Below are 137,792 nucleotides of genomic sequence, written 5' to 3'. Positions count from 1 at the left end.
AATTAGCTGATGCAAATAGTTTTAAAACGATAGCAATTTGTGTAATACGCCATAAGAAGCCGCGAAGTACGTGTATTAGATCCATCCCCAGGCAACGAACCATAGAGTGCGTTTCTTCTCAGTTTCCTTTACATCTATCAATACGATCAGCAGTGCTTTCCTCGCATGGGCCAAGTGTTGACATTCGCACTGCAAGCTCAGGATCAAACTTCGAACTTGTATTTTTATTTTCGGGGAAGAGAGAGAGAGAGAGAGAGAGAGAGAGAGAGAGCTATAACTGGAGCTCGACGTCAATATTTAACGATATCCTCATAAAATCGGAGCAGCCAAATGAGTTGTACAACAAACAATCACATCGTACTCACTGACTCAGCTCAGACGTATTGGTAATGTGACTGTGAGTGGGAAGCTAGCTGATACAAAACGATGTTCAAACATTTTGAAACGGTGAGATAAAGAGCCGCCTCGGGCTTTCGTGTAACTATATAATTTTGTCATCCTATAAAAACCAGGAATTGTCGTCAACATCAAAGCAAAATTGTCAGGAAAAGAAGCCGGAACAATACATGACGTTAATATTTTTATTATTGGCTGCATTTAGCTGATTTGATATTTCGGTGAGTCAGACTCGGATATCTGCATCAAACCGAGAGGTCCTCGAGAATCATTTACTGTACGTTGTACCTCGGTTTATGATTGGACGGGGATCTCGATGTTTCGGTCCTATGTGGATTCGAATTCACTCTCGATGAGTGGCGTACTTCGTTTATAGTGGGAGCTTCGCACGTGTGTTAATCTCGACGTATGGTCATACAGATCTGCTTGCGGACATCCCCAAAGGCATCACTGAAGCAGTCGATTATGATCATCAGTGGTCTTCTGCATGCGCTGTGACCTTGACTGATATCAATATTACTGGGGATCATTATAGGGGATCAAGTTCACCAAAACGATTGGAATGAACTAGGTGTCCAATAACTTTGGAACTCTTTCGATAATGGTTCTTCTGGATTGCAGCCTGGACTCACCTTTCGAGCCTGTGAGCTTCATGTATTAAGCTCATACACAGCTGGACACTATAAGTCATCGCGTTCTTTAATCTCATAATGAACATGATTATCTGTTACGGAGCCAGTCATGTCAATGTAATCAGACACTGACAGATGCGCCAAAAGCTCAAACATCTTTCGATGTAACTTTATCATCAATATTCCTGCCTGTGATCATGGACCTACTAAATGTGATGCTGTGAATATTTGAGATGAGCATGGTGAATGCGTGATCAGATTTGGATAAATGACACTTTCCGGTCATTTTGATTCTAGCAATTGTCTCAGAGCAACCAATTTTTCGTGACTGATTATACAATTTATCGTTTTATCAGGTTGCAAGGTATTGCGTTTTGAAAGATTGGATAATCTATGACAAATGGAAATATGACGTGCTATAATTTCATTTTATTTTCCTTGTGAATGACGAAACACATGTGTGACAAATCTGCGTTAAACGTTAGTTATTCTCTAGATACACTCACCCTGCGCATCATCTTTGCCTGGAATTTTAAAATTTCAAATTTCAAATTTCAAACTATAAAAGTGCTTCTAAACTAAAATTGCAGGTATACTTCTCTCCCACGTGTGTTGGTTTGCACTTCCCCCCTATGACTGGAATAACCCGTCTCATACGTGTATAGGACCGCACTTGTTAAAATCTCCAGTACCCTTTGGTATATAGTGTCGGCAAACACTCCTAGCCGTCATCTCCTACTACAATTTTTTTACCAAGTTATATTCCTGAAGGCTTTGACGCTTTTACGATTATATACATTGGATGAAACTTCTTTTCTCTCATTTTTTTTTCTACATTCGGCATGAAAGGAATACCTGAAAAAAGGAAGGCGTGACCATTCTTAGGTGTTAAGTGGTAGCGTTTAATACTTCACTGCAACGAGTGTCGTTTCGATCGCTTCTCTGAATCTCTTCTGTTTAGCATCAAGGACGTGATATAAATAGGCCTTTATAAAACTTTCTCGGATCTAGCAAGAAAATATAAAGACATCGGAAACAGAAAGAATCCGTGGGGGACCAGCTCCCCTTGATAATTTTTAAAAGAGCCCGCTGTCAAAGAGAGGGCCTACACACGTGCCTTTGTCCGCGGGCTGGAGCCCCGGTTTTACCGACGCCTTCCCGTCAATGGTCCTTTGAGTGCTCCATCGAGATCAATCCATTGCTTTGTGTGCCGTTTGATTTTTCTCGCCTCGTCTTTTGAAATTTGTCGGAATTCGTATTTACCTGACACGGATTTACTCGAACAAGCTGTGGATATATTCAACTCTTGTTTTTCCCCGATAAAACGGAAAGGAATCATTTACGGGTGAGTGGAACATAATATTATACTTCATCATAATTCATCACTATTCTTTAAATATCTAATACGTTTCCGCTTGTATTGATTCTCTTTCTTGTCATAATACAGTTCGTTATTCGCAAGCTTATTGACTCCGCAGGTTCGAGGGTTCACTATTCTTGCAGGCAAGGAATTACTCATTTGATACCATGGTGTGTGAATCATTGATGATTTTTATACAACGCAATAATTAATATCAGGGCATGAGTATATACTTGGAGCAAAAGTGTGGCGCCGTGGTGTATACAGTGACAGATCGCGATTAGAGAGTGAGGAGAGAGAGAAAGAGAGAGATAGAGAGAGAGAGAGAGTGATGGGGGAGAGATGGTGAGAGACACTGAGGGATATAAAGCAAACTAGACGATGATAGAGAGAAGGGGTGAGAAGAGGAAAGACACGAGAAATGAGAGAAATAAAATGAACGACACGAAGATGTGGAATGACAGAAAGAGAGAGAGAGAGAGAGAGAGGAGAGATGAAAATATAATAGACAGAGAAAAGGAAAGAGAGAAAGAGAGAAAAGGGGGTAGATTGACGGTGCTAGGTGAAATGGGAGTGCACAGTAATTCCAAGTATGAGATCATTGTTTCATGGAGCCAGATCATCATCTTCAAAAGTACGTGTCTCTTCTCTCATAAATAAGAGTATAATATTCCTTCTTGTAGAGATGACTCCATCTCAATCAATACATCGACTTCGTATTTCATACACACATTCTAAGAATTTAGTGAACATTCTTGCTCTGTTTGAGGGCGAATACTTAAGATCGTTGATTTTGAGCCAAACTGATTTTATATGAGCCTGCTATTATTGTTACTTCTTATAGTTTTTAGTTTTGATACAATTCGTTTTCTATATTTTTGTATTACTTTGCATGTTTTATTGAATATTATTACACCAAGTTCGGTAAATGTATACATCTTTAATGTAAGGCCTATTGTCCCGTATTGGAAGATCTGAATGAATCATAAATCTTGAGCCTCCTGTCTCTCTCTCTCTCTCTCTCTCTCTCTCTCTCTTTCCCACCCTCACCACCCCCTTTCTCTATACCCTCTCTTACTGCCTCCTCTCCCCCCCCCCCCTCCCCCACCTCTCCTCTCTGTCTTCTTTCTCTCTACCGTACCCAAGTATCTATTTCTTCCCTCATGCTCTCGGCGTTTATTTTCACTGCTCCTTCAGTTTTATCATTAGCTTAGCTCTCTTCACCTTGCTCTCTCCTACCTGGAGTATCGATGTACTTTGTTTCGAAAATTTGATATAAATCGGTGTATCATATATCTGTGCACTCAACAACTGTCACTGTTGGGAGGTCATACGATATTTTTTGGTTTTGTTTAGCTCTAAAACGTGCTTTTGTTTACAATTTCAAGGTTTATGGTATAACTGCTACTCCTCGTGCAAACACGAGAAGTCATGCACTTTGAAAGATGAAGTTCAGTACTTGGCCCCGTCTTTAAAAAGTTTTCGCAATTGATTTGACTAGCGATTGGTTCGTCGCAACTCTTTACAAGACGGGGCCCACTGGTCTTGCACAGACATTGTGATAGAAACAGTGTAGAAGCCCGTGTAGAAGTTATTTGGGAGAGTATGATTAGAAAAGAGATTTGAAATGAACAAAATAACAACAAACTGATTCGGTCGTGGTAAAATTACCGTATTTACAGCGAGAAATGCTGAACACAACGATAGGTATATGGAATACAAGCATAAGGCATTACAATAATATTTGGGCTAAAGTTTTAACCTGCCATCCTGACCATTATATGAATTTGAATTATGATCAGCGATAATATAATAAAATAGCACATCAATAGCAACATTGCTACCCCGACAGTTATCTGCTAGTAAACATGACCCCGCTTCTATACATCATTCATTTACGAAAGATTAAAATGAATAGGAAATCTAAAACCACCACCACTCTGAGAACTCGATTGTTTTTTTCTTCAACAAGAAACTATCTGGTGTAATACATGTACTTCTATTCGTCATGCTTGTGACGTACAAGGGATCCATGCTTCCCGAGACAAGAATCTCGAAATTTAGTATTAAACAAATTCTTTCTAAAAAAATGACTCCGGGGGTTGCGCTGAGTGCAGTGCTGATGGGAAGAGCGATTGGAGGAAAACCCCGGATGTCTTTGAATGCGAAAGTGTTTCTTGTGCATTACATGTCAGGCCTTTAAAAGATGTTGTATTGCCAAAACCTGGGTATTTTTTCTCCCTCTTCGGGCTGATATTTCTCAGTTTTGAATGCTTAAATACTTATTTTTGTATTCATTAAACCTTTTTTTTTAAGTCGACCGTAAATTTTAACATTTTTGGGTCAGTCGCAAAGGGCAATACAACATTTTTTGTTAACGCCTGATTAGGCCTATGTGTGCAGAACTATGTTTGAAGTGGGGTTTTCTGCTGCCCCTGTAAAAGTGTCCAACGGTTTCGGGGTTCATCTAAAAAGTGGTGTTGCGTCTTGCTTGAGCCCCAGAGTGAAGAATGTTTCCATTAAAAGAACCATCAAGAGTATACATTTACAGCTTCAGGCAAAGTTGGGCCATACTTATCATCTTTAAAAATATTAGACCAATATTGGTTATAAATTAAAAGTACGATATTTTATATTGATGGACGTGCCCTTAAAATTTACCACAAGCGCACGAAGAAAAAAACGAAACATTCAAAGCGTTCATTACTTCATTGACATCTGGGATTATTGATAACTTTCAGAGGATAAAAAGTTAGACTGAAACATTAAAAATATAATGTGTACATGAAATTCCAAGGCTATGAGAAATCATTTGCACTTCGAAGACACCCACCGTACAAGTACAACATTTTGCGCCAAAACCTATACTGCCTATAGGAATCGCGATGCTCACATGTTCGAACACTGTGATTTAATTTCCTTTACAAGATTTGTTATCCCCTCTGCATTTTCGAATTTCTCTGATTATTTTATTTAATAAGACATTATACAGTGATTCTTGGCGCACGAAACGCCGAACATTACCCACAATAATTTTTTGAATTTACTTTGTATCCTTCAGAGAATTCAGCACAAATTTGTGTTAACGATTAATGCAGTTACACTCCCCCCCCCCCCCCCTCCATGCTAAAAAAATGTATCGACGTCACTTTCTGTAACGTTTAAAGTGCAACTCTCAATCGACATGACGGAGTGTGGGCTTGAGATTTCAACTTCCAACTTCGTTTAGATACCTATCAATTCCCTCCCTAAACATAGGCAATGATGACCTCATTCTTGCGACAAAATTAGAAGAACATCCAGTATGATAATCTTGTTGACGACAGGGGCGTTGAAAGTGGGATAATTGTGAGGTATATGGATTATGATTGTGGTTGACATGCGATGTCACACGAGAAGTATCGTCCAATTCATCGCGGTATTTTATTAGGGTCTGCGGTATATCATAGAACCAATTATGTCAAAAAGTATCATGGCCATGGTTGATAACGAGATGAATATAATTATTCATGAACAAATTGTAAAGAAATTTTATTTATTGAATAGACATGCTTGAATTTGTTCCGTTTAACGCGAGAGCTACTTCATTTTCTTCATGGCGTATAAGTACAAGTCTGAATTAAATTGTGTTGTAAACCTTTCATTTCACACTCGCCTCATTTTGTATATACATTTTGTTAAACTCAAGCCTTTATATCAATATTGTCAGTGGTTTAGCGTGGGCCTATAGCCACTGAGGGGACAGTGGCATCGTGGGGGGGGGGGGGGGGGCGCTGGTTTTACTCAATGAATGGAATTAAATGAGAACAAAAAGGGAACTGTTTTAGTTTTGTTTAAAGGAATGTTCCAGGAGGTGGTCGTATTATTTTGTTTTTTAATTTGCCCTTTTTCGTTTCATTTTATGTTTTTCCTTTTCTATTCATCCGTTTGGTGGCACGAGCCCCCCCCCCCCCCCACACACATGCACTTAGCTACGCCACAGTTATTACAGGTATAGCTGTACTTACGACCTTTGAGAAATGAGAGGGCATGGTTCGTTCCAGTGTCACTGTATTTTCACAGATTTGGGATTAAATTTGGTGTGCTTCCCTATCTCCGTGAGGTCTGTTTCCTTTCAATTTTCGGATTCGTGTATTTACATATCAAGAAGACGTGATATAATTCATGCAATTCAATTGATATACCACCCAATGCTGTTCGTGTAGCCTGCTTGCATCTTTGTTTTGGCACAAATGTATTTCGGTGTATCGTGCCATTCTCATGTCGCTTTGCATTTATTTGAGGAGGTGTGGGAGTCGAAGGGAATTTGTTTGACGCCTCCGCGGACTAGTATTCAATCGTTCGTCATATTGAGTGCACAGTTGTCACCAAACACTGTCAAAGAAAATGTAGTATATTGTATATAAGGGAGAGAGAGGGAGAGAGAGAGAGAGCGAGAGATAGAGACAGGCAGACAGACATAATTAGACAGAGAGAGATAAAGAAAGAGATAGAGAGGGGGTGAAAGAGAGATGGTGGCTGTGAGAGACAGACAGTGAAATCGAGGTACGCAAAGACAAGATCAGGTGAAATTACCGTTGCCATCGTTACCTTTCAATCTATAGTTCATTTACTTTTTTTTCTTCGTTTTCCTCCCATCATTAACCCTTGTATTTCATTTTCTGTTTTTATCTATGCTCTAATAATTACTAGATTTCTAAGCATATCACTTTTTACCTTCTCTTCCAGGCAATCCTCTCTCACCCCTCCCCCTCTCTCTCTCTCTCTCTCTCTCTCTCGCACTTTCTCTCTTTCTCTCTCTCTCTCTCTCTCTCTAACCACTTCTCTCTCTCTCTCTCTGACTCTCTCTCTCTCTCTCTCTCTCTCTCTTTTCTTATCCTCTCCTTTCTTCTGCAGCGATGACTTCATATTTCTGGCTAAGAATTTCGCTTTCATTCTTCTATCTTTTGATAATGTATCGATCGTCTAATTATTACATCAATATTTCTTTCTCATATATTACCGTTGCCCCCCCCCCCCCCCATCACTACTGTAACCCCACACACTATTCTCATAATTTTGCTTTCATCTTTTTATTCCGTGTCAACCCAATTCGTTATGAACTCTCTATTTAACGCTTGCAAATATCTTAATATAAAAATTGGGTCATCACTTCTTTCAGTTTAAAAAGCAATACAGAACATAAAGATAAAACGTGAACATTTTCAGGTGGCGAATTCATCATCGAGCCCACAACACTTATGTTTAATATTCAACTGGTCGTATCGTTTTCTTGAGTGACAGTGGATCATCACATGATGATACAGACAGAAGCATGTCATGGATTTACGAGGCAAGCATTACTCAAAATATTTCCCATGAATCAAACACCCCTCCCCCTCCCTCTGAATAAAGTTATGTAGATCGGAAGGAATTAGAATCATTCGGAAACGAGAGATTTCCGCTTGATAATTAGCGTCTAAGTTCGTTGACTCGCTGTCGATCAGTGATCACAATTTAGAAATATTATACAAAAATAAACAAACAAACAAACACAATATATATGTATATATATTTATATGTATAATTATATAGTGTGAAAATTCACAAAAGGGGAACTTTTATTGCCGTGGCGTAGCATAGGAACAAGCATTGTGGGGGCACCTACACCATGGGATGGGATCGGTCTTGCTAGATGGATGAAATGCGAAGTAACGTACGTTACCATTGATTCGAGGGTGGAAATAGGGACAGGGTCGTAATGGCTATTTAATGTTCCCTTCCCTCGTCTCCCTCATTGATATCTCTCTTTTCTCTCTCTCCATTATTATTGTTATTATTATTATTATTACTACTACGTTCAGTTAGTTCTGCTCATCGTTACTAAAATATCATGCATTGCCTGCACTCCTGTCACGCGCTTTCGAATCTTGAATAATATACCCCCCCCCCCCCCCGCCTCCATCGGAATCAGAGTTCAAATGGTGAACGGAGGGTAAGTAACACCTGTCGCATGACTTCATCTTCTTGGCTGGGATACCTTTCTTTGGAGGGCAAATCCAATCCATGCAGATTTATAAAAACATTAATTGTTCCCAGAGGAATAAAAGTGTAATGACATCCCTTATTAATTAGTGACTAATTAGTGCAGTTACCTTTCGTTTATGTCTCACTGCTTGTGCTAAGATACAATTTGGGTCAAAAGAGTATTGATTTTAAGAATTGGGTAGTACAAGAGGAAGTAGACATGCTTACCTAACCAGCATGCAGGTGCAAATAATTTGTCATAATTATACGTCTTTATTCTCGTTCTCAAAATTGAACCAAGTCGACCAGTTTATTATACATTTTGCGACCAGTTAGTTAAATAGTTGTACTCATCGGCCATACTTTGTCAAGGGCGAATATCTATTTTTTTAAATAAGTGGATTAGTTCAATTCCACTAGAGGAGGGGACAGGATAAACAACAAGTAAACTCAAAATTTGATATCTTTAAGTTTTTTAAATTCTCTGCAAAAATATTAACTTTATTAACTATTTTATTGACATTATATTAAAACGTAAAGTTTGTCACTTTCCGAACCTTGTGTACTTATTATCATAACCAACATTACTGTCTAGTATACCTTTCATGTAAGGCAGTATCTATTTGGATGTGACTCCTTTAGCATGTGTACATAAATTGTTGCTATGTTGGCTAAGCCTCCGGCAATACCTTTTGAAAGTCAAGAACAAATTTTATTGAGGAAATGTCCCGAAAATGAATACATATGTAAACTGGTCCTTTTTTAAAATCAATGTACAACTACAAGTTTTTAAAAAGTTTAAAAGTTTAAAATTAAAGTACTGTGAGGCTAAGTACTCTAGTCTTGTTGCATGCTTTCTAACCTGTTTGTATTTATGAGCGTCTTGATCTCATGCATTCCCGTAATGGCACTCAATCTTTCGAAGATGAAAGGCAAACAGAAAGAACAACGAAATAGACATTTCGAAATAAATCGACCAAACTATAGCCGTTCACTAACTACTTTGTATTCTTTCTCCATGTGCAAGAAATCCATTCAACCTTACAAAGCTTTCTTTTGACACGGTCACAAAAACATTCTAGAGACTGAAGATGAGCTTTTCTCCATGTCGACATTTTTATATTAAAAAGCACTATACGGGAAGAAAAGTATAGATGTTATTGAAATTATTGTGGCGCCCATTTTATCCTTCAAGCAAAAAGCAAATAAACGATTTCTTTGACGGAGGCGACCGTTTGAACTCAAATACATTTATTCGGCCATGAGGCGAATGTACTTATTGCTGTGTTTACTAGAAGTGTTGAGAGTGGTTATAGTGCGGTATGGTATGTAATCCCGTAGGATTTTTTTGCCAAAATCTATTTTCTTTTTTTGTTGCTGTTTTGGCTTCAAAAGGGTCCCAATTGGCCAAAAATGATGGGGTTCAAATTTTGATACCCCTCCTTCACTTCCTGGGGGGGGGGGGGGTCCATATTGGGCGCCAAAATGGCTTATATAAAGCGCAATAGGGAAATTTGGTGTCTTCGGGAAAATTTGAACCCCATCAATTTCTGATAGCTTGGACCCCAATGAATCCCAAAATGCAAAAAAAAACTCAATTTTGGCACAAATGTCCTACGGGAGCTGTTTCAGTGACATACCGTACCACACTATTATGGGTGAAGGATGCAGTTGCTTATAATATCGAACCAGTTCTATAGAGTCAAGCGAATATTTTCACGACAATGTTATGGATATTTTCTTAAATACAACTTCTTCGAGATGGATGGGTGCTGTGATCATTACAACCCTCCCCCTCCCCAGGCCCTTTTCCACGGGGGGGGGGGGGGGGGGGGGGGCACGTACCCCCTAAACAAATTCCAAAATCGGTTGAACTTTTTAAGCCCCTCCCCAGGACGTCGATCAATTACATGTAATGTGCCCCCAAAAATCAAACTCTGGCTACGACCCTGCCCCCCCCCCCCCCTCTCCCGGCCCCGTCCACTTATGAATTCCTTGGTATGATGTCCATGATGCATCCATAATGTGACTCATGTTATACTGACTGACTATTAACATAGATTTGGATAGATCTGTATGTATACATTATACCTAACATTTATGAGGGGTGTATAGATCTTCCAGGCCAGCGTCATGTTTTTAGAGTCATTACTTTGGAGTTAAATAGAAAAGGGGAGATAGGAGATAAGTGATAATGTGATTACATCATTAATCAAGGCTATCTTTATATGGCATGGATTAAGTATGACGTTTGATCGCAGCACACTTGATGAGAGAGAGAGAGAGAGATGGAGAGAGAGAGAGAGAGTGAGAGAGCGGGAGAGAGAGAATACAAAACAAATACTATAGTGCACGTGTTTTAAATGACTTTATGACATCATTAGTGAATGTAATAAATTGTTCATGTCAAAACAAGAGTGTTTATGTGGATAAGTTTTCATATATAACTTATATAAGGCCTTCTGCTTCAATTTCTTTTTCTTCTTCTTCTCCTTCTCCTTCTTTCTCTTCTTCTTCTCCTCCTAATTCTCCTTTTCCTTCTTCTACTTCTTCTTCATTTTCTTCATCTTCTTCTTCGTGTTCTTCAATTTTTTTTCTTAATCGTTCCTCCTCCTCCTATCCTCTCCTTCTTCTTCTTCTTCTTCTTCTTCTTCTTCTTCTTCTTCTTCTTCTTCTCCCCTTCTTCTTCATGTCTTCCAATATGTGCCGCACTGAAATATAGCTTTTCTCTATCTGCTTGTATCATCAAATCAGTTCAGGACTATACCGTCCTTTATTTTGTAAAAAAAAAAAATGAATAGGCCTATTCTCGGTGAACGTTCTCCCTTTTAGTACGTTAGTGGAATTTTTCTTGGTCACAAATTTGGAACCGACAAGAGCTGCGCTATTTAAAGAGACATTCTTATAATCATAGCGAATGAAAGATTTCCTTGTTGCATTTACAGACTTGGATAAAAGTGCAACTCTCTCCTTCCCCTTTTTCGATTTTCTCCCCACTCCTATATTCAAGGTGTTGTCTATTTTTTGTCGCAATTTATTTTGTCGTTTTATTTTAACTATGTGCTTTAAATAAGTTTTATTTCAACCATGAGCTTTAATAATAATGAGACAATATTTATAAAGCGCAACATATCCATCTCTAATTTTAATTCATATCAGGAATTCAACATACTTAAGATTAAAGATAGATTAAATGTTAACTTGCATGTTAGTTCATCATTTAAATAGTTTTAAATCATTCCTAGCTTCATGTCAGATAAATAAATTAGTGTAATCATTATATAAATTGAGTTGAGCATGTGCTATGATGTATTCAGCTAGATAGGTATATATGTTTAGAAAATCCGAGTGATGTAAAAATAGATATATATGTCTTGAATGAATGGCCTTTATTATTATACATTATTGAATATTGATGTATATACATTCAAACTTTTCTAGTTGAAGTTCATTAATTAAATTGTAACAAAGATTATTGAAGCATTTTACTAAACAGTGTAAAGACTTTTCATCGTATTGATAACAATCCTTAAGCCATACATTGAAGAAATACTGCGAGAATACTATTATTTGCTTTGACGTAGAAACCTCCGCAACTCGAAGCGAAAGACCGTATTTGAACTTATGCAAAGAAGTTAGAGAAATATCAGACTTTACTCCCCAAAAGCAAATGTTTGACAAGAGTATTGAATTGATGACTTTAGGCATTTTAATCTCAAATTACGATTTGTGATAAACGAAATAAAAACCCATTTTCAAGTGGCCGAGTGACACTTCCGTTAACAAACGTTCTTTCTTGTTCCTATTTAAATTTGTTCAGGTTGATTTCAGACGTCTTTCTATCTATGTATTTATCTTTTAATCTATCTCTTTATTTATCTATCGATCTATCTCTTATTTAAAATGTAGTTTCAACAACAGTGTTGATTTTAGGCCAGTGTGAATAGCCGGGGGAGAGAGAGAGAGAGATGGGGGGTAGAGAAGGATAACAGAATGGAGAGAACGAGATAAATTAGAAGAAGGGGCGAAGGATAGAGAGGGAAGAAGTGAGAGATGAAGAAGACAAAGGAAGAGACAGACAGAGAGAGTGGGATATATTATATATATATATATATATAGAGAGAGAGAGAGAGAGAGAGAGAGATAGAGAGAGAGAGAGAGAGATAGAAGAGAGGAAGGAAGAGGAGAAGTGAGAGAGATAAGGTGATGAGGGATAGAGATAGAAAGACAGAAAGAGGGGTTAAGTAAGCGTGGGGAGGAGGATGGTAGGAGATCGAGAGAGAGAGAGAGAGGGGGTAGAGGGAGAGGGGAAGGAAAAGAGTCAAGAGAAGGGGAGAGAGAGAGAGAGAGAGAGAGAGAGAGAGAGAGAGATGAATACAAATATGACGAGGCAGAAAGACAGAAATAAACAGAGAGAGAAACCTACTATTTACCATTGACAAAGAGAGCATACAAACAGATAATCGCGGATGTAATCACAAATTGATAGCTTAAACCGCCCGGAGGATTTATTTCAACGTGTATGGGATTTGCATTCTTTATTCCGAACCCCTTTTGAATCGTCATATCGTTGACATTGTACTTTTATGGCACTGCAATGTCAATCGACTGAAATCGAATTAAGATGGTTCCGTTTAGTCTTGGAGATAAAGCCTGTGGGTCCTACCTTTCACCAATACTATTACTTTTGTACTCGAAATGAGATGGATTAGCATAAATGGAATCGTGCTTATTCATCAGTTTATTTTGATGTTGTACTATTAGGACTGAATGACCTTTCTAAATTGATGCATTAAAGATTCGATATTCACTAATGACCTAGATAAGTTTGAAAACAAATTCAGATGATATCCATTATGGAGAGACGTTAGCCATCTAGGAAGAAAGTTCACTCCAAAGTGCAAACCAAGGTTAAAGGTCATTACGAGTTTGTTCTAGCAATGTTTCCAGAATTGATTATTGTAAAGTGCATACCAATATTGATTTGAATGAGTAAGATTATCAATCAGGGTATTTTTTTTCACAAAACCGTCATAAGTACAAGTTCACCGACATCCAATTGAAATGCGTATATTAAGGTTAACACGCGTTTCAATGAGTTGTCGGTGAACTTGTACTTATAACAGTTCATCAAACGCTGCCAAGAATATTAAGAAGTTAAACTATTCAAAAATTCCGTTTTTAACAATTGGCCAAAAATTTAGTATTTTGTAAAGTGTCACAATTCCCAAAGGAAAACTGAATAAAACGTTACTTCTTTCTCGGAAAATGTTCAGAATTTATTTTCATCGATTTTTTCCCCTTAGGATCTAAACATCGTAACAAATTCAATGTTGATGTTTAGTGGTACGAGATTATCTTTTTAATTCTTTGGAATGTTATTTGGCTTTTGCTCTCGACGGATTTCCATTTAACTGTTGATTCCATCAGGTCTATTGAGTCTATTGAAATGAAAAGTTTCACGGCCCTACCATTCATTACTCAAAATATATTAATTGAGGGAAACATTTGCACCATGTATCAATAAAGTTGCAGGTCTCCAACCCCGACAGACAAACCTTTGAAGAACAGCATTTAACCCAGATTTTATCACTCTTAAATCAGAGTCATAAGCAGCGCTCAAAATACACGGGGGCGGTGGGCGATTCGCCCCGTGAGCTCCATAATCGCCCCCGTCAGGTTGCTCACGGGGGCGATTGCAAAATTAAAAATCGTGGACGATGCTCCACATCGTATTTGGGGTACCCCTCTCCCACCCTTAGCAAAAAGCTTGATCCGCCCCTGTGTTTTTGATGGATATGGTAAAGACTAAAAGTAAAGAAAGAATGTAAATAAGGTTGCTCCGAATAATGAGGAGGAAATTATGTGCAGAACGGGAAGAAATGGAAAAATGTCCTCACGGGGATAAAAGTCAATAACAGCTATGTAACAAGTAAATTTCTAAGAAGGAAAATACCGACTTAAATAAATGATAATGATAAAATACCAAGGAGTTTCACGGATACCAATTCAATGGAAATTTGTATGAAATTAAGAGCCCCCGTCAGCACTAAAAGAGCCCCCGTGAGAAGGCTCAAGGGGGCTCTTTTTTTTGGAAGAGCCCCCGTGGGCAAAAAATTCATTTGAGCCCTGGTCATAAGTCAATACAAGGCTCCTAACATTTATGTTAACTTTATCCTCCTTTCTTTTCCCTAAGTCATGTAAATTGGTTGAGTTGGGCAGGGTTAGGACATGATTGAATTGAGGCCATTTTCTTCTAACTGTTGTTTCACCTGTATATATAGACTACCGAAGGTGTCTACTTTATGCGGCACGTGCTAGAACATGATAACCTAAATATCATGTTCACAGTAGCTTGCATTCAAGGAGAATTTAACTTTATATGAGGATATAACTTTGTTCTTTTTAGCTGACGATCTCCTTCTCAGAGACACGTAACAATATAGAATCTTGGAAAGGACGGGAGATGGTTTCCTTGCATGGGATCGTATACTGTTGCAATTGAAAAACCTTCAAGAGGTTAAAAATTCTATCAAACATCATTATTGTATCTCGAATTTTGAATGGGTATTGGTCTTATTGCCTCAAATGAGGCTACACCTATGTTGGTATTTCATTAGAGAAAGGGGGGCTACATCCACGCCATGTTGCCATTGCTCTATTGGCTTACGGCTCTTTAACCAGACAATGTTAGAGTAAAGAGGATCCCTTTTAGTTTTAAATGGTTCAACTTCGCTACTGGATCAAATCAGATGGTCCAATATCATGTCTGAATTCGTTCGGGAACCTAGATACTAGATAGTGATGGAGATGGTGCACAATTACGCTGTGTGCGTTTATGTTTCAGGACATTAGAATAACGATAGTTTTACAGGTACTTTGTAACATTGTCAATAATGTCAAAAAAATGCTTTTAGTATGGTTCTTTATGCCTGGAATTAATAATAAATATATATTTAACCATCTCTGAAAGTATCATATACATGCATAATAATTTCCGCCCTCACTGCTCGCTAAGATTTTGATTATTATTATTATAAACGTTATATATAGCTTTTGCTAGTATGAGGACTGCATGTTAGATTTCAGTATAGGAACCGACCAAGACAAGCCTTTTCTAGTTTATCATACCCAGTTACACATGGAGTCTATACATTTATTTCACTCTCTATCTCAACAAATATTGTTATACCTCACTTTCGAGACACCTTTGGGACGAGAACAGAGGAAAGCAAGACAGACGATGCAAAAGTCTAATTTTACATCTTGTATAGATTGAAATCTGGCGCCAAGTTTACAGGGCTGATGACAATCGTAGATTTTTGCTGCTTTATAAAAAATAAGAGAATGAAATCTGTTCATCAAGCCTCCTGCCCCTCCTGCATTTCCGAAATAATATCCCCCTGTCACCTTGCAGCAAACATCAAGAAAGGACATTAATGTCTCACATGATTTTCGGTCAGTTTTAGGGTTTCCTTAGTTTAGAAGTTCACTTCCAAAGTTTGATATAATCGTGATGCACCTGTACAAGTAAATATTATCATGGTTATAGTGTAGCATAACAATGCAACGACCGTCTCGACCCTCTGCCAATAGAAACAAATTGTATAATTTTGTTCCTTTATACCATAACATTCATTCATCATTATGATCCTGTCGTTGACGCCTGTGATATTATATCTTGAAGATAACACTGTTCGATGCGATACAAAAAGAGGCGAATGAAAATTGTATCAGTCTAGACCTATTATTATACTGCTTTTATTAGATTGGTTGTTAAATTGGTTTGTTTTGCATCACTGTTAATTCCTTCACATATCTTGTATTATTGTTGTGCCCCCATCTCTCTCACTCTCTCCCTCTCTCTCTCTCTCTCTCTCTCTCTTCACTTTCTCCCCTTTTCTACCATAACATATTGCAACAAAATTTTCTATCCCCTCAATTACAATACAGTGGTAAAGTGAGAGCTATAATTCAGAATTTACATGCTTTAGTTATAATATCGAGTTTACACACAAAACAAGAAGTTGGGAATACCACACATTGTCATCACATGGAAACAAACGGTTGTTTTTACTTTCCCTTTCTTTGTTCACATCCTGATTAACATTCCAGAGTCTTTAACTTTCTTTCAAATCGTAACCATTGGCCCACGTCTAACTCTACCGCTGATGTATTTATATAGTCCACCAAAGGATATCCATCTTTTTCTACGGAAACATCCCGTTTTCTTGATTGAGCATGTGACGTTTTCCGCTGTGTATTTTCTTTATTCTTAAAGCAGTGGAGAAGGTAATGAGGGGTGGCACACCCCCTTCCAATCGAAAGGCGAAATAAGAGAGATTGAGAGGGCGAGAATTGGGGGGGGGGGCGGGGTAGCAACTTAAAAAGAAGACGATACGACCCCTACCACATACTACGCTCACTCAATGGCCCTCTTCCCTAATATCTAATATACTAGTACGACCAGTGCCCCCATGATTGATACCAGTGCGCCCCCCCCCCCCAAGGCTCGATCCACGCTTAACCATTTCATCAAAGAACATGTGCTAAATTTAGTATTGTGTTGTCATTGTCAGTGCACCAATCGATTTCTGGAAGTTGTGTGTAAATTTATTATTCATTCTCTGAAGGCTGAAAAATAAAACTTAGTTTGATTAAAAAATAATTACAAATTGTAAGACAACACCCCCTCCCCCCCCCGTCGTACCAATGAAATTAATCTTCGTTATCGTATTCTATTCAATTTTCTCCAAAAATTACTCAAAAGTATTCACACATATTTGTTCGATACATGAAACCAAATAACCCCTTTGTACTCATAAAATTGATCATTATTATATTCTTCTACGCAATATTCAAACTTCATGATGTTACCCTTCCGCCATGGCCAACAGTGTTTTTGTTACTTTGGTCATTTTTTGTTACTTTGGTCATTTTGTACCGAAATCTTCTTACACAAGTCGTACTCGTCTGCAAAGTGGAAAGCAAGTGGTGAGTCGTTCTAAGTTTGTCGACAACCAATTCCGTTGGGAGAAGCTCAAAGAAACAAGTATGATATCCTGACAGTCAATATTTGCAGATTAGAATTCAGGCATGGCGTAGCTCGGCTCTTCTACCTTCCTACGCCTTTCTGGAGGAAATTTCTTTTCCACAATCCCGTAATTCGAAGCAACGTAAATTGGATTGTCGTGATAGGTGTAATTTGACTAGTCCATGGGTCCTACAGGTTGAGATACAATCTGGTTTAATTTGTCGTGATGATGGACATGTTGTGAGACGTCATGTTAGCTAAACGTCACAAGTTCAGTGTTCTTAATACAGTCACTGTCCTTCTATACAGAGGCATCTCATGGGTCCAGCGATTGGGGGGGGGGGGGGGGGGGAGGGCCATTCGTGTTCCCCAAATCTCCGGTAAAGGGGTACTTTTCGTGAGACAAAACCCGGTCCGTATTGATTTTACACACCAGAGATAGGGGGTGCTTTCAAAGAGAGGGAACATGCATACGCGTACCCTAGATAACACTGAGTGGGTGGGGGGGGGGGTGGGGAGGTTGTATCATGGGGGCGACAACCTTCTGTTTCTTGGTTGAATGTTTTATACATGCGTAGCCGCCACAAGCGTATACATTATGGGATTGATGCCTTCTTCCTTGTATTACTACTTTCTTGAAAATTTCGTTGATATCACTATGTATACCCTTTATAACTATCTGAGTATTTTGTTAATATGAGGAAAAGGAGGAAAATAAATGTTACTTCAAATATAATTTGATTGAAAAATGCAAGATATCAAGCCTCAGCCTTGTGTCATCTTCTTTTCTTAAATTTAAATACAGTACTCGCCATATTTCCCCTCTTCCTTCTAAGATTCTGAATCTCTGATAATTACTCTAGCGACTTTTAAGAGGCATTTGCACATACTGACAAATCCTAATACCACAACCGTCTGTACCCCCGCACTTCTATATCACTCATCCATGTCCATCGAGTCTACTCTGTAACTGTAAGCACCCATTGTGGCCCAAAATCCACCGACTTTTAGGACTTTTAACACGTTTACCAATAATTGATGTATTATGTAATTTGCCAATTCTTCTGGCGACAATTCAAACTGTTTATTTCATCTTAAGGTCACTTCTTCTGCTATCCTTCTCCCACTGTGACCAAACAATACCATTTCGGTCTCTATTCCAGACTGTCAGACGTTCCTGGGACCACCGAGTCTAGTCTGTTAGCACCTATTATGGACCTGTACATACCAATCAAATAAATTACTTGTCCATTTTATTTCCCGTCCCTTGAATAGTGTTTTCTTTAGGACGATATATTCGGACAGGTATGTTAATTACTGTTGTGACAATGTAAATCTTTTAATGCGGGACTGCACTATTTGTAGCTACTTGCGAGCGCTATACAGTGTGAGTCAAAAAAAAGTTTACACCCAGAAAATTGCTAATTATTTTTAAAATCATGTATGAACAGTATATTATTATACATCTTATGAAAGAGTGTTTTATCCCAAATCATTTGATACCATTTATGTGTGGTATGTGTTCACGCTTGGATGAACAGGTGGCATTGTTTGCGAGAGTGCAAAAATCGACTTGCGCCAAAGTGATGCCTACAGTATGTATTATGTTGGGGTTAGAGAATGAATTGAATGTATCAAAATGAAATGCATTGCATATGTTTTTTTGCAAAGGGCAAAGTCACACACACACACACACGCACGCGCACAAATGTTCGTTGATATTTGATATTCGATATTTGATAAGTGTGGCATGATTAATTTTGTTAGGGATGCTATTTGAATCTGCAAAGACCGAATTAATACCCAAATCCCAATTGTTTTATTCGAACATCACATTAGCAACTTTGGCGCAAGTCGATTTTTGCACTCTCGCAAACAATGTCTCCTGTTCACCCAAGCGTGAACACATACCACACAAAAATGGTACCAAATTATTTGGGATAAAACACTATTTCATAAGATGTATAACAATTTAATGTTCATCAATGATTTTTTTTTTTAAATTAGCAATTTTCTAGGTGTAAACTTTTTTTTTGGACTCACTCTGTATAGCCAACAATGCCTAAGCGGTATCCGTTGGTCCCCCGTGGTCCCCTTTTTCTTATGTTAATCGAGAGCTGATTTGATGAGATAACCACCTGTCAGTGACCAAGCTGGGAGGTCTAATCCCTCCTTGCCAAACTAGTGCAGAGGGGCTTTAATGTAATTTTAATGCGGCTTCCTCGCTTCTTCTATCAATTTATGTCATTTTTAACCATTTCACAACAATTTTTGTACTCTAACTCGTTTATCCTTTTTCTTGTTATTTTTTTGTTGTGTGTGTGTGGGGGTGTGTTTTCGTTTCATTTAAAAATTCGTATCATTAGTATTCATTACCATGAATCTTTTATGGTTTATATTCTATTATATTATTTGTTAATATCAGACTAGGGCTCATCAGAGCCATCTATACACACTCAATATGGCGACTACTGCTTTGTTGTGCAACAAAAGAATATACGCCATGTTATGACCCAGTGAAACCAAGTTGGCCAAACTCTGTGTATAGATGGCTCTGGGGCTCCCTTGTGTAGCAGGCCCTCAGTGGCTCTTAATGGGACTACCCTGCTTTTCAAAAACAAGTGATGAATTAATAAATATAAATAAGGTCGGACAAAATAAGATGCCTATAACCAGCAACTAAGAATGACACCAAAAAAATAATGCATGTTATACTATATTGACATATGTTTCATTCAATTTCCAGTTTTTTCAGATATTATGACCTTTTTAAATTTGTTATCCCCTCTGATTTTGGTTAAATGTAATTAGACACTTCTTAACACATTTTAGGCACAAACCCAATTTAATGAGCTTTCAAAATATAAACACTTTCTGCTTTTTTAAACTGTCCTTTATTTACAAAATGCCAAGTGAAGTTGAATTTGAACCATTTACTCAGCTCTCAATCTTGTCAATTATTCCATTATAATTTATCTTTATATCTTGCAGATACGCGAAGAAAATATCTAAAAGTAGCAGTTTTACTACTGGTTATTCGACAATTTACATTTATTATGTGCCTTTTAAAGTGCACAATATCTCTCTTATTTCAATCACGTGAATAAAACAAATTTTACAGCTCAACTCCATAAGCAGCTTAATTAACGTTCATTATGGATATTATTTGGACATTGCAGGAAGCAAGGTATGCCCCTGGTAAACAGTGATTAGAATAATTCTCAATTTAATTATGAAAATGTTAAAATAGTTATTTCGCTCAAAATATGAACTACATCTCTGAAGGTGGATTATATTTCAGACGTCTTGGGAAGATAATAATCATTGTACAAGTTTCGACTTACAACTTTTTCAAAGTCTATTTCCGTCGCTTGCTAACTGATTTATCAAATTTCTTGTCCAAAGAGCAACTGGATATTCGATATATATGTTTGATATGGTCGACAATCATTATTTTCTTAATTATTTTTTCATCACCAGGGTAACGGTTGCTAGTTGACCGAAACTTTTTAAATTGATATTAAACAACTTGGGCTGTCTGTCCAAAAATGGCGAACACATAGAGTGGTTAATTACATGTTTTACCAAATCCGTTCGACCTAAGCTGGAATAATCATCTTCTTACTAATGTTTAAATTCATTTAATTATCCTTTGTTCATTCTTCAAGTGTTGATTTTTGTTTAATTACCTAACATTTTTTCTGTAAATTGTACAGTAAATTCGGAAGAAACGTTTTTATCTGAAGAAGTAAAGTATAGAGGGAAAACGTGCAAATTTCCTGCATCGTCGTCTCTTATTCTTTGCGCGTTTTAGGATGAATATAGATATATTTTACATCCAGTCTGCTGAGAGTCAGAAGGGCGTTAACTCTGTGATAAATTATTTGAGTAAATGCCCTTCTAAATAAACCGAATCATCGATTCATGTGTGAATGTTTATTTATAGAACACTTGCGAAATGCTTAATTAATTCAGTTCTAAATCCAGGGTTGTTTTCACGTGAACATTTGAAAGCATGCCTATCCAAGATGATGACGTCAGATCAAACTAGCTATTTCATTACGAAGCCTCGCATTCCCCTGTCATATCGGGCGCTGCGCCACATTTGGCTCAAAATCAAGAGAATGGATCAAGCGGGGAGCTCAGCTGCGACAACATTGCGGGTCTCGTGAAGTATGTTGAAGAGTCAGCTCGCTGACGAGTGACGACATGCTTTAAAAGGTGAAAGTTGTCCTCAAGTTGGTGTATTTGAAATCTTCTGGGAGTGGTATAACATGCCATGGAACAATACTGATCTTGAACTTCAATCTTAACATTCAGTTCCGATCGCAGAGGAAATTTAAAGACAAGTAGGACGACTTGTCTTCTTACTTGTACCTCACCACTTGTGCAGATTATCAACGTTACGCGTATATACCAGGGAGATGGGATAGAACGTGTGTACTAATCCAAGCATTTCATATTTACTAAATTCACTGACCTCATTGAATTTAGTTTTTGACTATGCGAAAACTATACCTGTGCATCACAGTGTATACGGAGTTGATTCTAAACATGTTCACACGGTTGACACTGTGGTCAATTTGTGCGCATATACTATGGTCACAATTATTGACACATTATGGATTGGAAATCTAAATGTTGACAGTATGAACTGTTTACGCATCTTTTACGCTCTTTCAATAATGTGTACATACCTTTAACACACTCTTTCCATATTGCGCTTATATATTTAGGTGGGCTGTATCTAATACAGACCACCTTATAATTTTGTTAAAATTGCCTTTATTATTATTATTATTATTTATTATTTATTTTTCTTATTTCGACCCACTATTTTGTGTTCAAGATAATTTGAAAATGGCTCAATCAAATATCTTAAAATTTAACACACATATGTATAGGCATATTCACAAAACACAGCAAATTTTTAGACCTTGACCTTGACTGATGACGTCATCTAGGCGCCATTTTGTGAAAAATTTTGAAAATCAACTTATGATCATATCTCCATAACCAAAAACCATTTCTAATTCATATTTATCATGATCAAGGTCAATATCAGTCCAATCAATTTCAGGTCAAAAACGCGCGCGTGCGCGTACGTCCGCGCGTCAGTGCGCGCGCAAAAAAATTAAATGCTCAAAATCGTCTCAAATTAATTTTGCATACGTTTCAGGTCATTTTAAGCATTTTATAAAAAATCGCGCGTACGAGCATGCGCGCGCGTTTTCGCGCGTAACACCATTACACAACATAGAATCGCCATTTTTTTTTCTTTCATGATATTTCTCAAATTTTTTCGAGGAATTTGATACCATGTTTATCTCTTTATGACCATTAATAACAAGATGAGCGTCAAGTCAAGATAAATGTCCGTGCGCGCGAGCTCTTTTATTACATAGCATATATGGGCAAAAACATGCCTATACAAAATCCATTATAGCTCTTTGGAATGAACCGTGACCTTCAATGTTTTTTCATATTTAGATAGAGTATGAGTCGGAAATATGATTCCATGTCTCATTTGGCCATTAAGTATATCGTGACATCATCATAATGGCCTTGGAACTCAAAATACGAATTTGCATATAATGACGTCAGCATATTTATGTAACATTGATTGTATCTCTGTAAATATTGATCGATTTTCTTCCAAATTTCAATATGATGTAGCTAAGACAATTCTCTACAAGCTCAGTCAACACCATTTTTCATTTTGATGACGTCATCATAGTGAAAATCTCGATTAAAGGCCTCATGTCAAAAGGCCTTCATAATTTGCGTTATCCCTATAGAAGGTGAATTTCGTTCCCGTCATGAAACTACATGATATTGTTTTTTAAGAATTTTTAAGCAGTATCTCGCTTATTTTTGCTCTATTTTGTCTCAAATTTAAGTTGACCAGCCCACCTATACTTGTTCCAAACAAGTATTATATGTCTAGTTTTCACATTCTTTCCACATCTGTGTACGTATCTGTAAACACACTCTTTCCACACTGTGTACATATCTTTTACGCACTCTTTCCATAATGTGTAAATATCTTTTACACACTCTTTCCATAATGTGTAAATATCTTTTACACACTCTTTCCATAATGTGTAAATATCTTTAACACACTCTTTCCACACTCTGTTTATAATGTATATCCTTTACACACTCTTTCCATAATGTGTAAATATATTTTACACACTCTTTCCGTAATGTGTAAATATCTTTTACACACTCTTCCATAATGTGTTCAAACCTTTTACTCTCTTTCTATAACGTGTTCACATTTGTTTGACATATTCTTTCCACACTGTGTGACATTGCTCTTTCCAATAGGGATTTTCAACCCTTTTCCATCTTCAGTTCTTCTCATTGTGCAAATATCATGACTCTTGAGAACCGAAACGAAGTGAATCTAGCTGGTTTGTTATCAGGACATCATGATGTTTTTTTTCTCTCGCATGGTTGGTTTAATTTGTTCTTATGTAGACCATTATAACCAGTTAACCATCACATGGTTCGTATTATATGTATAGGCATTTCCCCGCCTATATGTAGTGCATGTAACAATGTGATGATATGCCATATATTGTCAGTCTACGGTCATATTGTTTCACACGGTATGGTAATAATGGGGACACGATGTAATTTATCCCATACTGTCAACAATCACAATCCTGATCATGCTGATAGGGGTCTAACATCACGCTTCTAATAGGGGTAACATTACCATTTTGATGTACACTTTGGGCCTGGTCCTACCATCGCGCTCCTGATAGGGGTAACATTACTGACTCCGTGTACCTCTTCCCCCTCCCTCTGTCTACCATCACACTCCTGAATGGGGTAACATTGCTGACTTCATGTACCCCTTAGTCTGGCTTAAGCTCCTGATGGGGGTAACCTTACTTACTTTATGTACCCCTTGGTCTGCCATCACGCTCCTGATAGGGATAATATTACTGACTCCGTGTACCCCCCCCCCTCTGTCTACCATCACACTCATGATAGGGGTAACATTACTGATGTCATGTACCCCTTAGTCTGGCTTAAACTCCTGATAGGGGTAACATTACTGACTCCATGTACCCCTCTGTCTAGCATCGCGCTCTTAAGAGGGGTAACATTACCAATACAATGTACCCACGGTATGTGATGTCAACCCACTGGCTACGAGAGATAATGAGGGGTTGTCAAAGGGATACATCATAACTGGTATCGGTGCCCCCCTTCGAGACTCATCGCTCCACCAAGTGTGAATTAACAACGTCCTTGATCGCTAACTTGATGTTGAGAGAGTTGGGGGCTTGATGTTGGTCCAACAGGGGTGTCAACATTATTTTAAATCACAGTTCCTCTACCGGTGCATAGATCTACGTTTCCACATCTGTCAAGTGCAACTTTACCTGTTGTTATAACCTTCTCAATGGTTCATAGAAAAGTCAAATTCTGAAGAAATACGTAATTTGACAACTGCAAAATGTAGCAGTCTTCACGGGAAGTTTTAAGTTTTGGACAGATCGGTAAAAGTAAGTCAGAATCGGGGCTAAAATATATACATGGCTATTATTTCATTTGAGGGAAGGTTTTTCTTAGAATAAATCATAACCGTTTAAATACATCTAGTGCTAACACAAATATTATTCGCATAGTTTATACGTGGTACGTGGGTTAAATCAACTTGTGTCAGGGGTGTTTCTAAAAGAAAATCTACTTCAATATGTTTATCGTTTTACAATTTTCCATTTTCAGTGCTAGGACATTCTATATCTTCAAGTTCATCAATGGTTACTACACGTGCTGCTGCCATTCTCTGGCGCGAGGATAGAGATCCCACGGATATAGGGAGAATTTTTGTCTGATAAATGACCATGTCCATGTCCCCTACCCTCCATGCCAATGACATGTGACCACGGTCGGTATGAGGTCATCGCCAAACTAATAAATCTTACTAGAAACAGGTACATGCATAAATAGCGTCCCTGGAGTATACTTTAAAAAATGTCACACTGCTGCTCCAACTTTCTTTATATTCTTATTGAGTATAATACCTTCAGGAGTCGCATCAACTTCGATTGCTTTCTTCGCATTTCCTCACGGTCGTTTGTTTGCTACATGTGCATTTTTGCATTAAAAAATTGCTTGTGCAACACGATGTCTTTGCAAATTAACAATTTCCGGTCCTCATTAGCTCCTTGCCAACCCCTTTAACGCCGGTATAGATTCGTCTTGCATTGGAAACAGATAGATAATCTTGAAGCCTTTGGAGTATCTGTCTCATAATAGCAATGAGGCAGAGGGAGATTATTCGAGTGGTTTATATAAAGAGTCAATACAACGTGATTATAAAGACTGAATGGATAAATGTTAAACTGCTATCTCGTCATACACTCATACGTTATGGAAGAGGTGAAGTGGATTTAAAAAATCGAACTATTTTGAAGAAAAAAAATCAACCAACTTCCCTGCAATCGCGATTTGTTTATTTTCATATTATGCATTTGACCCAGTTTCGGAAAATATGTTTGTGTCATTATTCGGAATTTGTTCATGCAATGTCAGGGTGAAATCATTATATTATTTTTCCAGAACATCAGACGTTAAATATTTCATCGCAAGACATAAATGATATACAGTTCATGGCGTAATTCAATATGTCGCGACAGTAAATCTAAAAAACAGTGTTTCATGGTGGAGGAATATCAACCTCGACTTCAGTGGCGTAACTATAGGGGCATGACGGGGAGGGGGGGCTGGGATCGACCTCATGGATGGCGCAGAAGGGAGAATAGAAAAAAGAGGAGGAAGATGAAAGGAATATTATATAGGGGAAAACAACGAGACAGAATATCATAAAACACCCTCCATGCTTCTCTTGATCTGAGGCCTTTTAGTTTCGTATTTCATTTACTGAGTAAAACGAGTGCCCCTATGATTACATCACCCCCCCCCCCCCATCATTGGCGACGCTACGCCCCTGCTCCATATATCTAGCTGTACAAGTTAATCCACTGCTTGTTCAACTTTTTTTATAATGGCTAGGTCATGAAGATAATGGTTCCGTGCTATTCCATAAAGTAAACTCAAAAACGTCATCCGACAACAAGGATAATTTCGACATCAATCTTTCACTCAATTATCCTTCAACTTTTATCTTGGACAATCGTTGATGTATGGTACCGTCAAGTCTTGTTTATGAGGGAAGAATGCATTGCAATTGATATTAGATTGACCATAATTCATTATTGTCACCCATACTTGTCAGGCGTGGTCTATCTTTTGACACGGCGCTGATTTGAGATTTGACGGATGAGTTCAAAGGAAGATAAAGGTGCTAGCTGTCACGATCACTAAATTTTCTGTCGGAAACATCTTGTCTGTTTTCCTGTCAATATTGTGAGAAATCCACATATCTTTTATTCAAATAGGTATAGCATAATATTATTTATAAAGATGTGACAGAATCAGGCCAGACTTAGCCTCGGTAGCTAAAAAGGCAAATTGCATTTCTCTTTGAAATGAAGTGTAGTTGTAATCATGACATTTCAAGGACGTTTAATTGGCCCGCTTAGCAAGCTTGAAAAGCCCCCCCCCCCCTCCCCCTCTCACCCCGTTCTCCACAAATTCTCTGTCTTTTTTGTAAGAATATAACATACTTATATAGGAATTGCAAATCTTCATTCAGTGATGTAGCTCCATCGAGCATCCCCCCCCCCCCCCTGGTCGAGGGGGAGAAATAGACATTAAAGCGTATCTGCCATAGTTTACAGGAGGGATTAGACTGCCTTGCAAGGTCACTGGACAGGTGGTTATCTCATCAACTCAGCTCTCAGTTAACATAAGAAAAAGAGGATCATGGGGGACCAATGGTCACCGATTAGGCATGGTTGGTTATATAGAGGGCACAAGTAGCTGCAAGTAGTGCAGTGGGCCTTTAAGAGAGGGGAGCAGAAGGACAGAAAGTGAAGGGAAGGAATGGCAAGGTGAAGAGAAATGAGAGCAACTACCTTATACGTTCTCCCCCAAACGCTCTCTCGCTTGTCATTCATCAAGTAAGACCGATACCGGCCCTGCTCCAACACCAGTGCCCCCCCCCCCCCCTCAATAACTGGACTCATGCTATATAATACGCCCCATCTTTTATATTCACCCGAAATATTGAAACAGCGCCTTCAACCATAGGACAAGAGAGCACTTCTCGGCCATCAACGAATATGGCCGAATCAATATTGGCAATACACTTACTCCAATGAAACGATATGTAAAGATCGTTTGATTGAGGCAAACATGGTGTTAACTGCTGATGCAATGTCATTGATAAAGTGTCAAAAGGCTGTTTGGCCATCTTTGAATAGTTGTGAAGTGGTCATTCGCAAAGGACGGGAGCCGTTTGCAACAAGGGAAGCTTTATTTCAGTTGATATCAGGTACGATTTTATTATAATGTCTTACGACGATTCTTTTCATAATTTTTCCTGCAAAAATAGTATTAAGTATATGTAGAGCAATGACGAGTCCATATGACTTTTCGGTAGAAATATGGAGTGGAGTACATGTACATGCCTTAATGTTTATAATATCATCAATTGTGAAATGCAGTTAATTCTTCCTTTTGTTTAAAAAATCACTGCAATTATAACGTTACAACATTTATTTTAGTTTGTTTTCTTTAATTGTGTTAATTAATGTTCTGCTTTTACCGTTGTATATAGCTTTATTTCTTTTTATTTGTATGTTGTATCATATTTTGTCTCTCTTCCTGAAGTCTTATCCTTTTTATTTCTGGTATTAAATTACATTACTTCCGTTGTATAGCTTCCCGGTAGAACTCTCACTTTCTTTGAAAAAGGCACCGAATTTACACAAAACATTTCTCAGAAACTCTCGAAATACCGAACCACATCACGATTTTGCTATTGTATACTTGTAATCCATTGTGACATACGTCGAAATTGACGGCGACAGTAATCATAATTATACTGGGATGAATGAACGCCCTGCAGGAATTGTATTGTGCTACAGCTACCGCATACAGTCTCTAAACCGCATATAATTTACTCCGATTGCAAATTTTAGTCTTTGTCGCTGTTCTCATTTTTTTTAATGTTTGCCTAACATAGCAGGGTCATCAGGAAACGATGACCTGGGAGGAGCGTTGTCAAACTCGGACGCAAAATGTGTCCAAAAACAATGTCGGTTCTGAAGAGTTCTGATAAGTTATCTTAGTTTTCACGAGACTAAAACGTCCCAGGGGACCTACATCTCGGTCTCGTGTGCCTTCTTAAAAGTGACAGTATTCAGTGGGTCGTGGTACAGACGGACCTCGACAGACGGTCTCTCGGGATTGTCCGCTCTCATAAAATTATCAAACAGGTAAAGGAAAAAATGATAATTTGAATAAAGCTTGAAAGTGGTGATTTTGGCTTTCTAAGAACGTTGAGAACAGATGCATGGTACCGTGATACCAAACGTCTGCCAATGGTAGATCACAGTGCAATCAGGGGGCACGGAGTGCACGAACTCCAAGTAAAATTCGAGTACATTTTCGTAAAATGGACCCCGATATAACACGTTTGTTGTTTCTTATTTTATGTGTTGTATTTATTGATGTGGGATTGGTTTTTTGTTGTTGTGATTGTGACATTTAAAAAAAAACACATTTAAGAGCAATTTCAAATTTTCAAAACATTACAAATCAAATATAAGCATTTAAAACAAATTTAAGAAATACATGTTAGAAACAGAGGGGTCCACTAGGCAATCATCCTTTTCAATTCATTCAGTAAAGCTTAATTATTTTTGTATATAATCAATCACACTCGCCAATATTCATTTCGGTCTCGATGCTGAATCTGTCGCTACTCACTACTGTTTCATCTGCTGCATTCATACTTTACAATGTCCATTTAAAAGTCTCTTCATTTCTGCATACTTTGACTCTTACTCTGCGGGGGTCTTCTTCCAGAATACCCAGACCCTCTTCATGTTCTCTTGTTAAACTGCCTAGATGTCTCATTGGAGTAGCCTCGCTTGATTGCAATGTCGGACAGGTGCATATTATTGTCGAATATTGGTATTGAACTAGTACTTCTTTTCATGAGTCAATAACATTGACCAAAACATTGCTATGTGATTTGAACTTTTGCAAAACAAATACAGTGGCGGATACATAGAGGCGGGGCGGATGCAGTTTTTTTTAGGGGGGGGGGGCTTCATTTCCGAAAAATCACCAGTTTGGCCTATAATACACATTTTTCTTGGGGGGGGGGAGAGGGTTGGGGTAAAAATTGAAAAGGAGGGAGGATGGCAAAATTTACTTGCTTGTACCTAACATATACAATTTATATTTCAAAGATGTATGGGTGGTTGTACGCCTAAACCCTATCACTGCAAAGGAGGAGGAGGGGAGGAGGTGCGTGACCCATCCATTTTGTTGTTCCTTTATTTGTTTTCTTCATTTTTCATTTTGGGGGTGGAGGTTGTTTTGTAAAACTGACTACCAAGCAAGTACGTATAAGGTTGTGTGGTTGCCCCTTTTACTTTTTGGTCATCTCTCTCATAAGCATGCACATCTCCACCCCCTCCCCTCTTTGTCTATAACCTTGATTCGCCACCGAAATATCCTTACCGGATATGACAGGGAAGATTGCCTGACATATCGCAATTTATAATGATTCATTTGCAGTTGCACAGGCTAGGAGCATTTTTGTTCTAATTGCATAGAGGAGGGGGAGGGTCCCAAGATATATGAGGAAAGATTAGGGGTGTGATCATTGGATCATGAAAGCGATGAGAAAAGCACACATAAATTTGGACAACAAGGGCTACACTAAATGTTAAGATAAAGATTTTAAAAAGATTTTTGATAAAAAGTTTGGTTTACCCTTTCCCCCACTCACTTCTTCTTGTGGATGCTGCTTTAGCTATAACATATGATATATCATGAATAACGTTAGTTAGAACTTTAAAACAGTCATAGTTTTAGTATTTCTAGGGAGATGCTCCCTATCATCACAAGACCCTTAAAGGCAATGTATTTTAAAGCCATCGTTAGCATTGCTGTAATGAATTTTAGATTGCGCCATCTTGCGGTGAAGGCATACATAAAACGATTTACGGTTCCTGTACCCTCGCATCATCATGCGCGCATCATGCAGTTGGGGATGCATTGTGGGACTCGGCTGTCGACACATCGGGACATTGTGAGCAATATTATGGCAGTATACGTAAATCTGAAGTCGTGTCAGGAGAATACCATGCCTTTAAAGTCACACAGTATTCGGTGTACATGTACATGTGTATTGTTCGGGTATTGATTCAAAATAAACTAACACCTGATAGAGGTCAACTACCAATCATGGTGTCTGTGTTTTACAAGGTTTCTGATGCAGCAAACTTGTTTTCCCTACAGAAAATACTCCAAGTTGCCTTTACATCTCGAGGGTGAGGGAAATTTGATGATATGATGAGAATTCGTGACCGGTCGGTCGTACAAGTGAAGTCCTCTTAATACCTGTTGTTGGGAAAACACCCGGATGGTGCCTTACTCTAATTCCCCATGAAAACTCACTCTATGAACCTTTAAAGCTCCACTGCACTACTTATACTGCCCTCTTATAACAAACAATGCCTAATCGGTGACCATTGGTCCCCCATGATCCTCTTTTCTTATGTTAATTGAGAGCTGAGTTGATAAGATAACCACCTGTCCAGTGACCTTGCAGGGTGGTCTAATCCCTCCTTTACACTAGTACAGATGGCCTTTAAGTCTCTGGCTGTGTCGCTTAAGTACAGGGTATATGCAGTATGCCGTCATCGTACTCTCACAAATACAGACGTTGTTACGCCAAACGAAGAAGGAGGGTTTGTTCTTGCGATCTAGTACATGTTGGCGAATCCAGCATTGTTTTGGGGAATCCTGTACGTGATCTTTCGAACTTTGGCCCAAAATCAAAGAAATATCTTACGTTGGAAACATCACCTCATTCCTGGCCACTAGAAGTTCTGAAGACCTTCATCATCAACCCTTGTTTGTACTTTTCATGCTTGGAAAATGTTCAACAAACTTGTTGGGAATTAATCAGACCCCCCACCCCCCCCCCCCCCCTCCCATTAAAAAAAACGTTCTTGTTCTGCCCCTGGATACAAGTTGTAAGCATCATGTGAAACATACATTTGAGTTCCGGTCATGAGTTTGCAGTTGAAAGGAGCTGTCATGAAGCCAAACAAAATAGTGAACATTTGTATATTTTTTTGTATATACTATCAGGTTTTTGGAATCATAGAAATAATAAGAAATTGACTGTATAAAGCCTTGATGAAAGTCACAACCGTACACTGTACACTGAAATATTTATATGGGACTTCACAAACAGATAAACATTTTGTTCTAAACACTTCAGCCATTCTTCGTCATGATTATTTTGAAAATGAGGGCATTTGAACAGCCATCCTTTTCAAAACGCAATTTTTTCGATGATTTTCTTCCACACTGACAATTTTTGTTTAAAGAATGGAATAACTCACAATATATTCCTTTCCCAGAAATCAACTGCCCCTGAAGCTTTCAACACAATGACCTTCTGGATCGTCTTAAAGGATTCTTTCTTGCCTCAGTGCAGTGGAATCCCGCTTAGTTTTCTAATTCGAACGTTTACTGGCACAAAATTATGATGAAGCTATTAGAATAGATTGATAATTAATTCTTGGAAGGGATCGGGGTACAAATCCGTGGATCGGTTATGACTGAGCATAATTGATTATGGGTTGGGAGAACGTAGAATGGCATGCAACGATTATATGATTGTCTAATTATGTCAATCTTGTATCATAATCATACAGATATCAAAAATAGAAAAAGAGAAGTATTCATTGCCAACAAATCCAACTGATTTTGAAAGGTTACGTTAGGTTGCGAATCTTTTAGTCTTAACTTGCCTCGCTTGGTTTTTTTGTGTGGATATCTTTTAGCTCTTTATGACGTATCGCAAAATATGCTCTTCTGGTAATATCAAGAGCCCGCTTTTTTATTTTCCTTTCCGTAAACCAAAAATATCAATTATATCTTCTATATTAATTAAGTCCGACGGCTCAGGTTGTTGTTGCTCGTGCTGCTGCTGTTGTTGTTATTATTGTCGTTGTTGTTTTCATCCAGAATGTAGAGGAACAAAGTGCTCATATTAAATAACTGGGTGTCCTAGGGGAGGGGGGGGGGGGGGCGTGTAGTGTACACATGTGTTGGGGAGGCATGTGGTTTTATATAGCGATGAGTTCTGCACGCACTATCATTGTGTGTCCTGGGGGAGGGGGAGATAGTGAACATAATATAGGGGTAAATGCTCCGCCCTACTTTATATGGTTATGTGTTGGATTCGCCATGAGTCAATAATCATTATTAGCTTTCATAATGTGACTTCGGAGGAACAAATCATATAACAATCATACTTTCGCACTCTGTTTCTAACTTTTAATTTCCTCCTTGAATGGTCCTACCATGATGCATTATTGCAACACTAACATTTGCTTTAATGAGAGAGCTGGGAATTATTCAGCCCTTTTGAGGAGGAAATGAATTAACGAGCTCTTTTGATCCATTACCATTACATTACATTTGTCATATCATTTCTCGTGTGATTCTGATTATTTCCCTCGCACGAAACATCTTGGTACGTGATTATTACACTCAGGGTTTGTTCCCATTGCGAGTATAATGTTCGATGGAGCTTTCGACCAGCACAAGCATGCCACGGATCTTCATAATACGACGACTTTATGTATGGGAGGGGAAATAAATTTAGATGTGCACAACTTCCAGAGGAAGAGATGTGTGTACAATACGACAACTGAAGAAAGGCTTAAATGTACTATCTCCCTTTTGCAGCCAACATCATATTCTGTAGAACTTTGCAGGAATTATGAATATGTCATGTATGTCCTATCTGTGAAATTTAAACGTTAGCAGTGTCCTAGTATTCAAACTATGCTAGGAAACATGTTTACTTGCTAGACTTCGCTGTCAGACACTATTGAGTGACTAACTGGCTTTTTTTTCTTCTTTGGTAATAACATACATAAAATGAGCTGTAAAGGGTACATGAGCATTTGTCTACATCAATCCCCCATTTCTTGTAATGGCCAAAATTAAGCTGATTGAATGTTTGAGCAGCATAAAACGTACAGCCATTCGTTACAATGGTCTGAAATCAGACTATTACTTACGGGCTCTATAGCTCTTAAGTCGATTCGACAACTAATAGTCGTTATTTTCCCACTTTAAGACATTTAAAAGCCCCCCCTTTTTTTTTATTAGGGAAGTTCTTAATTAGTATTATCTTTCAAATGCCGTTAGAATTTAACCTTTTCATTGTTTTGGCCTGAAATTGGGACATAGTACCTTTAAAATGATTTACACTTGAAATGGCCTCCGTGTTTCTATTCTAAAGGGCTTTGATGATTTAGCTTGTCTTTTTTTTTTTTTTTTTTTTTTTTTTTTACTTGTAAAGCAATTATTTCAATATTAGTTATGAAAGTCATGGATATTATACTATATGAGCTAATTGTGATAACGTTGTTATTATTATTATTATTATTATTATCATCATCATCAATATCATCGTTGTTGTTGTTATAGTTATTATAGGTAGTATTGCTATTAATATTAATAATAATAAAAAATAATCATGATGATGATGATCATCATCATAATCATAGTTATCAAAATGATTACTGTTAATGTCTTTACTATTGTCATCATGAGTAAGGCCTGAGAGAGGTAACAAACAGTCGGCAATGTGAATGCACCGTTGCTATACAGCTGTTTACGAGGGAACTGTATTGGAGATGGCATTCCGCGCGAATGAAACATATCTAAGAGTATTACTCTAATCCCTCGAGGATGCAACATCATGATCTGATAATCTCAAATTAAGAAATTAAATATTGTTATAAGCTCTCCCCTAGGAGAGTTTCACTGGTGTAATGTTCTATGACGTCATGTTTTAAAGGGCAATAAAGCACTTGAGGGTCATAAACGTGTCGTGGATGATAATTATATATCCTTGGATTAATCAGTGACATTTGCTTATTGATCCGTCTTCTTAAACTTTTATTTCCATTGCTCAAGAAATAATTTAAGGTTGGATAATATAGTTGATTCTTCGATAAGAAAACGTGACTTTTACCTTTGGAAGTTGCTGCAGTAGTAGTGCATGTATTAGTATTAGTATTAGTAGAAGTAGTAGTAGTAGAAGTAGAAGTAGAAGTAGAAGTAGTAGTAGTAGTAGTAGTAGTAGCAGTGACAGTGGCAGTATAGTGTCATGTGGTAGTTATCATACAATTATTGGGCAACTTTGTTTTTAAGTAAACGAAGACTGTACGAAATTTGAGTAGATAATTTGTATACACAAATTACATATCCTAAAGTAGTTGCAGTAGGAGTATCCAGCAATCTAAGGGATAGATATTTGCGCCATCGATGGACACCCTTGTGCCATACAATTCCCCCCCCCCCCCCCCCCCCCATGAAAAAGTATATTGATATTAAATTTCTTTTCAACAATCTGTGCTTATTCACTGCTACTACAAAATTTACATTTGTAAAGCTCAATTGAATTTGTCTGGGCTTATGGCCTGGGACCTGTTTCACAAAGCTCTTTTTTAATGACAAATGACACAAACCAGTGACCAATCTGCTAATAACCAATCAGAAGCAAGGATTTTAGTAGCTTATAACAAAAATCTGTTATTTGTCACTGATGACAAGTTTTGTGAAACTCCCCCTGTGCTGCACAAGCCGCGGCGCTATACTGTATACACCATTATGCACGTTGTCACAGTTACCCAATATTTATGCATAGGTATAGCCTATTCCCTTCACATTTCGGGAAAGGAGAGTAATCGAGCAAGGCCAAACATTTCAATTAATTAAATCACTCTGAAATCAAGTTTGTTTCAGAATTTGTGAAACTAAGTGAAAACTTCCACACCCAGTGGCACTCTACAACTGTATGTTAAAAGAGCTCATCATCACGTACGCCCCAGATGGCGACCTAATGATCAATTTTCTATTTCCCGTCCTGATAAAAAAGTAACAGGCCATGCGCATTTTTCAGAAATACACTTCTTAAATTATTTTTAGTCTAACACCTTTGGCTTTTGGAATATGGACCAACTTGTGTGCATACTAAATATGTTGATCCTTACTCTTATTAACAAACTATTGATTTGAACACATCTTTGAATACAAAGCAATTTATCTAAAGTGTATTTTGAATGATGGTTTATGAAATTAGGTTATAAAACCAGTAAAGTTTGATGAACCTTACGCCATTGCTATTAAAACCCTCCGACATTTTATATTGATGATGTATTTTTTATTAGAAAGTATGCTTTATTATTTATCTTTGGTCTTTAATATGCCATAAAATTATTTGTGGATTCCATGGTGATTTGACAATGTTCAGTGCCATTGTTTGGACGGATCCTATAGATCTTGTTTCAAGTAAACATCCTTCTATAACCAAAAAAAAAACACATCATAAGCTTTGATTTTTCATCAGTTGCATAGTGTAAGGAAAGGGTCGCCTTCCATAAGGCATTTTATCTACCTCTCCTGTTGGACAAGTGCCCCTATAACCTCCTGCCCTACAACGTTCGATGGTATACATTGGCTGTTGCTGTTATTCCTGTTGTTGCTGTTGTTCTCGCTGTTGTTGTTGTTGTTGTTGTGTTGTTGCTGCTATTTATTTTGGTCAATGTCGGTCTTCCATGAAAGTGTGAACTTATTTACGAGATTTACCATTTAAAATACGTCTCAAGCACTTTTATCGTAATCATGCATGAATTCCCACAAGATTCGTCTAGCGAATTTACATACGGTGTTTAAGGGAGGGGATATGGTAAACAGATCGATGTCAGCATTTTTCTGTTTGTTGCTAGATTTCTCTAAAGTTGTCTTTCATTAGAAACAAAATGTGTCTGCAACTAACATAATAATGTAGTTAGGTTATCAGGTGTATACACGAGTCGCTGCTAGGAAAATACTCCAAGATGTCTGCAAAGAAAACAAAAAATAACAGCAGAAAAACCTTATCGCGTTCTGCATACTCATTCTACCCTGAGAAGTAGATCTCGAGAAGGAGGGCATAACACAAAAACAAAATTGTAAACACTCAGCTAGTCGGTTTGAGAATCCTGATTTCATAAATACAAGAAGATAATTTCATGAATGAAAGTCTAGAAACATTTACATTTTTAGATTTAAACGATAGTTCATGTGATGATATAATCATACCTGATGTACATGGTTAGAGTAACATACCATGATAGCTTGGCAAATTAAGTTGCTCTTAGTTTTATATTTGATATACATACAGTAGATTTTCGATTAAAATCAAATATTGAAATACCGAAATGTTATTTAATAAATAACATATCCATATACCCAGAGTAAAAGGATTGGTAGCAAGACAAATTAAGAGATAGAGGAGAGAGAGAGAGAGAGAGAGAGAGAGAGAGAGAGAGAGAGAGAGAGATATAGAGAGAGAGAGAGAGAGAAAGAGAGAGAGAGAGTGGGGAGAGGAAGCGAAAGGGGAGAGGGATAGAGGGGGAGAGAGAGAAAGAGAGAGGTGGAGAGACAGATAGAAAGAGAGAGGGATAGAGAAAGGAAGTGAGGGAGAGAAAGAGAGAAAATTAGTGTGAAAGAGAGAATGAAAGAGAGAGAGAAAGAGAAAAAGAGAAAGAGAAGAGAGAGAGAGGGAGGGAAAGAGAGAGAGAGAGAGAGAGAGAGAGAGAGAACGCGATGAGAAATCTTAACAGGTGTACCGTCGAAATAGACAGAAAGCGGGCCCTGTGGAAATCTAGCCTATACCTCTATAGCAAAAACAGGGTGATTGGTCTATTGATCATGACAAAAACATATCCGAATCATTATGTTTGCCTCTACATTGCACCTGTTTTATATGATGAATACGTCCCCGGAATATATAGGTAGGCCTGTTATATGATTTCAAGGAATTATGCTATTACATGCACACAGCGTGCAGAGGTATCAAATGGCAATCGGATTTGGTCTACTGGTAACATACACTTATAGGCCTTATATTCTATGTTTCGCTGATATTAAGTTGGTTTTAATAGAAGCAGGGAGATGCTCCCTGGTAGAAGCAACCAAAACAAAATGAGAGGAACATGTCTGTGAAAGATGGAGCAAATTTCGATGAAAACTAATCAGGTTAGGAATTTTTAAACTTGCGATCGATCAAACACTAATTGGCAACTCTGTGACGTATCTTGCGAGCTCCTATAACATTTGCTTTTTAAAAAATCTGTAATTGTCATTTCCATATACATGCACCCTAAATATAATTATTACATCCCCTGTATGGAAAGAAAACTGTGACCAATAACGAAAAAAATGAAAGTTTATGACATTTTATTTACAGGGCGAATTGGAGAGGCGCTCGCAAGACAATGTCAGTTTTTCTTCTTGTATTTGTGTTCGATTGATCGCATTATAATAAAGTAATACTGTTGTTCAACATACTTTTCCGAATCCCGATAACATAATTATAGAGAGTTTATTTAAAAATACAATCTAGTTGTGACCAGCACTCACCTTTATCATTCAATTCTTTAGTTTCTCTGACAATATGTCGAAACTATATCTTGAAATTCATTAGGGAGGGAAGAACAGATCATTTCCGATGTAGCATCATGACGCATTAGATGGTTATACGGTTGATTGGGAACTCAGAAAGATGTTCTCTTGCTTTCATGGACTACAATCTATCATCAACGATTTACCTGATGAAAAAGCACCTTCCATAACTCGGTTATGCCAAGTTTGAAAGAGGACTATCCGCTAGGGGATGTATTTCATGCAGGGGCGTTCAGAACGGTGTGGTAGGGTGGGGGATGTGTGACACCCCCTGAATACCTCCAAAGCTGTAGTCCTACCCTCATTGTTTTAATCTCTTGGACCCTTTTCCGGAATATCTTTGTCTGACAACCCCCCCCCCCCTCATTCAAAAGTCATATTCGACGCCCCTGTCTTGTAGAATCATTTATCATTCACGTGTACGGGAAATTATCCTAGCAATCCACGTCCTAAGAATAGATGGGTAAATCATTAAAAATCATGAACAAAATGGATATAGGGATTCCAGACTTCCCCACTCATCTTTCGAAGAAATTATAGTATCTTCAAAAGAGAAATCTTTCCAAGAGGTCATTGACCATTTTTTTTTCGTACGCACTTTCTCTTATGATAAGAAATTGAACTTTTGAGTGATTTTTGTCGAAAAGTGTTTATTTAGTCTAATGTGGAGGGCACTAGACTAAATAAACATGTCAGGAAAATGGTACGATTAGTTGAAAAACATAACAAATTCTAAATGTAGATTTTTGTTGAGGAAAAGTTAAAATCTTTACGGGGAAATACCCATCCAGATAACAACCAAATGCATATCATTGGTGAGGGGCACATTGAATGTTTTAATGATCCTGCTTAAGCCGTGACTTTAGCTCTCTCTAGCTATAATGATACAGTGATCGAGCCTCTGAGCCCCCCGCCCCTACCCTTCAAATGGCGGGGAAAAACACAAAAATAGAGAGAGAAAGAGAGATGGGGGAGAGTTGAGGCTAATTGGAATGGATAATTACAAATGGCTCCATTCTACGCCCTCTCCTTGTTCAATGGATAGGCTTTCTTGCGTTTCATCCAACTTGTAAGACCACCGGTGCCGCCCTCATGACATCAGTGCCCCCAAAATACCCGGACCTACGCCACGCCAGTGCCACACAGTCGTGTCACTGATTTTTAGATCATCGTTATATTCATCAAGTCTTCCAGTGGCGTATCCAAATTGGCCTCGATCAGGAGGGCAACAATTTGAGAATTTTAAATAACAAGTATTGACCTACAAATGATCCCCTAAAATGTTGCTGCATCTGTATATTTATGGTCGGGCATCGGTGAGGAGGGAGAAATTGCCCCCCTTGCCCAGCCTTCAATAATACTGGTGAAGTCTACCTTCAATATGACATGCGCTTTTTCCCCACGTCTGTAGACCAGGGTTAACGTCCTAACAACCCTTACCCCTCACCAAGGGAGCTCACCTGCCTCAGGTTCGCATATATAAGATGGTAAGATCATAATCAGACAAGCTTTTTTTCACTGTAGAATCATTTCCTTGTATAACACGGAGATGATTCCACGAAAGTAATTGTTCCTTTCTCTGCAGCGTTTCCCTTGTGCTCCTCTACATCATCAATGTTAGAGTGTCTAGATCAACAAAAAAAAAAATCATCGCTGTCGAATGTTTGTTTCCGGCAAAATCCCTACAGAACAGCCATCATCGCGGAATTGAACATTTTCCAACGAAATGTAGGATTTAAGTCCTCTTCTCCGTGTATTGTTTGATTCATGTTATTAGTTCCATTCGAAATTCAGAATCATTCTCTTGTCAGCAGTATTCTGAACATGACATCGTACATTTGTAATAATTGCTTTTGGAACATTCGGTTCAGCGTTGCTTGCATTGTCATACCGACGACATAATATGCGTGAACATATACTCATATAAAAGCTATGAATCAGCATGAACGAGATACGATTCTCTTTTTTGTCTTTATAAATATCTCAACTGTGGAATGCTGCTGCAGTGGAACGTTTACAAACATTCAGCGTTACCTCACTGTATCTTATACCTTTTAACACGCTGTATCACTCTTATAGATTTGTTCATTTGTTTGATATGAACGGTTGTTTTTCTTGACTCTATTTCTGCAGAAAAATGGCTCGACAACTTGGGGTCATCACACTCTTCCTGGCGACTTTTCTCTACCTCATAATTATCTCGTCCCCCATGAGACCTGCGTCATCACACAGAAGACTAAGGGTAAGTTGATAAAATATTTCATTTTTAATTTGAGTTTGACTTAACTATGGCAGGCTGTTCATGCCACTATTTTCTCTCATCATTTATTGGCATCGTTTTTTCAAGGGACGTACAAATCATAGTCACAAATTTACATAATCTACATTTGTTGATAATTCATTATTGAAGGAAAAAATATTATCTAAAGACCAGAATGGTGAGAACAAACAATGTCACAAATGACCTGCCACAGTTAAGTCCAACTTAAAGTCGATCTTTAATAGTCTTTGTGAAACAACCCCAGGTACTATCAAGGTTATACGACACCGGCTCCTGCCATTTAATATTGCTCCTAGGTCAATGTCTAAACTAAACGAATATCAACCCTGGGCCCAACCCTAACCCTAACCATATAATTCTTAAAGGTAAAGACCAGTTATGGTCATGCGATTGCATTGTGAAAGAAACGTTGTGGAATCGATCAGAAAAGGTTGATCATCTAGCATCTAGCATCTGCAAGGTTCTGGAATCATCAAAATGATAAGAAATTTGGCCCATTCTTCGTAAAGTTACAAGCACTATACACAGAAAAATGTACTATATGGGACTACCCTATATCTCTCACAGACCATGAGAGAAACAAATTTACCAAATATATGAATTAGTAGGCGGTTTCCCGGCAAATTTGTTATCATCATGTATAAGTCAAAACATATTCTTTCACATGATTGGTAATGAGAGCTTCCATTTCATTTTTTGAAATTGGGGCGTTTCCAATACTGGTCTTTACCTTTAACATGAACCTAACCTAAAACCCAATCGCAACCCTACATTGCCTAACCGTAACTTTGTCATCTAAAGCCCGGCGCTAATATTATTGTCGCCGGAGCCTTTTATCGGAGCTCCAACACAGAACATGAATAAAAACAAAATTACACTTTTCTTTACTGGTATTAAAATTATATTATCTAAGATAGGGCCATCAAGTTGATACTAAATAATCAGTTTTACTATATTATTGATACAGCCGGTAACGTATGGGACAGCATACCTTCAACCATCCCATCTATACTTATGGCAAGGGCATTGATCCCTGTTCTGAATGTTAATGTTTACTCTCACTAAGGGTTGTTTTAATACTTGGTATGTGATCAACTTATTATACATAAAGCAATTTAGTGATTTGTGTACGTGTGCGTCTGTTTGCGTTTTTGTTGTTATGTGTGTTGCTTTGAGTTGCATAGTGAGTGGATCGCTACGTAATGGTCTCCTCAATTTTCCAATATATTTTCTTTCAAACCTTTGTATTCTTTATTTAGACCTCGTTTTATTTTGACAGGGTTGCCCTCAACTCAGAAAAATAACTGCTCGTCCAAGGCAACCTATATCGTTCAACATCAAAGCTTCCCAAAGTTTGATGTCAATCATTTTCGTCTGCCTGATAATGACGTTATAGATCCAACTCATGAGCTCAACATTCTGATCATTTTCGGATGCCAACCTCCGAAACATTCGGTTCATGTTCATCACAGCGATTCCATGTTGATGTTAGCTTGATGATATAATGAGCTCTGCGGTCGAGTGTGTAGAATGATTATGAGCGCGCAGGATGTCAATATAAAACAAATGTTTATTTAATAAAAACATTTATGTGCACATGAGTTTTCTAATCGCCTTCACAGTTCATACGCAAAGCAAAGACTAGTACATGTAAACGGTTTATAATCTTACTTACTAGCACCTAACATTGCCTAATGTTAAAGGAGATCGGCAAATTGTATGAAATGATTATCTTTTTGATATTCGAGTGTTCACATCATGACCATCACTATCGCCATCGGCATCGGCGTCATGCACCATTATCGTCACCATCATCACCACTGCCATCACCATCATCATCGTCACCATCACTTTCAACATCATCATCATCATCATCAACAACATCATCATCCGCTTCATTATCAATACCTTTATTAGAGTAGCGTAATTATGAAACGTACAAGGACTATTGTTGACTAATACTAATAATGAGAAGGAAAGAGGTTTTCAAGCAGCTGTTAGGCACTTGACCTGCAGGAGTGATCTGTAGTAGTCATCCACACTTTCACTCGGTCATTGTTGGGCAAGTGGCTTGCTTTAATCAGAGAAGATCATTTACGTCTAGATGCGAGGTCGGGCTTCGAACCAAGGTCCGAAAGTATGTAAAGAGTCAGTTTGTAGGCAAGTTTTTAGGCAAAAACAGAGAGCAGAGTGCAGACCACATGACCTACTCGATTCCCGCACTATCCTCATCATCAAAACCATCGTCCTCCTCGCCGTTAACTTCTTCATCATCATTATCATCAATATCATCATCATCATCATCATCATCATCACAATCATCGACCCCTATCTCTCTCTCTTTCTCTTTGTTGTTACAACTTAGTACTTACCGAAAACGAATCTTTAGCCGTCAAGATAAGATATCATCATCAGTTAATGGCAAACTTATGCTGCTATACAATTAAGGGGTGACAATCCATGTTACCTATTTTGTGCACTCTCAACTATTTTTGTAATCTTAACAAATTTTAACGAATTTTAACATTTGAAAAAAAGTTGGGATGTCCGAACCAAATTGCTCGACAAGTATTCTGTGAAAATTACAGACATTTTGAATGAGGGGGGGGGGGGGGTCCCACACCCCCTCCACCCCAGCTACCCACCCTGCTAATGTTAGGACCGAATGTTGTGATGACAGCGGGTGTATGTTGATATAGACATGTGTTTCTCGTCTGTCATGTTGTATGACATAATGTTGACCCTGGATCCTCCACTTGGCATGACTTTATAATTTGATACCTGAATGCAAGTCTCGTCTCTCATCACAGACGAGGTTTAAATGCGAACAATAGCGATCGAAGAAGACTTTTAAACGCTAACGAAAACGTGTTAATTGATATAATTCATGTGCTGGAAAGGGATTAGTTGTTTAATCTTATTTGCAACATCTAACTGATCATCAAAATATTTGTTTCAACTATATTTCAAATAACACTTTTCTATGACTGAGTGTTAGGCCCGTGTCTCGTTTCCACAAGGGATGATCTCTGAACGACAAGAAAAAAGAAAAGTATAGCGATAAACATGAGTTTGAATCGTTCAGGTGACCTTAACCAACCAATCATAAAGATATACTTTAGGGAGAACAGTTTTTTTCTTTTTGGTGAACATTGCAGACATTGAGGTAAAGAAGAAGCATACCTACAGAATATCAAATAATTCAAAGATGAAAGAAAAGTCAGAGAAGAAGGAGAGAAAAATGAGAGGGAGTGGGAGAGAGAGAGAGAGAGAGAGAAGGGGGAGGGAGTGGATTAGAACATGGACTTAATACGGATGGACATTCAACGTGATTCTTTCTTTGATCCAATCATAGTCGCCGCCTTCTGATTATGTGCATCTTAATGAGAACATTCAGCTGTTTTAACAATAACGACTGCGTAAGCATTTTCGGTCATTGACAAAGGAGCAGTTTCCCTCTCTTTGGGTTTTGTTTGGATGGTGTGCTCTGTAAGAGTGTGTCTTAAATAAAAGCATCCTCAACGGGGAGCAGCAAAGTTGAAAAACAGACGATTTTGGTGATATGAAATGTATTATTACTGATTCGCAAATTTTCGCACACACCTATGACCTTATGAAACAATTAGAAGGTCATGATCTGTATCAGCCCTGTGCGTTGTAATTCTGGAATATTATGAGGAAATAGGGGGAAACGGGATTTTAAATCACAACCAAAAAATCAAAAAATAACCTCTATCTGGTAATATCAACATGTTTTTCAAAAAAAAAATACATGTACAGTACACGGAATAACAATTTCCGATTATAAGGCAGAACTGCACATCTATTTTCCATGATTTAGGCGAGTAATTATCTTCTGCGCATGTAGATTAACATGTGTACAATCACTATCTTGATTCTGTCCCGGTTTTTTGCCGGCGACCATGATGAGACCAAAGGGAAGAAACATGTACGGAATGTTATTGAGACGACATTGACGGAGACAATCACAATGAATTCGTTAAGAAAACGATGAATGTCCATCCGTAATAGGTCCATGATTCGAATGATGGATATGATCAGTGAACATAAGAAGACTTGCAACAACAACAAAAAGAAGAACAAAAATGGATGAGAGACAGGTCAACACCAAATATAATTGTATTGTTGACTGTTTAATATGATTGTGCACGGAGTATCAATAAATTAATATTTTGTCCACATTCGAGGACCTTTTGCTTCAGTTCGTCAACATGCAAAGAGTCTGAACCTTCAAACTTTCACCCCAGAATGAGGCCCTTCTTTCGACCACGCCTTACAAAATATTGAGACATGGTTTGATATGAAACTTAACATTCCTTGCATTTGAAAAACATTTTCAAAGCATTATGACTATTGGGCTATTTAAAGAAAGAGAGCAGTGTTTCGGAAAATCTCTCATCTCTCAGCAAATCTTCCAGCGTCTTTGATCTTCAAGTTCCCTGAGAACTGTAACGTGTTGGAATGCAAGCTTGTCTTTAGAATCCGGGTACCCAAAGGGATCACTTTCGAAATAAAGTGGCGAGCTTATTTGGTGTAGTCCCACGTGCGTAAGTTCTTGTCTCGTGTTACCCGTTGCGTGATTCATTCAATGACAGATGACATCGTTGAGTCGGAGGAGTTGGCCGAGGCATGCGGGCAAAGATCACCGTGGCTGGGCCGCGGAGGCCACGGGTGGGTTGATGGCCCCCAAAGTGGGGGTGGTTGGGCAGGGTGTGATGAAAATAGCGGCATCGACAAATATGCGAAAAATGAAGAGAGAGTATGGAGAATGAAAAAGAATAGTGCGATTGAAATACAAAATATGCAAAATCATCAGGGTCAAATGAACTACGTAAATGAGAACTGTGGGAGCATGTGTAGGAAATAACATTGAACAGTGATAAAATTGAAAATACTACCCAACAAAAGGGAAGACGAATATGAAGAAGAAGAAGAAGCCAGAATATGATGACCGGGGTAATAATATATCTGTAAAGCGCTTAGGCACATCGTTGTATCGATGTTATTGGGCGGTATATAAAAGCGAGGTATTATAGTGTTTTTAATAAAAGAGAAGAAAAGGAAAAGATAGGGGAAGAATGAATGACAGAAGGAAACAGTATCAGAGGAAGTAGGAGGAAAAGACGCATAAGTCACAAACTGTTATGTAGAATAAGAAGGTAAATGATGTTTATGATGATGATGATGATGTTGCTTAATATGATGTTGAACGAAGCGGGTAGAAAGTTAATCACGATGAGCTAAAACAACGACAAACACAACGAGTCTATTTGGGAATTTGGTAAGTACAGGCTAGCAGGGGGGAATCAGTTTGTTTTTTTTATTTTCAGGAGGGCACATGCCTCAAAAAGTGCTGGAAAACGGCGGTTCATTTTTTGGGGACAAATCATCGGGGCAATTACCCCTGTCGTTATAGATACACTACATTACAAAGATTGGCTGAAAACTTGCCAAAACAATAAACTTCAAGTTGTGTCCTTCCACAGTGGCTTATCCAGACCCTGGCCTCAGGACGGGGCAAATGATCTCAATTTACTGTGATCCATGAACGTTTAGTAAGGAGGGCCTTATTTTACGTTTTTACAGAGGACGGGGCATCGCTCAAAATTACCAATTTGAAGGGGGAATAGTATACTATAGTATAGTTTTTCTTGACTAACATTTGATTCCTAACCTGCTTTTTCTTAGCCGGAAATCTTTGAGGAGGGTCAGAATGTCACATTCCCCCTCCTTCAACTTCGCTCGTGTTCTCCCATTCGTTACTTCTTTCCGTCGATGATTCAAAGTTTAACAGGTATCAATGATCAATCGCTACAAGCCCAATGATATATAGACCACATTGATGGTTGCCAATGTCTAAATTAATTAGTTCCTCCAAGAAATTCGCTCAATTTTTTAGGATAATGCATGAAGGAGGTTGAGTATATCAGGTTGCTTCATCACACCTCTTCCTTGCCTCCTCGGGAGATACCTAGAATATTATACTTATGGTATCCCTATAACGTGATTTTTATCTCAAAAACGAAAACACTCTCTATATTTCTCGTAAACAACGCACGCCCCGAAAACTCGAAACGATTTTCAAACACTTATTATAGATAAGATCTTGCTAAAGAGTTCCCTCAAGAAACATCAACTATTTGGTAAAAAGGAGACTCGATGAGGAAGGGGAAGGAGGGGGGGGGGGGGGGGGGTCGGTGGAAAGAGATAGAAATCATTGCACATCCCATAGGAAGGGGAATACCCGCCTGGAGTTTCTGTGTTGGATGTATTTCCTGATGTGCGCCGTGCCGTTCGATGCGAAGCGTTCGATTGATGTGGGTGAGACAACGAGGTACCATATTGGATAAAATCCAAAGTTCCCGGGTAAAAAGCGATGCTTCACTCCTAATTTCCTGAAATGTCATTCAACTGAGTTTCTCCTCCCTTTCCCCGTTCCCAGGGAACAATCCAGTGCTTGTGTATACGTGTAGCTCAGCGTTGTTACTCTGTTTCGTCAATTGAAGTTTCAGTTGGAGAATTTGCCAAGTCGAAGTTCTCTCTGTTCGATGTAATTTTGGTCATTACGCGGTAAAGCTTTATCACTCCTCTGCGATTATTGCAAACAGATTGATGTCATTTAGGGATGTCTTGGGATGTACATCTGCGTTTGTAATGCCAAGTAGTAGTACAACACTTGCATGTATTTAGCAAACATTCCAAGTATTTCCAACATATTTCCTAAACTTTGCAATCAGAGGATTCTTCGTAATGCTCTAACCGCATTTTCAGCGACTTGTATAATAAGGTATTACTTTGTATATTTGGTAAATATCAATATTTCTTCCTGTGAAGCATTTGTAATACTATTGTTAAGATAGTGAATATGCTACAGTACAGATTACAGGGAGGCATGACTTAATTTTTTTTGACGGGCACTATTAATATTATCGAGTATTTTGTAAATAAATCTTTCACTGCATATCAGTAAACATTATGATTCTTAGAATGTATAGATACATCAACGGTGCAGATGAAACATAAAATGGCAATGGTACACTGAATTCCAGGCATACTCTACACAAAATCACATATGTTTTCAAGTTTTTAAAGTATAACGTGACTTGCTTCGATACGATAACTGATTTTATGAAAGAAAAATACGGACAAGTTTTATATACAAAACTTGAGTAAATTTAATTGGTTGACGATCAGGTGCACTTTCGAATAATGTATGAATCTTATCAGACTATTTAGATGTTGATCCTGGTTGAATCATAGTTTAAACATTCACTGCATTAATCGCTTAGTAATATTTCAATACAGGGAAATAGTACCTAAATCTGCTTTATCTATCTCAAAATAAACTTGTGGAATTATTTTTTTCTTCAATTTTTACAAGATTCACGTTATTTTGGAGGTGCTGTACATCTGTTTCGACAACTTTCTATGATTAAATTCGTAAACCATTCAAACAAATTAAATCCATGATTCTGTATAGAGGTTTGGCAATGACTTTTTGTCAAAATCTAACTCAAGAAAATAAATCACATGTTATAATTTCTACTCATTTATTTTAAAATAACGTTGGAAGTAACAGTGTGGATTCACAAGAGTTAATTCTGTCTTACTAAACAACCCTCTCCGTCGAGTAAATCATTAATCTGTAGAATATATTATTTGTTTTTGCACTGCGTAATGCCTACAAAGGTTCAATCTTACTCCGAACGCATAATGGAGTTACGCCCTCTCTCGTTGTAGAGATTATCTCGCAACTCAATTACGTAAGAAAACTTTGGACCAATCACAGTTCGTGGTTCGTAAACTCTACACGACCCAGTGCCAAACGCTCTGAGAACAACTGTGTATTATTTAATGTCTCATTTTATTTAAACGTGACGTGAATCATGTTGTGTGGTGAAAATGACGCCATTGAACCTCAAACGAGGATAATGAAATAATTTGAGAGAAACAGTGATGTGATGACAGATTTCTTATTACTGCGTTACAACGGAGAATGACAGGATAGCAGTACCTCAACTTGACCCGAACACTATTCTAGTCTTTTTATTAGTCAGTTAGTACATTTTTCTGTTTTCTGTCATTCTAATTGTTTGTTTCCTTTTGTCGTTTTAACTTACTTTCATTTTTTAAAAGGGGTGTTTTTTTCTCCCATAACTACAAATGACACGTCTCTATTTTCATTACTTGTCTGGTATGTCGTTTTTATTTCACATTAATAGAGACATCGCTTCTCACACATCATAAAATCACATTGTTACTGATCTACTGTAGTCATCACACTCTTCTAATATTCGGCAAACATTCTTCTTCTTTTTTTATCGGTGTCTTTTTTTCTCCATTTCGCTCCATATCTCTCAAATCTATCAATGACTCTTGCTCTCTCCTGTCAAATTACACTACTTCCTCTTGTCTGGGTGCGATCATCGAAAGAAATAAATCAAATGTACTTGAAAAAGAACATTGTTGTGTTCGTCACGAATAACCCCTATCGTATTACGTCAACGTGACGTCATTAAGACGCCAACTTGTTTTGAATTCGTTCAAATGTCATAGCATGTAGAAGGCTGAGGTGATGATATAATAACGCTCAAGGCTATGATTTGAAATCAAATCAACCGAATAGTGATGCACGATGACAAATTTGGTTCGAGAGCTGCCCAAAAAGGCGCCTCAGTTTGATGTATCTTTGCATGAAATGAGAGATTGAGAAATCCGGCTCCTCATGGCTGTCGACCGCTTGAAATAATTTGAATATAAAACTCTCTTTTAATGCTTCCATTGTCTAAGAAAGACGTTTTCAGATTATGTGGAATGTGAAATGTTTTGTTGAAATTTTCGAGGACATATTATCGCTCACATTCTTATTTCATGGATGCCCCTTTTTGTTTCTCTCTCTCTCTCTCTCTCTTTCTCTTTCTCCCCCGTTCTCAATCTGTATATTTCCATATTCATTCCAGTAGTAATTAGACTAGCTTATTTCTTATCGTTAGAAATTTGTTTGCGATCGTACATATTATGTCATGTTTATTTTTTGCATTAATTTCGGACAGTTTAAAGCATAGTTGCCGAAGACGCTGTGCACTCAACATCATCATACTGTATAGCCGAGTAGTACTGTGCCAGTCAACACACTCTTTCATGATCTTATTTTCCTCTTTAAGTTATTTTCATCTTTTCGTTTTTTCTTCTTCAGAGACGCGGCATTAAAGATGGCGACTACATGATTTCACATTGGGGGGTGTGGGGACCCTGGTCTACATGCTCCAGGTCGTGTGGGGGCGGTGTTGCAGAACAAACCCGACACTGTCTGCGGAGGCGAATGGGTACCATGTAAGTTGAGCTTCATTCATTAATTGATTAATCATTGCCCTTTTAACGGTTCGAATGCCATTGTGGTTAAACGTTTTCCTTCAATTTAATGTCGGACAATGTTTCTTATTTGTTTGTAAGTAACGGAACACGAGTATAGTTTGTTGACCCGTTTTGGATTTTGAAATTCTTGCTATAAAAAATTATTTGTGCAAGTTTATCAACAACAAAGATGAAAGGTTTAAAAAGATATCAGTGCCCACAAAATTATTTGAGAACCATGCAAGGAATGATACTAAGGTATATATGATTACATTACCAAGGTCGAAGATGACAAAACTAAATTGTTTCCCACTTGATTTGATATTACACTAGCGAGCAACGATTGTCCTTCTTGTATTGTGATATCACGTTGGCGTTGAGATGTGGCGCCGTGCAGGATTTAGTTTCAAAACGTCTCTTCCATATATTGGATTCTAGATTTCTATGAATATTATGAATCCGTTAACTATGCAGTTCTCCTTTCTTCCCATCTTTATTGTTTGTCCCGTATTTACTCACCTCTTACGTGTGTGTATTTGTTTCATCTTTCGTTTTCTTCTCTTCCTCCTCGGTTCCCTCTTCCTCCTTGCATTTCTCCTGTTCCTGTTGCCGGTCCTCCTTTTCCTCCTCCTCCTCCTCCTCTCCTTTCATTCCTTTTCCTTCTTCTACTACGTCTTCTTCCTCTTCCTCTCTTTATACGTATACATCCTCCTCCTCCTCCTCCTCCTCTCCTTCCTCTTCTTCATCTTCTTTATCATTTTCTTCTTCTTCACCTTCTTCTCCTTCTTCTCCTGCCTCTTCATCATCTTCTTCTTCTTCTTCTTCTTCTTCTTCTTCTTCTTCTCCTTCTTCTCCTTTTTTATTTTTCATCTCTTTCTCTTCTTGTTCTTGTTCTTCTTAATCGTCGTTTACTCTTCTTCTTCTTCCCCTCCTTCTTCTTAGTCTCCTTCTTCTTCTTCTTCGTTTTCTTCTTCTTCTTCGTCTTCTTCTTCTCTTTTCCCGTCTTTATCCTATTTTCCCAATATCGGCATAGACCCCAATCATAAGCGGATTTTGTCGATTTTTCTCCAATCTTTAAATAAAACGAACAAAAATTGACAACCTGGAAACCATCTTCTGTATATCGAATTTCGGTTTTAATGGATCGAAACTATTACAGATTACCCTTGTTGTAGCTGTCTTGACGGAATGGAAAATACGATCAACTGGGAATCGTTGGAACCAGCCAAAATTGACCTTGTGGGAAAACATGAATGTTTTTCGTACTCTTACTGAAAATAGCAAGAGCAAATATAGAAAGCACTTGGACAATAAATATATATGCTTCATGTCGGGTGTTTTCATTTCCCACGACGCTCAATATGTATTTCCTCTTTTAGCAATAAGTATAAGGCTCTAATGTTGCCCAGGTTCTTTTGTCTGATAAGTTTCTATACCGATGGATGGTCGGATATTGCCTGTATTCATACTTGAAATGTTCTTTGTAATGACTAGCACATGAATCAGATATGGTTTGGACGGGGTGTGCCGCTCAAGCCTCGAAACCCCTACCCATTTATGAAGGGTGGATTTTTCTCTAGTAAAGCCCATTTTTTACAATTATCGGGTGTAAATTTAGAAAAAACGGACCACTGTTTAGGGATATTTGTGTTTGAAATGGGACCCATGTTTAGGGATTTTTTTTAGGTTAAAAAATTACCCATTAGAGCGGCACACCCCCGTATGTCTTAATATGTGAGTACCCCCCCCCCCCCCCCCCCCCGGTGCATTCATTTTGGACTAATAATTTTTGCGCGAAGGGGCGGGATTATTTTTAGTTGATGTGTATGTAGGCCTAAGCGAAGGATTTTTTTTTTTGGGGGGGCGCTTAGATGCTTGAGGTGGTAAAGGGTTTGATCATGTGTTTTTTTTTACTCCAGTAAGGAAAACTTCATAATTAGATTTGGAGTTTGGTGGAAATTATGGTAATAAGGTCGATGGTGATAATAAAAATGATGATTATTGATGTTGGTGGTGATGAAGAAGAAGAAGATGATGATCAAAGTGGTGGTAATGATGGTAACTAATGGTGGTGATGGTATAACGGTGATGACGACGATGATGATCATGATCATGATGATGAGGATGGTGTTAGTGATCATGACGGTGACGACGGTGGTGGAGGTGATGACGATGATGATATTGGAGATGATGACAGTGGTAGGATATCAGGCTAGCGGCTTGCAATCATTACAATGTCGGAATCCCCATGGAATATGTTTGTGAGGCAGAGGTGGATGGTGCCAGCTGGCGTACCGGAGTTCCACTTTAGCTTTGTTTAATCTAATCAAACATGAAAAACGAAGTACCAAATCATAAACTTAATTCATTATTATAGGGAAACATCACAACAGTCATTTATTTTCAAACGTTATGACGTCATTTTTTTTTAGCCAGAAATGTATTTCCCATAGTTTAGTTGATTGAAGAGCCATGCTTTTCTGGGAACATTTTTTTATCTGATGTTCTTTCACACTTGCATAATACAATAATTCTCCACCTCTTCCCAGAACTCAACCTTCTCTTTACGTTTGCAACTTTGCCATATCGAAGTGCTGATGTAATTTGAAACTCAACAGGACTATTATGAACCGTGATGCTGCGTTTTATATCACGCCTTGATATCCATTCCTTGCAGTTGTTGATGCTAGTAAAAGGTGACGAACGTTCATCATCTTGACAAAAATGGGCGTAACATCGTCACACCTTCTTCGATGCGCATCTGCAATCTTTGAAGAAGAAAGTTTGACATCATCTGATCGGAGTATCACCCTTCAATGCGCATGACTGAACGCAGGGAGAAAACCCGATCGCCTCTGACCGTCGACGCATTCTTATCCTATTCGGCCCACGGGTCATGTCCGAAATATGAGTTATAGACGCTAATCCCCAAGATTATTTGCTATATGGAATGATTGGAATCATGAACTTTGCTCCACTTATTACTGAGGCAATATAAGCCATTTGAAGAATATATGAGTAGGGTACAGATATATGAAAATATGAAAGGTTATTTGACAAAGTAGGGTTGGAATGTTGATATTGATGACAGCGATGACGATGATGATAATGATGATGATTGTGGTGATGATGATGATGATGATGGTGCAAACGATAATAGGGCGATAGAGAAGTTTGAATCATATGAGGAGAAACGCCTGTGTTGATGGGAGAACCTTGCCACTAATTTAACCAAACTTCTCGTCAGTGAATTCTTATACTTGATGGCAACCTGCTGCAGGTAGCGAGTGCCCGTCTGACCGAATAGTCTGACATACGTCTCACGGTCAAGGTCGGATGCTCAGACAGAGAGAGAGAGGAAACACACCTATGAATGCGGATGTGATGTGACAGGTAATACGCTTGTATCGAGAGATACGGAGGTGGGATTCCGGACTAAATTAAATCACCTGTATGTAATACCACAAACGATATTGCATGAGTGAGGTGATACGCTGGAGGTGAAAGAAGGGGCAATATAGATCAGAACATGATGGTGATGAAGAAGAAAGAGATGTTGAAAATTAAAAGAAGAAGAAGGAAAAAGAGAAGAAGAAGAAGAAGAAGTAGAAGTAGAAGTAGAAGAAGAATGAGGGGGAAAGAGTGAGAAAAAAAGAGAAGTCAAAGAAAATAACAGAGAAAAGGAAGAATTACAGATGGAAGAAAGAAAAAAGGGGGATGGGAAAACGGGCTTTAAAAAATTAATGAAATGAAAGATAGAGGTAGAAAGGGTAAAAAGGAGAATGGATTAAAAGATAGTTAAAAGAAAAGTCTGACATTATAGAAAAGTTCATGGAATTTTTTCGGGAATAGTCACTTGTCAATTTTCAATTGGAAATTAGAAATCATAAAACATTTTGCCGCTCCTCTTTTCATTATCAGTTACCTCATCTCCCGTTTCCTATTTACTTTCCTTCATCGTCTGGCTATATTTTTTTTAGTTATCTTGATGGTTCATAGTCTATGAATTGTATGATGTTTCTCAGTTCCTACTATTCTCCGGTGTCTGTCTTGCTTCACTCTTCCTCTGTATCTGCTTCTCTCCTCGCCCACCCCTCTCATGCATCCTCTTCTCTAGTGGCGTAGCCCCAGGGGTCGTGCCCCTTTCAGCGAATGCTGAAAAAACTCGAGGTGTAATAGCCTGATAGGGAGAGGGTGGGGGGGAGGATAGAGATAGGGAAGAAAAAAAGAGGGGTTTGATAGAACGAAAAGAATATGACTGACCATGGACTGACACAAAACATCGCCCTCCAATGTCATTCACTATCAATACGAGTATGACGCCTCTTTCTCCATTTCTTCATCCCTAGACCGGTAGGCTACTCGAGGGTTCGACTCTATAGGGTTCTCTATCCCCCTCTTTACTTCTTATTCTTTTAATATTTCATTGACTATCTCTCTTATTATTGAAAATGAATTGCCAAATTGATTTCACAAGTTCTTTGGCAACTACTGGCTTTCAATCATGCCATTGACCCCGAGATCTCGTGTCGAGGAGGGGCAATTCCTACAAAACATGATAGGAAATGTGGTAATCAACAGTAACATCTCTCTCTCTCTCTCTCTCTCTCCTTGTGCCTCTCCCCTCTATCTCTCCCTCTCTCTCCCTCCCTCCCTCCTCTCTCCCCCTCTCTCTCTCATCACAACTTCCACATTTTCAGTCCCTTCATTCATTCACCGAGTTTTATGTCGCAGCTGCAGAATGATTCAAATGTGACTGACCACCTGAAAGACGAGTAGAGGTTGGGGAAGGGGTCGAGAGTGGGCAAGGTGGGAGAGAGAGAGAGAGAGAGAGAGAGAGAGAGCGGGTGGGAGAGAGAGAGGTGGCAGAGAGAACGGAAGTTGTTATCACAGACACTGATGACTTTAATATTTAAAAAAATCACATTTAATTAACATGCATACGTATCACATTTTCATAATTTTAGGATAAATTCAAAATAAGAAAGTATTTTGTTGACATTATTTTGTGCATAGACGCATAGAGAAACTTCGGTTTATTATGCGCTCAATAAATCTATCTTTATTATTATTATTATAGACGTCTTAAGTTACCAATTAAAACAGATTAGCAGTGAACCACATACAAAACTGTATCATTTCTTTAAAAACTTCACACAGATTGAAGCACAGTAAATGACTGAGCTTTAATACGGTCACCTGCTATGGGCATCCCAATTTTGCTTGTCTAATGAATGTGAATTGAGACAAATTACGGTACAGCCAACCGGACAAGGGGGATGCACTATTCGGAGGGGTGGGAGAACGGGGTATAGACCTGGCTACTCTCCTGGGTCACTGCCCCCAGTACACGCCCTGTCACTTCTTGTTACACCGCCAAAAATCCCCTCTTGATTAGCTGATGACAAGTGGTGGTCGACACGCAGAGTGAGAGCGAGAGAGAATGAGATAAAGAAAGGAAGAAAGATGGAGACGAGAGGGAGAGAGAGTGTGAGAGAGAGAGAGAGAGAGCGAGAGAGGAGGAGAGAGAGGAAGAAGGAGAGAGAGAGAGAGAGGGGGGGGGGGGAGAGGAAGAAAGAGAGAGAGAGAGAGAGAGAGAGAGAGAAGGAAAGAAAGAGGGGGGGGGTGGCTCAGGGGGTGACGTGATGGAGTTCGTAACCTGTAAGAACAGCTGACCTAAATTCTGTTTCCTGTCCCTTTCCCTTGTCAATGGAATGATTCTAGACTATAGTACTTTGTTTCGACCAAGCTCTCAAATTCTCTTAGTCCTTTCTTTACCCATGATAAGTCTTTTTTAATAAAAATCATATAGCCCCTATTTCCCCCCTTCTCCCCTTGTCCCATCCATTCAATTTCTCTCTCTCTCCCTCTCTCTCTCTCTCTCTCTCTCTCTCTCTCTCTCTCTCTTCATCTCTTTCTCTTATTTTCTTTCTTTGCAAAACAGAGTAAACGTGACATAAGCAAGAAATAAGAATTGAAACGGTGTCTTAACGTCTTGAAAATTGTAACGAAATAGGTGATCTAAATCTGATTTTGGAGGTCACTTTTCGGTCATAACCTTGCTGGACTTCAGATATTGTGTCAAAAATTGTAAAAGTTAGATATTATATGAATCAGACTTCGAGAAGGAAATGTTGATGTTTTGACGCCAACAATGCTTTTTTGTTTCTATTTGTATTTTTGCGTCGTATATTAATGAATAGGACTGGTAATAATTGTGCTATTAAGTATTATTTATATTACCATTTGTTATAAATATTCCTCTCAGTCGTTAGTAAATAAGCAATGCATTTTTTTCTGAACGCGCTACGATAGGAGCATAGAGGTGGTGAAGATCCATCGTGTTGTGTTCCGCTTTCAAACGTATCAAGACTGATTTAGCCCTGGAAGACAGACAGCCTATGAGACCGACAGTGTCAGCCTCGTGGCAATGCAGAGTCTGTGGCTGCAGACTTGGGGTTGTCGGTCTGTAGTGGAATAGGCCATTTCTGTAATGTAATGAAAATATAAATGCACACGTCTTTGTTAAGTGCTTCTTTACAAATCAATTCGTTCACATGCTACGATTAATCATATTTCAATATTCAGAATGCGAATTACGAACATAATCATATTGTGGTTAGGTATGATAATATAATAGTTTGTAAGGTGGCACTTAACGAAGATGTATGCATTAGATTTGATTACATTACGAAAATAATCTATTGGTCTAGTGGAATGTCCCGATTAGAGACAAATACGTACTATACAAATATTTATTGAGAAGTTTGAGCCACCAGTCTGAAGTACCTGGGAGTTTCTCGGAGCCAGGGTTTTTTATCCCGAAAGAGGAGACTTCCGTTTCCAGTCAGAGGGGTCCAGACGAGACCCCTTCTTAATTGTTGCCACAGGTAGAAGAGTCATCCCTCTTCGAGTGGCAATTGTCTGAGGTTTTCCCCAGCTCCTTCTTTAATTTACAACTGAGGGGGGCTCAGAGGAAATGGAAAAGAGAGTAAGGATACTATTATGTGTACCTGACATGAAGTGCGTTCAGAAAGAGATATAGGGTAATTTAGGAGAGGACAATGTAGAAAAAGAGAAAAATTGTTTCTTGTCCATTGCCAACTTTCCCCCCCCCCCCTTTGTTTTGCTTCTCTAATTTACAACTGATGGGGACTCACAGGAAACGAAACAGAGAGTAAGGCATACTGTTTTGTGTACTTTACATGGAGGGGTTGTTAAAAGATACGGGGTAATTTAGGAGAAGACAATGTAGAAAAGAGAAAAAATCGTGTCTTGTCAATTGCTGTTTATCTTTGTTTATGAAGTAGGTCCGTCACGATTGTGCTGTAGGCATTTTCTGTCGAATATACGAAACGTCTGGGCGTGTATAGTGAAAGATGTATAAAAATAATAGTAGATTTTGAAAAAATATATAAAGCAAGTTCACGTGCATTATTCTGTTCCCAGCAGTACTTTGTCAGGCTTGTTTTCGGGCAGATCCATCTCTTCTTTAGATTTTTATTGTTGAGAACATTCATTTGTTTTAAAAAGCTATGAGAAAACTAGTCCTGCAAGTGACGATGAAGGTGAAAAAAATATATATACAGTGCGCCCCAGAAAAAAAACAAAACCGAGAATTTGATTTCATTCGATGTAACTCATAATATGATGCATATTTCACAAAAAGTCATTTTGCGGGCGGTATCTGAATTTCAAGGAGAAAATCACATTTCTAGAAAGTTCAATTTCTGCCCTGTCATATGACACCTCAATCAGGAAAAATGATAGGGAATAACATAGTTCTGTTTGTTTAAATTAGTGCTTGAATTTCCATAATTTGATTAAACGAGTTCGTTTTCACTGGCTGCCTGCTGTAGCAACAAAGCGAGTTGACAAAAGACTAAACTCTGATTCGTTGACGATTAGCCATGCAGAAAGAATACGAAAGACTAGATGCATTCCATTTTGGTAACAGGCAGCTAAAGATTGTGGACTAACTTTCATGCCACATGTTTGTGTAGTATATAGGCCTTCACATATCTGTATACAGTGCGTGCGACTATAATTATCTTAGCAAGACGATTGTATACAAACACCAATACTCTACTCAACAACTCTACTTTATCTTGAATGGTCTGTTATCATAAACATTTTTTGTTTTAATCTGTTCTTTCTGTGCAGGGTGCTCACGGGTGCAAACCAATGTGTCGGTCTTTATAAGCAGTACAAATTGTGCAATGCAAAGGTAAGTCAGTATCTTGTCATGATATGAATTCAACACATAAAATCGTGACTGTTTGAATATATTATAATCGTAAATAGGTTAGTAAACCACCGGCTAGTGAGGAGAATCTACTTAACTGGAATTAATGTCCTTTTGGCTATCTTCGTGCACTTCTTTTGTATCTGTATTTTGCTTTTGTTTAACCTTGCCTGGAAATAAAATGAATGAATAAATAAATAAATAAATACAATTAATAAAGAAAGAAACAAACAATGAAAATGTATGCGTCCCTTTGATTTTTTCCTCCATAAACAAGTCTTTAGTTGGAGCAAGATAGCGGTTAGGAAATTAACAAGTTTCTGAAAAAGGCCTTGAAATGCAGACATTATATTTTTTGAAATCCGTACATTTGGGAAGAATTTATTTCCGTTGGGATATTACTGTCTGATAAGATTGGCGTATTCCTATTACCCAAGCTTTTAGTCATACACTTTCTTGATCGGAAGTATGCATTCGATTTTTTCTTCTTCTCGAAGGTAGGCCTATTTTGTTTAAAACTGTTCAGCGGTTTCGAAGCATATTTGTTGCTTTTCACAATCAGATTATGTAATTTGACTTTGTTGTATATGAGAATTGACTTGAATACGATCCCAAAAACTTTCTAAAAAAATCAACCTACATCAAATTCAACATTAGGCCTTGTGTCCTATATACCTTTTAGAAATTATATTTCAAAGCGGATTATGCAATATAAGCAGAATTTTTTTATCAATATACAATATTCCCAAAAGTCTTTGCGGTTGTAGATGGTTGACAGTTTTTGCCGGCTAATCATGACCAACAAAATATATTTAGTGATGTTATGATTTTTTTAATTTCTGTTTTGATTTTCCAGCCTTGTCCAGAAGAAAGTACTGATTTTAGAACAGAGCAGTGCGAGAAATACAACCATGAACCATTCATGGGAAACATGTATCAGTGGGAGACTTTCATCAAATGTAAGTACCTAATTCACCTCAAGCTCACTTGCAGGGGCGGCCACATATAGACCTAATTATATTTTTTAATGTGCTACTAGCGTTTTATAATAATTATTTCTTCAGCTGGCGAGCTATTGCGCAATCGTCATTATGGTCAGCTGATTTGCTGGTCGCGATCGCGCTGTATCGATAGCGCGCATGTCAACATTTCTTTTTAGGTCCTCCATAAGAAAGCTCTAAGAATTAGCCTAGCTATATCCTGATATGGCGACCCCGACGTGAAATGTGAGTGATGACTAAGAAACTAAGATTTATGCTTTCACCTTGAAAAACTGATGTGTATTAATTACCGGTAAATTGTTAATTTGTTTATAAATCAGTTTGCGTAGGTGATCGACATTGGAAGGGCTTAATTTGACTGAGTGTGATGTGTGTCTGTGGCATGATTGTGCAGCACCCAATTCGGCCGGTGTTCATGTGTTTTTGTATTTAAATTAAATCTAGGCCTATGCTAGACCTCTAGTACATTGTTAATTAATTTGTTTAATATCTGTGAGTTGATTTTTCAGTCACAGATAGAGGGGGGGGGGGGGGGGGGGGTCACATGAAGGCCTCAGAAACAGGAAGGGGCAAGGGATCACATTCCAAGTGAGGAACTTTAAAACGGTAAAGACCGGGGGCTTCAGCCTTCACACAAACAAAAGAAGATGCAGTTCCAATTTTGACAGGTGATAGTTCGCCCCAGTCTCTTTCAATTGTGTTTTGCAAGGTTCAATTACACTGCACACAATTGCACCACCAGTCTGTTACCAAGCATACCAAGACAGTTGTTCCGCTGAGACTTCGTCTGGCTCCACTGGCCGTCTTTATACAGTACATGTATGGAGAAGGTTGACAAATGTCAGTTTTTTTTAAAAGAATTCCCTATATTAGTTAATAATTATTTCTGTCTACCAATTCCCTAGATCTGTACTACACAGGTTTCAGTTACTAATATTTCACATTAACTACTGTGTTCTCCATTATAGCTTGGGTGTATTGTTAAATCTTGTTGGTATTTTAATGAATTCGTAGAAAAATTGGATCAGTAATACAATCTAAACTAATCCATTTGTTCTTTCTTTTTGTCTTGAAGCATCTGCCCCATGTGAGTTGAATTGCCGTGCTAAAGGTCATCGTTTCTATGTCAAGCTCGCAGAAAAAGTAGTTGATGGGACTACATGTGGGATTGTCTCGGACAGTGCTATTTGTGTGGATGGCATGTGCAAGGTAAGACTCGATACTTTAAAAGCCTGTGAGTTTCATAAAAGAAAGTTGCACTTGAGAAATTAACAGAATGAAGAGCCAATTGATTTTGAGAGCAAAGCGAATGGCAACTTTGGCAACTTAAAAAGTATTGCAACTAATGTTTCAGTCAGGACCTCCAGCAGATTTCACACAGACCTCAAGCAGGGCTAGATCCAAAAGAACATCCAACTACAAAGAGGAAAAGTCAATTGAGTTAGCAGCAAGCAGAAGAAAGACCTTACTTATTACCACAATTTTAGCATAAATCCAGTAATAAAGATCTTGAAAGTAGTAAAACAATAAAACTCAAAATGAAGTGAACTAAATATCTGTATTATTGATGAAACCAGGTATTCTGTACGCCAATAATGCGAGTGAGAGAAAGGTAGGGGTGAAGAAAGAAAGATAGAGAAAGAGAGGAAGAGAAAGAGAGAGTGACAGAAAGAATAGGAGGAAATGAATAACATAAAGAAGTGAAAGCCTAATTTTGTCCACCTTGTAAGACCAGTGCCCCCCTCCCTGTGACCGAACATCTACTATGCTACTGAACGAGTACTTTTCTCATGGAAAACATTTCTGAATGAAGTTCTTCAAATAGATATAATGACATTTGCTTTGCAATGAGATGTGGTGCAAAATACCTTGAATTTTTAGCTGGTGATGATTAAACACCATCATTATTTTGATTAATATGTATTAAGAAATATGTCAAATACCGACAAATATATCTTTAAGAGTGGCTAGACCTCCCTATAAAGCAAAGGCCATTTGTCTATGGTGGGATTGGTGGCCATGCATTTGATTCCCTCTTGAGAAAAATGTGTGTAGTATTATAAACTGTCTAGAAAGGACACCTTTCTACAGTGGCCAATTTTTCTGTTTCCATTTAGTGGCCTTAATAGACAAGTTTTACTGTACACATGTACATGTACATGTATGTGTAGTCTTTAATAATACCTCATTATTTCATACAAGTAGGCCTTAAAGCAAAAAAAATGTACTATCGATACCTTGTACAGTCAAACTTTTTTTTTATAGTGATTAAACCCTGTAGGAACCCCAAACCATATTCCTTTCATACTTATTTTTAGCTTTTAGCTGTCTCCTGAAAATTCAGTTTAATAATAGGTGTCTCTGAACCAGGGCCATTGGCCATTAACCTTTGTTGAAATGAATCTCTTGCGGAAAAATTGAAAGGAAATTTGATTTGATAATTGAGAAGATGTGCAAGGGCACTCGTATCTAAATGGAAGACATTTGGACTTTCTATCTCGCTAGACCACCTATCTTTTTAGACTAGCTATATGTTTCAGTCTTGTTGCTGTTAAAGATTGTGCAAAACCATAATTCAATGTAATTCATTAACTATTTTGGATGTTTATAATACTACATGTGTTTAGATATGTATGGATCATATGAATATATACTATACATGTACATGCTCAGCCAAATGACGTGAGAATATTTTTCAAATTTTCAAATGTGATACCCTAAAAAAGTTGAGGTATTGGGACCACAATTTTGTTTTTCTTTGAGAAATCTAGGAAATTTAATCATTTAGAAGTCTGCTGCTTTTTATTTGACCAAAGTTCAAATGTTTAATTATAGGTAGAGTGCATATACAAGGCAAAGAACTTTTTGATTTAAAGCCAATCTCACTTGATAGGATGAAAATAGGTTACTCACTCTTGAAAAATCTGAAAATATTTAGCATGGTGCAATTTTATAAATACCATTTTTGTCAAACTCTTGTTGAATGCTTGGGGCTTGATACATGATATTATTACGTGCAAGCACAAAACTTGTTTGCCAGCCATTCAAACCTTGAATTAAGTGCAAAACATGTCAAATTCTTGTTCGTTCATTCACTTTTAAAAGCTTCCATCAATTAAACTACAAGTACCTGTATGAATAAAAGTCAGAGTTATAAAGATGAGTTTACTATCGAAAGTACACCCTTCAAGCAAATGCTCTCTGAAAGAAGTATGTCATTGCCTCCAGTGAAATTGTAACAATCCTTGTTCACGAAAGTCAAACAGGTTAGAGAATTGAAGTCTTTTCTTTTTTTGAAAACCCTTTTCAGCCATTCAGAGATGATAATTAGATTCTAGGGGAAGGTCGTTCATACTTGTCAAAAGAATAATGGGATTTTTAAAGTTTTTTCTAGAGCACAACATCAAATTATTGTATGTGATTGTAAGGTAATAATTTATGCTCTTTTTATTTTGATGATTTATGAATGGAATAGCTTGGTTTGTTGACTTTAATTATAATATACCAGTAAAATTCATTCATCCATTGAAGGAGCTTTTATAGTGAGTAAGTCTGATTATTTTCAGATGATTTTCTGCTAGCTCTACATGAAATAATCTCAATAGAGTTATCTATAGAATGATTCTACTAGTAATGAGATTTAAGGTACATCAATTAACTCATCATCAATCCATCAAACAGATATGGAATGACATGTCATCTTCATTCAGCAATTGCTTTAGTTCAGCTGTAAACTATTTTAGAGAAAATTCAAGAATGAAATTGGAAAGATTCCAGTGGATTACATGAATACTGCAAAATTTTATTCAGGCATGAACTTGTTTGTGCATTTTCTAAGTTACCAAACTTTTATGTTTTTTATTTCAAATTGATGTCCTTACATGTAGATGGTATTCTTTTATAAAACACTAGGTCCTCAAGAGAGGAACTTTGAAGTTGCTGATCAAGAAAAGGTGACCTCGATAGTTGACCCCTACTTCTTTGAATAATTCTTTACTTGTATTACATGTAGGTAGTAAACAACTACTAAAATATTCATACCGTTACCAAGTTTACTTCTTTTTTTTAGTATGTGAAAAATGGATTTGTCCCGATTCATGTTTCTTGAGAATGTGGTATATTGAAGCTTGTATATCTAAAGGTATTCAACATTTCATTCGTTAGTTACAAAACCCCCCCCCCAAAAAAAAAATAAATAAAAAATAAATAAATAAATCTGATCTAATGCAGTTGTTAGCTGTATACTTAGAGACACAAAGTTATTATTAGGCTTATTAATTTGTTGCTTGTTTACAGATATGTCTCAATGGATTTCAAACTTATACACATGGGGCAAGACGCGCCATTGAGTGCAGATAAATTTCAGCAATTTCCTCCGAAACCTCCCCCTCTCACATCCCAGCGTCAACTTACCGGTGGTTGTAACACGCTCTGATGCAAACGATTTAATTTTTTCACGCTGGGCTCTCTTATCTCTACCTGCTCAATGATAACCACTAATTACTAAAAACAATTAGAGTATATTTATTTCTTCCTGTCCCTTTATGAAGTAGTCTGCACAATGTGTAGACACCTGTTATCTCAAATTGAATTGACTTTGAAAGTCCAAGAACGCAAGTCACCATGAATAAAGTTTGAAATATTTTCTTTTCTTCCAAACAATTGCATACACAGAGAACTGATATCAATATTGTGTTGCCTTGCTTTTATTTGTTATGTAATAACTATAATCAATACACTAATTTATATTGCACAAAATATTCATCCAATACATGCACCTCCAAATTCTTCCATTATCCTGACTTGAGCGGCTGTATGGATGCTTTGCATTTTTTTGCTGTGAGCTCTACAATATTATTCACTTTCACTCATCGGCATATTCTCATCTGTTTAGGTAAGTTTGTTGCAGTTTAAGAGAATTTGTTATACATGTAGTTATTATGATACCGGAGTGTTGGCTCAGTCAGTAGAGCGTCCGCCTCACAACCGGGAGGTCGTGGGTTCGAACCCCGGCCGCGTCATACCAAAAGACGTTAAAAGATGGGAGTTGTTGCTACCTTGTTTGGCGTTCAACAATAAAGGATAGAGCAACGTCGATCTGGCGCTGCTCAGTGGCTGCCGGGCTCACGATCAATTGGGCAAAAAGAATTTCCGTTTCGGTTTAATAAAATTTGGAGTGGACTATTAGGATATTATTATTATTATTATTATTATTATTATTATGAAAATTAGCTTATATAGTTTAGGCTATTTTCAAGTTCATGTGTATATTTTTAAAGAATTTGTTCTCTCACTGACTCACTTTTGATTAGGCCTAAAATAAAAACTTGTTGTATTGCCCTTTGGGTGCCAAAACATGGGTCAGTCGGTCGGAAAAGTTTTTTTTTTTTTAAACTTTTTTTTGTCGCCCTCTTTGGGCCGATATTTTTCAGATTTGAATGTTTTTTTGTTTCTTTTTTTTGTCCCGCCCTCTTTTGGCTGATATTTCTCAGTTTTTAATGCTTTAATACATGTGTTTCAAGGTCATCATTCCATTGATATCTTTTTCACCTCATAATCATCCATGGTTGGCACGAGTGAGAATTTTGGAATAATTTTGATGTAATGCATTTATATCCCATTTAAACAAACAAAATACATACCGGTATTTTTTGTATTAATTAATATAAACGGTTTAAAGCTTATCTGTCGTAGTTTACAGGAGGGATTAGACCGCTCTGCAAGGTCACTGGACAGGTGGTTATCTCATCAACTCAGCTCTCAGTTAACATAAGAAAAAGAGGATCATGGGGGACCAATGGTCACCGATTAGGCATTGTTTTTTATATACATTGTAGAGGGCGCAAGTAGCTACCAGTAGTGCTGGGGCCTTTAAAAAAAAAAACTTTTTTAAAATGCCGATTGTTGATTTTCAGATTGTTGGGTCGGTCACAAAGGGCAATCCAACAAGTTTTTATTTTAGGCCTTATTGCAATCAAAATTGTCAAAATCCCACTCGTCCAACCCTCCTCTCGATCTCTTCCCTAAATCTTTCTTGCTTTCATTGATCCCCCCCCCCTGTTGTGTGTCCAATTGTCCATGATTTACCCACTCTCTTCAATATATGGTTTCCTCATTCAAAAGCAAGCCAGTGGACCAGATAATCGGTGTGTGTATATATTGTGCATGGTGGTTAAAATTGGGTAATTATATTACAAAGGAGATATTTATCCCACGACTTCCTTTACAAATTAGTACAGACCAGCTAAGGATAAAAGTCAAGCAAAGAGTTAACTCTTTGGTCAAATTAGTAACCACCTACGTTGAGAAACGGTTCAGTTAGTTTTCTCCCTCCCCCCCCCCCTCGGTCCTATCATTTAAATTGATGAATTAGTCCTAGAATGAGGGAGTTTAGCATTCTTGTAAAAGTATCTATAATTATAAGATAAGGAACAGTAAAAAGAAAACATACCATCCCAAATGTATCCCCATGTTTGTAGAACTGAAAGGAATTTTAAAATCCTTAGTTGTGAATCTAGGGAGGGGGGGGGGAGCATAGAGGAACATCCCCCATTAAATCTCCCTCCGAAGTACATACATGTACCAGGACAAAGGGTGTACTTCAAACGTTAGCCGATGTCAACCATCCCCTGCCAAATTTGAAATCGTTATTTATTCATTCATTTATTTATTCATTTGCTTATCATTTATTAAGGAGAACCCCCAACCCCCCCCCCCCCGAAAAAAAAAAAAAAAAAACAAACAAACAAACACCACGTGCCATAGACCGAGAGGGTAATTTTTCACCAGTAATTTACAAGCATTTATATACTTAGTGATGTTTCATCTATACTTTAATACTTTAATCATGGACTGGTCCATGCTTTAATGAGAGATTAAATATTTTGAATTTCTCAGTGTGTGGCCTGAAACGTTCTGTGCATAAAACTGTATGGATTGTAGTCTACATGATAATCCAAATACTAATAGATTATCTCTTTACTTGGTCTCTCAAATAAAGTAACAAAACTTGGAATTTCCCAGTTTGCGTTGCAGTATGTATTTCTCTCAAACGATTGTTGCCTACACCCTAATCCAAATAACACTATAATATATAGTCTCTCCATTTGGTTTTCCAAATAATCTGATAAAAAAGCAGCGTTACCTTGCAAGGGGCTCAAAAGGTTTACTAACAGATTTGACATGTTTCCAAACAAATGCAAGCAACTTCTAACGAACCGTCTCTTTTAAATTGATTTTGGGATCTCATAGGATGGGATTAAGCTACTTTTTCATTAGGATAAGAAAGACACCATTGTGTTGTTGTTTACGCATTCTGACTTCTGCAGCATTTATTTCACTTTGGAAGTAAACCAGCATTAGTGTATCTCCCTGTCATGCCGCTGAATAGGGATTGAAGGGATCAAGAATTTCTGGCTGAACTAAGTGAAAAGCGTGAAATAGGATTAGCATGGTCTAAAAGTGATTAAACCTTTTCCTCGGATTAAGGTGTTTTGTAATGTGTCCAAAATCTCTTTCATAGGCCATTAATTTCATCTTAAAGATAAAGACCAGTTTTGGAACCGCCCCCCTCTCAAAAAATGAAATGGAAGCTCTTATTACCAATCATGTGAAAGAATATGTTTGACTTACGTGATCATACAAATTTTGCTGAGAAACCGCCTACTAATTGATATATTTAGTAAATTATTATTTCTATTTGGACCTGATAGATATAACGCATGTGTTGCGTATGTGTGGGGGTAGTCCCATATACATCTTTCTGTGTACAGTGCTTGTAACTTTATCAAGACTGGGCCAAATTTCTTCCAGAACCTTGCAGTACACACCAATACTTACAGTATATGCTAGATGATCAACAACGTTTCTTTCACAATGCAATCGCATGACCGTAACTGGTCTTTATCTTTAAAGGGATCCGGTAATTTTGTCTCAGATTCTGAAACAAAATCCTGGATTTAGATAATGCTGCAATGATAATCATAAACCTTTAGGTCAGTCAGGAACCCCATGACATTTACAAGCTAATTGCATGTCTGATTATGAAGATATTTGTGATTCAAAATCAAAACCAAATTTTGCGTTTGCCAAATGGTTTCCACAACACTACAGTCTATTGGGGGAAATGAGTATGGTAAAACTGGTCACTCAAACAACCTATTACCAGATTTCTTTGATTTCAGTTGCTAACTAGCAATGTACTAACAATTCCAAGCTGCTGTGAAGTTTTCTCCTTCTTGACTATCAAATAAAATGAGAGGTGAAAATGATTTACACCTCCAGCTCGGGATATGAATTCCTTCATGCTCAGGCGACATGTAAAGCAAACTGAGCTATATGCCAGGGTTGCTGCCATGGGTCTACAATATACAGTGGATCTAACAGGTCCATGTTCCTACAAAACTCTGCCAGGAAAAAGAGCAGTACAACAAGCCCTAGACTTTGCTCTAATATACCTGCTGCAAGATGTCAACGTTTAACAAGGCAGAGGGGAAAGAGATGAAGTGAGGTGCTGAAGTCATAAGCCTTCAAGTGTCTAAACAAGGTGTGGAAATCTTGATCCTGCCCCTTAAAAGATTAACACCCGCCCCTCTCTTGCTATTTATTCAGGTCATACAATTGGAGCATAAACTCTGAGAAAAGGGTTACAAAATGGGGGGTAACTCTTACCCCATTTCATATGATATTTGGACAAATTATTGCTTCAAATTTACACACAGTCTAGACGAAAGGCCAAGCTCTGGATAATACTTCCTCGGGGCTTTCTTATGTCAAAGAAAATCCTATAGAAAGAACCGCTCAATGATAATTCTTGCTGAAGGGTATAAACTGCATAGCAAATGAAGAAATTGATTTACAGGTAAATGGTCTTTTTGTTTCCTCTCACATTCGTGTACAGTCTTGAACTTGGGTATCCGTGTCGATAATCTGTGTCAACGACAAATTTTCTTCTGGGATTGGAGTCTACTTTTTACTCTTTTAATCTCAATGGAGATGGAAAATCTTGTATTTCATTATGGGAGCCAACAAACCACTTTTGTCCTCGTAGTGTAATAGAAACTAACTCTTTTGCCTTTTTTTTGTTGTGGTTGCTAAATCAAAAGTGATCATATTTCAATGCACATATAACTTACCTCAAATCTCACATGGCTGCTGGGTGAGATTAACAGTGTTTTTATAAGATTACATCTTTTTTTCTTCATATTATAGCGCATATGTTCAATTCTGTGATTTAAAAATACACATACTCATTGTGATGTTGTAATCCTTGTTTTCCTAATTTTTCTAGTGCCAAAGAGATTATTGCACAGTCCTCTAATGGATTTCTGCACTAGGAGAATTTGGTTGCTCTGTACTTCTTCCAAAATGTTAATGTATGCACCTTTGCACTGGTCCTATACACCTGTTTGAATTACATTTTTTATTTAAATAGAAATATGAGATGCTTTATATTCACATTAACATGAATTAATTAACGTACATGTACATTAATGATTCTCCACTTTCCCTGTCCCCAATGGCACCCCATCACCATAATTATGTACTACTATGAGGGGCAGCAGTCAGGGTGGAGGTTGCTCTTCCCTCGTTTCATCCTTTCATCTTAGCTTCTGTTCCCATCAACCTTCTTCAATTTTAAAAGCTATACCATTTAAAGGTACTATGTCCCATGTTGTCCACATCTCCCAAGTCCTTCTAACTCCGCCCCCTACTTCCAACTCCTCCCCCTCCTCCAACTGTCCCCATCAGCCTTCATCCATTATTAACATTGCATGTATGTATCCGGTACACATACAGTAATCCCTCTTTCCAGACACCAACTTAAGTTAAGCCAGTTATCCCATTGTGTATGGCTTGAAGCCATTCGACTGGACAAATATTGTATGCTGCCGCCTTGATCAATCAAAAGCTACAGTAGGCTTGTTTCAATATGAGGTGAGGCACAATGAATAAACCCACATCTTTGAATGCCTTCCTTGATCCGACTATCACCGGTACCCCATCTAGCATTGTCAGCATCATGATTATGTTGCGACAGCTTGCTGTAATGTTCTGGAGATGTTAAAAGTGCAAATATAACATAGCTAATTCGCAGAGGAGTGCTTGAAATGCCCAATGTTTGCTGTATCAACAAGCGCTGTTTCTCCAGGAGTTTATTTCATGTTTTGGCCAGAGCCCATGTACATGTATCAACTCTGTGAAGTCAATCTTGAGGTTTGATTCAGTTTTCAAAGAGTTTGATGGAATGAAAGGAAGATTTCTTTCTTTTCTAGCTTTTTTTTATTGGGAGGGGGGGGGGGGGGCATCTCTGACAAGTAAGATTTATCTGTTGGGGTCTAAAATTGCACTTCAGCAAGGGGGGGGGGGGTGGTAAACTTAAAGGAGGCGCCTTTGTATTTAATTTCTTCCATATTGATTTCTCTCTCCTTTTCTCTTTCTTTCCCCTTTCTTCCCCATTCTCTCACCCATTCTTTCACTCATTTCTCCAATGTCTTCATGTTTACCTTTTTTCATGATGATTACAATGGATTTCTTCGCAAGTCATGACATTTGTGGAATGGTTTATGGTAAAATCATTTAAGATCTTTGAGGTACTCTGCCTCATTCTTGGCTAACACTTTTGACTCTTTCATAGCAACATTGCTTGTCGATTAAGGCTTTTGATCTCGGCCAAAGCACACTAGAAGTATTTTGCTCAATAATTTAATTAATAAAACATGAGGTACAGGAAGTATTTGTTTTTAGAATTCTAGACATTGAATATTGAATTAAAAATGGCTGAATTTGTCAGCTTTGAACCAGAATGGAGTTAACTCAAAATCCTTTTACAACGAGTCAATTTAATGCCCTTCTGGGTCTAAACAGAATCTATTTCGCCTTTTCTTGGTTTAGCATAAGATTTCCATCATATTTGTAACAAAAAATATATTTATAGAGTTCTGTAATTTGACTAAGTAGGAAGTCTGGTTTATTTATTCCCAAGACAAATTAGTTATTTTGCAGCAGTATAAGGAGAACAATGTTGTAGCTTAATGTGTTTGTACCAAATGATGTGACAAACTTTCAAAAAAACAAGTTCTATTTATGTTTAATTTTTATATTGTTATTAAGCAAGAAAATGTGTTTTCTTCCAAATTCTAAACACATTTCATGGCTCTTTGCCATGTTGTGCAATATTGAATATAATTGTTGAATGAAGAAACAGCAAAATGTGCCATATCATTTACCTAAATAATTAATTTGTTAATAGTCTATTTTCTTCTTATCAATTATCATTTGAGTTTCTGTAAAATATAAATTTTTGTAACGGAAGACAAAAGAAAGGGAAAAAATGTGGAAAACATATTGTACTTCCTTTCCAGTATAGGAAATGGATAACTCTGAGGTATATGTTTAAAAAATCACCATAAAATTAGGATTACTTTTGTATCCATGATGCAAATAGAAATGCACTAATTATCTACTTTCATCATATATGGTTTCTTGGAAGTATTTGTTAGTTATTTGTATTGTAGTTCTATTGGCTTCTCGCAATTTTTTTTTTTCCTGAACAAACTTCTCTTCCAGCAAATTATGGAGAGGCAATTTCCAAAGCAACAAAATGTAAACATGAGTATATAATATATATATATATATATATATATATATAATTTTATCACCCTTTTCCCTCCAACCCCTTTAAGTTGTCTCAAGTAATACATCCTCAGAGCAAAGAGCCCTGAAGCCCTGCCCATTATGGCTATTTCCTCTCCTCTGATTGGCCACTCAAGTTCTGACTGAGTTACAGGCCCCTCCCACTCTGGGTTGTCACTCACTGAGTAAAGAGCCTAGGCATCCCACTGTGTGTGTCTACAGCATGCAGCTTTGCAGAGTAGTGTTCTCACTTCACTCAAACCGCTGGGTGAGTTTTTGATGCTGTGCGATGATAAGCAGAGTGGCAGTAGTAGAAAAGTCACATGGTAAATACCTAGTATATATACACGCTTCATGCTGCCAGCTACCTCATCATCAATGCTGCACTGGCTCTGGAATTAAAATCAACTTGCCTGATAAAAAGGTAGAACTTGGTGTTTATCGGCAGATGAGACGAATACAAATCCACCGATCAAATACTGATGTGTGTTTTGCTCTCTCTAATCGCATTCCTGTATGATTGCAAACCTGGATTTGTACTACTGGGCAGTGATTTGCATATGTTTTGAGATCGATGATGGTTTTTGGAAGAAGCTTCATCAAGTTGCATAACCTCACATCATATTGTACATGATTTTGGAGGACTGCAAAAGAAGACTGCAACTTCGATAGGTGACTTTCAGGTTATTTGGCCATTGACTGTATACCTCAACTGCTCTCTTCCAAATTGGGATAGAAATTTGTCCCAATCTCTTCATATTTATGGTGGATGATTGAGCTGATTTCCTGCGCCTTGCGTTGATTGCATGAGGAGCTTCTGATTTGGATACAGGAATCAAGGTCCGGCATAAATTTTCAAACTCTCAGTCAGAGTATAATTATTGTTGTAAATTTAGAGGAGTGTAAGCATTTTGGAGACTGAGATCCTAAATAGCTTGGATCAAACCACTTTCAAATAGATTGAAAGTTACAAAAAGTATACACAATTTTTTTTTATAAGCCAATTTATTATCATCTAACTAGAAAGGAAGCCAATCAAATTTGCCAAGTATTAGACATCACTTTGCCGGAGAGCCTTGAGAGAAGGGGAAACCACCTTCTTCATTGTTTGTTGTGTAGAATCCAAGGAGGATCGACATCAAGATGCAGATGCTACTCAAGTTTGTTCTTGTTTCCCTGGTGATCTACACTCTATTGGATGTTGGTGCTGATGCTGCCAGGAAACACAAGAGATTCAAAAGAAAGAGGCAGCAACTACAACCACAGCTGCATAATGAGGTAAAATGACTTCTTAGCATACATGTAATTAGCATTCTAAGGTGATATTAAGTTTTTTTTTTTTGGGGGGGGGGGGGTCTCTCCCGAAGTGGAATAATAATCTAATGAAAGCTGGAAAAATCCTTTCTGGCCTTGGATGTAAATACCCTTGTTTATGTGCAACTAAACTATGAAGCAGCAGTATGTGTAAGAAGTCTAAAAACCTCTGTGAGATAACAGTGCATTGAGTTCAGGCACCCTACGAAACGGATGAGTGATGGACTTGGCTTGTTAGATTTTTAAGTTTCTTTCAGGTCTTTACCATAAAGTTCATCAGAAATTGTGCATGGAACATCCAAATATTGATCATATTGTTCTGTGGACGTGTGTAACAATATGAGATCATATTCAATTAGTTCTATTCCAATTCCTTCTTTTGTTTCAGTTGCGAGCAGAACTTAATATTATTTTTTAAATACTCCTAGCACTGTAAAGCATGATCAGAGTATCCATTATACCTCAGTTGCACCAACAGACCAACTCCACCTGACTCCAGCACCGACCGGTTCTTTGCCATTGGTAGTAATGTAATGTTTTATTTGCTCTATAGTCAGTCTGGGTGTCGGTCTTGTCGCCGACTATTATTGGTCTCAAAGAGCAATTCATACCGATTCAATTCCATAATTCATAGATGAATTGATTTACCTTGTACTGTATTATGATGCTCACACAATAGGATGTTAGTTCAGCCCTTCATTTTGTTTGCTCACTTAAATGCCAACAGAAAGCTCATCATTTGTCAAAAGTACATTTTGTATATATGCAAGAATGATCATCGGTAACAATTATGTATGTCATGACTATGGCTTGGCAAAACAAATTGACAAAACATTGGACTTTGGCTTCTATTGAAGTCCCTGTCTGTCATTGAAAAGAGAGTATTTTCCACATTGCCCACACAAAGTTGACAAGGAAATATTTACATTAGTAAAAATAGAAAACCACAATATTTGAGAAAGATGATGTTCACTTTTTAGTGTCTGTGTTGGTTTGGTCGGCAATTTGTGGTTTGTATTTTAATCCGTTTGTGAGAAATTTATTAAGACTTTTCTTGTTTTGCTTTGGGATATATTAGATGATTGTAATGATTCATTAACAAGTTTAATGACAAATCTGCTTTTTTTTCTCTCTTGCTTGTGACTTTGTTTATTACGAAAATATTGTCATCTGCAGTGTTTGGCATCTTTTGTTTACAACTAATACCAAATTTCTGTGTCAAGCTTATGCTGTATTGAAGTTCGACTGCAAGAGATTGACACAAACCCTTTCATTTTATCTGACATTTTGGGCAGGTGCACGTCCAGGCTCTAGTAAAACCATCAACTTTAATAGTAGATCATCTGGAAAACTGAAATTCTGACGTGACTGGTAATGTGGGATGAAATGCTATAGATTTAATTTTCTTTGTTGTTAATATTCATAGATTATCAGTAATTAGGCCTATAACAACTTTTACTTGACAAAACTGGATCTTGAATCGTGGCTTGTATACCATGGACTTAGTAATGTTAGTGGAGACTAGTTTTTTGATGAGTTACAATTTATTTATCACCTCTACTCTAGTTTAAATTGACAGTGTCTTTAAAAACAAGAATAGAAAAATGTCCCCAGGCTTTTGATAACACAGCATGCCCATTTTTCAAGAGATGGAAAGTTGGAAACCCAGGGCAGTATAACAAACAACCCACAGTAAGAGGTAACTGCAAATTGGCACCGAGTCAGCGTTCAATTCACAATATATTGTTGATTTAAATCCTTCAATTGCTCTGTGACACCTCAGTGACCAAACCACTTGTGATCGCTCCATGTCATATTTCACAAATCCACTACTTTCCTTCTCCCATTTCTGGTTGTACTCACCTGTGAAGATGGGTAGAGTTGTGTTTAGATTTCACGCAAACCTGAAACTGTGCATACCAAGCGTAACAATTGTAAATACTATTGTCCTTTCTTTACTGTTTGACTGTTTGACTGTTTGAAGTGAATTTCTAGCTTTGGAATCACTTGTCACACGTCCAGATCTACCGATTCTTGGCTACTGGTATTCAGGGTGGGGTGGTGGCAATTTTTGTCCATCTAGTGTTGCTGTGGTGTCTGCCTCATTGGTATGACAGGGTCGGGTTTGATACTAGTGTGGCATTGTTGCCAATTTGTTTACTATTTCACGCCTGTATATTGTACTGATCTTAGGAGTGTTGATGTTTCCAATTGAACGGTACCATTGAGATGATTTACACACGTTTGGGGACCCTTCCACTTGTTGCGGTTGGGGGTCAATGGAATGACGGATGAAATTGCTTTGACTCCTCTCGTAGTGTCCTCTTTATTTTGCCATTATTAGTCTGGCATTTAGAAATATTAAATTTGTCTACAATGGTTTTGCACAGCTGGAATGGAAGCCATACTTTAATTGTTTCCATTATGCAATAAATGCCGACTACAACTATATTGGTAAAAATATTTTAAAAAATAAAAATCAACTTGATGTGTTTGGGTTAGGACTTTTTTTTCTGGTGATGATTTGCAAAGAAAATGGCTTTCTGATTTGTGTGAAAAAACGAGAAATACATTGAAATTGATTGAGATATTGATCTCCAAAATATGCAATTTCATTAGGTTCGTGAAGAAAAAACTATCCAATCGCAAAAGCATACACAATCAAGATGCTGCACTACAGTTGTTGCACTACAGTTGTTCATTGAATTGTATTTTTTCACATTTCCAAGCAAAACGTCCGCAAAGACACAGAATAGAGTGGTTTTATTCATGGGGAAAGAATAGGGGATTAGTGTATTTATAAACTACTGTAGCTCTAGGGGAATCCTAGGAATCTTTGAACAAGAGCTTTCTCTATTTCAGATCATGTTCTTTTCTTTCCACCATTATTATTCTAAGTGATCTGCCCTGAAGATCTACCTACCAGGTAGCATTCAGATTTCAACTCCGGGCTCTCTCATGTTTGTAGAAAGGATTGCGGTAGAAGAGTTCTTTATTCAAAGTTGCCACAATCCGAAACATGACTTGGTTTGCAACATTGTGATGTTGTAATCCTACCGTAAGAGGAATATAATGGAGGTATAATCATGTCAAGGACCCCATGCAGGCTTGAAAGTAAAATGTTCAATTCTCCTGCATTTGACAGGTTGTGATACTGACTGTACATGACACTAAGCATTGCATGAGGTCTGTCTATTATAGTGCGTTATCCAAAACTGATTTTCTATACTGAATTCAGTCTATTTAATGAAATTGATCTGTCGGGTATAGCTCCAACAGAAATAGCACAATTACCTTGTGGATTTTAAAAAAAAACATGCACAGAGTCCAGACTATAACCCCCCCCCCCCTCCCAGTGCCCCCCTCCACCACCATACATTCTAGGGGGCTAAGGGTGACTGTTCTCAACAAAAGTTGTCTTGGGAAGACTTTTGAGGCACAGACAGTCACACACCTGTGCTGATGATGTAATTTGGCTGATCCAATCATATTCCTCTGAAGGACGGACATGAATGCAGACATGAATGTTAATTTCATGCTAAACCTAGCGCAACACCATTGCTCCGGGCAGAAGGGTGGGTGAGAAACAGAACAAGAATTGAAGGAAGAACAGATAAATAGATAGATAGATACATGGATAGATAGATAGACCATAGACAGGGACAGAGAGGGACACAGATAGAGGGAGAGAGAGAGAGAGAGAGAGAGAGAGTGACAGATAGAAATTGAGGGGAGAAAGAAAGAGAGAGAAAAGAGAGAAGAGCAGATATAGATCAAGAGAGAGAGGAGAGAGGGAGGATGAAGAGAGTGAGAGAGAGAGAGGTAGAGAAATAAAAATAAAGGAGAGCTGAGATTAATGCTGAGCATGGTAAAACATTATAGAAGACAGCTCCATCAGCATTCAGCAGGTCTTTATAATTATATGTATTATATCCTCTGTCGAGTCTGTCCTTAGCTACTGCCTGGTAGACCTACATGCAACTCAAGAACACATTTCAATGATTACATACCCTATTTATTTTCTGAATGACAGGTCTACCAGTAAACAAACTTTTTGTGTGTGCCATTTCTGATATGATTTCAGAGCCCATGCATTGAAAAATGGCTACCATGCAAAAATGAAAATGTTCTCCGGTAAAAAATAGATAAACTAGAATGAACTTGATTGCAGATAAATCTGAATGAATAGATTACATAACTTAATTAATAAACTTCATATTATTTAAACAGATTTGTGGCTTACACCCAGTAAATAAGTTATAAAACTTCATATTGATTTTAAACATAAAATTACTCTCACCCAGCACTTGGGTAAAAAAAAGCTGAATTGCTTTTAAATACATTTTTTTAAATTTAAACTTCAAATCTTCAAATTATGAAACAAACAAAAAATTATGAAAAATGTCCGGACTGAATCAGAAATTTGATCTTTTAAGGTGACAGAAAATTATATTATATATTTTTGTATGATAAATTTAATTGAATTGGACTGGTTTGCTCATTCTTAGACATAAAATGTTCCCGTTATAGATTATTCTCTGCATCCTAATCATTCACTTTTTGGATAAGCTTAACATAATAATCTGGAATTAAAGCCCATTAAAAGCTTTAATCTATTTGTTAATCACTCTGTCAATAATGTAGAATGATTGTTAAAGTAGTAGAGTACTAGTTGACCTCTGTATCCTAATGTTGGTTTGCACGCAATCTTTCTCTGTTTCTTTATCGTTGTTGTTTTTCTTTATTTGATTGCAAGTATTGGAGACACCAAGTCTAAGTGGGTGTTTTACTCTGTGTATGTTCAGATAACCAGAATTCATCGTACAGCTATACGAGAATATGATGAATAATAACATTTCCCCTAGCCTGAGTGTCATATAAAGAAATTGCGAAATATGTAACGAAATGTTGTATATTCAAAGAGATATTGTATGTTGTTGTATAGTACAAAACACCAGCTTTTTGAGCATCCATTTGAACAAAAACTGAAAAATTTCTTTATACAAATTTAGTATAAAATTTCCTAGAGTCTGAACTGGTCATAAGAAATGGTACAGATCTTTTTTCAGAGTGAATCAAAATGTGATTAAAATGATTGAAGAAATGTAGGAAACATACAAAGTTATTGTAGAGATAGGCCTATATCTGCAATACCTATTGTGAGTAGCAGAATGTGAATTTGTCTCTCTGTTGTTTTGGAGATGAGTCAATGCTACACCTTTGGTGAGGAATGTAGGCATATATCGTCCTTGTTTTCACGAAGTGACGGTAGCGAGGAAAATCGTAACGCAAAGTGAATGCAATTTTTTTTTCATTACCGTCACTTCGTGAAAACAGCGACGATATGATAGATAGGGCCATATGTTCCCATTTCAGGTCTTTAACCTAAGAGAGTGGATATGGACAAGTATGAAATCTGAGTGCTATATAATATATATATGCCTAATACATGTATTTGATTTACTGGATGGTGTAATATTTGCAAGACTTGCACAATTTGGATATTGTCCATTTGGAGCCAGATGGGCGCTAGCTAACTCACCATAGTCCATAGAGTTAACACCCTTCTGGCTCCAAACAGACGATATATTCCAAATGTTAAAAGCAATATTTTATGACATTTTTACATCTCCTTAAGGACCAGCGATGGCCATGGCTCAATGGTCCAGTTATCTCAAGAGATTTGGGTCGTAAGTTATCCAAAAGACACAAAATGGAATTCCAAGTCCGGTGTTGGCAGGGCCTGGAACTTCACCCCTGAGTGAAACAGTTTCCAGTTGACATAACTTTGGAAAATATGTGACAAGGTCAAGTTGAAGGTCAGGGTCATGTTTGCCCAACAAGTGTCAAAAAAGGAGAATGACAATGGTGGAAGAAGAGTGCATGCAGGCAGGTGCAGAGATGGGAAAATATGAAGTGCAAGATGCAGAGAGAGAGAGAAGGGGTGGAGGGGAGGGAGAGAGGGGAGGAGGGATGAGAGTGGGAGATGGGCAGAGAGAGGAAGCTGGAGGAGGGTACAAAATAGAGAGAGGAAAAAAGTTGAAAAAGAGAGGATGAATGAAAGAGAGAAAAAAAGAGGTGAAGAGAGAAAGAGAGAGAGAGAAGAAGAGGTAGAGTGGGAGAGAGAGAGAGAGATAGAAGATGAAAGAAAAAAAGATAGAAGGAATGAGGGCGTGATTGATCATGGAATATATAGGCCTACTCTGATGTCTCTGAAGTAATGTGGAAGAGGGAGGGAGCAGTTATGTATTTGTTTTTATATGATGATGAAACATTTGAATTTGTATTTTACAAGCTGTACAAAAAAAGGAGATTAATTTTAGAAAATTGCCATCACAAACCCCAGCCATTCGATCAAGGCCTTATCAAAATAATCCCCATTCCATAACTGCACATGTTACAATGGATTAAGAAATGAATTAACGTCTGAGTAGATAGATCAATGGAATTTGAAGACCTGAAGGTTTTTTGGCGGCAACACATAGCTTCTTTGCCATGAACTGTTCCAATTAATGAGAGCTTGTAGGCACGGTAAGGTCATACATGGTTCACACCCAATATCTACATACCGGCTCCTTTTTGAAGAATGAATGCGGACAATCATTCACCCCAGACTCCATCGAAAAGTCAATTTTACGACAAGCTTTTCAAACCCTGTTGATGTAAGATAAATCGATTCCAATCTGATCTGAGAATAATGAATATAATAGATGCACTGATTCATAGGGGGAGGAATGCGACATCTTGTATTGCCCGACAATTAAACATTCTCAATTAAAGTGATACATGACCTTGTAATGCTTTTTTCAGTGGGACGCAAGGAAAACAAGATTTACAGATCAGGTGGTTTAGGAGGCACAAAGGCCGAGCAATCAGTCAAAAAATTGGTTAATCAGAGTTGTGTCAATATTTGTAAATAACACGATTGGGGAGGTGTTTACCAGGTAATGTGCACACACTGTTAAATGTAATTCCCCAAGATCATGTTAGGTGTGAACTATTTGCAAAGGATTTTACTCTAGCTTTCTTGTCTGTTGGTTTAATCTTGAGGCTTTTCATGGAGAACTTCTTTGACCTAAATATTCTAGTACACCTGTACTATTGATAAACGATTATTGAACATGTTATTTACCATGATTTAATAAAAATGGGATTTGGAAATAATCTCTTGAGGATAAACTCATTAAATCTCTAATAACTGAGATATAAAGGTCCTTTCGGCTGTCAGCAGGTGGTATTTGCTTATAGCGCTATTTTACTCTTGAAGATTTGTTCAAGTGAATCAAACCTTGCAATACCTCTGAGTGGCAAATTCCATACTGTTGTTGAAATTGATGGTTACCACAGTAACTTCTTAATATGTTCTTTGTGGAGACCAGGAGAATATGCATTTTTGACTGAAAAGTGGAATTTCGGTGACCAAGATTGCAAAGTATTAAGGTGTTAGGCTTGCACCATATGTAAAACATATACATTTATGCATGCAGTATTAACCATTTAGCTTGGAAATTATTTTTTTACAGCAGTTTCCCAATATCACGAACATGGGAACTTGGAACGTGCCAGTATAACTGGCTCATGTTTATAAACAGGGAGTGTGATAACCCTACTGAGTGTCACATGGTTTATGACACAGGTCAAAGGTCATTTGGCAGTCTCAGTCTGAATATTATTTATCTGAAATATGACAGAGAAGATGAATCTATCTAAGAGAAATTCATATCTCGAGGGTTGACTACTGATATTTGATTTCACTGTGAACTTCAATCAGTCATCACACATCTATTTGAATTTGTCTTTGCAAAGTAAAGAAATGTGAATTTGGCCTGCTTTAATTCTAAGGGACCCAGCTCGTCAAGTTCATGAGAAATTCAAAATCAAGGAGTACTTAGCCAGCGAACACCTTACATGACTACTGACTGTCGGCCACCTGTAAAGGCTGTATAATCAGTAACTTAAATATGCAGAGGTATATTGGTATTATAGCCTGTGATAACTGACTATCGGCACTTTTATGAAGTGTGTGAAACTTCATTATAAGACTACTTAATTGATAACATCTGATTGTTTTACTGATTTTGCTGATAGGATCAACACCAAAGGGGTAATTTTGATGGGCTTCTTAATTGTAATTATAGTTTATGAGGAAACCTGTGTACATGATTTGACGTGCCACACCTGATGAGAGAGATAGGATTTGAGGTTTGGTTTACAATCGAGGATGTTTACCTTCGCACTTGAGAAAACAGGTAGCAGCTTTCCTGTCTTTTTTTTCTGTTTTGGGGGGTTAATTTTTTTTTTAGTCTTGGAAAGGAAGCAGATAACTAAAGATGATTAGATCATCGAAATTATTTAATGTAAATTAGTCATGTCTTATTTGCAGCAAGATAATTAACAAAATTAAGACTGAATGGTCTTCAAAATAAATTTGACATTTTAAGGACCTTTCATTGTTCTACATTCCTTTGACAAACAGATAGCCTGATATTACTGAACATAAATATTGTCTGTTGAGAGCCAGAAGGACGTTAACTTTGTGATATATTACACTATATGCGTTAATGACCCTTTTGGCTCCAAAAGGATTATTTTCTAAACTGTTATTCTACATGTATCTGCTGTTTGGAGCCAGAAGATTGTTAGGTAGCTTAGCAAAATGTAGTGGTATGAAATGACCGTCTGGAATGCAAATTGGGTAATTGTTGAAAATCATAAATCCATCACACAGAGGTAGAAAGAACCACATTATTAGGCAATGGAGTTAGTCAACATATATCATCTCATTGATGCTTAATGTTAGCTTAATCCTTATTTGGATATATGTCCAGAAAAAAACATAGTATTATCAAACATCACTATTCTGCATTTTGCGCTCTGGACACGTCATTTTGTGTCACTACATTTTGCTCAATTACCTAACTGTGATTATAGACTTTATTCATACATGCACATCTTCTGGCTCCAAACAAATTACTTGTGAATACTGGAACATAATTAGGCTTAATATCCTGTCTGAAAATTGTCTTTCTCAGGACTTATTTACTTGGAGGAACTTTTATGTACCGGTAAGTAAATTGAAGCAATTGTTTATGTCCTATATTGTTATATATGATGATATATACTTACCTTTACTAATAACAACTTGTTTGTGACAACTTTTTTTGATAAATGTGACTCCAATTATCATGTTTTATGATGTTTTCCCATTTCCAATTTTTCCATTAAAAACTCAGAACAGTAGAGGGGCTTATTACTCCAAAGAATGTGTCCAATTTAAACTGATGATACTATTTTGTCATCAAGAGCCCTATGAACAATTGCTTCTCATACAAGCTAATCAGAATTTGTTCCGAGAAAGAAATCTAGTTGTCTGTAAACCAGAATATATGCCATCACTTGACCCCTCTGTCATTATATGAGGGCATTCATCGATTTTGCAGTCTCAAGTGTTTTCCGAGTGGGAGATACATGTAAGACATTTCGTTTCCAGCGGGATGGAAGCTTTTTGCTTTCCTATTATAAAGCCTGATGACTTTTTTATCCTCTGATGGGTATGTACATTACCACACATGTAGACTAATCACAAGTTAATCATGGACATTCAGTTATTTTTTTCTAACTACTTTATCTAGGTTTAATCATATGCTTCTCTTACAGAGTGACTTTAAGTCACCATAATATGGTCATTTGTACCTGATGATTTATTGGCTTATTAAAAGAAGTTAGTCCTTCTGCTATAATGCTTTTTATGCCTCCGTTACGAAGTAGCCGGAGGCATTATGTTTTCGGGTTGTCCGTCCGTCCGTCTGTACGTACGTCTGTACGTACGTACGTCTGTACGTACGTACGTCCCGTTCTCGTGATCGCGTTATCTGAAGAACCGATTGATGGATTCCTGCCAAACTTTGGTCATGTATGTATCTTGCAGAGCCGATGAACTGATTAGATTTTGGGGTTACGAGGTCAAAGGTCAAAGGTCACAGGGCTCATTATGTATGCAAAAACAGCTCGTGATCGCGTTATCTGAAGAACCGATTGATGGATTCCTGCCAAACTTTGGTCATGTATGTATCTTGCAGAGTCAAAGAACTGATTAGATTTTGGGGTCATGAGGTTAAAGGTCAAAGGTCACAGGGCTCATTATGTATGCAAAAACAGCTCGTGATCGCGTTATCTCAAGAACCGAGTAATGGATTGCTGCCAAACTTAGGTCATGTATGTTACTTGCAGAACCGATGAAGTGATTAGATTTTGGGGTCACGAGGTCAAAGGTCAAAGGCTACAGTGCACATTATGTATGCAAAAACAGCTCGTGATTGCGTTATCTCAAGAACCGATTGATGGATTGCTGCTAAACTTAGGTCATGTATGTTACTTGCAGAGCAGATGAACTGATTAGATTTTGGGGTCACGAGGTCAAAGGTCAAAGGCCACAACGCACATTATGTATGCAAAAACAGCTCGTGATCGCGTTCTCAAGAACCGATTGATGGATTCCTGCCAAAATTAGGTCATGTCTGTTACTTGCAGAGCCAATGAACTGAGTAGATTTTTGGTTCATAAGATCAAAGGTCAAAGGTCATGGGCTCATTATGTATGCAAAAATAGCTTGTGAACACATTCTCATTAGAACTGACAGATGGATTACTATTTAACTCAGGACATCTTGCAGAGCCAATGAACTGAGTAGATTTTAGGGTCATGAGGTCAAAGATCAAAGGGTCATATATGTATATGAGAAATTGCTTGTAATCACGATATTCTGAGAACCTGTTAATGGATTACAATTGAACTTGAATTCGAAAAATGTCTTCTGTTTTGGTTTGTAAAATTGCTCTATGACGGAGGCATCATTTTCGACTGCGCGCAGTCGAATTCCATCTAGTCTAGATTTGAACAAATAATTGTGATGATTGGAATTACTTGCTGTATTTAAAGTCAACATGATTTGGTAAAAGTAAGCATGTTTATTTATCAGATGATAATGGTAAATTTAGCGTTTATGATAAAAACACAATTTGAATGAAGCGGAAAGCAATTATGGCTTGCTTACATAAAATATAGGAATGTAACTTAAACTTTGCGATGAGAAGGGAAATTATGATAATTTAAGGAAACATACTTTATTAAATGCACTTTATACCCATGAATAACACTTTCAAGCCTTATCTAGCTTTATGCAGTTATTTGTCGTCAAAACTTTTCAGGAGATTTCTTTAATTTCTCCCCTTTAATGATGACAGGACCTCCTGCTTACAGACGATGTAATTTCAACTGCAAAGTATTAAATAGGATGGCTGTCAACTTTTCTCTTGTCTGAGCCTACATTTCTATAACATGAATTGCTAAGCCCTGACAAAAGCAAGCAAGTTTTGACTCCTGTCTGTATCCATTCAATGCATGCCCACCCATGGCATATTGTTCAAAGCTTTTGAATGAGAGGATATATGTCTAATCTGAATTGCCAGTTATCCAATACGTATTGAAGTTATAAATTGAAGGCTTAGAGGCACCATATGTCAATCATGTTTGCGCCCAGTTCACTCGGTCGGTAGACTCGCTTCGAGGTTTAAAAACAGAAAAGATGATATTTTAAATATTAGTTTGGGAGTGAAATTCCATTTTCTCCTGAAAATCACTAGTTCTATTGCCCTCTTAGTAGGTTTATTCCAAGTAATGAAGCATAAACAATGTTGATTATGGTTTAGGTTCTAAGAGAAACTAGAACACAGAAATACACATTCAGACTTTGCATTCCGAAACTGAAACATACCCATTTTTCTTCATCATTCATGCATAAGGGCTTTCTGATCCATGAATGTGCTAAAACTGGAAGATTGTAAAAAGTTATCTTGAATAGCTACATTGTTTTGGCTATTATCTCCAGGGATGGAAAATAATGGCCTGGGTGTTATGCTTTGTTAGTAGTGCTCAGAAGTAGGACATTTAGTGGATGAAGTAACCTGACTGGATCACATGGTTTGTGCTTTTGGTCCCGCCGCAGCACTAATGTCCTTCAGCAAGACATTAATCTACATCTCCACCCAGGTGTAGTAAATGGGTACCATGAGCACAACTCACCAACAAAACAAAAAAACAGAATTAATCAAACTCTGACCTTTCTTTAATGGGATTTTCAAGTACCAGAGGCGTAAATGGTAGTTCCTTAATCCCCCCCCCCAAAAAAAAAAAAAAAAAAATTCCTGCAATGTCGATGGGCCTTGTGTTTGTCAATTTTTCTTTCGGTCCTTTGGGCCAGCTGTTGTATGACTACACCGCTATTGTACATTCACGTGACAGCCCCTTGTCAGATTTTAGTGGTACTAATTTGATGAGGTAGCAACTACGCCACCTGTGCATGCAGGCATGAGGAAGTATCACTTTTCGAGAGCCAGAACTCCCAGAAGGGCTTTAAAAATATGTGATATCTGAAGTGCCATTAGTAATGCCCTTCTGTCTCTCAACAGAAGTATGGTCTCTCAAGGTCCTTGCATTCAAACAACCTGTTCATACAGGCATGAGGGAGAAGTATCACCTCTTGAGAACCTGAAGCCGAAGGGTGTTTCACATACCGGTACATTTTTGTGAACTGAAGTGCCATCATTAGTGCCCTTCTGTCTCTCAACAGAAGTATGGTCTCTCAAGGTCCTTGCATTCACACAATTAACCTGTTCATACAGGTATGACAGAGGAAGTAACACCCTTCTGACTCTTGAAGTATGATCTCTCAATTTCCTTGCATTCACACAATCTCAATGTGTGGGCATGAGTAGGTATTACCTCTGTAGAGCCATAAAGATGTTGCATATATATCTATATATATGAATTGCCATTAGTAGTGCCCTTCTGGTTCTCAATAGTAAGTATGGTCTATCAAGGTTCCTGCTTGGGTACTGATAGCATACCCCAGGATTTAGATAAGAAATCCTTTCTTTGGGAATAAAGCTGTCTCTCCAGATTTCTATAGAATTGATCCTGTATGAATACCCTCAAAGTCTTGATTTGGGCAAATAATAAACAAATGGATGGAGGCCTATAGTATATGATTTCGTGGAATTCCCTTACACTCAAGTAATACCATTCTGGCAAACTGTGTGGCCACTATTTAATCAGATGTTGCTAAACAAGATTTATCCAATCTTCTTCTAATGATTTAGCCAGACATAAAGAAAACCCATATGTATGCATGCTGTATAATGTAGACATTTATAATGTCCAACATATCCACCCAGATGGTGCTAAAGGTGCTTACATTTTTTTACAATAAAAAGATTAAATACAATGACAAAAATACTCTGAAAGTGCTTACAATTAAAACAGAACAGCACATATTTAAGAGAAAACACTTGTCTTTAGATGTGTTTTTAGTTTTTTTTCTTGAAATAATCTAGTTTTACAATCTTTTAATGATTTGGGAGTCTGTTCCACAACCGGGTAGCTGCTGACATAAATGCTGTACCATTTGCACATTGCAGAAAAATGTAGAAATCATTATCAACAGAACTACCTTATCTATACAGGACTTATTGGATATTTTCTTTACTTATTTATTTATTTCTTTATTTGCTTTTTCTGTTTGATACATACACATTGTCGTTTAGATAAATGAGGTGTCAACTAATGAAGGATTATTGATCTAGATCTAATGTTGTTATCATTACTCATAGCATCACAGTTAAAATTAAGATAACACAATAAAAGGCTTAACAGCTCATCATAAGATTGACTGATATGATCACTGACTTACGCCTCTCATAATCCATCTAAGCCAACCACTTTTTTAAATATTGGTTCTTATGATTAGCATATAATTGTTTAGGGATAGTACTACGTCATTTCATTTTTTTCATATGTGAAATTTTCCCATTAATTTTTTCTCAAAGAAAATGGGGAAAATGAGGTGTGGAAAGATGAAGGATTTATTGATTTAGGTCAAGTGTTTTATCATTGTTCATATGACATCAAGATGACACAATGAAAGGCTTAACGGCTCATCATCAGATTGAGTGAGATGATCATCTAGGTGAACCTCCTCTAATCCCTTTAAGCCAAGTTGACCACTTTCAGTGAGTAATCTGTATTCCCCTCGATGACAACTCACTGAATACCTGTCTCATCAACAAGTTTAAGGTCATCTGTTACGACTTGGTTTAAAGAGAAAGTTCATCTACGATAAAATTGAAAAATAATGTGTGAGCTTTCTTCATCTTTTTTTGTCATTTTAAAAGAATTTGAAGCTTAGAAATGTCTCCTTTAAATATTGCTCTTCAAATTCACTCAAAATAGTGGGAAATAGCTGAAAAGTTTGGACCAAACATTTGTGTGTGGTCCCATACACCCATTTCCATGATCTCTTATCAAGATTGAGTCAATTTATTTTCATTTTGATTATTCAAAAACTTTGTAGAGTTGTAGTGGTCTAGTGGATAAGTCATCGGACTGTGGATCACAGGTTCCGCGGTTCGAGTCCCGCCAAGTTAAAACTCAGACGAGTATTGTGGAGGACCAACTAACCAAGAACCAAGGCACTAATGTCCTTTTGCAAGATATTAATCTACATTTGCCACTCTCCACCAAGGTGTTAAATGGGTACCGGTAAGAAGGAATTCCTTGAATGCTGTGAACACCGAAATCGGCTGCCTAGCAGAGCCTGGGTAATAGTTGGAGCGCCTTGAGCACCATGCACAGTGGATATGTGCGCTATATAAATATCCAATATTATTATTATTATTATTATTACTATTATCATTCCAAAACATCATTCCAAAACTTCACATTGCACATTCATTCTTACTACTGTATAAATCAACCTTTGTCAATGGCTTCCATTTTTTCCCTCGCGCTGTAAATTGCATACCGTAACCAGTACCCAACTTAATCTTTAATCTTTAAAGGTCACCTGTTGGATTCGATGAAGCTGTCACTGAGACTTCATCTCAGGTGCTAGACCTCCTCTTGAACCTACTTGTGTACGAGTCATCAAACTGATGTAGTAGCACGTTTGCTTTCAAATCTCAAACCTGTTGCTCCCAGGGCATGGAACTCATGGAAGGCCCCTGTACAAAAAGACCTCCAGAATATAAAAATGTTGTTAAAGCCCCACTGCACTGCTTGCGCCCTCTGCATCGCAAACAATGCCTAACCGGTGACCATTGGTCCCCCATGATCCCCCTTTTTCTTATATTTGATGAGATAACAACCTGCCAAATAAGTGCAGTGGGCACACAGACCTTTACACAAGAACCCAGTAGCTTTAGAGTCCTCTACTATAAAGTAGAACTATTTGATATTTTCGACAGCTTTATTTTAGAATAAAGCGTTAATTTAAATAATTCTTGTAATTCCAGTTTACTAACATCACATTTCTTTTAAAAAGATGCTTTTTTCAAAGGTATCATGTGATCTTGTGAGGTAAGGATTAAAAAACAGAGAACACATAAACATGCAAAAACCAAAATGGCATTACGACTCTCTGTCATCTTTTATGTAGGCCTTTAATTATGCATACAATTATATAGAATGAAACATATCTCATGAAAGGTATGATATCTGTAATTTAATGCATGGAATGTATCATTTATTGATATAGCAGAAGTAACCTTCGACTCGTCTCATATACTAGAGCTACTGTCTTGGAATTCGCTCCAAGGCTAATGATATTTTCTGCAGGTGCAAAAAAGCAGGAATTTACAACTGTCACCTGCTCATCAAGTGGTGCTTATTAAAACTTTACTTTATGATGAAGTAGCCGGAAAGAGCATGAAGGAAGACAGAAGGGTGCCTGAAGGAGGGATTAGCCGATCAGCGTGTCAAAGATTAGCAGACTCTTGAAGACCACTGTTTGTCAATAGATAGGGTCAAGTTTGTTTCTTGTATCATTAGGTCAGGTGTTGATTTTGTAAACCTTATAATGCCATTTAGTGGTCATTACTTGTGATGTGCAGCCAGTGCAGGGATCATCCAGAAAAAGTACAAACATTTACCAGTAATCTAAACAGTAACCAAGGATGGGCTTCTTTGAGTCTTTAGGTCAACAGTACCTATACTGGAACCTACTGACTCCTGTATCAAACCTACAAGGAATATGAAATTTCAGTAGTCATAGGATATAGGGCAGTTCTTCATGTTATCTGTTTGGAGTTAAAAATAAAGAAGCATCCACTCTCATAATTGCATACAAGCTAAAACCCTTCAGGCTCCAAACAGACGACATTTGGGGGTGAATAGCCAATACCGGTAGGCCACATTTTGTCCTCTGTTACAGTTTGATATACTATTCTCAAAACTCCCTCAGGTAGTACCAAAGGGGTAATCCATATTCTTAAAAATTTGCTCTAATTTTTAAGACCGTTATTGAGGAGAGAGGCAGGGGTCAAGATTTATATTTTGGCAGCTGGAACTATTTTTTAGATATTATTCTTACAAAATTGATGACCTGAATTAGCCATGAATTGGCATCAAAGGTATTTGTGTATTCTTAAGAAAGTGCAATGCACTATACAAATTATAATCATAAGATACTAAATAAGTTGATGCTTGGTGCATTTTGATTTTTTACGATACTTTTACTTTCCTCTTTTACTTTCCTGGTCCAAGATATTATTTCTAGATACACACTTTTGTTTACTGTGGTATTTTAAGTATCCATTCTCTTTGATAAATATTGAATAAGTGAGAATGCAGATTAAAAAAAATAAAAATAATAATAATTGGAATAAAGTTTGAAGCACTTTATTCACTCTTTTATAAACATATTTGTGGTTCATGTTTTAAAGATACTCTTCCAAAATATATTAATTAGACCAGGAGAATTATGTGAAGAGCAGGTTTTCACATTAACCATTTCAAAATCAAGTTGAAGTTTATTTCAAAATTTAATTAAAAGAAATGCATGCTAAATACAAAAACATCTTGATTTCACAATGTAAGAGGTCATAAAATGAAGAAAAGTGTTGAATTAAGAGAGGAATTTCAAGGTTAGTTCTGTGGGGCTTTGAAAATGTATGATATATTGAAAAGGTAAAAAAAACTTTGTCACTAGAAGCTCACCCTCTCATGTTCTCAAAAATTTATACCAAGTTATTTGTTTCATACATATTTTGTTATTTCTCTGTGGGATGTGGGCTAATTATGGTATTAGTACATTTCCTTTCCAAAACGAATGCTGTGTACATTTCTTTGCGGCATGCATGGAGCCCCCAGTCCTTGTTTTTATCCCTGAACTATTTTGTAAAATAATTCTCTTCTTGAGGTCCTAATTAAAGATAAGGCTGAGTTCTGATTAAGGTGAAAACAATTGTGAGTTTCCTTATACTCTTTATATCAGGTTAGAAATTCATGGCAGGAAAAAAGAAAGATTGCTCTTCAAAAAGCTTTCTCACTAGGGGAACTATATATTCAATTCAATTCAATTCAATTCAATTCATCTATTTTTCCTCTTTCAATCGTTCATATTTACAATCATGATGGTACATTTTAACTCATTCATATATATACATATAGATCAATTTGCACAATACAATACATCAACAAAATAAACATAAAATATTGAAAGGGAAGGAGGGCTGACTAAAAAGCAATATAATATAATATTATGTAATAATATGCTATCATTAATACATGTTGAGAAGTGCCCTATGGAAGAAGGGATATTTGAATATCCCTGTACATGTATTTGAAATGATGTGAAAAAGCTGAAAAGTTGAGAATGAGCATCCATGTTTTATTTGTATACTTATAGTGCATGTGATTTTCAGCAAAGACAGAGTCACTTTCTTATCATTTTGATGATGCCAAAGACCTTACAGTGTAAACACCAATTCTTATGCAGTCATAAGCAACCTTTCCTGTTGCTTTGAGTGAGTTTCTTTCACTACAACGTAATAATTTTTCCAGAACTCAATTTTATCTTTAAATCTTGTTTACCTTCATTCTCCCTTCGATGCCCTAGAGAATGTTACTGAAGATTCCACAGCAACCTATGTGCAGCCATGAAGTGTAATAGGCTCCGTAGACTGCCTGGGGATGAAAATAACCCCTGTCATATCAAACGCAATTGGGCCGTGGAACTCAATTTCCCCACTTAATACGAACATGAGAGAAGTCCGTGACATACTTGGGATGTTTTCAACTTACCTCCCTCGCCCTAAAATAAAATAAGCAGGAGACTTGTTCCTCTTATCAAATTGTATCAGGATCTACAGTCTAGATGCAATTAATGTGTTGAACTTTCAAGTTGCTTGTTTGACATTGCAATGGAACCTTGCAGCTACACATTACCTTACATTTAAATACAAGTACGCCCTTTAGGCTTTACAAAAGTGGTGATTTTAATAAGTGATGTATAAAGAGGCTGAAATTGTCTTAGGTTAATTTCTTGAAAGCCTGTGTGATTGTTTTAGTTGTACACTGGATGACTAATCACTCTTCATTAGAAGAAAACCGTTCAAAAAAACAAAACCTTAGTAGGTCAGATGCATTGCTAGACAGCTTGACACACTAAGGCTTGTTAGATTGATGGATGTAGATAATACTGCTATTAACACAATAAGAGCAATTAGGATGAAATCACCCCTAGGCTACAATAGTAATTAAGCCACCAAGTGTTGTTCTTGCACAGCATTCATGAGTGATTCATGTGAAAGCTCAATTAATGCACCTGTCTTCGCCTGTTATGAATCAAGAGGGGGCAGTGAAGGTGATAATATAGGCCTAACATTTTGTGCTAATGTAGGCGCATTGGAGCATGGGTTTGAAGGAACAGGGAAAGTGCTAATGTAGACCTGACATATGCCTAATTATTGGTGCTAATAATGACCTAACATAACAGTAATTGAAACTGTTGTGGAGTCCATAGTAAAATTATATTTAGCCAGAAATTGTATGCATATACTGTAAAACTAGAAAATCTTGTGAAATTGAACTTTGCGAAGGACTACGATTTTCACTGGAAGGCACTTTCACTCATTGCAAGTATTCATTGTTGTGTCAATTGGGATTTAATTATTTTGCAGCATAAAATTTCAAGAGGATTAACCACTTGCGAGTTTGTCAGTGTGAAGATCCTCTTAGAGGCTGTTCACACCGGCAAAGATAGCGCGCGCTAGACCGCGCTATCTCTGCGGTTTGGATAGTAAGTCCATGGTACAACGTCGTTTCGGTCCGCCCAACAGCGAGCCACGGCGAGCCAAAAACGGCGTGCCACTGCATGGAGCACCCCTTGGGGGTGGTCCACGAGAGATAGCGCGGTCTAGCGCGCTCTAGAAAAAAGGGGGTGCTACGATAGACCGCGCTATCTCATTGCGGTGTGAACAGCCTCTTAGATGACTTCCAGATAGTACTAATTCCAGAAAAGAAGATCTCCTATCTGTGAATCCTTTGTTATGTGGGAGGTCTGAGGGGTGGTGTACTGCCCATAATCTTGCTTTTACTGTCATTGATGATACAGGTGATAATGGCCCAATTACAGGTAGCCAACAAAATAGGATTATTTCCTTTTTCGGAAACTTTTCCCTTTCATTCTCATTCTTGATGTATCTTCATTCATCTACACACATGTATCTCTCTCCCCCCCCTCTCTCTCTCTCTCCCTCTATCTCTCTATCTCTCTCTCTCTCTATCTCTCTATCTCTCTATCTCTCTCTCTCTCCCCATCTCTCTCCCCTCCCTCCCTTCACCCCCCCCCCCTTCACCCCCTCCCTCCTGTCGTGTGTCTTTGTCTCTTTCTCAGTCTCTCTTTCTTTCTTTTTCTCTGTCTCTCTCTTTCTTTTTCTCTGTCTCTCTCTCTGGCTCTCATCTCTGTATATGTTTCTTATCTACCATTCACTTTTGTCACTTTCAAAACCACAGTCCATTGAGAAACCATGAAGGCCATGAACCTGATTGGGTTACAATGGCAATGAAATTAAGTTGTAAAAAGCCAGGAAGCAAGACCTAGAAAACCCTAATCTTGCACTTGAGGACTACCTCTCATGCACACTCTTACCCCCTTATATTAATCCAGGGTTATCCCCTGGGTTAATTAAGGGGTAATCCCTTGGGGTTGATTAGAGGGGTAATCCCCTGGGGTTGATTAGAGGGTTAATTAGTGGGGCTGACCAGGGGTAATGCAATCATAATTAGAGCTTAGCAGGATTTACTTCCTCAGACTCCAGATTAAAGTGAAACTGCAGACAGTTACAATTTCAATGGTCAAGCTTGACCGACCCAGCCCCTTTTACAGACTCTCTCCCACTGAATAGATCTGTAGCTTTTAGCTCAACAGAGGGTAGTACCTTTGTATCAATGTTTTGGTTGGTGGTTTGTTTTTAAGTGGCTGGGAAGAAAGCATGTGCATGCTTGTAAGTATACAATCAACCAGGAAACCTTAGGCTTTAAAGCCCCATTGTCCTACTTGTAGCTTCTTGCTCCCTCTTTATAGAAAACAATGCCCGATCGGTGACCATTGGTCCCCCATGATCCTCTTTTTCTTATGTTAATTGAGAGGTGAGTTGATGAGATAGCAACCTGTCACTGACCACGCTGTGTGGTCTAATCCCTCCTGGCCAAACTAGTACAGCCGGCCTTTAAGTCATCTCTGAGGGACTTTATAAGTAGGATTAATGCCTTACCAAAGGGCACCATGTCGACTTGGTTTCAAACCTGGGACCTTCCAGTTACGAGACCACTGCTCTACCACTGAGCCATCATATGCCTCCTATTTGGGTTGAAGAATCACAATCTTGTCAATATCTTTTTGTTTCAATTCTCTTTTATCAACCAGTCTCTTTGTAGTATCCATATTAACTTTGTACTTCATTTATTGAGCATCACAGATCTAATTAGCATTATTTGCATGTTCACAATCACAATATTTATATCCCTATTAAATGCTCTGTACCATACACGAAACTGCTAAGCATAGCTTCGATGCTGGCTATGGAAACAGATCATATGCAACTTATTTTGATTGTATATGTACATGTATATTTTGATGGTTGAATAAATAAATGAATTGAATTGAATTGGATCAAATTTACATCCCAAGATAATGCAATTGTTCCAGCAGTGACAATTTTGCTCTGACCCAATTGATAAACCATGGGTTAATCACCCTGCACCTGTTGATAGGCTAGGTGGGTCTTTATAACCTCATCTAGCAGTGTTCGCACGGTTCCATTGTATCTTAAATTTCAAGTCTTTTTAAACAAAGACCCACTAACGAGAACACGCACATGGCACCGAAACAACAAATTTTTGATTTAAACTACAAGGAAGTCTTGAAAGAAAAGCCAGGCAAGCAGTCATTGTACAACCTTCCCAAACCTCAAAGTTGATTGGGTAAAATTTAAGTCAGGACTCTCCTTCCTTGCCTTGCTGCTTTTTTTTGTATTTAGTATAAGATTGCTTTGGTGACTATGAGTAAACTTTAAGTTCCTATTAAACAGTAAGTGTGTTCACATGGTATTTACTGAAAGATGTCTTCCAAGTTTTAAGTTTACAGAATCCTGTATGAACCTAGCTATTCTCACACCTTCACACCTGACCTGTCTAATCCTAATCAAACCCCAGGTATAGATAGAAGTCTGGGTCAGCTAGGTCATGTGTGAAGAGGTCCCCATAGGCATAACCCCTAAACCACTACACATATGGATTGATACAAATATTTCTATTGTAGGACATTATCTGATTAGCAAATTATCTAGGGTGTGCCTAAAGAGCCATCAGACAACTTGTTTTAAAATGTGATGTCCTTCAAAATTAGTTTCTATATTCTGTTGCTTTTCTTGACCAATTTAAACGATGATAGATATAGGAAATAGGCTCACATCTTTTGTGTCTACGGCTATAAAATCAGAACGTGAATATAGTCATCTACATGTCTGTAAGGACATCCTCAATTTATTAGAGGATTAGGATGGGTGTGGATATATCGAGGCCACTTCTCAGTTTTATGGTAGTAATTATCATTTTCAATTTATTTTTTATTGCAAAACGTATTTAAAAAATGGCTTTAATACAGCTTGATCTTATCTCATTTTGACTAGAAATTGAAAGGCTGTTACAAATAGAATTTTGATCCAAAAATGTGATAGCTCTCAAAACCTGGTGTTTTCGTAGCCAATATACTATAGCATTGATTTTTAATATTATTTGATATAATTCAATATCTATATTATTAATACGCAAAATTGCCGCGGGGGGTCCAAAACGGGGCAAAACGGTTCCTCAAAAACGTCTTTCCCCGACCGCGCCCGCCTCCGCCGGGGCGCGGGGACGGCGGCACAATTATACGAGGCCTGTCTCCCGTAACCCGCATGCCACGTCGACCCCGCGATCGACGTCCATGCCGTTAAACGCGTTTTCGGGGTTCCGGGGAGGACGGACGGACGAGAGCACGGCGGGCGTGGTGGATTGCAAGGAGGCGACGAACCTGTGAGAGCGAGTCGGTAAGGCGTGCATCCGCCCTCTGTGCAATCAACAAACAGACACACAGCGGACGAGAATCCACTTCTGTCAATGGGTGTAGCACATCACGTAGTAACGGGTGTGGCTTACCCCGAGTTTAGGCCTCTTGCTATAGGATACGCTTTGCAGCATGTAAGAGAAATACACATTAACAGATGACTCACCCGGGTGAGGGGATGTAAAAAATGCACGCTCTCACGGGTTGGGCTTACCCGTGTTATGCGTCTTTTTATATGATATGCTTTGTAGGCCAGCCGAACCCGCTGCGTGTACGAACGTACGTGTATAATGTATGCGATGATTCTACGCTCACCGTCACACGCACAGCTCAGTCGCTTCGTCTTTGATTCTATGATGATTGCCGTGATTTATATATAGTTTACGTGAATAGAGGTATGCCAGCAGGGTTACTTTGGTATTATCCTGTTCATGATTACTGAATTTTGAAAATCATTCTTCAAAGTAAAGTTTTCACAAGAAATTCATCGTAACTGACAGTTCAGTTGCAAGCTAGCTGCCGTGAGGCATGGGCAGTGCAGTGCGCCACTGATGCCGAGCACTGTCGGATTTGTGACTGTGTGTGAGGTGAGGTGAGCTGAGCTGAGCTATTATAGAGTCGACTCGACAACATTTTGAAATTGCTGTTATTGCCGCTATTTCAATATAGTTTCTTGACTATACAGGTATGAAACCTGAGCTTAGATTGTGATTATTCTGTCCATGTATAGTTGTATGCTGAATTTCGATAATCATTTTTCAAAGTAAAGTTTTCACAAGAAAATCAGACGGTCGTTTAAAAACATAGCCATTGGCATTGTCTTTAGCTGGATAGAATACTTTTACTATGATACAGTTCCTTCATCAAATCAATGCATTAAAACGGGTATTACGGTGCGCCATTCATGGTCAAACAGCGTTATAAAAGTCGTCTAGATTCTAGGCCTAGACCTTATATAAAAATAATCAAATTTTATTTTCGATAGCACATAGGGTCTAGGCCTCTTTCTATTTACCCCCCCCCCCCTCCCCTGCCCTCCCCCGCCCTCCCCCTAGAATCCAGTGGATTTTCCACGGGTCCTGCTAGTACTTATAAATAATACCATACCGGTAAATATAAGGACGTCCTGATACTTGAATTTTGAATACATACAAGTACCGGTAAACAAATAGAGTGTATGGGTATTTTGTAGTTCATCCATACATTTGAAGATGTTGATAGAGAAAGATTAAATTAAAGCCAGCTAATTTTTATTGAGCAGGTCATGTTCTTAGTTGAAGGTGAATTATAGAAAGAGAAACACTAGGAGTCAGGTGCTATGTCAGGAAGTCTCTTATCACACTTTCATTGAAGGCTCAAGTTTATTGGTAATCCCTTTGCAATTTGGATTGATTTTGAACGACCATGGAATGTTATCGTGATGAAGGATGCATGGACTTGTTTGTGAATGAAAGTTAATAATTGAGAAGAAGTTATTTTATTTCGACTTTCCATTTGTACTAGTTGTATACATTACTTTGCTGCATAAAGATGCATCATATCTTGAGCGAATTAAAAAAAAAATATCTCCATAATTTTTAAATAATATTTAGGTTAATACACACATAAATCTAGTTAAATCTAAATATCAAATTCTTGATTTTATGTACTTCATCACTTCGCTCAAGAGAGTAGCGAATCACCATCATTGGCATTGATATTCTGTGAGTGACCATATCAGCTTGTAATGAAGATTGATGAACTCATCATGCACATAAGGTTGTAATCATAATCCTGGAGGAATCGGATGTTATCAATAGATGAAATATACCAGTGGAACAATACCCCGGTCGAGATATAAATACCTGTATGATATCATATATGTCTGATGTCAATTAGGATATCCTCCAAGGTTATCTGTAAAATATTATCATCTACGGTAGTCTAGACAAAGTCAATCAATGAATTCATTGTTTATGCATTTACTTCCATTCCGTGTTTGTGACTTTGTGCTATTATTTTCGTGCATCGACGTAGTAAAGATATCAACTTTTTGTTTGGAGTGTAAAGATACCGGTATTTAGTTTTCAGATATCGGATTTCTGGCCATTACCCCAGGCGCGTAGCCAGGGGGGGGGGGGGGCGGTGGAGGCAGTCGCCCCCCCAAAAAAAAAAACGCCGCCAAAAAAAAAAAGAGAGAAAGAGAAGAAAAAAAGTAAGAGGACTTAGGAAGAAAAAGGAAAAAGGAGTCGAAAACGGTACAACGAATCGTCTTCTTTCTCTAATAATTTAATGAAACGTGAAAGCTTCCGCACTTTGCGCGGAAAGGGGGGAAACTGAGTTCAAATTAAGGATTAAGAATCGAGAACGGAATAACGAATCGTCTTCTTTTTCTAATAATTTAATGAAACGTCAAAGCTTCCGCGCTTCGAAAGAGGGGGGACTGAATACAGATAAGGATTAAGGGTCGGGAAAGGTACAGCGGATCATCTTCTTTCACTAATAATACGTCAAAGCTTCCGCGGGGGGGGGGGGGGGGGGAGGACTGAATTCAGATAAGGATTAAGAGTCGAGAACGGTACATTGAATCGTCTTCTTTCTCTAATAAATTAATGAAACGTCAAAGCGCGGGAGGGGGACTGAATACAGATAAGGATTTAAGAGTCGAGATAGGTACAACAAATTCTTTGTCTAATAATACGCCAAACTTCCGTGCTATGTGCAGGAGGGGGCGGACTGAATTCAGACAAGGATTATGAGTCGAGAAAGGTACAGCGAATCGTCTTCTTTCAAAGCTTCTGCGCTTCACGGGATTGCCAGGTTTTTTATGTGGGGGGGGGGGGGGAAACATTCATGATTGATTCAAATATATAGGAGTTTGTTAGTTTGTGATTGATCGTATCGTGATATTCTGGTATTCTTTTCACATTTACCATCCTTTCGCATATTTTGATTCTGTCATATATCTTTACTATTGTAAAGACATATTTTGTACACTCAATGGTACTGTTGTTGGTGAATTAATCAATTTGGATCAATAGCAATCCGAGATGGGGCTCTGATCACATGTCAGCAAAGCTAGAAGGGGGATTTGTCATGGGTCGATATACAATTATACATATTGTAAGGCTCTCAGCATATTACTTTCCTTATTCTGCTTGTACTATACCTCAAGAGAAGGCACATAATCTATGATGACACTTTGGTTTGAAGTAAAGACATACAAAAATGATGATTAGATGTATCATCATCGCCCATGGGCAGGTGCAGTCGAGGAGCTAATGATGTGTGTTTGAGTTATCTTGGAAACTTGCTACTACAAGGATGTACAGAGGACGTACAGAATCTCAAAGTTCTTTGTAGATCTCTTCAGTATATAGACTTGATCGTGATGAAGACGAGACATAATAAACTCAATGATACCAACCACTAATGATCACTTTTGAACAAAATAGTAGGAACAAGAAGACATATGAATCCAACCGGGAATACTTGGGAACATGAAAAGTTCATGATGGCTTGCAATCAGTTCGAAAATTAGATTGATCAAGACAAGCTAAAATGGATGGGAGAGAGCATGAGTGAAAGCATAGAAGGAAAATAAAAATAACCAAAGACGGTGATTGAGGAAGTACATTTAAGTTGATTTAGAAGTTTATCTTTACTTCATGCATTTCAATAAAATGATTACCCGGTACATTTAAAGGAAATTTATCAAATCATTCATGCATGGTGACAGTGGAATAAATTCAGAAGTTAGGGATAAGTACCATATCCACAGAATGTGACATGAGTAATTTTATTCAATTTCCCCCTCTTTACACCTCTAAATGAGCAGGTTTATGAAGACCAGACATTTTGCTCTGATGGCACATTATTGAATACAGACAGACAAATCAGGATAAATTCCTTGTTATTTCCAAACAATGGGTAGTGGTTTGTGGTATTAATGCTGCAGTGAATCAGTTATATTAGATCTAATCTTTCTTAATCCATTCTTGAGTAAAGTGAAAATCTGGATATTAGCGGAGATTAGGATAATTTAATCATATTTTGGCAGCACCTGTTTTCCATTCTGTAATCGTGCTAACTAAGTTCTTGAAATGTTGTGGTATTCAGTTGTCACAATTGTTTCATTGTTGGATGAAAACTGACAAGTTAATCATATTTCTTATTTTCTCATCTATTGTTTATTAACTGAGATTAGATTTGTTAGGTATAGATCAAAACCATGTTGTTTTCTTTAAATATGCAAAGACTGTTTAAAGATAGCTAAAGAGTCACTGATCCAAATAATTTCCCTTTGGTGCATCTAGCATACCTCGTATTAAACTGTTCAAATGTTTGTTATTCCTCCTCAGGATAGTTACTAAAACAGAGACCTCAAGTCATTATGACTCATTCAAATACATTTTGTTTTGATGGTATTGAAAACGATCAATGCATCTGTAATTTTGATAATTCAAAGTCTTGTATGTATTAAACTAAAGAGAATATAACTTATTCTACAAGTTAATGGGGAAAAAAGCCACCATACATAGCAAGGAGTGATTTAGCTCTGGTGAAAGAAAAACAAAACATTTTCGCATGGAAATCTCCCACTTCTGGGGTACATAAATCCACAAGAGGACCTGTTAATAAAGAAAGTTCTTTTTTTTTTTCTTTCTTTTTAACTCTGGTCTGTTATGCCATAGAGAGGAAGTGTTTATTTTTGCTGTTATAATCTTTCTCTGCAGAGAGTTTCATTTCACAAACCTAAATCTGAACCAATAGTTGGGTGATCTTTATTCTAGTTGTTGAAAAGAAGTGTTGGATATATTATATAGATTTATTCTCTTCATTGAAGGTTACTTGATCCCATATTTCCCCTTCCTTTATTCCACCTGGAGGTTTATGTATGACAATGCCCTCATTAATGACTATCTCATCTCTCATGATGTGACACCTGCAATTCAGATGAAGGACGCAGACCCTTCAACTCTGCCAAGATTGGAAGCGTTGATTAAATAAGTTTCAAGTGTTGTTGTGCTACGTTTTCTGTAGAAAAGGTCCCTTTTCTTTCTTTTTTATTTCCTTTTTTTTTTGTACATCGAGTAATTTAAAGTAACTATATTATTTCAAAGTTGATATGGAATTATTTTGATTGATTGATTTTGCTTAAGATTATGAAAAGTATCCCTGGAAGTTATAAGCTAGGCCTATATATGTTTAGCAACTCAGCTATAGCTGCATTTTAGGGCTACTTCATTAGCTTAAAGGCAAAATAGCCCTAATCGAACCCCCTTTCATCTGAGCACTGTGCTATAGATGAAACCATATAATAATCCTTGAAATATTCTAGCCATATATATACCCCAAGGTTTCTGTAATTATCATCTTGTACTACAAGATGTTGGAGGAAATCTACAGCTTGGCATCATATCAGCAACTCATCTGCCTAATGACAAAATATTTCCTTTCATAGATTTTTTTGATAGAAAGTATACCCTGAAAGTAGAAAGCTATCATCAGTGTCTGCTTCCCCATGTCCGACTCAATATGGGCAGACTGGCTTGTTGGATCTCATTTCCTCAAACAGTACACTTTAAAGCATGCCTAGCGCTACCCATAATTAAAGAAGTTTGCAGGCACAAACCGTCACCACTATATAGATGGTCAAGGTACAGTCTGTCATTCGCAAGCCATAAAAGAGAGTATATATTAAACAAAATGTGCCTATTCAAATTGAAATTAAAAATCTATTTATCAAATGATTGATGAATCCTAGAATTGCTGGCTGTATGTGGATGTGTTGTACTTGTGAGCATGTTTTGCTTACCTAGATAGGTTATTTTTGTGCCAATTTCACTTGTTGGTAACACCCACTTAATAACTGCTCTTTCTGTGTGTTGAATAGAAAAGAAAACAGCATGGGGTAGCAAGTTGTTTTCTATTTTTGGAATTCGCCATGCCGAAATGAAATCACAAGCAAATATAGAGAGTGTACATGGGCTACAAATTGAATGTAAGCACAGTTTTCTTTGGTGTCATATTATTTGTCTGCTAAAACCGTCAAACCTTCAATAGCATTGACATACATGTAGTTATATCAATGATTATTGATTCAGGGTAAATCAAAAGTCCATTGCTGGATGATGTTTGTTGCTTTGGGTATTCTTCATGTACAATGTGGTACTCATGAACTGAGTGCATGGGACATTGAATAATGGTGAAGAATCACCTGGTTGTACTGGCTTGCTGGTGTGAGGGCAAACAACACAATACAGCTTGTAAACATAATTACAAACATTGACTTGTGAGATAGTAAATAATCATTTCAAACACATTATTTCCCCCTCCTTTATTTGCCTACCCTATTTTTTTTAGTGAATGAACATGCAACTTCTCTCACTTCCCTTTCTCTCTCTCTCTCTCTCTCTCTCTCTCTCTCTTTCTCTCTCTCTCCTTTCTATTTCTCCCTCCCCTTCTCTCTCCTTTTCTCTCTCACTCTCTCTCACTCTCTCTCTCTCTCTCTGATCATGGTCTAAACAATGTTTTAAACCTTTCTTTCAGGCTAAAAGTGAAATAAACATATAGAAGAATTTATTAGCTGATACATTTATATGGAAAACATATTGCCTATTCATTGGGCGTAGGGACACACGCTTAATACAGTGGTTATAAACATTCATGAATTTAGGCAAAAATGCCTGGGTAAATTTTGTAATTGCATTCATGATATAACTATTCCAACAAAGCAAGTGCACTTTGTTGACCCCAAATGAAGTGAGTTTTATGTGCATGAAATAACAATTGGGCGAGTGTTCTACTCAATAAAGTCATTTGATTCCATTCCAAATCTCTTGTTTTTCTGGTGACTGAGCTTATGGCAATTAATTAAACCTCAAATTTGTTTAATCTGTTTAATACATCATACCCTTTTAAATTTTGGATGAAAATGCCCCTTTTTTGAGAGTTATAAACCACAACAGAGAGAAATTCAATTAGAGGTGGAATAATTGCACTTCACAGCTTATCCGTTTGCCTTGGACATTGCCCATATACCAAAGACTCTGTCCACACTCACAAATTAAGAGGAGGGTTCTCACTACTACTTTACTTGTATGGGACTGTGAACTTTTAAAGCCCCACTGTACTACTTATACTGTAGCTACTTGCGCCCTCTATATAGCAAAGAATACCTAATCAGTGCCTGATGGTCCCCGATGATCCCCTTTTTCTTATGTTAATTCAGAGCTGATTTGATGAGATAACCACCTGTCAGTGACCTTGCAGGGGGTCTAATCCCCCTGGCCAAATTAGTGCAGATGGGCTTTAAAGACATATCAGAACCATCACTCTTGATAATCACATTTTCCCACTTCATTAACAAGTATAATGCACCTCATATTTTTGTATCTCATACAATGTAACACAAAGATATTAAAGTGAGTACCCCAAGGTCTATTAATGTGCACAGCTACTTTTTCCTTTTTGCTTGTCGTTTATTTAGTACACAGTTTACTGCAGCATGTGTGAATATGCTTTTAGGAGTGTGAAATGGGTAGCGTCCTTCAAAAATTGCTAGATCTGATCGTTTTCTCCAGGTTTTTGTCTAATGGAATGACGCTATTTCCTCAACACATTACATTTTTATTGCATATGATCTTCAAATCTACCCACCTAATAATGCCAGCCTGGTTATCATTCAAATGTTTTAATTTCCCCAGCAAGTTAATGAATTGATTGAAGGGATATGATCTTTAATGCTTACAGTATGGTATTGTTGGTCTGGCTATTATCATTAATAATTTTGTGTTAGAAGTATGAACCTTAGTATCTATAGTATTTTACAGGTTAGAATTTAGCAGTTTGTTTGGTTATTGTTGTTCTGATAAAGAACCCTTCACTTGCCATCAATATTTTATATTGATGATAAAGAAGTTTATTTGTTTTCAAGAAATGTACATTTTTACAATTTCATAATCATAATTCATATCATACTGGCCTAAATTTTTCCACATTCCAATGAAGGGATAGCCGGATTAGGATGGTATACATGTGTAGGGCTACTCTACGAACCCAGAGTATATAGTGCTTAGTTGCTATTGTTACATGCTGATTGCGCCCATAATATTTTTATTCATGAAGGGTTTGTAGAACTACTTGCTTTTTGTCAGTTATTTTCCCCCCCAAAAAATATCATTTTCTTTTGGTAATACCAGAATAATAACTCAGCCTCAAGGGTCAACAGTAATACATTGGAGTGACAAGTTAAGAAAGCAAGAATATTGCTGAGATTTTGCCATGTACCGATTCTATTATTTCACAAACAATATAATTTCCCCTTTGGTAATATAAACACAATTAGAGCATTAATGAATTCAACACCCTTCTCACACACAGAGTGAGTGTATGCTATTTCATGATTTTATCACAATTTTCAACCTAAAGTTAGGATTTTCTTTTTGACAATGAATTGTTTGCTTTAGCATTTTGATCAGTACATAAATTGTATCTGTCGGGTAGTGATACAAATGTTTTTCAAAGAAGCTAGTTTTTAAAGTTGACAATTTCAAATGTTGAGGATTTCTCATGCTTTTATTTTAATGTTGTTTTCCAAGAAACAAGGCTTGTGTTGTAATTCATCAAATAGTTTTGGCTCTATCTAAAGTCTCGCTTCAATTATTAATCTAGTCTTCATTTGTTGTAAGTGTCAGTTTCATGCGGACCAGCTGACAAATATATGTCTTTCTCATGAAATCGGGGGGGGGGGGGGGGGGGGGGGGGGGGGGGGGGGGGGGGGGGAGATAAATGGACATTGTGTATGGACAGAGTCAATTTTTGCTGCTACCTCATACCTTTAAAAAAAATGGTATTAAAATGTGATCACTCCCTTGAAATTAGACTTCCTATTCTTTTGCCCTATTTTTCTGCTGATGGAAACTATAAACGTTGACAGAGAATCGGAAGTAATCATAATGATGGGGATCATTTGATAGCCCTCAGCAATGCCATTAGATTTCAGATATAGTTCAAAGGACGATCGCTCAAGGTCAGAGGTTGGCATTTTTGAAAGCCAAACTTTCTCTACTTGCGTCATGAGCTGCAGCTATTTGTCTGACTAACTGTTGAATATGGGAGAAATAATTGTTGATCATCAGTGTCAGAGTGGACTTCAATTTTCTTTAAATACCTAATCATTTAGAGAATATTATGTTTCGTTCGATGCTGTTATTGCATTTTTCAAAACACAGGGGATTGTTTGGCTGTTGACAGACAAATTTTAAATGTAGTTATAGATCTAAAAGAACTGATGGATTTCCATGTATAGGCTCCGAAAAAAAAGAGACAAGCAATTTCCTCATTATCCCATTCTTTGCCTCTAGCTCAATTTCGTACTTAGAGGGCAGTCTAAACTTTTTAATAAGTTTATTTTTTTTTGAAAGCAGGAAACTAGACAGAATGACAAACGTTTTAAGTTCATCGAACAAATAGGAAATAGTAAGAAAGTTGTGAATGTTTGAAAAATGAAATCATTAAATCTATGTGAATCTCAATCAGGCAATTTGGTTGGTGGATTGTGACATACACGATCAACTCTTCTGTATTTCATAATATACTGAAATATTAATTTCAGTTTTTCTTCTAAACACCTCCTCCCTTGGGACACTACTGAAAATATGTAAAAGGATAGTATATTATTATAGGTCCCCTACAAAGAAAAGACCTTTCTGAAGTTTTGGGTAATGAATTTTGAAAGAAAAACTAAGGTTTAAAGGTAAAGACCAGTATTGGAAACGCCCCAATTTCAAAAAATGAAATGGAAGCTCTTATTACCAATCATTGTGAAAGAATATGTTTTGACTAATACATGATGATAAAAAATTTGCCGGGAAACCGCCTACTAATTCATATATTTGGTAAATTTGTTTCTCTCATGGTCTGTGAGAGATATAGGGTAGTCCCATATACATCTTTCTGTGTATAGTGCTTGTAACTTTACGAAGAATGGGCCAAATTTCTTATCATTTTGATGATTCAAGAACCTTGCAGATGCTAGATGCTAGATGATCAACCTTTTCTGATCGATTCCACAACGTTTCTTTCACAATGCAATCGCATGACCATAACTGGTCTTTACCTTTAAGTAAATTTGTGTGTTGGAACAATTGGAGAGTTGTCTGCCACTACATCACAGAAACATCATTGATTTAGCCAATTTTAAATTCCCTTATATATGGTGATTACAGCTTTCAAAAATTCATAACTTTCTTGTTGTTTGTTGAAACTTCAACAATCTACTCCTGATTTTTTTCTGCTTTTCTTCTTTGTGTGTAATATTTATGCTCTTAGGATGATAACTAAAACATGTACACATTTCTCGCTGTTGTAGAATGATTATTTTCTTTGAAGACTTTCAGTTCATCAGATTATATCTTTCATTTTGTTATGAAGGCCTCTTTTTCAAACAGTAGCATGTATAATCATGGAATTCTATGACCTTGTAAAATGATCATTGTTTGTTTTTACAGAAACTTGTTCATGCAACAGTCATGTTACTGTTTAGATAAGTGGGGTAGTATAAATGTCATTTTGTGTGCACTTTTGTCAAGTTCTGTGTCAGCAACAGGTACTCGGTTCAATGTGGCAGGTGGCAGTCATTAATGTTATCCGTCATTCACTCACCCTCTCAACGGGCCAGGTTAAATAAATAAGCTTTATAATACCAGGCAAAGGGGTACCAAAGGAATATTATAAATGGAGGAGGTGTCGCCATTGAGACAAATTTTACTGACTTTTATACTCTTGAATATACTAGTACCTGTAGGCCCAGCTTCAGTTTATGGAAAATGAAAAATAAGAGTCTTGTCCTTTGAATTTCAGATTCTGAAATTTGGAGGAGAGGTTTTAGGAAGGGTCTTCAGATTTTAAAAAACTGCCGATAAAAAATATTGCCAAGGAATGTATATTTGCAAAATCCCTGTAAAAAAAAATTGAAAGGGGAAGGGGTGCACCCCCCCCCCCCCCTCACACTACAAAAAGTGACAGCCCTTTTGACTGGGTAAGGACCGTGACCATTATCTGAACCTTACCTGTATGGGAGGTGAAAAATACCTGGCAGGGTGACAGAATCTAATGGCAAAGACTAATCAATGAAGGGCAATTACGGGCTCAATGATATAATTCAAAGTATCAATGAAATTATTAAACGTGTCATCCTAAATTGTGAGAAATAGTGTGCACAATCGAACACTTCCCCCTCCAGTTATCCCTTTTAGTTTCCAGTATTCATGATAAAGTCTAGAAATTGGTTGATGCTGTAGCATGAAAGAACATTCAGAAATGTTTGGTGGGTTCAGTATAAGTTATCTTGAATCTGGCCTCCCACTTGGAAAGCAACTTGTTCAAATTGAATACACAATTCAATGAATAAAACTTCTTTATGTGATGATGTTTATTTAAACTCTAAATGTCATATTTAAGTATTGCAGCGTCTTCTGATTGTCTAAACTATTCAAAGAAGAAAACTGGATTGACAAATTTGACATAATGTGATGTTTACATTGTCGGGGTGCTTTGGACCCGAAATGTCATGTTTGAACATTTTATTATTAGAAAACATTTGACAGTATGATGGTGTCTGAGTTGTGTTTCAAAGATTGTTTATATAGTCAAACAAAGTTTGGTTTGGATAGTCATGCTGATACATGTTGTTATAGAAGTGACAGAAATTCATTCCATGTTCCTGAATAACAGATACCATTAGGTATTTTAAAAAAAGATGTTGTATTGCCCTTTAGGTGCCAAAACATGGGTCGGTTGGTCAAAAGTTTTGTTTTTTCTTCTTTTTTCTCCCTCTTTGGGCTGATATTTCTCAGTTTTAAATGCTTTAATATTTTTTCTCTAAAAAAAAATGTTTAAAAAGATGTTTGGGTCTGTCGCGAAGGGCAATACAAAATCTTTTTTTTAGGTCTTACAGTAAGTGTGTAAAGTGTACCTAACAATCTCCCTTGTTTATTCTGATTCTCCCCTGTGAACTTGATTCACTTACCCTTTGGAAATTTACTTTCTTGAATAAGATTGTATAATTTACTCTAATATTTTATTCTATTTTCCAGATTGTTGGTTGTGATGGAGTGCTGGGGTCAGGTCTGTCGGAGGACAAGTGTGGCGTATGCGGTGGGTCAAACACGGAATGTCAGATCTTCTCTGGTGTACTGGACACCCCCAAGATGACCATTGGCTACCACACGGTCATCACGATTCCAGCCGGGTCGATGTATGTCAACATCACTGAGATGACCAGGAGTAGAAACTATCTAGGTAAGATGAGAAAATACTGGGGACATTTCTTGATTCTTGCCATCGAAATAAAAGAATTATTATTCAGTATAATAATCTTTAGAATATGACAACATTTAACATTTTATACTTGACTGGTCAACTGGTTTTTTCATAGGTTTTTATTATGTTCATAGTCGATATCATCAATTTCATCAAAGTAGTCCTTTGAGGATTTGAAATCTTTCATTAGTTATATATTTACCTTCATTTTTCAATTCTTAATCCTCTATTGAAGGAGTTTTTTTCTTCACAATGCATATGTCAGCTTTTTTCCTTCCATCTATAAATTGTACATATTTACCATTTATATTTGATGGCCTACTCAGCAATTTTTACATATAGACTTGCCAACTCTGAAGTCATGTCTGTCAGTACACTAATAAAATGTAGAAATACACAGGAAAACATATTTATGATATCAATCTATTCCATCATCCTTCAAAATTATATATTTAAAAAAAATCATCATTATGTATACATTGCAGGGTCAATATTACAACTCATCAATTTTGTCCCCAGTCATTTCTGGTTATCAGAAAACATTGAAACTGTAGTCCATCACTCTCTCCTTTCAATGGCTGGGTTCACACAAGAGTGTGTGAACTTAAAGTTGAGCCTGTGGTTTAAAACTCCAAGATTATCGTGTAGTTGAGGACAATGTGGATGCACTCATCGTTTCAAAACGTTAAACTTATTCAAGTTCAAGTTCAACTTTATATGTCTTTCTTCCAACATGCATATAATACAATTTAACAAATTTATAACATGTAGAGTATATAAAAGGAACGCTTATATTAAAGGAACAAGTTCATATAATGCATTTAAGTGAGGAAAAAATGAAAGACGAGGGGACCTTTAAACTTAAACTTATTCATATTATTCTTAGCTGCATTTACACATTTACACTGTAAGCAAAAGTGCAAAACCATTGTTTTTTGTTCACGTTCAAGAGTTTCATCGTAAGTTGTTAGGCAGTTGACCACCCATAAACAAGACAACAAAATTAAAACTTTGAACACTCATTGTTTTGGTCTCATGTGAACCCACATCTTTGATAGTTGATCTTTGTTTAAAACTCTGAAGTTTCGTAAACTTAAAGCCCCACTGCACTACTTATAGCTACTTGCTCCCTCTTTATAGCAAACAATGCCTAATCGGTGCCTGTTGGTCCCCCATGATCCTCTTTTTCTTATGTTAATTGAGAGCTGATTTGATAAGATACCCACCTGTCAGTGACCTTGCATGGAGGTCTAATCCCCCCTGGCCAAACTAGTACAGACAGGCTTTAAATTTTAAAACTATGACAGTCGGTCCCATGCGAACATAGCTACCGTTTCTTAAAGTTTGATGAACGATGTTGGCTGGCCCCAAGGGTTGCTACTCAAGATCTGATTTGCCTGCCCTCTTCCCCGCTGGTAATAGCCCAAACCCGAAGAGTGATTCAATACTCCTAAAGGCCTTTCAATGTCAAGGCACAACTACAGGCAATTTAATCGAAGTCTTATTTTTTTGGCTGCCTCTGCCAAGAAGTTGTAGTAATGCTCTAATTTAACAACATTTCAAGCTGTTTATGAAGGGCTTTTTGTTTACAAGTTTCAGAACATAATTAAAGGTTAAATTCAACATTTAGGCATGGTCCTTTGTTATTGAATAATGTAGGCCTATATTTTTTGTAAAAAAAAGCAATCAAACATCATCTCAGATTAGAAACTTAGGTGTTTAATGATAAGGAAAGGAAATTTGCATATATTTCAGTTTGGAAGTATGAATTCTGTTTGTACCTCCACACAAGAATATCCTAATTAGGAGTTTTAAACTTCAAATTAATTTTGCTACATGAGGATGTCAGTATGAATACCATCTTATTGGAGCCAGATTGGCTTTTACTCGTTATTAAAGTGTTGAGTTAATGCCATTCTGTTTCTGAATTTCGCTTCATTTTGATCATTCTAAAACCTTATATAATTCATCAATTCTTACGTACTACATTGCTTCCAGACAGTTCTTTCATGGTGTAATCACATAACTTGAACTCGACTCAGTCTTTAAGGAGCCACTAATAAATAACCCACATAACAACATTACAACCTGTGTATCAAGGATTTCACCTGTTTAAGAGAATGAAATAAAGCGGATTGGCAGGTTCAAAGATCCGCACATTGAACTCATCAAGTAGTTCAAGATGTTGTTTTCAATTTGTATATATTCTTACCCTCTGAATAGTTCACAGAATGTGAGAGTACTTTTTTTACGCTTATGAGACAAATGTTCACATTTTGTGAAACTGAGTGAGATTATAAAGTTGTTATCTCCCCAACCCCCCAAAAAGACCTCTAAAAAAAGCTTGCACATTAAAACTTGGCAATACTAATTGTTTAATGAAGAAATAATATATCATTGTAAATTATTGACAATGATTCAGAGAAAAAGAATAGAATACTCACCTTTTTAACATATGTTGTGTTAAGTCTTTTAACAGATTTTAACCAGCCTTGAGCTTCTTCAAAGAATACACATGATTTCATGTTGTTATTTTTTTATTATCATCATTTACCCAAATACAATCTTACAGAAAAAAGCAAGTATTTTCTATAAGCAAGTATATACGATAATTAGCAACTGCTGGACCACACCAGGTACCTTTAACTGAGGATTGATGTTGTACCAAAGGACACTCATACACCAACCACAGTTCAAACCCAGGACCTTCTGGTTTAAAGGGCACTGCTCTATCCACTGTACCATCCTGACTATTTAATAATCCAGATAATAAAATGCCTATCATGTGTTTCTCCCTTTTCTCCAGGTCTCCAGATCACAGGAGGAGTCTCCGTCTTCAATGGAGACTGGAGCATCGACTACCCAGGAAACTACTCTGCTGCTGGCACCAATGTGATGTACACCAGGTCTGCAAGGAGTATGAGTAGCAATGGAGAACAGATTCTCATCATGGGTCCAACCGCTGTCGATCTAGATGTAAAGGTATGAGAGTCATATTACTAGTTTTATTCAAACCTGCAGTTGAGCCAAAATACATTCTGATATGAAGTTGGTTTTGCAATCAGAAACATGAAATAATGAGTTTGAGGAAATTTCAATAAAGATAGGAGAATCAAGAATTTCTGAAGTAGTAATCAGATGCAAATTGATGACTCTGTGACTCGTAAGTGAGCATCTGTTTATTTGTTTTCTGCTAGATATCTCATAAATTTCCAGCTTTCTTCCAGCCCAATATTCATATCTTCTTTTAGGAGAAGAAGGAAGAAAAAGGAGAAACCTTTTGCACCTTAAACATGTCCCTATTGCATCCTTTTCAGTTTTCAATACACTTTTTGTACATGACATTGCTGATTTTAGTTTTGATGTGTTACCTCTGCTTGTTTATCCTAGAATTGGTACTCGTTTCAGTTTTTCTTTTCATATGCATATTTTTCTTTCATCATCTTCAAACCTTCCTCCCACAGTCGATTTGGCTCTCTTTTGTTCTACCTGATGTAAAGATATTAAATTTTCTGTCCTACACTTGTTGCCAAGTCCAATCCCACACATTCTTCTTTTAAACAGCAATTTACTGGACCCTTACTTAGACTAATATCGAACATCAAGATAGTCAGTTTACACAAGGCAATTACACGTGCAGAAAGAGTGATCTAATCTATGTTCTATATATAAATGTTCATGATGGGTATAAAACTTGATTTGCAGAAAGAACCCATGGGGGAAATCTTACTTCCAACTTGTCATCAAGGCTTAGAGCTCATGTAGGAGTATTGGTTCCTGTTTATGCGGGGATTCTCAGTGACATTTAATGAGATTCTAAATGGGGTATCGGCCGCTGTGTCGCATAGTTCTTTTTACACCTGCACATTGCGACAGAAATAGCGGTGATTTGCACAAGGCATGAAATTGTGGATTGAACGTCTCTGTCATGAGACTAAGATTGAATGTCAGCTTCACGTTTGAAACATTATGGCATTCAGTTATTCCTTAGTCATAGATCCCAGGGCAATGAAATGATGCAAAATAAAAAAGGGAAGATAAAATGGTTGGAGCTGTCAATGCAACTTTGTGTAAAATTCAAATATTTCATTGTTCATGTACATGCGTCACTTCCTACGCATTGTGTGAGACATGTGTTACTTGCTTGAGCTGTTACATCAATCAGTCAAAAGTAGAATGTTGTACAGCAATGTGCTGATATTTGACATTGACTTATTATGTGATCAATGAAATGTCACATTCAATAATTGTAACACGATGTTGAGGGATATATACTAATGCACTTATCACCATGTTACCTATTCAATATCCGGTGGGTAGTGACTGTTGTGGCAATATCATTAAAAAACTTTATACGTCATATTTCAATCATTTCAATTTATTGCTTTGCTTTGTGATGGGAATTAATATTTCAATGTCATATTAGTTTATCATTCCCCCAGAGATATTTTCTTAGATGCTGACACAATCAGAGGTAGAATTTTATTTATCTTTTCCAATCATTAATCCTAAGACATTTTGTATGTTGTAGATTGCCTTTTATGAATACTTAATAATGTGGAGGATATATATTGTTACATCTCAAAAGACTTACAAAATGTGATTTCCTGTTCATATGCTAGTTTAATGTTATTTCCCATTATTTTGCTAATGGACATTAGATAGTGATGTAAAATGTGTAATATAAAATGTGTTGATGATGATGAAGATGCTCTTTAACGTTAGGACAGATGAAGCCAATCCTTTTTATACCCTTGATGCAGATGATTTACCAGGAAAGGAATCCTGGAATCTCCTACGAGTATGTCGTTCCGAATCCTCCAGGGCAGAAGGAAGAGCGTCCCCCACCAGGACGGCAGGAGGAAGGTGGGAGGCAGACATCACAGCAGGTTAGTGAGGAAGCTGTTCCTTGTCATATCGTCAGAGGAATTGTCAAATTACACACTAAATCGTTCCCACCGCTGCCACCGGTTCTGCTAAGTTTTAAGCCAGCTCTAAAGCAATGCAGCATGGAAATAAAAAACAAAAGAAAAGTAATGACAGGGTAAAGCTGATGTGTTGAGCATGTTTTTTTTAAAACTTGCAAATGATTTTGTTGGTTGTTTCCTGTTGTATTATTCTTACACGTACCAAAGTTTTCAGTTGTTCTTTATCATATCATCAAAGGAACACATTGTCAAATTACACCTTTTATCCTACTCCTGCCACTGGTTTTGCATATTGAGATCTGAAAGGGAAAAAAGTGCCCTTTAACATTTTTAAAAGCAAGCATGATTCTCACATGTTCAAGATTTTTTAGTTGTTTCTTGTCATATCGTCAGAGGAATTGTCAAATTACACACTGTATCGATCCCACCACTGCCACCGGTTTTGCCAAGTTTTAAAGCTTGCTTCAAAGCAATGCAGTCGTGGAAATAAAAAACAAAGGAAAAGGCAGTATGGAAGTATTAACAGGGCAATAGCTGATGTGTTGAGCATATTTTCACTTGGAAATGATTTTGTTGGTTGTTTTCTGTTGTATTCTCACAAGAAATGTTATTTCCTACTCCTTCACCCATTTATGCAAAATGAGATTTGAAAATGACTTTCTTTCAAAATTCAAAGCAAGCTGTAAAATGGTAGACAGAGAAATAGCCAAGTAGGCCAGCAGCAGCAGGATAAGAAGTAAACGTGATGAGCATTATCCAAATATTCTTTGTCATATCATCAAAGGAATTGTCAAATTACCCCCACTATCCTACTCCCACCACTTGTTTTGTATATTGAGATCTGAAATAGAAAGGAGTGCCATTTTACATGTCTCAAAGCAAGCTGCAAAACAGTAGCTCATGCACTTAACCTGATTCTCACATATTCAAGTTGTTTTAGTTGTTATTTGTTTTATATTCAGAAGAATAGTCGGATTAAACACTGTATCCCACTGCTGCCACCGGTTTTGGATACTAGGCTCTCTGATGGAGAATGATTTATGATTTAAAAGCTGCTGTTAAAAATAGGAATAAGAGACAAACAATAGCTAATATGCTGAGCATAATGCTCATATCTCAAAGACTGATTTTTAAAGAATTGTATAAATTATACATTGTGTCCCATTTCTCCTAGTCTTGTATACTGAAATCTAACATTGAAATAGAGTGACTAAACAGTGTACATTGTTTAAAGCAAGTTTTTAAACAATCGTGCTGGAAGTGTCTTCCAAGCCCATTTATTTTAAGATTTCTGAATATCTTCTTGTTGTCATCCTCAATTTGATTTGTTTACTATTTATAACCGCACCAAAAGTTTTGGTATTTAAAGCATATGTCTGTGCTCTCCAAATATAAGCAAGATTTGTGTTGATCAAAGTAACTTCATAATATTTGTGACAAGTCCTTGTGTCTGTGCACGCATGATTGAGCCAATATGACAATTGGGGAGACAGAATGTCCCATAATCTTGATAAATTGTCACCTTTTGTGAAATAGAAAATGTTATCATCATACCATCTGGTAGGAGAGATCCCCTGTGGATTTACAACTAGTTTCTTACACAAAAGGCCCGTCTTCACTATCTTGAGATTGCCAAATATCCAGCTATTTGAACTATCCCGATCGCAAACTATCCAGCTATTTGCGTCTTCATTAGAACGAAGTAGCAAATTAGCTGGATAGTTGGTCGGGATAATATCCCAAGATATCTTGGGATAGTTTGCAAAATATCCTTTTTATTGGCAAAATATCCAGCTATTTGTCCCGTGCGTCTTCACTAGACCGAAGATTCGCAATACACGCTAACGCTGAGCAAAATGTCTCGAGCTAATTTCTCAAGGTCGAGTTTTGAGTTTCGAGGTCGAATCTCGAGATAGTGAAGACGCGATTTGTTACTTCGGGATTATTTCCCAAATAGCGGGCTATTTGGCAATCTCGAGATATTTGGCAATCTCGAGATAGTGCAGACACGCCTTATAGGGACATTTCACAAACTAATCTTCAAGTCACTTGTCATAAATTGACTTCATATGTATGTACTTTTGAAGAGCTAACACTTTGCTCACACTTCAGACACAAATCATTTACAATGCAGGATATAGAAGGATGTTTCACAAATCCCATAACAATTGCTTCCTTTTCTAACCTTGTGTCTTTTGTTGTTTGTTATTGATGGGGGCATTGAAAACGAACAAACTGCCATTCTTCATTAGCCAGAGGATACGCATGCCTGATGACAAATAATTTCTTTGGTGATGGGATTTAAAAAAAATATGAAGTGAAAGTTCTGGATTTCCTTTTAAGAAGATATCATGTTTCTTAGAAAAAGCTTTAATAGATCCCTGGATTTTCATGAGTGAAACTTGTGGTATGAAAGCCCTATTGCCATTTGTATGTTTCATTAAAATGATAACCAGAAGCAGATGATGATTTTTAGCAGAAATTCAAATATATTTATGTGTGACTGAGCATTTTAGGGGACTGCATGTAGATAAATAGCATTAAATGATTCTAAATGTGTTGACAGTGTGGAAGCAATGTATGATCCCTTGAATAAGTATAATCTTTCCTCATCTTAAGAAATTTCACTTTAATATAATCTGAAAATTATACATTTTTAGATTGTTGTTGAAAGAATGAGAAAGAAAAAAAAATCTAAATTCTTTCTACTTCTCTCTTCTGACAGAACCCAAGGGGGCAACCCAAAGCAACTCAACCTCCACCAACAACTACTAGACGTACAAATCCTCCAACCACAATGCCTCCAACCACAACTGCAAGGACTACAACTCGCCGTACAGTAAGGCCAACAACTGTTCCCACAACACCACCGCCACCTCCACCACCGGCAAACACAAATGCTCCCTTCCAAGAGGAGCAACCTAAGCATAAGGGGGAAAAGGATATGAGCATATCGAGTGGTGTAATGCCGGGGCATGGCATGGGTAACAAGGAAAAACCCGAAGGATATGCAGGAGTTATGGATACCATATCAGAATCAGATCAAGTGCATGAAGAGAGCCAGGCTCTAGAGGCAGGTCCAGATGGTAGATACTACAACAGACCAGAAGGGTCTTTGGTGTCTGGAGGAAGTGGAGTCTCAGGGTCAGGACCCAGAAACAATCCTGCAATTCCAGAAGGTCAAAGACCTCCTGTAGAGACCGTTCCTGGGGGCGGTAGAGCTTCTAATCCTGGTAGATCAAATACAGGCCGTGGACGTGATACTAGTTATGTCCCAAGTCAGACCTCTGGCAGCGTAACACAAACACAGACTGAGATCCTGCGTGGCAGAGAGAGAGGGCCAGGGGAAACTCCAAGACAACAAGGTCAAGGAGATGCAACAGGAAATGTGCCAGGAGTTTATGTTTCAAATCCTCAACTAGGACGTGGACCATCTTCTGGAAACACAGACAGACAAACACCTGGAACAAGTTTAGATAGTCAAAGAGGAACCAGTCCATCACGCCCTTTTTATGGATATTACCCCACTGGATACAACCCCCCTGAAACCAGGTTACCTGAGACTGATGCCATTCCTCCTGTATCAAGTAATTCTCAGGTAGCGTCTCAGTCATCTTTCAATCGACCCACAGGTATTAATCCTCCTTCAAATCCACCGGTTTCCTCAGCCAACAGCAGGCCGTTCAACTATAGCCCAAATCTACCAAGTGGTAGAGGAACACCTGTCAACAACAGTTCAAGGGGATCATCATATCAGAACATAGAAACAACTGCTCAGTCTGGAGTAACCAGTGGTAGGTTCACTCCTGGAACAAATAACAATCCTCAGTCCAGGCTTCCTCCTACAGGGAGCAGGAATCCAGGAGTAGGTGGGGAGAGTAACAGAAACCCTAACCAAGGTGGTGAACCAACTGGTGATATAGTATACAATCCTAACTACAGACCACCTACTAATCAGGGCTTGCCTCCTTATGGCAGCCAGGGTGTGCCAGGTCGAGGAGTATCATCAAACCCTACAGGACAAGGAAATCCTATAAATGGCCAGGGTACACCTTCTCAAACAGGATATGGGCGTCCAGCAGTTGGGCAGCCGCAGGAGCGACCTACTTTCGGACAGGGGCGACCAAATATTGGACAAGGGTTCCCAAGTCAAGGCCAGGGGGTACCAACCCAAACCAGACCAGACCGTTATCCATTCCGACCAAACCCGGATGCCATTCCAAACCTTCCTCCACAGACTTCCTCCAACCTTCCTCAAACCAGCGGACAGATTGGCGTCTATCCCAACCCTGGTCAGCAACCACCATCCAGACCCGTCTTTGGACAGGAGAATCCCGAGACCAACTACAGCCCATTCAACAGTGGAGTTCCTAGACCTGTTGTTCCCATCGGCGGTGAGGAAGTCGATACTTACGCCAGCGAAGACTACAGCTCCAGCATCCCAGAGGAGGGGCAAGGCAATGAAGCCACTTTTGGTAGGAATCCTGGAGAGCCTGACCCTGCGGTGAATCCGGAAGCCCTGTACATCTGGATGGAGACAGGAGTTACTGAGTGCTCTGTATCATGTGCTGGAGGTAAGCCCCAATGACTCTCCATTTCAATCAAATCCAAATCTTAGAGCAGAAAGCATGCTTACCTCTCTGTGCATCGATGATTGTGAATTGATGATGATGATGAAGTTCTGTAATATCAGAGAAGTTGTTTAACATGTTATAACCCTTTATTAAACGTGCATTATCATACTTTTATGCTGTATATCATGGTACACATTCTGTAAAATCCACTTTCTTTCCTCATCATGTTCTGGATAAAAAAGATTCAACCCTCCTAAAATCCCACTTGATCCTTAAGCTCACTTTTTTTTCTGAATGAAATCTAAAAGACTAATCTAATTTAAAAAAATTGCTGATAGAACCTAGGAAGTTATCAAAAAAGGCTTTTAAAATGATCAAGTACGAATACGAAATCAAGCCAAACTGATACAACAATTTTAATATTCCATTGAAATCATCTTAGACACTTTGTGATTTTGCAGCAGATAATCTTGTTATTTCCGCACCGCTATCCTACATCTCCAAAAGAAGAGGCGACAGACACTTAAAAGCCAGCTTAAACAGGAAATAAATATTGCAAAATCACCTTGTTGACAGAAAATGCCTTTCAAAGGTAGAATTATTTTGGTCAGAATTTGTCAGGAATATTTGTTTTCAAAGGCCATCAACAACCATCCTTTGGATAAAACAATTACTGTAGTATTTTTGCGACTGATATTTTTGTGAGGTTGGTTGATTGAGTGATTAATCTTCTGATTTTCCTTTCGAGCATACAATTATTTCTTGTAACGTGCGTGGTGGATTATCTAAGTTAGGGTTTGCTTGTTGAGATAGTTGCCAATCAAATGAGATTAAATGAAAACAAACAAATGTACATAGATATGTTTGCGGGATGTGAATATTCAATATTTCCTCTTCAAACGTTTACCCCAAGGTGATTTATTGGACCAGAACACATATAGGAAGTTATCAATGACAATTTGCCTCTTTTGGACTACCGGTATTTTATCTTAGGTTTGCAATCCTCAACTTCATACATGAGGAGGGGAATATATTTTTAGAATACTTGTTAATTTAAATATATAGGCATAAATGATAATTTTTCATATCCTTTTTGTCTATTTTGTTGTTGGGTAACCACATATAAACGAAACAGACCAATGCCAGCAATCAGCTGTGCCAGACATAGCTTTTTTTTTTTTTTTTTTTTATTCCTTCAAAGAAGTACTTGCAGTCGATAAATCTTAGCAACTTGTACCTGACTTAAACGAGTTGATGAAGATGCTTGACGAAATACTGCAGAAATAAAAGAATACAGGGTATTTTCTGAAGAAAAGCATTTTTATGCCTCCGCCACCGAAGGTGGTGCCGGAGGCATCATGTTTTCGGGTTGTCCGTCCGTACGTCCGTACGTCCGTACGTCCGTCCGTCCGTCCGTACGTCCGTCCGTCCGTCCCGTTTGACCGTTATCACAATATCTCAAGAACCATTTAAGATTTAAACTTAAGACTCGGGAATAGTATTTATCACCATAGGAAGACGATCTGATTAGATTTTGGAGTACGTAGGTCAAAGGTCACAGGTCACAGAGGTCAACTTATGAAATTCCTTGTATTGAGTTTGTTAGCGCGATATCTCAAGAACCATTTGAGATTTAAACTTAAAACTTAAGGATAGTATGTATCACCATAGGAAGACGATCTGATTAGATTTTGGAGCACGTATGTCAAAGGTCAAGGGTCACAGAGGTCAACTTATGAAATTCCATACATTGAGATTGTTATCATGATATCTCAACCCTTGTAAAAAAAAACATGGATCCATGGTACGGTAAAACCATGGTTTTACCGTACCATGGATCCATTGTAAACCATGAAATAACAGGAGTAAATTGGAACAAACATATTATGGTTTTACCATGGATTTTCCATGGATTTTCCATGGTTAAACTGTGGTTTTTCCATGGTAAAACCAAGGTGTTACCACGGTAAAACCGCAAAGTACCGCAAAGTACCGCAAAGTAAAACCATGGTTTAACCATGGTTTCACCATGGTTTCACCTTGGTTTCACCATGGTATGACCACGGCAAAACCATGGTAAAACTACAGTAAAACCATGGTTTTACCATAATATGTCTGTTCCAATTTACTCCTGTTATTTCATGGTTTACAATGGATCCATGGTACAGTAAAACCATGGTTTTACCACGGTTAAACCGCAAAGTACCGCAAAGTAAAACCATGGTTTAACCATGGTTTCACCTTGGTTTCACCATGGTATGACCACGGCAAAACCATGGTGAAACTACAGTAAAACCATGGTTTTACCATAATATGTCTGTTCCAATTTACTCCTGTTATTTCATGGTTTACAATGGATCCATGGTACAGTAAAGCCATGGTTTCACCTTGGTTTCACCATGGTATGACCACGGCAAAACCATGGTAAAACTACAGTAAAACCATGGTTTTACCATAATATGTCTGTTCCAATTTACTCCTGTTATTTCATGGTTTACAATGGATCCACGGTACAGTAAAACCATGGTTTAACCATGGTTTCACCATGGTATTACCACCTTGATAGCAAGCTTATATGTATGAGGTATAGGCTAATGAGGAATAAAAAGGAAAGACTAAAATATTTCAATTAAGAGTACCATTACACTGACCACAACACCATAAAGCTGTCAGTAATAAGAACAAATATGGCAAGGTATCTGAGTATGCAAGATTTTTTTTTTTCCTGAGTTGAGGTCCTATTGCATATATTGTAATAATAAAAACTGTAAAGAGGGCATGACCCCAAAAAATCACACAAATATACAAAGATAATTTTACCAACTGCAAACATTTGATTTGTTTGAAAGGTAACAAGTTGTATCCCAATTATAGGTATTTGGCTAGTCAGTCAAAACAAGTTCTTCCCCTTCTTGTTTGTACCCTTTATTGTAATGCATTTCAGATGGTCTCTATTTTAACTCTATAATTCCAGCAATTGTTTGATACAAAAAACCTATAACTATATTTCTTCAATTGAAATTGAAATGTACTGTTTGAGAGGGGAAAAAAATTGTAATTAACACTGACTTAATGAGACAAACATAACAAACTTACAAATGGTAATGAACATCTTGCAAATAACTGGATCAATATGGACATATGTTTATAAAATGCCTTTTCACACCTATACACCCATATCCCTCCCTACACACAATAACAAGACCATCTCCTTGAATAATTGAACAAAATGGCCTAAGGATCAGAATTAAAAGCCTTTTATTTCAACCACTTCTATACTAAAAGCCACCCACCCCTCCCAAAAAGACTTTAAACCTGAGTAACAATAAATATAGGATGTACCCTGAAACCCTTACAAGCAGGTATAACAATTGTAAAAGAGGAAATATGGCCCATCTTGTTCAACTTTTGGAACTATTAACAATGTGTTCATTTGAAAACTTATATAATTTTTTTGGGTTACTGTGTTACAATGATTTGTTACAAAACGATACTGGACAATGTCATATGTGACCTTACACCACAAAATGACCAATAGGTCAAAAAAAGGATTGTGCTGATTTTCACATGACATTAAAGTAGAAGTCAATATCTTAAAATGGTGCATAATTTTTCAAATAAGTAAACCCTCTCAAAACGAGCACCCAAGATTTAGAACATTGCTGAAGCAGATTTAAAGTCAAAGTCAGGGAGAAAATGGGCCACTACAAAGAACAGCTTCTATTGAAATGCTGTAAAATTATCATTTTCATTTGATTAAAACAAATATCATATTTACATACATGTACACATGATTTCCGACGCTTAAAATTACGCAGAGGGTTTAAGATACCCTCATTAGGAAATACCAAAATCCTGAATCTCATATTTTGAACAAAATTAGACTATTTTAGCTAGGTTACATATAAAAGAATGTAACATAACTAAGTCATCCGATGGTAAAGAGGAAACTTACTAAAGATGACATTTTAACCAGGCAAGTGGAATCTTACTACCGGTACTCTTAATTACAAAGTAATTATAGCAAATACATATTTTCTTGAACACAAGCTAGTTTCAGCACACAATGAAAGATTACACTAAGTGAATACATTTTAGCAAAATTGTTGGCATCGGCAAGTGAACGAATGAGTAAGTAACTCGATATTTTCACATTTAATAGAAGAAAAAAAATTGTAACATGAAAACAATCTTCTTTGGTCTTCCATCAGCTTTTGTTTGAAGAGCACAATAAACAATGTCATTTAAAACTGGTGAAACTGGTAGATATATGTGAACCAATATTGAACAGCTTAAAAATAAAGTCAAGTTCTGGTCATGCGATTGCATTGTGAAAGAAACGTTGTGGAATCGATCAGGACAGGTTGATCATCTAGCATATAAAAGTATTGGTGTGTACTGCAAGGTTCTGGAATCATCAAAATTATAAGAAATTTGGTCTAGTCTTGGTAAGGTTACAAGCACTGTACACAGAAAGATGTGAATATGGGACTACATGAACATGTGGCGTAAAAATCGAACCTCAATATATAATTTTACATGCCATGTTTAGAATATTAAGGCATTTGATTGAAGATCCATGCTTTTCAGGGCACATTTTTATCTGATGTACTGCCACACTTACATAATACAATGATAAAGCTCACAATTTTTTTTCACCTCTTCCCAGAACTCAACCTTCTCTCTAAACATGAATATCTAAATAGATGGAAAGTCTCAAACGCTGGCAAATTTTTGGGCTTATACATGTATACATGTACATATCAGTTGTGTAAACCAAATTATTATAATGTAAATCTAATCTGAATGAAAGATATTCCTAACACGAAAACAAGCATTTTTATATTTTTGCTGATAAAATACTGGTAAAACTGGCAGATAAATGTGAACCATTATTGAACAGCTTAATAATGACTATAAAGTGCTGCGTCATACCAGTAGCAAGGCTATCTGGAAAGTTTTGATGAGATGTCATGACAAAAATAAATATTCTAAAAAAGAATTCTTTAAAATTTTGTATTGATGAATTATACGCGTGAAGGTAAAGGTATAATTTTACTATACATAGAGAAGTTCACTTCAACAACAAAAAATATCAACAAAATTCAACCAAAAAAAACATGGCGTCCGAGTATTCGACTGTAAGCCTGGGAGTGTACTCGAGTACTTCATTACACGGTTATGCACAGCCTTACTTTAATAAGTGTTAAAGTACAAGTCCACTCCACTGAAAAGTTGAGTCGATTAGATAGACAAAGATCTGTACAGCCCCAAAATAACTTGGTTTTGGAAAATGGTGCTCAGACTTATTTTTAATAATTTTGTTTAAAGCCCCACTGTCCTACTTGTAGCTACTTGCTCCCTCTATATAGAAAACTTCCCCAATCGGTGCCTGTTGATCCCCCATGATCCTCTTTTTCTTATGTTAGTTGAGAGCTGAGTTAATGAGATAGCCACCTGTCAGTGACCTCGCTGTGTGGTCAAATCCCTTCTGGCCCAGTAGTATTGACGGTCTTTAAAGGCCATCTGTACTAGTTTGGCCAGAAGGGATTAGACCACACGGTGAGATCACTGACAGGTGGCTATCTCATCAACTCGGCTCTCAAATAACATAAGAAATAGAGGATCATGGGGAACCAACAGGCACCGATTGGGGAAGTTTTCTATATAGAGGGAGCAAGTAGCTAAAAGGAGTGCAGTAAGGCTTTAATGAGCAAAAAACAAGTGAATGATCGAGCCGGTTCCTCTCACAATGCATTGCGCGACATTTTTTGTGACGTAGGGTCCTCACAACACAGACAGAGGCGTATACGTCACATCTGTGCGGCAAATTTAAAAGTTTTGCTCGAAAAAAAGCTGTGTATTGAAGATTACTTTCTCAGATTCCTTCCGACCGAACAAAGGTGACAGGGTCGATTGTACTGGATGTACTTGCTGAATGTTTGCTGGTCAGCATAACTGGTATAATTTTGAAAAGCTCTCCTCTATAGGGATCCCATACAGATGAATTCTCAAACTCTCACCCATGTCTTGCATAATTTCCGTGAAGTTTGTTGGACAGTTTAGTCTTACAAATCAAGACTGCATGTTCACTGGAACAGTCCATGTTGATGACTTTCCCGCAGCCGAAGATACCCTGAAAAATAAAAATAAATATTAGCACATTGTAGAATTGTATTATATGCTCTCAAATCAAATATAGCGAAAATTATGAGTTGATATTAGCAACATGTACACTCTACAAATGTACCTCCCCCTTTGAAAGCACCCCCTATCTCCTGTGTGTAATTTTAATACGGGCCAGATTTTTTAAACAACCTATTTAAGTCAATATGGGCCAGACTTTGTTGCGTTAAAGTACCCCTTTACCAGAGATTTGGGGTACACGAACGTGCTCAGAGCCCGTTTATGAAAGTGATTCAAACAGCGCTGTTTACTCGAAATTGCTGAATAGTCTCTATGCATGAATCGAAGAAACAAAGCCCTTCTCAACCTCTTATATAGGCCTATACAGCAATTTAGACAAACGGCGCCTAGAGTAAAGGAGGGGGTAATCGACCATCACCAGTTTTCGGCCGGTCCTTTGGATGCATATTAAAATTCCTTTAAAATACATCCCATGATAGCATATCACATATTCCACACATGCCATACCATGCCAGAGTCACTGAAGAACCACATTTGCAATGGAAAATATATCCTAAAATATCACATTTTAGCGATGTAATCAGCGGTCCCGCTACCCGAATCTGAAAAATCGAGTGTCTTACGCATGTGTGTAAGAAATATGGGTACCATAAAATGAGCTTTATTTCAAGTATTTTTCATATTTAGAGCCCGATTTTGTGTGAGTCCCAAGCTAAAAAGTATCTCATCGCATGTATTAAATCAATGCAGCCGAACACCGCAACGCACACACGATATCTCTGTCCAATTCAGATTCCAATTTCCGATCACCGCAGAACTAGTTTTCGGCATGGCGAGCTCCGGCTCGGGATACCTGCTCCGCCCGCTAGTACTATAGATCAGCGGGGAAACGCACGACGCGGGCGCGCTTCCTATTGACTTTGTACATACGACCGAAAACTGTCTCGCTAGGTCGATAACTGTCTCCGAAACAGTGAAAATTGAAATGGATATTGTCATGGCAATTCATGATTTTTTTTCTGGGATTCTTTGTTTGTTTGAATAATAATATTTGCTTCATGATTTGAACAAGAAATGATAATAGGAAGTAAAGAGTCCTAAAATAGGATTTTGTCTTAAGTGGCCGAAAACCCCCCTCCTATCATGAATATTAATATTTGCTCCGCCGTGACCGCGCATGCGTACTTTCTCCTCGCAATGTTAAATCAACGAACATGGATGAATCGTCGGGTTAGCACAAAGAATCACCCTTTTTCCCCCACGAGACTTCTTCATTTTATGATTTCAAGTGGTTGGAAAGATGCCCAAAGGAGTAAAAAAAAAACATTGTTAAGTCTAGTCAAAGTTGTAATTAGACTACCTCTTTTTCAGTATTTACTTTGCGAAAACATGTGACCAAACCCGCTCAGCCGCTGTTTGAATCGTTTTCATAAACGGGCCACATCTGCATGAGCTTCGATGCCTTTGGCATCGGCGTCGGAGCTCCATGGAGTACGTTACTTTCATGGATGCAGTATTGTACAGTATGGAATATAATCTAGTAAATCTACTATCATCATCAATTGCAATCCGTTTGGTTTTTTTTCATGAACAAAATTTACAAAAAATCAAAAAGAAGAATGAGATTTATAACCAAATTTCTTAATTTTTACAGAAAGCATACCCAATTCTGTATCAAGCCTTAAATTATGTTTAATCTTATTACTCACCTCCTGGAGAAAATGTTGACCTTAAAGTATAGCTCCAGCAGCAAAGCAAAGTTGGTCGTTTTCTGCAGACCGATATTTTCCCACACATGAGTGGCTGTGTGGGACTGTACTGTAGTATGTAGACCAGTGTGACTGTCTGGTAAATTGAAATCTAGATCTACTTCGAGTTCTTCATGTTGTCCAATTCTTGCTCTGGAATACTCTTAGTCTCGTACAATTCTTCTTTCCTGGTGTAAATCTAACCCTTATCCCCTATATTCTGGGTTTTAAAGGACGACAAATTTGGCGAAACGGCAAAGTAATGGCTGGAGTGAAGAAATTCAAAATTGGAAATACAGTGTGCATTCCACCACTAGATGGCAGCAAACACACTAATAATTGTATTTATTTTGGGGCAAATTGTTACAATTCCATATTATCGAATCAGTTCAAGGTCATCAAAACAATCGAGTAGTGCTGGTCATACATGTATTATGTATATAGTGGTCATAACTACATTGGTTACATGATAGTAGTTTTTTTTAATTTTTTTTAATACTCGTGTTGAGACCATGTCAAAAGTGTAGTTAACTACGGTCAGACCGTTGTTTGATTTGTGGTAAAACCATGGTTTAACCATGTTTTTATAACTATGGTATCAGAACAATTCTAAAACCATGGTTTAACTATGGTTTCGTAACCGTAGTTTGTCAACCTCGGTAAAACCATCGTTTTAACTATAGTTTCGTTACCATGGTTTACAACCATGGCAAAACCATGGTTTGCACATGATTTCTTTACCATGGTTTTTGTATCTTGGTAGAACTTTTAAAAATGGTTTCGTTACCTAGTTTTTTGTACAGTTGTAAAACTATGGTTAAACCATGGTTTCATAGCCGTGGTTTTTCAACCGTGGTAAAACCATGGTTTCATCCACGGTTCAATAGCCATGGTTTTTCAACTGTGGTAAAACCATGGTTTTTAACCATGGTTTAGTTACAGTGGTTTTCGACCATGGCAAAACCATGGTTTCACCATGGTTTCTTAACCATGGTTTTTTAGCAATGGTTATCCAATGGTTCAACAATGGTTCAATAGCCGTGGTTTTTGTACCGTGGTAAAACCATGGTTTCATCCATGGTTCAATAGCCGTGGTTTTTCAACCATGGTAAAACCAGGGTTACATCATGGTTTCTTAACCATGGTTTTTTAGCAATGGTTATCCAATGGTTCAACCATGGTTTTGTTACCATGATTTTTGTACCGTGGTAAAACCATGGTTTTAAGCATGGTTTCTTAACCATGGTTTTTTAACGATGGTTATTCAATGGTTAAACCATGGTTAAAAAACCATCGTTAAGAACCCACGGTTAAACCATGATATTGCCACGGTTAAAAAACTATGGGTTTTGAACTATTGTAAAACCATGGTATAACCATGGTTCAATAACAGTGGTTTTTCAACGTTGGCAATATCGTTGTTTAACCATGGTTTCTTAACCATGGTTTTTTAACAATGGTTATTCAATGGTTTAACCATGGTTAAAAAACCATTGTTAAGAACCCACGGTTAAACCATGATATTGCCACGGTTAAAAAACTATGGTTTTTGAACCATTTTAAAACCATGGTATAACCATGGTTAAATAACAGTGGTTTTTCAACGTTGGCAATACTGTTGTTTAACCATGGTTTCTTAACCATAGTTTTTTAACCATTGTAATACAATGGTTTAACTATGGTTTCATTACTATGGTTTTAGTACCATGGTTAAACCATGGTTTATTTATGGTTTTGTTACCATGGTTTTTGAACTGCTGTAAAACTATGGTTTAACCATGGTTTTGAAACCGTGGTGTAATAACTGTGGTTTAACCACGGTTTAACCATAGTTTTTAAACCATGGTTTATTAACAGTGGTAAAACCATGGTTTAACCATTGTTTAACCATGGTTATGTTGGTAAAACCATGGATACTCACGGTTGGATCCTGAAAACAGTCGATCCATTGTAAAACCATGGGTGAACCATGGTATTACCATGGTTATGATGGTAAAACCATGGTTTTTTTTTACAAGGGAAGAACCACTGGAGATTTAAACTTCAAACTTAGTGATAGTGTGTATCACTATAGGAAAACAATCTGATTACATTTTGGAGCACGTAGGTCAAAGGTCAAAGGTCACAGGGCTCATTATGTATGCAAAAACAGCTTGTGATCGCGTTATCTGAACAACCGATTGATGAATTCCTGCCAAACTTTGGTCATGTATGTATCTTGCAGAGCTGATGAACTGATTAGATTTTGGGGTCACGAGGTCAAAGGTCAAAGGTCACAGGGCTCATTATGTATGCAAAAACAGCTTGTGATCGCGTTATCTGAAGAACCGATTGATGGATTCCTGCCAAACTTTGGTCATGTATGTATCTTGCAAAGCCAATGAACTGATTAGATTTTGGGGTCACGAGGTCAAAGGTCACAGCGTACATTATGTATGCAAAAACAGCTCGTGATTGCGTTATCTGAACAACCGATTGATGTATTCCTGCCAAACTTTGGTCATGTATGTTACTTGCAGAGCTGATGAACTGATTAGATTTTGGGGTCATGAGGTAAAGGTCAAGGTCATGCGGCTCATTATGTATGCAAAAATAGCTTGTGATCGTATTATCATTAGAACAGATTGATGGATTCCTGCCAAACTTAGATCATTTATGTATCTTGCAGAGCCAATGAATGGTTCATAAGATCAAAGGTCATGGGCTCATTATGTATGCAAAAATAGCTTGTGGACGCATTCTCATTAGAACTGACAGATGGATTACTATTTAACTCAGGAAATCTTGCAGAGCCAATGAACTGAGTAGATTTTAGGGTCATGAGGTCAAAGATCAAAGGGTCATATATGTTTATGAGAAATTGCTTGTAATCACGATATTCTGAGAACATGTTAATGGATTACAATTGAACTTGAATTTGAAAAATTTCTTCCGTTTCGGTTTGTAAAATTGCTCTATGACGGAGGCATCATTTTCGACTGCGCGCAGTCGAATTCCATCTAGTTTTAAATATATACTCCAAAAACATTTCTCAATGCATTCCACCTGTTGATCGTGTTTATTATTCTATCTTCGAAGAACCATGTGTGTGAAAGCCAATGGCAAGATCACAATCATACAATAGAAAATCTCATAAATGGGCCAGACTGGGGCCACCAACATAATAATACAATTACCATACTACATGTGACTGAAATACCAGTTTATACCTCTTTCACACTGGAGGTTTTATATGTATACAAAATTTGTATAAGCGAGGCCATATATGTTATAGTACAACATCATTTAAAGAAACTAGTTCCGAGGAGATGCCCTCTGTTCACTGTTGTTGAGAGTTTAAACCATGTTTCATAAGATAACGTTCAAGCGCTCCAATTACAGTTGAGTGTGTGCTTCTATAAGCCCTGTCCAGTTCTTTCTCAATACGATGTTCTCACTGTTTTATGGACCCTGATCCATTATCAAGCTTCATTCAAAGTGTTAAAATTTGTTTTGTCATACCCGGTACATTGTTTTATTGGAACACATTCCATTGTACCACGTTTTGCTACGTGATGTCTGAAAACAATAACTTATGGATGAGAAAAGTACTATTAAGCAAATATTAATCGACTACGAGGGTAATGGTGCAAACTATCAGCGCCGAGGTGATCTCGGGCCGGGGCTACTATCTTCCCGAGCCGCAAGGAGAGGGAAGATGGTAGCCCCGAGATCACCAAGGCGATGATAGTTTGTATCCATTGCCCGAGTAAAGGAGGTTAATATTTGTTTTATATCCCACATCGGCAATATAGGTCTATTTAAAGTGAATTTACATAATAATAAGAACTGATTCTGCAGACAGTTTAGCTTCAGCTAGATTTTACAAAGCGCAACATGCATACATGTAATACAGTCGATGCGCGCTCATTTGACATTGACATTGACTTTGACATTTCGCGTAACCAAGGCTCAAATTAATTTTTTGTCCACGGGGGCTCTTCCAAAAAAAAAAGAGCCCCCGTGAGCCCTCTCACGGGGGCTCTTTTAGTACCGACGGGGGCTCTTTTTTAATACAAATTTTCATTGAATTGGTACCCATGAAACTCCTAAATTCCTTGGTATTTTATCATTATCATTTATTTAAGTCGGCATTTTCCCTCTTAGAAATTTACTTGTTACATACGTGTTATTGACTTTTATCTCCGTGATGACATTCTCTCCATTTCTTCCCGCTCTGCACACAATGTCCTCCTCATTATTCGGAGCAACCTTATTTACATTCTTTCTTTACTTTTAGTTTTTACCATATCCTTCCAAAACACAGGGGCGGATCTAGCTTTTTGCTAAGGGTGGGGGGGGGGGGGTAACCCAAATACGATGTGGAGCATCGTCCACGAGCCGCATAGCGGCGAGGCGATTTTTGTTGTTGCTATTTTGAACCCCCGTTTTCCTGGCATCTACAAACATGCGGAGCATCGTCGAGGAGCCGCGAAGCGGCGAGGTGATTTTTTGGCGCTATTTTGAACCCCCGTTAATTAGTGATATTTTCCTGGCATCTACTGACATCTACTAATACTGTGTAGGTCTGGACACAATGACACATGATAGCATTTTTCTATGCACATCACATTTTCACTTGGCAGCCCACGGGGGGAGGGGGGGGGGGGTGGTTATATAAACCCCCTAAACCGCCTAGATCCGCCCCTGCAACATCTTTGGTGATCTTCTTCTCAATATTGATTTACTGGTTGAGTTACATTATTTGCTAATCTTTTAGAATAACCAGATTTCAGAGGATTCACACTTTTCACAACGAAAAACTTCTCCATGTTTCAGTCCTTGCGCGATCGTCTCCAGCTCCAGCAGATATTGGGCGTCAGCAGCGTGCACACCGGTACTACCGGCGCAGTATAGCCACTGCTGACGGCCGCACTACAGCTGCACTGCGAGCTCTGTTGTTTGTATCGGTAATACTCATAGAGATGGGAGAGAAAGCGCCATCTAATTAGTTCCATTTTATTGGTTTAAGGTTTGAAAATTGATACTCAATATTGTGTTAAAGTTATATCAGAAAAGATAATCTTTATTTTATAATTCCACGGGGGCGATTTTTAATTTTGCAATCGCCCCCGTGAACCATCTGACGGGGGCGATTGTGGAGCTCACGGGGGCGAATCGCCCACCGCCCCCGTGTATTTTGAGCGTTGCGCGTAACCTACTTTGCTATGTGTATTCAACGGGCAAGGGTGGGCAAGTGGGGTAGCAGCAAAAAATTACTTTACAAAAAGACCTATCTCAGGTATATAGTACTTATCTATACCTTTTTCGTGCTCTGTACAATCGCAATGCAAACAACTATACATGAGGGATATAATACTCTATAGCTGTAAAATTTCTTTTCTACAACAAAATTGGTACAGCTTTCTGGGTGTGAATGGGGGTTACAGGGTTAGAAACCACTGATCAAACACAGACCCATGCCCATAGGCAGATAGGGACATTCCTTTCAATGAACCACAAACAGAATAGGCGTATTTAAATGAAGTCTGTAATCATATTAGTTTTGACTTTGCTATTCAGTTGGTAATTGGTATTTAATTTGTTTGTTCACAATTTGTTGGGCCAGTTTGTGGTCAGCCTATTGACATTGGGTGTGTCAGAAGTAGTTTGCATTGATCTTGAATTTTGTTTTGTGTCAAACTAAATTGAGGTTTGCTCTGATTTGGGTGCCAAAAAATGTTCTTTTGCTTTTTGACTCTCTCTCTCTTTCTCTCTCTCTCTCTCTCTGTCCCTCTCTCTCTCTCTCTCTGTCCCTCTCTCTCTATGCTATCATTCCACATTGATCGGAGTCATTTTTTCTCTATCATTTTTTTTTTGCTTCTTCCTACTTCTTCCCAAGTCATTTGGTACTTGTCTCTTCCTTATATGTTATTACTATCTCTCTCTCTCTCTCTCTCTCTCTCTCTCTCTCTCTCTCTCTCTTTCATCTCCCGGCCTCTCATCATATATCTGTGCATGTTCAACCTTCTACTTTTCCTCCATCTCCCTCTATGTCAATTTCTCATTTTTTTTCTTTCAATTTGTTCCTTCTTTTTGGCCTGTCTCTCCTCCCAATTTTTTTTAAGTTAAAAAAAAAAAAAAATCTTTGATAAGTATTCCAAATAAAATCCCTCTCTGTTTCTTGCCATCAAGTAATTATATCTTCTAATTTGTATCTGTGCTGGCGTTTACAACTATATGAAGCAATATATTGTTCTCAATCTTCCCAATATTCATCAAATGCTGCATGGGAACTTTGCTTGATATGATTGTTTTAGGGCAAAACAAACAGCTGATAAGATCAAGCAATTCTAGCCAGTCACTCTCTGCATTTGTTTGTATTCACAGTATGATATAAAAGGTCACATCAACCAATTTATACTGCCAATTTCAAAGTGGGAATTTATGTAAAATTTTAACCTTGCTGTTGGATTCCAGTTTCATGTTTATAGACAAACATATTCCTTTTTGATAGTGACTACTCATAGGTAGCATTACTGGTGTCAGTTTGATTAAATTTCAATGAAAATTCCTAAATTACAGAGCATTTGTAATTTAGTATTTAAGGCTCAGTACTAACAGGCACCCAGTGCACAAGTTGACATGGTATCCAAATTTCAACTGTGGACCCCCCTTCCAATTTCAAAATTTTTACAAGGGCCCAGGTATATATTCCCCCTGAAATTCAATCTGAATCCCTTTTGTACAAAATTGAGATTGGAGCCCATGCAGCATTTTTAATGAAACAAAATATATGCAGGAATCCTGATAAAGATTTGTCACCTGCTTTTTCTAAAAATCAAAGTCATGCTGCTCCCCAACAATTTCAGACTCATCATGCTCAACCAACTCTAGTCATCTCTGTAGTTTACAAGTCAATATGATTGATTCACAGATTTTATTTTTTTGGGGGAGGAATGATAAATGTCACGTAAAAACTTGCGTTTTCATCCTGATATCCTTCCATCCCTGTTTGAGGCCCGTTTGAATGCCAGTCATAATTAGCTTCAAGATTCCACGAGAATTGATACATCACTCATCGTGGATTGAGGCATGTTAAGTTTAAAGGTATATTTGAGCCCTTCTGTTGAAGTTCAAAGATTTATTCACTTTTGATTGGCTGCATGCCACCCAGTTTGTGACTGGTTTCTTATAGAGCATGGGTGGGAGTCATAGCATTTGTTTATATTGATTTGCAACTTAGATCAAGGATATGTTAGTTTTTAGAATATAATATTTACCTGCTTAGATAAAACAAATGATTAGATTCAGCCTGTGAAGATTTCCCTTCAGCTTGGGAAGATTTCCCAATTTGTATATCAGTATTTTAATGTTATTGATAAACAAAAACCCCAAATCAGTAAACTTCTCTGACTGTCAATATAGATTAATTCTTTAGGGCACTCTTATCTCCAATATCTGTTTAACTGATCTGCATCTGTTGATCACCACAATAATATGCACACAATAAATCATTTAAACTCTAAAGATGTCAGAACACAGTAGGAATCACATTATTTCAAACTTTGACCAGGATATCAAGTTGCCCGTGTATTTATCATCAAGCTAATCTCCAAGTCTCTATCAACTTTCAGGTATGTTGTGTCGGTGGGTGGCAGACTTCAAAATCAAGAACACAAATGTAATATTTTTCTGGCAGAAAATGATGACAAGAATTGAGTGACTGTTCAAATGTCAGACCTGTGACTGATAATATTCCATGGGGAGAGTGATGTATACATCAACAGAATTAATGGATGGATCAAATTTGAGAGAGGTGCCTGTCATCTTGACATTAAGTGACATAAACTCTCATCATCAATAACAGTTTTATTTTGTTCATTTAAGGACAGTCACAGAAAAAAAAATTGGAATTGCATCAACATGGTCTCTTGTATTGTATGAGCTAGGAAAAGATATACTCTTCTGTCAAAGAGTAGCATAGCTCACAATTCATATGCTGAGAACCAGAAGGATGTTAATATGTCATATATTCTATCTAGACCAGTGAGATGGCCATTGGTCAGCTGGTCGGAATCTCACGAATGTAAAATAATAAAATATACCCACATAATTTTGGGTCTACATGTTTTGAAAGTGAATTCATCTCAAATTGTCTTTGACAGTTCTTATTATGGCTAGCATTTTATTTGGGTTGTCAAAGTCATAAACCTGGGACTGGTTAAAATCAACTAAAAGATACAAGATACTCAATTATGTCATGTTGTTTGACTGAAATTATCTGTATTATTTAAGTTTCTATTTCACAGCCTCTTATCCTTGGGTCACTGCAGGCAGTCTCATATTCTATCTCGTCCAGTGAGATGGCCATCGGTCAGCTGGCCGGAATCTTATGAATGTAAAATAATAAAACATGTCTGTATCAAGTTCATATTAGCCTCAGGCAAAGTATTGGATAGCTATCAGCAATGATTGTTGGCGGTCAGTGCGCTCATCAAACGCATAAAATTATTACCCGAAGTTATTTACAGAAAATTTCGACAACTTCCAACTTGTAATTGGTCAATGAAAGATGCATTCCTGTGTGGGGACCTGGATAGTAATAGTGTATTGATCTTGGGATATTGGGAGAAGGTTGGATTTCAAATTCATAGACATTAGGGATTTCCATTTCCCTCTTGACCTGTCTAGATCTTTTGAATTTAACTTGAACTGTGGTTTGAAGATGCAGCCTGCGCAAGGTGCACCTTCAGATGTGATATTATTTGGAAGTGCTGTGGAGTGTCCAGTGTCATTTCAAGACTGCTGAAGCCTTTGTATTTTGTTGCCTGGTAAAGGTCTTATCAAAATCGGGCATAGTCATATATTCCCAGTTAATAACCAGTGGACAAAGATGATATGCTGCGTTTTTGATTGGTTGGTGGTTATTTTACCTGACTGCTAAGAAATTATAAATGCTTGTTAGTAAGCAACAAGACGGCCGACGGCTTTAGGTCCTCTCCGAGGAACCTGGTAATGAGGATTAATGTCTTACCAAAGGGCACTATAGCGCTTCGCCTTGGTTTCGAACCCGGGTCACCGGATTACGAGACCACTGCTCTACCGACTGAGCTATCACGCCTCCTTGGCTTGAAAGCCAATCATGGTTACAATCTAGGAATCAAATTGAAAATGAACTATTACAAGTTTCAAAACACATGTATTGTGTTTCTAGAAATTCTTACAAGCAATATTTTCCCTCCCCAAAATCTGATTAGAAAATATGACAATACAATTCAAATCGCTCATTTATTATTTCTGCCAGCTTTATAGGGATTAATTAAAACTAATCTGATGGCAATCTTGTCATGACACAGCATCTTATATTAACTGGCTTTCTGCTATCTCTGACATCTAGGCCATCCATTGTGTTCAATGTTGAAGATTGTAGAATGAAATTGCAACATTAATGTTCCAGATTATTTGTTAGTTTTGTCTGCAATTTTACACCATTTTGAGAAAATAGAATGACAAACAATAGTTTTGCCTCTAGATTAAATTTTTTTTTCCAACCATGTTGAAAACACAATGGTATTTCTAAAAATCACCCCACATTATGTTGTATACAATCCAAGATAAAATGAATTTTTCTTATCAATTGATTCTATCAGCAGTCAAATTGGCTCCTTGTTACTCTACAACTCTTTATTCTTAAGATTTAGGCCCAGATATTGGCAAAGGTTCAAGTGTGCTCAAAATCTACCCACTTAATATCTTAATTGATATTTCAAGAATATTGATAGAAATAGTTACCATTTCTATATAGCTCCATACATTATGATTCCTACAATTGTGGACCTGATGTCTTACAAAGTCCATTGAATCATGTTTTATTTCAATGTTGGTGGCCCCCAGGTCAATGCTAACAAGTTCCTAAAAGCGAAAGCAGGCACTACCGTCAGCTCCATTTGGCTGCCCTTTTAACATTTTCCTCTTCACTGTTGTCACGTACGTGCTGCCACTTTGGACCAAACGCAAGATTTCCTGACAACTCCCGTACCCTTGTCTCCCAGTGTGGGGCACCATTCCGGAATCCTACCGCACGTGTCAAGACCTATTCCTATTCCTTCAAAGGTTAAATGGTCCACTTAGGAAGACCATGCATCTTGCTTAGTTTTAGGAAGCAGTTTGTAAATGCATTAGTAATTCCCTTGAAACATCAAATATAATAGCCTTTTTGAGCTTTCCATTCATAGATTTGTCTTGGGATGTGTAATTTATTTCCAATAGAAATTGAAAAAGGCATAGAAAATTATGAATTGTTTTGGGGATTATAAAAATTTGTGGTATTTGAACTTGGGACTGTTTTTATGGACAATATATGTAGGTTATAAAAATAGATGAAGTAGAAGAACAAAAATTGTCTAATGGTTCATAACGAGTTTCTTTATTTCAAGCGATAGGGAACTTTCTTCTGTAATCGTATACATTTGATGATGCACCTGAGAATAGTGTGAACAAGCGATGCAGACAGTCAGGCCACGGAGATGGCAGGTTTGCGTAAAATGATCCTTGTAATGCTAGCAGTTATTTCCAAACAAAACACATTATTCTAGTGATTGATAGCAAGTTTCAATCTGATCAGAGTTATTCTTGTACAGTACGTGCCCTATTATTGGGCTCCATCCTGCCACCCTTTCTTCTTTTCCCTCCTTCCATCTCTCTTCTTCTCTCTCTCCCTCTCTTCCTCTGTCTCTCTCTGCCTCTCTCTGCCTCTCTCTTCCTTTGTCCATCTGTGTGAACCTGTATTTCAATCTCTCTCACTCGCTTTTTCATTCTTTCTTCCCCCCCCCCCATTTGTCCAGCTCTTACTAGCATTTTGATTTCCTTCTTTAAAGGTACTATGTCCCTTTTGCAGCCAACCTCAAATTATGTAGAACTTTGCAGGAATTATGAATATGTCATGTATGTCCTATCTGTGAAATTTAAACGTTAGCAGTGTTCTCATATTCAAATTATGCAAGGAAACCTGTTTACTTGCTAGACTTCACTGTCAGACACTATTGAGTGACTGACTGGCTTTTTTTCTTCTTTGGTAATAAGATACATGAAAAGAGTTGTAAAGGGTGCATGAGCATTTGTCTACATCAATAACCCACTTCTTGTGATGGCCAAGATTAAACTGATTGAATCTTTGCGCAGCATAAAACGTATGACCATTCGGTACAATTGTCTGAAAATCAAGACTATTACTTTTGGGCTCTATAGCCCTAAAGTCGATTTGACAACTAATAGTCGTTATTTTCCCACTTGAAGACATTTTCAAGACATTTTCAAGCCCCACCTTTTTTAGGGAAGTTCTAAATTAGTATTATCTTTCAAATGCAGTTGGAATTTAACTTTTTCATTTTTTGGGCCTGCAAATCGGACATAGTACCTTTAATTTCTTACTAACATTTCAACTGTATCATTGTCAGTTTCTTCTTCTGTCATCCTGCATGTTATATTTCTTAAGGCATCAACAGTTTATCTTCATTTTCTTATGGGTTTTCTGTAGTATGCTTTCTACTCATGCACTCTCCCTCATGTAACCCTCTCCAACTTCTTTCTTCCTCTGTATTTTTCTCTCTTTTTACTTCTCTCTTTCTCTCTCTCTCTCTCTCTCTCTCTCTCTCTCTCTATCTTTCTCTCTCCCCTCTATCTCTCTCTCCCCCCTCTCCATTTCTGTCTGTCTATCTTTCTCTTAGCATCATACTGTGTCATCTTCTTTCTATGTCCTGATCTAGCCATCATCTTTTCATTCTGTTTCTCATCTCATCTCTCTCTCTCTCTCTCTCTCTCTCTCTCTTCCATCCTGTCTTCCACCATTGCTCCATTTCCTAATCATGATCTTCCCTACTCCTCCCACGTTCTCCTCCAGCTATCCTTCCCGCTAGCCGTCATCTCTGACACAGCTATCAAGTTCCTAAATTGTTTTGTCCTTGATTCTTGACTTTCCTGACATCTTATTCCCCTGTGCTGTCATCCCATCCTTCCTATGATGTAGAGGCAATCCACTTCAATTTGTCATCCATGTGTAATAGATGCAAAGAAGGTCCATTTACACCAAGAAAAGATAAGACCCATTTACATTACAGGAAGAAAAAAAACTTGACAAGAAAATCGGTCTCTTGAACTACCATTTTCACCTTTTGACAAACTTATTTTGGAAAAAAAAGGGTGTTTGCTAATTCCAATCTTTTGGTGACTTGTTTGCATTCACGACTTGTCACTGCTCTGCCTGCCATGGCAAGGAGAGTCACGTGTGCAAAAAAAAAGCATTCACACTGTAAAAACCGGTTGAGTTTCGGCTGGAATTTACTAAAAACCAAATTCCAGAGGAGGGTTTATTTCATCGCGTTTATGGGTAATCTGCTCGGAACTTCCAACAAAACTCCACAATGTGAGAAAAACAGTGTTTTTTGCTTGGAGTGTGAATGCCCTCATGTGTTATAGATGCGAGAAAAGTCCCTTTGCGCTTACGTTAGAAACTCAAGATTACAATTTCATACAGAGAAAAGCCGCTAAAACATCTGTTTTTAAAAAGAAAACACATCTGTATTTAAAAGGAAAACACATCTGTATTATACTTCAAGAATAAGTTTTACAGCATATTCGCCTGTTGAGAACCTAGGCTAGGGCATTAACCTGCGAGTTTTAACCAAAAGAGTTTTTTTTATTTTGAATTTAGCACTTGTGGGATGAAACACCTTTATCCAGCCACAAATGATTTTATGATTAGGCTTTTCATTATTTGTTTGAAAGCATTGGTATTGGGGATTTTAAGGGGAAACTTTAAATCTCTTATCAGATCTGTAATGTAAGGAAATATTAAAATGAGAATTCTTATTTCATACATATTTATGATATGAATAGATTTCCCTTTTTATGTATTTTTAAGAGGAGAAAGTCAGTCTTAAGGAAGTTTTTAATGATCTTCATTATTAATGTATTTTTCAAGAAAAAACGTCAGGTAAGATCAACAAAGGAACATAAATTGTCATAATCTCAAGAATTTCTAATCTAATTGTAAATTGTAGATTTTCTTTTAAAATTCAATTTTTTTCCCCCTTACTTTTCCCTGTTGGGGAGGGCTGGCGGATGGGTTATGAGCTGGTATGTTCGTTAATATGACATAAAAAGTCAATTTAGGAGGAAAACCATCAGATTACCGGAGGTCGATCGATAAACATAGGTAGTAGGATGTTTATTGGCTTCCCATCCTGTTGCCGTGGAAATGCTACATTATTGGATTAATTTCATCTTCTTCAGACCTCTAATGAAAGTTGACAGTGATGTAGGGAGCATTCAGATAAGGTCAAACCTTGTGGCTGAGGTCAACTATAGGATCTTATTCAAAATGTCATGATCTTATTTCAGTACCCCATGATCCAGCGTGAGGGTCAAATCTTTTTTTTTTAAAGTAAAAGGAAAATTGTTTTAATTGGTGTTTAGAAATATGCTTCATTCAGCCCATTATATTTCAACATGCTTTGTTCCTTTAGCTTTTGTTTATATTGTCCGATTTTGGCTTTCTGTTCAATTTTGCAATTTTCTTCAATGATTTAGGTTACAATGATGGACGGGGGAGGGGACCACAACTGGCCTGTCCCCCAACCCTTCCCATCCAACTGCTTTCAAGTACAAAACAACAACAAATATTGAGCTCCCCCTTCAGAATCTTTTATCTGCCTCTTACTGATATAAAATAATCTTAA

General features: G+C 37.5%; 2 protein-coding genes and 1 long non-coding RNA gene across 3 annotated transcripts; 2 read left to right on the top strand and 1 right to left on the bottom strand.

Annotated features, from left to right (window-relative positions):
- Positions 1-40,184: 40,184 nt before the first annotated feature.
- On the top strand, positions 40,185-60,276 carry LOC115920651 (thrombospondin type-1 domain-containing protein 4-like). The gene is made up of 5 exons (XM_030976951.1): positions 40,185-40,319; positions 49,576-49,712; positions 57,897-57,960; positions 58,835-58,937; positions 60,055-60,276. Exons 1-5 carry the CDS (start codon positions 40,215-40,217, stop codon positions 60,249-60,251), a joined length of 606 nt encoding a protein of 201 aa, XP_030832811.1. The 5' UTR covers positions 40,185-40,214; the 3' UTR covers positions 60,252-60,276.
- An 11,480-nt stretch (positions 60,277-71,756) lies between these two features.
- Positions 71,757-116,208, top strand: LOC115920530 (glutenin, high molecular weight subunit DX5-like). The gene is made up of 5 exons (XM_030976401.1): positions 71,757-71,891; positions 106,434-106,656; positions 109,484-109,659; positions 111,441-111,566; positions 114,331-116,208. Exons 1-5 carry the CDS (start codon positions 71,757-71,759, stop codon positions 116,191-116,193), a joined length of 2,523 nt encoding a protein of 840 aa, XP_030832261.1. The 3' UTR covers positions 116,194-116,208.
- A 5,645-nt stretch (positions 116,209-121,853) lies between these two features.
- On the bottom strand, positions 121,854-124,324 carry LOC115920781. The gene is made up of 2 exons (XR_004062547.1): positions 124,036-124,324; positions 121,854-122,315 (listed from the first exon to the last, which is right to left on the bottom strand). It is a non-coding gene; the product is annotated as an uncharacterized LOC115920781 (long non-coding RNA).
- Positions 124,325-137,792: the final 13,468 nt, after the last annotated feature.

This window comes from Strongylocentrotus purpuratus, unplaced genomic scaffold (assembly GCF_000002235.5).
Source record: "Strongylocentrotus purpuratus isolate Spur 01 unplaced genomic scaffold, Spur_5.0 spur5_scaffold_9, whole genome shotgun sequence".
Lineage (NCBI taxonomy): Eukaryota > Metazoa > Echinodermata > Echinoidea > Camarodonta > Strongylocentrotidae > Strongylocentrotus > Strongylocentrotus purpuratus.
Note: the sequence above shows the minus strand (reverse complement) of the source record. Positions and strands in the feature narration are given on the sequence as shown.

Excerpts from the sequence above, each read along its gene's own strand:
- LOC115920651 (XM_030976951.1), top strand. The coding sequence starts at position 40,215 with ATGGCTCGACAACTTGGGGTCATCACACTCTTCCTGGCGACTTTTCTC. Across the intron at positions 49,713-57,896 it reads CGGAGGCGAATGGGTACCAT|GGTGCTCACGGGTGCAAACC; the intron begins GTAAGTTGAGCT and ends CTTTCTGTGCAG. Across the intron at positions 58,938-60,054 it reads GTGGGAGACTTTCATCAAAT|CATCTGCCCCATGTGAGTTG; the intron begins GTAAGTACCTAA and ends TTTGTCTTGAAG.
- LOC115920530 (XM_030976401.1), top strand. The coding sequence starts at position 71,757 with ATGCAGATGCTACTCAAGTTTGTTCTTGTTTCCCTGGTGATCTACACT. Across the intron at positions 71,892-106,433 it reads AACCACAGCTGCATAATGAG|TTTTATTCTATTTTCCAGAT; the intron begins GTAAAATGACTT and ends TTTACTCTAATA. Across the intron at positions 109,660-111,440 it reads CTGTCGATCTAGATGTAAAG|ATGATTTACCAGGAAAGGAA; the intron begins GTATGAGAGTCA and ends CCCTTGATGCAG.